Raw genomic sequence first — 144,179 nt, 5'->3', positions numbered from 1 at the left:
TCTTAACTTTTTAATAGTCTCTTCAAGGAGAGAGTTATGTGATGGGGGGCAGGAATCGTTCCCCTTTAGGTTGTTATCTGCTGACTCTCTGCTGTTAACTTCCTCGGGGTTGGATACCCGCTCTTTCTCTTTGTAGAAGGAATCTATGTTTTTTTTGGGCTTCTTGCTCATACTTAAAAAATCTTTTGGGGTCTGTCCCTGGGGTAGGAAATTATTTATTTATTTCTTTACCACTTCCTCCCAGACTGGATGGATGCAGCGGCCCCTATGCCTGAGCTAAGAGAGAGCTCTGGGAGAGAGTTCCCTGCCGCCTCCCTGGAAATGCCTTAGAGGTGACCAGGACTGCTGCGCCCTAAGGGTGCTGTGTTTTAGCGGCTTCCCTGAGGTTGAGACTGAACAGTAAAGGCGGCTCAAAGCCTAGCCTATGCGTCCCTGTGGGGTGTGGATGTCTGCAGCAGGTGACGTGAAAAGCCCCTGTGCTCAAACTGGAAGTGTCTGCCAGAAACCGAGGTCCCTAGTTCAAAGGTTCTGCTTCTCTCGGACTTCCGTTCCACAGACTCCAGCCAGCCGAGCCAGGAACTATGAGTTAATGCCCCACCCACTCCTCAATCTCTTAACTACTCACAGGAAAAAGCCTGGATTGCCTATGTCGGCCACACCCCCAGTGCCCAAGATCTGCTGAGTCACCCCTGGGATCCCGAAGATCCAATCTAGTTTTAAATTTTATAGTGGCTTAGATTTCTCTTCTGAACTGCTGTTTTATAAGTAGAGAAGAGCTAACAGCCTGTGCCAGATTCTTTTATCTCTGTAGATTCTCTGATCCCAGAGCCCTCCCCAGCACGACCGGCGCAGTGTGCCACTACCCCACCGTCTGCACTGGCCTCTCTTCTTCCTCCCCTGGGAGCTAACCTTTCCTGCTGAAACTCCAGATTCTCTTCAGCTGGTAAGGCGTGCTTCCAGTCATTGTGGATTCTATCAGTCCAGTGCTATTTCTGAGGGTTATTAAATCTAGTTGGTTGTGAGGGAAGAAAGGAGCTTACACAGTGGCGTGTATCTTCTTCACCATGTTAGCTCTACCCCCCAAAAGTTCTGGGTTTTTTTGTTTGTTTTTGTTTTTGTTTTTGTTTTTTGTTTGTTTGTTTGTTTGTTTGTTTTTAATCATGATTTTTGGGAATCCAATAATCCTTAGATCATCTCTCCTAGATCTATTTTCCAGGTCTGTTGTTTTACTAACTAGATATTTTTTTCCTATTTTTCCCATTTTTTGGTCTTGCTTGACAGATTCTTGATGTCTCATTGAATCATTCATTTCTAATTGTTCAGTTCTGATTTTTAATAAGTTATTTCCTTCATTTACTTTTTTTTGCTTCTTTTTGTATATGTCCAATTGATTTTTTAAAATTTATTTTTATTTTATTTTTTTTTTTATTAATTTTATAACATTTTTGACGGTACATATGCATAGGTAATTTTTTACAACATTATCCCTTGTACTCCCTTCTGTTCCGAATTTTTTCCCTCCTTCTCTCCACACCCTCCCCTAGATGGCAGGCATTCCCATACATATTAAATGTTATAGTATATCCTAGGTACAATATATATGTGCAGAACTGAATTTTGTTATTGTTGTTGTTGCAAAGGAAGAATTGCAATCAGACGGTAAAAATATTCTGGGGAGAAAAACAAAAAAATGCTAACAGTTTACAGTCATTTCCCAGTGTTCCTTTTCTGGGTATAGCAGATTCTGTCCATCATTGATCAGTTGGAATTGGATTGGTTCTTCTATATGTTGAAGATATCCACTTCCATCAGAATACATCCTCATACAGTATCATTGTTGAAGTGTATAATGATCTCCTAGTTCTGTTCATTTCACGCAGCATCAGTTAATGTCTCTCCAAGCTTCTCTGTATTCCTAAGTTTGGTCATTTCTTACAGAACAATAATATAACATTCATTTACCCAACCATTCTCCAATTGATGGACATCCGTTCATTTTCCAGTTTCTAGACACTACGAAAAGGGCTGCCACGAACATTTTGGCACATACAGGTTCCTTTCCCTTCTTTAGTATTTCCTTGGGATATAAGCCTAGTAGTAGCACTGCTGGATCAAAGGGTATGCACAATTTGATAACTTTTTGGGCATAATTCCAGATTGCTCTCCAGAATGGTTGGATTTTTTCACAATTCCACTAACAATGCATCAGTGTCCCAGTTTTTTCCACACCCTCTCCAACATTCATCATTATTTGTTCCTGTCATCATAGTCAATCTGACAGGTGTGTAGTGGTATCTCACAGTTATCTTAATTTGCATTTCTATGATCAATAGTGATTTGGAACACTTTCATATCAGTGGAAATAGTTTCAATTTCATCATCTGAAAATTTTCTGTTCATATCCTTTGACCATTTATCAATTGCAGAATGGCTTGATTTCTTATAAATTAGAGTCAATTCTCTGTATATTTTGGAGATGAGGCCTTGATCAGAACCTTTAACTGTAAAAATGTTTTCCCAATTTGTTACTTCCCTTCTAATCTTGTTTGCATTAGTTTTGTTTGTACAAAAGCTTTTTAATTTGATGTAATCAAAATTTTCTATTTTGTGATCAATAATGATCTCTAGTTCTCCTTTGGTCACAAATTCCTTCCTCCTCCACAAGTCTGAGAAGTAAACTATGCTATGTTCCTCTAATTTACTTATGATCTTGTTCTTTATGCCTAAATCATGGACCCATTTTGATCTTATCTTAGTATGTGGTGTTAAATGTGGATCCATGCCTAGTTTCTGCCATATTATTTTCCAGTTTTCCCAGCAGTTGTGTTAAAATAATGAATTCTTATCCTCAGAGTTGGGATATTTGGGTTTGTCAAACACAAGATTGCTATTTTTATTCACCATCTTGCCTCGTGAACCTAACCTATTCCACTGATCAACTAATCTGTTTCTTAGCCAATACCAAATGGTATGCATTGTTTTGTTCTATGGAATTTTTTTTTCCATTTCCCATTTTTAAGGAGTTATTTTCTTTTTCTAATTCACAAATTCTGTTTTCCTTGGAGTACTTTACCTTTTCCTTTTAACATTTCAGGGAGTTGTTTTCTTTTTCAAATCTTTCTTTTAATGAGTTGTATGCCTTTTCCATACTCTCTTGCAGAGCTTCTCTTTCCTTTCCCCATTTTTCTTCTAGTTCTCTTTTTTAAGATCCTTTTTTAATTTCTTCTAAGGGAGCCTTGTGTGGTGGGGACCAAGTTATATCCCCCTTTGGGACTTTGCTATCTCCTCAGGATTGGAAATGTATTCTCTTTCACCATAGAAGCTGTCTATAGTTAGAACTCATTTTGCTTTTTTACTCATTTTTTAAAATGCTGGGATCTGCCTTTAGGGCAAGGAGGTTCCACGCTTTCTCTACAGACTAGGGATTGACAGTGGTTGCACTGAGAAAAGCCCCTGAGCTGCAGAGAGCAGCTGCACTGTGTTCATGCTGAGTCACTCCCAGTGCTGGGTGGGTGTGGTCAGTTCATGTGAATCCCTGGTGATTTTGTGTACACTCTATTTTTTGCATTTGTGTAACTTCTCTGCTGATCTACTGTTTTGCAATCAAAGCAGAGCAGCCAACTTGTGGTAGAGTCCTTCCTGCAAATTCTCCACCCTGTAGAGACCATATCCTAACCCTTGTACACTCAGTATGCACTGGCCTCTCTGTTTTGCCTCCCTGCCTGAGCTGGCCTCCTCCTGTGCCCAATAAAGACAGACGTTTCCTGGCTATCTTTGAAATTATTTTCTGCTGGTAATTTGTTGTACTCCCAACATTCATGGATTCTACTAGTCAAGCACTATTTCAGAGGCTGAATTTTGCAATCAGTAGTGAGGATATTTTGGGAGCTCAGAATGAAGCATGTGTCCTCTCTGTCACCTTGGTTCCACCCCCCCGTAATTTTATTTTTTTTGCCCATAAAGGAAAAAACTTCTCTACAAGTGATTTAAAGTGGTAACATTTTTAGGTGATTTATTAAAGAGAAATTTTATGCTTCACATTTAATTATATGTATATTCTATAGATCATATAATATTTTATATTATTATATACTATTTTACTCTTAAAGTTAAGAGTTGTGCATATACAGTTGTCTTGCAAAACCAGATAGTTTGAGCATAAGGCTAAATCCCTACATTTGTCATCTAACTGAACAATGAATGTCTATCAAGGACTAAGCTATCATCATAGTTTTTTTGTTTTGTTTTGTTTTGTTTTGTTTTGTTTTAATAAGAGACAAAAATATTGACTTTTGTTTTAAATATTAGCTTTTTATTATCAAAATATATACAATGATAATTTTCCACATTCATCCCTGAAAATTCTGTGCTCCAAATTCCTCTCCCTCCCTTGCTCCCAGTCCCTCCCCTAGACAGCAAGTAATCCAATATGTTAAACATGTGTGAAATTCCCCCATATTTCCACATTTATCATGCTGGGGAAAAAAATCAGATCATCAAAATGAAAAAAAAAATAGAAAAAAAAAAAAAGCAAGTAAGCAACAACAGCAAAGGTGAAAACATTATGCCATGGCTCACATTCAGTCCCCATGGTCTACTGTCACAAATCTATTGGAATTGGCCTGAATCATTTCATTGATGAAAACAGCCATGTCCATCAGAGTTGATTAGTGCATATTCTTGTTGTTGCCATATATAATGTTCTCTTTGTTATACTTACTTCACTTAGCATCATTTTATTTAAGTCTCTCCAAGCCACTTTGAAATCATTCTGATGATCATTTCTTATAGAACAATAATATTCCATAATATTGATGTACGATAACTTATCAAGCCATTTCTCCAACTGATGGGTATCCATTCAAGTTCCAGTTCCTTGGGACTGGAAAAAGTGCTGCTACAAATATTTTTGTACACGCAAATCATTTTCCCTTTTTTATGATCTCTTTGGGATAGAGACACTGCTGAATCAAAGGGTATGCACAGTGTGCACAGTATGTGTATGCACACATGCCTCTGGTCATAGTTTCTAATTCCTCTCCAGAATGGTTGGATCACATGACCTTCAAAATCCATCATTATCTTTTCCAGTCGTATTACCCAATCTCAGAAGTGTTTAGAGATGTCTCATAGTTGTCTTGATATGAATTTCTCTAATCAAAAGGGATTTAGAGCATTTTTATATGACTAGAAATGGTTTTAATTCCTTCATCTATACAATTGTCTGTTCATTTCCTTTGAATATTTATCAATTGGAGAATGACTTGTATAATTATACATTTGAGTAAATGTTGTATATATTTTTTAAATGAGACCTTTATGAGAAACTTTGGGTGTAAATTTTGTTTCCCACTTTTTGTTTTGTTTTCTACTTTTCTGCTTCCCTTCTAATCTTATCTGCGTTAGTTTTGTTTGTACATTTTTTAAAAATTAAATATAATCAAAATAATCCATTGTGTATTTCATAATATACTCTAGTTCTTTTCCATAAATTCCTTTCTTCTCCACAAATCTTAGAGATAGATTATCTTTTGTTCCCCTCATTTACATATATTCATCACTTTTTTATTTTAAAGATTTTTATTTTATATATATATATAGTTTGTGTGTGTGTGCATATAATTTTCAACATTTACCCTTGTAAAAGCTTGTGTTCCAAATTTTACTTCCCCTCAGCCCTTTGCTTAGATAGAAAGTAATCCAAAATATGTTGAATATGTGCAATTCCTCCATACATATTTTCACAATTATCATGCTACATAAGAAAAATTAGATCAAAAAGGGAAAAAATGAGAAAGAAAACAAAAAAAACAAAAAACAAACAAAAAAAAAACAACAAGCAAACAACCACAGAGTGAAAAAAAACATGTTGGAATCTACATTCAGTACCCATAGTCCTCCCTCTGGGTACAGATGGCTCTCTCCATCACAAGACCTTCAGTACTGGAAGTATGGTGCTGCTGAAAAGAGCCATATACATTCACCAGGCTTCTCTGCACTGGGCCTCCCTGTGTTGTGCCTGTGCTGGCCCCTGTACCTTCCTGTCCAATTGAGATAGGCCTTTCCTGAAGCTCTTCTAAAATGTCTTCTGGTGGAAATTTGTTACAAACAAAACAGTTGTGGGTTCTGTCACTCCAAAACCTATTCAGAAGCTTGATCTGGTGTTGATTCTGAGGAAAGCCAAGAAGAACTTAGACAAAGACCTGTCTACTCTCTACCATCCTAGCTCCCCCTGGACATCGTAGTTCTAATAATAACTCACTATGATTTTACCCTAATCAAGTAAACGTTTCCCCCTTAATTTTCTCATCTGGCATAAGGGATAATAATAACTGTTTCACAAGATATTTGTAAAGTACAAGTGAAATTATGAAAATTAATACCATTTGAAATGTTAAAATTGTTAATAAGAAATTAATATACAGTGATATGTACTTGAAAATGTTAACATGATTTTATCAAAAGCACATTGACACCATAATAAAATTATGATCTCTTCATTATGGGCATTCCTTCAGGAGCCCTGATTTTGTGTCTTTTAACAGTTTGTGGATATGGATGAAAGCTATGTACTGTTGTATTTTATTCATTTATTTATTCCTCTATTTTTGTTGCAAGATACTTTACTGTCTTTGTCATGCATATTTATCCTCCATGACAGCTAATGTGTTACCTCTCGCTTGGGAAATATAATTCCATGAACTTATATCCACATGTATTTTTCTAATCATTGTCATTTGTGTTACCAATCATTTTGGATTTTGGGCATTATTATGTTACACTCTAAGATTCATAGAAATCTAGTCAAGTCATGTAAACAAACATTTTGTTAAGCACTTACTATATTCTAGGAACTGTACTAAAGTCTCAGGGTACAATGATAAAAAGAAAAAAAATACCCTTTAAAAATTCATAGTTTAATTTGGAAGATATGTAAACTATAGCAAATTATCTATCACTTATCTATCTAATAAATTTAAGGAAACATCAAAGGCATGGTTCCTAAGTTGAGTATGGATAAGAAAGGTATCTCCATAATTACACATTATTATTTTAAAAATTCTGATGTTCAGAGAAAACAGTGTAGTCTTAAAACAGGGAATAGCCAAGGACTACTCAAAGTATTCTGTAGTTTCTTGGTCATGTATCTGGTGTTTATTTTGTTCAAATTAGATTCAAATCTTCTCTTAGTAAATGTACATTGTCTTTCTGCAATGGCAGTCCAATATACATGGACTGTTGGACTAATACAACTATATATTATCATCTATCCAATGTGCAACAGGCTATGGAAGTTCACTGAAATAAGATAAAGTTGTATCTGAATGACAAGAACAATCCAGATAGGTTTTGTTTTTAAAAGGAAGATTCTGAAAATTCTTTAAGAATAAATATCTTTTTACTGAAAAAAAAAAATTACAGATAAAATATTTTCCAGTAGTACAAAGTGTTGATTTACTTGAAACTTGGCTTCAAAGATAGTTCAATTTCCATATTAAAATAATGATATTTTATTACTTTAAGAGTTAAGAGAAAATTTTACTATCATGAAATTTTAGCAAAATTAAAATTATAAAACAATTTTTGGACTTTCTGTCCAATTATGTACTTCAGCACATTGTTGACTAATTGATTGGTATAACTGAACAATAGAATTTTATAAACCATTGTTGAGTATTGAATTCATGTTGGAGTTTCCTCTCTTTCTCTCTCTCTCTCTCTCTCTCTCTCTCTCTCTCTCTCTCTCTCTCTCTCTCTCTCTCTCTCTTTCTTCTCTCTCTTTTTTCTCTCCTTCCCTCCATCTCTTTCTGTAATACCTTGTAAAGAAAAAAATTAAGTTGACTACCATATGTCTTGGGGTTGAAGTTGGAATTCCATAATCTTCAACAAATCATAATACAAAAAAAAAATTGTGCAAAATTGATTTTGTGGCTAGCTGCCATTTTTCACTCATACAAGATGCTCTGAGTCCCAACAAGTTTATGACATACAGAAATAGAGTGTCTTTGAACTTTATAGGTCAAAATGGATTTTCAGCAACCTTTTCTATATCTTCTCTGACAGTAGTCAATTTCTTTAATCAATTCCAATGCTCACAGTACTTGAAATACATATCATCTCTCAAACCTCTAATCTCAAAGTAAATTGTACAAAATTTACCCTATTTTTATATAAGTAATGTTCTTGTTAAGAAAAAAACATCACTATGGATTTTAAAAGTCATCTCTTCTTACAGAACAATTAAAAGCATTGAATTAAAGTATATGCATTGAAAAACATGTAAATTCTTTTCAATTATCAAGCATTCTTAGTTCAATGAGAACAATTTTCATAGACTTTTAAATTGTGCATCTTTTAGGCCAAAGTCTCCTCAAATGCAAAATGCACCATTATATTTCATGTGCCTGACTTCTGTCCACTATCTCTCAATCTGAGGATTAATTCTATGATTTCTTTGCGTTCCCTAAGAATAATGAGAAAATGGGGGGCGGAGTCAAGATGGCAGAGAAAGCACATGGGACATTGTAAGCTCCTCTCATAGCTCATTACTAATTTTCAAAATCAGCCTCAAAAATAGCGCTAGACTGGTAAGGTTCACAAAGATTGGAAGTACAGCAACTCACCAGCCAAAGATAATCTGGAATATCACCAGAAAAGGTTTGTCCTGAGTGGTGGGAACAGACCAGCTCAGGGCAAGGATAGAAACGGGAGCCTGGTTGACCTCTGCAGTTGGAAGGTTTACATAGAGCTCTCTGCCATAACCTGACTGCAGAGAAATTAGAGGGACACCAGAACCTGAGAGGATCTGACTGTGCCCACCCAGGACTAGAAGTGACTCAGTGCAGACGATAGCACAGCTTTTCAATGGCATTCTGCAGCTAGGGGCTTTTGTTGGGGGGCAGTCACAAACCTGCACTGCAGGGGCACATCCCAGGGCAACATCTCATCTGCACAGTGTGGGTCTTGTCCTAAGGTGGTGGAATTTCACCAGCTGACTTAGCTCCCCAGGCAGAGACACTTCCTGTGTGGTGTGGGATAGGACAACTGCTAATACTCAAATGGAGGTGTTTGTGGGGGAGTAGTGATACTTTTGTTGCTTAACCTCTAGCCCCAAGGCAGGTTCTAATCCTCACAGCGGGGCTCCTCACAAGGCACTTACACAGACCAGCCCTCAATACCCAGGCCAAGTCATTCTGGTGTGGAGCTTTTCCCAGAGCACTCCTGCAGCTCAGCCACTCCTTGCAGTCCATTGAGAGGACAGCTTATACCCATATACATATCCTTGCTCTGCAGAGGAAGCTGGTAACTTCCTTGCCCTGAAGGAGGCCCTAAAGGTTTTTTTTTTTTTTTTTTTTTAATGAGTAAAATCATTAAGAGAACAATTGATAGCTTCTATAAAGAAAGAGAGCAAGTTTTCAACCTGAGAGACTAATAGCAAACAGCTACCAGACAATACCCCAACTAATGCTTTCCTAGAAAAAACTATTAAAAACTTCAAAAGAGAGAAGAAAAATGGGGAAAGGAAAGAGAAACTATGCAAGAGAGTAGCAACTTCCTGAAATGTGAATTGGAATAGGTAAAGAATTCACAGGAAGTGCAGGGAAATAGAATTAGTGAATTGGAAAAGGTAAAGAAACCACAGGAAAATAGGACTTGTGAATTGAAAAAAGAAAATAACTCACTAAAAAAAAAATGTGAATGGAAAAAAAAATTCCATACAGCAAAATAACTCATTAAAAACTCAATTGGATATATTAAAAAGTAAGTTTAAAAAAGTTAATGAAGAGAATAACTCATTAAAAATCAGAACTGAACAAATAGAAATGAATGATTCATTGAGACATCAAGAATCAGTCAAGCAAAACCAAAAAAAAATGAAAAACTAGAGAAAAATGTCAAATACCTACTTGGAAAAATGACAGACCTGGAAAATAGATCTAGGACTGATAATCTGAGAATTAGACTTCCCGAAAATTATGATTAAAAAGCAAGCTTAGATAGTATTTTACAGGAAATCATCAAAGAGAACTGCCCAGAAGGTAAAATAGCATTGAAAGAATTCAGCAAACACCTTCTGAAAAAGACCGAATATTGTGGCCAAATTTCATTACTATCAGACTAAAGAAAAAATATTACAAGAAGCCAGGAAAAAAACAATTCAAATAGTGAGGTGCAACAATAAGGATCACTCAAGATCTGGCTGCCTCCACATTAAAGGATTAAAGGGCCTGGAATCTGATATTCTGAAAGGCAAAAAAAATTGGAATGCAGCCAAGAATAAACTACCCAGCTAAGTTTAGCATTTTCTTCCATGGAAGAAGATGGACATCTAATGAAACAGATGAATTCCATTTGTTTCTAAGGAAAAAAAAAAAACAGATCTAAACAAAAAATTTCATCTCCAACTATAGGACTCAAGAGAAGCAGAAAAAGGTAAAAGGAACTCTTGAGAACTGTATTTCTGTTGTGGATATACATTAATACCACATGTATAATTTGATTTTACTGATATAACATAAAAAAGGAAAGTAGAAATGGAAAGGGGATAGTGTCAGAAAAAGGGAAAAGGGGAGATAAAAAGAGGGAAACTACATCCCACAAAGAGGCAAAAAAAACCTATCATATCTGAGGGAATTTAGAGAGGGGGAGGAACATTGTGTGAATCATATGCTCATCAGAATTGCCTCAAAGAGAAAATAATTGACATATTTGTTTTAAGAGAATTCTCTCTCACCTCATTAAAAAGGGGGAGAGGAAAAGGGAAAAGGAAAAGAGTAATAAGGGAATGGTACAAGAAAGGGGAAGTGATTTAAAGGGAGGAGAGAGGGATTCTAAAGATGGAGGGCTGTGTGATGCAAATGGGGCCCATAAGTTTAATATTGGGGAAGAGGTTCAGGGGGAGCAAAGGGGGGAAAAAAGCATAATCTGGGGGTAATATTATAGCAGGAAATACAGAATTAGTCATTTTAACTGTAAATGGGAATGGGATGAATTCTCCCATTAAGCAGAGACAGATAGCAGACTGGATCAAAAGTAAGAACTCTACAATATGTTGTTTACAGGAAACACATTTAAAACAGCAAGATACATACAGAGTAAAGGTAAAAGGCTGGGGCAGAATTTATTATGCTTCAAGTTAAGTTAAAAAAAAAAAAGGCAGGGGAAACCATCCTTATCTCAGATTAAGCAAAAGCAAAAATTGATCTAATTAAAAGAGATAAGGAAGGAAACTATATCCTGCTAAAGGGTAGCATAGATAATGAAGCAGTATCAATACTAAACATACATGCACCAAGTGGCATAGTGTCTAATTTCCTAAAGGAGAAGTTAAGTGAGTTGCAAGAATAAACAGCAAAACTATAATAGTGGGAGATCTCAAACTTGCACTCTCAGAATTAGATAAATCAAACAACAAAACAAATAAGAAAGAAATTAAAGCAGTAAATAGAATATTAGAAAAAATAGGTATGATAGACCTTTGGAGAAAACTGAATGGTGCCAGAAAGGAGTATACTTTCTTCTCAGCAGTTCATGGAACCTATATAAAAATTGACCATATATTAGTACATAAATATCTCAAAATTAAATATAGGAAATCAGAAATAGTAAATGCTTTCTTTTCAGATCACGATGCAATAAAAACTACATTTAACAAAAATTTAGGGGTAAATAGACCAAAAAGTATTTGGAAACTAAATAATCTCATCTTAAAGAATGATTGGGTGAAACAGCATATTATTGACACAATTAATAATTTCACTCACGATAATGACAATGATAAGACATCATACCAAAACTTGTAGGATGCAGCTAAAGCAGTAATAAAGTTAAATCGTATATCTTTAGAAGCTTACATGAATAAAATAGAAGATCAATGAATTGGGTTTGCAACTTAAAAAGCTAGAAAAAGACAAAATTAAAAACCCCCAATCAAATACTAAATTTGAAATTCTAAAATTAAAAAGATAAATTAATAATATTGAAAATTAAAAAAAAAACTATTGAACTAATAAATAAAAATAAGAGTTGGTTTTATGAAAAAACTAAAAAATAGATAAACCTTTGGTAAATATTATTAGAAATTAGAAAAAGAAATTGAGAAAAAGGACAGAGGAAAATCAAAGTATTACTTTTAACTATGCAAAGGGGGAACTTTCCAACAATGAAGAGGAAATTAGAAAAAATAGGGATGAAGGAGTCCTACAAATTCCTTTTATGACACAGACATGGTACTGATACCCAAATCAGGTAGGTTGAAAATGGAGAAAGAATACTATGGACCAATCTCCCTAATGAATATTGATGCTAAAATCTTAAATAAGATATTAGCAAAAAGACTACAGAAAATCATCCCCATGATAACACATCATGATCAAGTAGGATTTATACCAACAATGCAGGGCTGGTTCAATATTAGGAAAACTATCAGTACAATTGGCCATAACCAAATTAACCAAACAAAAACAAACAAACAAAAAAAAACCAAAAACAAAAAACGAAAAACAAAAAACAAACAAACAAACAAAAAACAAACAAACAAACAAAACAAAACATATGATCATCTCAATAGATGCAGAAAAAGCATTTGGCAAAATCCAACATCCATTCCTATTAAAAACACTTGAGAGTATAGGAATAAATGGACTTTTCCTTAAAATAATCAGTAGCATCTTTTTAAAACCATCAGTAAGCATCATATGTAATGGGGATAAACTGCAACCATTCCCAATAAGATCAGGAGTGAAACAAGGTAGCCCACGATGACCATTACTATTTAATATTGTATTGGAAATGCTAGCTTTGGCAATAAGAGTTGAGAAAAAGATCAAAGGAATCAAATTATCACTCTTTGCTGATGATATGATGGTATACTTAAAGAACCTCAAAGATCCTATTAAAAAGCTATTAGAAATAATCCACACCTTTAGCAAAGTTTCAGGATACAAAATAAACCCACATAAATCATCAGCATTCTTATATGTTAATAACAAAAAACCAAAGGTTAGAGTTACAAAGAGAAATTCCATTTAAAGTAACTACCAGTAGTATACAATATTTATGAATCTATCTGCCAAGGGAAAATCATAAGCTATATGAGCAAAACTACAAAACATTTTTCACACAAATTAAGTCTGAACTAACCAATTGGAAAACTATTAAATGCTCTTGGATAGGGCGAGCAAATATAATAAATATGACAATACTACCTAACTAATCTATTTATTTAGCACTATCCCAATCAGATTCCCAAAAAGGTATTTTAATGACCTAGAAAAAATAAAAACAAAGTTCAAATGGAAAAACAAAAGGTCAATAATTTCAAGGGAATTAATGGAATAAAAAGATCAAATGAAGGTGAACTAGCTGTACTAGATCTAAAATTATATTATAAAGCAGCAGTTAGAAAAACCATTGTGTATTGGCTAAGAAATAGACTAGTTAATAGTGGAATAGGTTAGGTTCAAAGGACAAAATGATCAATAACTTTAATAATCTAGTGTTTCACAAACCCAAGGACCCCAGATTTTGGGATAAGAATTCAATATTTGACAAAAATTGATGGGAAAATTGGAACTTAATATGGCAGAACCTAGGCATTGACCCAGACTTAACACAATACACCAAAATCAGGTCAAAATGGGTTCATGACCTAGGCATAAAGAATGAAATTATAAATAAATTAGAGGAACATAGGATAGTTTACCTTTCAGACCTGTGGAAGAGGAATTAATTTATGTCCAAAGAATAGCTAGAGATCTAACCCTAAAAAACTTTGATTATATCAAATTGAAAAGTTTTTGTATAAACAAAACTAATGCAGATAAGATTAGAAGGGAAACAATAAACTGGGAAAACATTTTAACAGTCAAAGTTTCCAATAAAGGCCTCATTTCCAAAATATATAGAAAATCGACTCTAATTTATAAGAAATCAATCCATTCTCCAATGGGCAAATGGTCAAAGGATATGAACAGACAATTCTCAGATTAAGAAATTGAAACTATTTCTAGCATTATGAAAAGATTCTCCAAGTCATTATTAATCAGAGAAATGCAAATTAAGACAACTCTGACATACCACTATACACCTGTCAGATTGGCTAGAATGTCAGGGAAATATAATGGGCAATGTTGAAGGGGTTGTGGGAAAACAGGGGACACTGATGCATTGTTGGTGGAATTGTGAATACATCCAGCTATTCTGGAGAGCAATTTGGAACTATGCTCAAAAAGTTATCAAACTGTGCACCCTTTGACCCAGCAGTGTTACTCCTGGGCTTATGTCCCAGAGAGATCTTAAAGAAGGAAAAGAACTTGTATGTGCAAAAGTGTTTGTGGCAGCCCTCTTTGTAGGGCCAGAAATTGGAAACTATGTGGATGCCCATCAATTGGAGAATGGTTGAATAAATTGTGGTTTATGAATATTATGGAATATTATTGTTCTGTAAGAAATGAGTAGCAGGATGATTTCAGAAAGACCTGGAGAGACTAAACATGGTCTCATGCTGAGTGAAATGAGAAGGACCAAGAGATCATTATATACTTCAACAACAATACTATATGATGATGATCAATTCTGATGGACGTGGTCATCTTCAACAAAGAGGTGAACCAAATCAATTTCAATAGAGAAGTAATGAACTGAACTAGGTATACCCAGCAAAAGAACTCTGGGAGGTGACTATGACCCACTACATAGAATTCCCAATCTCTCTATTTTTGTCCACCTGCATTTTTTATTTCCTTCACAGGCTAATTGTACACTATTTCAAAGTCCAATTCTTTTTGTATAGCAAAACAACTGTTTGGACATGTGTATGTATGTGTATATATGTTTATATGTATGTATATATATATATATATATATATATATATATATACATATAGATAGTATTTAATTTCTACTTTAACATCTTTAACACATATTGGTCAACTTGCCATCTTAGCATCTTAGGAGGGGTGAAGGAGGGGAAAAATTGGAACAAAAGGTTTGGCAATGGTCAATGCTGTAAAATTACTCACATAAATATCTGGTAAATAAAAAGTATAATAAAAAAAAAATTGTGACAATGTTAGCAGACAGACATTCACCAAACTATTATCCTAGGCTCTTAGGATGCCAGTATGGTCAAAATATATTTACAGGCCTGGCAAAACATGTGAACTTACCGAAATGACCTGGTTTCACAGCTACATTAGACTTCCAAGATTCCCATCTATTAAGTCTATTCTGGGTTATCTGTCTCCTAAAAGAAGACTGATATCTATGGCTTCCCTACTGGGCCTTGTGTCTTGATTTTCATTGCATCTCTTTAGGTCTGTTTATCTTTCCTATATGACTATTCTATAAAATTGTATATCTATTAACATATTTTATATTCAAAATATTAACTACTCATTATTTAAGTGTAAGCCAATTTGTAAAAGCTATTGAAAATATAAAGGGAAATGATCAATTGAACAGAATGTTAAATTCATCTTTTTATATGATTTTCAAATTTCATTTATTTAACATTGTAAATGCATCTTGAAATTTTTTTTCCATTACTAATTTTTCAGAGCTGATTTGACATTTGAGAATGTGTGGATATAGGGGTAGGGTGTATGGATGTGAGTAGGTAATATACATTCTCAGTGAAAGACCTATTATAATAGGTCAAACACCCATATTATAGACAACTTCTTTCACATAAAGTTTGATCAAATGCCTGGAGCCAAGTCTTCATTCTTATGTCTACTGAATATCTACAAAGTATGTAGCTTTTTGTTTAGTGGTTTATGGGACTCTGGCAGAAATTAATAGTTAAAAAATGAGGAATTTTTTTTTTCACAGACCCATTGTTAATTCAGAAAACAGGAAAAATAATTAAATAAAGACCCAGACTTCAACACAAAAATAATATTTTTAAAAGTGAAGTTATTTATATTTGTTGGTGGTATACATGTTTTAATCCTAATCTACTATCATTTTTAAAAAAATTATCTTACCAGACATTTTGGCATATTCTTGCTTTTCAGTACTTAGGCAAGAAATTCTAGATAGTATTTGTCACTCAAAAATCAATTAAAAATCTCTTAGTAATTGGCTATGATATATTCGATACTTAGGCAGATCTATGGGAATATAAAGATAAGAGTGAAATATCCCCTGTTTTAAGAATTCTATATTCTATAGGGAAAGAAAACATGTACACAACAGAAAAAATAATTTAAAAAATAATTTTGTGTATAAGTACATAGGAAGTTCTTCAGATTGTCAAAACAAATCCTTCATATTAGAATCATAAAAGAAAACAAAATCTCAGATTTAGAAGGCCCTATATAAATGAAATATCCATCTCTTCCAAACTGTATCTGACAAAGAATCTTCACCATAGCTTCTTTAAAGAGCCATAATTTGGACTCTTCTTCAGTCTCTTCTTAAGAGTCTGCATTAAGAAGATTCCAACACTTCCTACAGTGACACATTTTATTTTTCAGCGGTTAACTCTTAGAAAGTTTTTCCTTCCATGTAGTTGACATTTTTCAACACAAAACTTTTATATATTCCTTGTTATGATCTTTGAGCTCAACTACATTGCTAGTGTTCTAATTTTCAAAATAAGAATGATTCTACTCTTTGTTTATATGTGTATACAAACATGTATGTATGTATGTACATAATGATGTATTTGCGTCTGTCTTTTCTATTTCATAGCACAGTATTTAACTTAGTAATAATTGTATATATTTGCACAGTATGTTAATGTTTAGAAAGTACTTTTTAAAATAATGTTAAGAGATATATGGTATTAGTTCTTTTCACAATTGAGAACGTTATGTTCTAGGGGGAAATTAAGTGACTAGTCAAAGATTAGAAAGCTAGTAAATATTGCAATTATTGAGCCTGGGATTTCTAACTTTAAGTCCAATAATAATTCCTCAAGCATGACCTTGATATTAATAAGCACAAAGTTTAGTCTATTTTTCACTGTGAATTCAATAATCATGATATAGAAAAAACAAACAAACAAACAAACAAACAACTTTATCTTAGAAAAACCTTTCACCATCACCTCTAATACCAGCATGGTATTCCCAGGTATCAATAGCCAAAGACCCTCATTATAACAACTATACAAATTGTATAATTTTCCAAATCATTTTGATAAATTTAGTTGAGATCTAGAGTCAGACAGCCTTTTAAAGCTCTGATTCTCTTAATTAAATTACTATTTTTAAATTGCATTTCTATCCAAAGAACTTCTATTTCACTTATCAAGAAAAAAATTGTATTGATATTGCTTATATCATCAACGACTATGTTTCAGCTTATACATCTGCCTCTATTCTTTCTGTAGAGTTTGTGGCCAAGGAGAAAAAGATGAGTCAATTTTAGTTTCGATAGAATTTCTTTAACGACTAGAAACATTCACATGTGGAATGGACTTTGATAGATTTTGATTCTCCCACCCCCACCATATCTTTCAGCAAAAATAAGGTGCATTTATATGGTGTAGTACATAAAGTACTGAAGTGGGGATTCAGTTTCCTAATCTATAAAATGAGCCGAAGAAATGTCTAACCATACCAATATCCTTGCCAAGAAAATCCCAAATGGGATCAGGAAAGATCAGACATGACTGAAATAATTTAACAATAGGATATCTTTATTAATTTCCAGGTTTCAAGCAATGGTATAACTCTATTTATACCAACCAGTAAATCTAACTACATTATTTTCTTTTATGTTCTTTTCATGACCTTTTTTCATGACTTCATGCACTTTTGTCATATTGAATCTTTACTTGTTATAAACAAAAATAATTCAGCAAAGACATTTTGACATTTGCAAAATTCTATCCTGTCTTTTATCTCTTAGTCATTATCATTATCAACAACATCTAGCATTTAATAGAACTTTAAGTTTCATAAAGTGTTTTTACAAATATTTCATTTATCCTCACAATAACCCTGGGAAATAGCTACTATTATATCCCCAGGTAACAGATGGAGAAGATGAGGAAGAGAAACAGTAAGTGTTTTTAGTGTGTGTGTGTATGTGTGTGTGTGTGTGTGTGTGTGTGTGTGTGTGTGTATCCCCATTTATCAGATGGAGAGGCTGAGGTACACAGATGGTAACTGTCTGACACTGGATAAACTATTAGATCTTGCTGACCAGCACTCTGTCCACTGCATCATTTAGCTGTTTCCCATGAAGGAGAAAACATATTTCATTATCTCTTTTCTGGAACCTTCATTTGTGATTTCATTACTCAGAGTTAAACCTTCTTTGTGTGGTCCTTTTATTTATATCATTTTGGTTCATTGGACATATTATTGTTTTAGTTCTATTTTCTTTGTTTCTTATTAGTTTATATCAATTTTCTATGCTTCTTTGAGTTCTTCATATTCCTCATGTAACTGAACAATTCTATTCCTTTGAAATCATACACATTTTTTTCAACTATTCCCCAATAGATGAATTCCAGTTTTAGGCAAACATAAACACTGTTATTACAAATATTTTGGTACAAATGAACCTCGATTTCTGTCATTCATTTATTTGAGGTATTTGCCCTTTTATAAGATGATCAAATGAAATTATATAGTCAATTTAATCAAATTTCTTATATAATTTACTAAGATCTAGAAAGTTTAGACATCACATCATAGCTCTACCAATAGTGCATCACTATGTAGTTTTTCCTATAGTCTTTTCTTCATCCATTTAAGGAAACATCCATGCCAGTCATGATTACTTCAAATTCAGTTCAGCCTATAGTTCCTTTGATTCCTTCTGTATCTTGCAGGATGCCCCACCTCAAACAAAGATTTTTATTTCTCTTTATGTATCATCTATTTCTATTAGAATACTTTGAGAATAGGGACTGTGATAGCACATCATCATCATCATCATTAGTAATATTAATAATAGCAATCATTTAGATAGTGCTTACTATGTGCCAGGTACTGTGTAAAGAGCATTATAATTATTAACTCATTTGATTCTCACAAAACCCTCAGAGGCAGATACCATTATTATTTCTAGTTTAGAAATGAAGGATAAAGTTAAACTTGTGTAAATTTCTACTTACAACTTCATTGTCAAAATCAACTCCTTACTTGTACTTATCCTATATATTGTTTTTTTTGTTTTTTTTTTTTTTTTTTTTGGTCAAATCACAATATCTCTTGCATTATAATTCCCTTTATTCCCCTCATATACTCACTACCCTATTATAGGCCATCCATCACTAATTCATACTTGCATTATTGTAATAGCCATTTCATTAGTCTCCTAATTTCAAATTTCTCTAACAAAAGCCCATCTTACATTCAGGCAATCATGATGATCTTTCTAAATTTCAGTTCTAACTATATCACTCCCATATTCAACAAACTCTACAGAGTTCTTATCAACTCTAGGATAAAGTATAAAACAGTTGATTTTTAATACTCATTAAGACCTGAGCTCTTCTTAGTTTTCAAGTTGTTTTTTTTCCCCCCACATCTTGTTCTCTTTTATGTTGATACAAAGACAGTAGCCTTACTATTGCTCTGACAGAAACTCTTCTATTTCTCACCTCCAAGCATTTTTACTCTTTTCTATATCTGAAATTCTTTCCCTTCTCAATTTTTCTTCCTGACAACCCAGCTTTCTTCAAAATTAGCTAAAATATCTTTTGTTATAATAACCCTCCCTTGTTAGTATATTCTTTGTAAGATGACTTTCAATATAGTCTCTTTCTCTTTATCAGTCTCTCTGTGTGAATGTACAAATACACAAAATATACACACATCTAGATACGTATATATACCACACATTATCTCTGTTTAATATATATATATATATATATATATATATATATATATATATATATATATATATATATATATATATATATATATATACACATAGACATATAGACACATGTTTATGTGTGTATATGTGTGGGAGTGTTTTCATTTGTTTGTATACCTAGTGCTTAATAGAGTGATTGCCTCTTTGTAAGTGGTTAATCCTTTATTTTTAAAGACAGCCAAAAACATCACATGCTAAAGTCTTGAATAGGACACAAATTGGATTTGTAAGCCAGAGTTGCAATCATCAACCTCACTCTCTCCTCCAGAGTCATCAAAGTCCAGAGGCAAGATAAAAGTCTTGATAACTTGTAATTACCTGAAATTCAGTGAATGATCTTGGTGTCTTCAGTATCTAAAAAAGCCTCAATGTTCCACAGCATCTGTTTCAGCCATCTTTATGGCCATTAAGACAAAATGTGCTCATATCTTCAGAATGGTTGGATTATTTCACAACTCCACCAACAATGTCTCATTTTCCCACATCTCCTAAAACACTTATCATTTTCTTTTCCTGTCACCTTAGCCAATCTGAGAGGTGTGAAGTGGTACCTAGAATAGTTATTTTAATTTGCATTCCTCTAATCAACAGTGATTTTGCTAATTAGCTATCATCTCCCCTTCTTGGCTATGATATAGAGAACCATGTTACAGCAATAGATTGGATTAGATGCCCTCTAAAATTACTTCTTTTTCTGAACTTCAGTGATTCTAGATGCAGCTGGCTTTTTTTTTTCTGTGAGATATCAATTAAGTAAAGGTTCTTAGAACTCAAAACATAATTAAATGAGAGTCTAAAGTTTTATGAACTTAACAAAGCCCATGGTAGATTCTGTTATTGAATAGGTATGTAAGCTATAAATACTATGTGACTTTGGCTTAATTTGAGTCATTCTTTTGCTTTTCTCCCCCAACTTAACAATGTCTTTCTGACCTAAAGTACATCCATCTAATCCAAAAGAATTATTTCAAAATATTTCTATCTATGGATATTGGGGGTAGGGAAAGGAAGGGAAGCTTCTATAAAATTTTCAAAATATGAAATTATTATAAAATAAAAGTTAAAATTGAAAAACAAATTAATAAAAGCACACTTTACTGAGAGACATATATTAATTTAGGTAAAGGGAAGAATTTTATGAGAGGTTAAGTCACATAAAAATGGATATTTTTATAAATCCTATATCCCTCTTGAAATAGTCTAATAGAATTAAAAAATAATAGTTCCCAGAGGTATTCACCATTAAACTATAATTCTAGGATGAAGAGAAACAAAGTGCATTAACTGAGAAGATTGTGAAACTAATATATTAAATGTCATTTAAAATGTGGCAATCCACTGTAAAAGCATTCCAAAAATTAAAATGTCTTCAGGTATAGAAAACAAGTTATAGAAAAAAACATTTCAGAGAAATGAGAATAAATGAAAATAGCTGGAACTTCAATTAGTTATAGTAGAAGAGATAAGTTTAAAAAGACATATTTTAAGTTCAGAAATGTTTCAAATTTTTTAAGTATTTCATCTCTAAAACTCCTGGAATGTTTATGGTGTCAGAACAAACAAACAAACAAACAAACAAAAACACTTTCAAGATTAAATGAAAGACCTAGCTTCAAGAGATAGAATTTAGACCAAAAAAAAAAAAAAAAATGTGACTATGGATAAATGTTCTTATTGATGTTTTCATATATTTGAATAGCGATCAAATCAAGGAAAGTTTAGATTTTCTTTCTCTGGTTCTACAAAGCAGACCTAGCAAAATGAGTGGAAGTTATAAAGAGGAAAATTTAGCCTGAACTATGTAGAGAACTTGGGAGAGGTTGTGAAAGCAAACAACTTCATGAAACTTTGACCTACCCAGATAGGGCATTGCTTGCCTCAAGAAGTTGTGGATTCTCTTTTACTGAAAATGTTCAGACAGAAGATGGACAATTATTTTTCAAATATGCTACTAAGGAGATATGTTAGGGGGAGAAACATACAAGAAAGTTCATGAAGAATAAAAACTGTCTCCACTGAGTGTGTCTATATTCTTGGAAATTAATGATAATATTGCAACAGGAAATGATAATTCTGCATCACAGGGTTTTTTTTTTTTTTTAATCTTAACATTTTATTTTTCCCAATTACATGCAAAAGCAATCTAAGCTTTTTCTTAATTTTTAGTTTTGAATTCTCTCCTTTTTTTTTCCTCTTGCCCATTGAGAAGGCAAGCTATTTTAGTAGGTGATAGAGGTGCAGTCATGCAAAATACATTTCCAAATAAGTCATTTCTTGAGAAAAAACGCATGCAAAAAAGAAAAAAAGGAAAAAAAATAAAGTAAAAATAAGTCTCTTTGATCTATGTTGAAGTTTTTCCATTTCTTTCTCTGAAGATGGATAACACTTTTATTATAAGTCCCTATAGAATTGTCTTGTATCATTGTATTGCTGAAAATAGTAGATCATCATACATTATTGCTGTTACTGGGTCTGTCATTTCACCTTGCATCAGTTCATGCAAGTCTTCCCATGTTTTATTATTATTAATATTATTTCTGAAGGCATTCTGGCCATCATTTCTTAAAGCACAATTATTCCATCACAATCATATACAACTTTTTTAGTCATACCCCAATTGATGGACATCCCCTCAATTTCCAATTCTTTGTCACAACTAAAAGAGTTGCTATATTTTTGAACATTGAGATCCTTTTCCTTTTTGTTTTTTCTCTTTTTGGGATACAAACCTAATGGTGGTATTGCTTGGTCAAAGGAAATACATGGTTTTCTGGCCCTTTGGGTATGAATCCTAATTGTTCTCCAGAATAGTTGAATCAATAAATAACTTTACAGATAGTATATTAGTATTTTAATTTCCCCACATTCCCGTCAATATTAGTTATTTTCCTTTTTTATCTTTTTATCCAATCTGGCAGGTATAATTTACATTTCTCACACCAATAGTGATTTAGAGTGTTTGTTTTCATATTTACATATACATGTAAATGTGTATATGTCTGTGTATATGTGTATGTGTGTGTATATCTTAATGTGCTCCATGATTACATTAGCTTTCAGGGCTGCCACATTACACTGGGTGACTCATATTAAGATTGAAGTCCATTAAAATCTAAAAATGTTCTTTGCAGACAAACTGCCGTCTTCCTATGCCTCTCCTATTCTATACTTGTGAGGTTTGTTTTTAAAAGCTCAATTTTGCATTTACCTTCATTGAATTTCATCTTATTAAAATGTATCCCATGTAGGAATATAAAGAATATAAACAGTTATTTGAATATCTTATGATTTTTCTTTCCTGTTTATCTTTTTATTCTTCTTTTGCATCTAGACTTAAAAGTCATTTTCTATTCAACTCTGATCCTTTCATCACAAATGCTTGAAAGCCCTCTATTTCATGAAAGAGAAAAGACCAGAGCTGAATAAAAATTTTGACTTTTCCCCTGAAAATTTATACTCAGTTTTGCTAGGTAAATTATTCTTCCTTGTAATACTAACACTTTTGTCCTCCAACTTATCATATCCTAAGCCCTCTAATCCTTTAATGTAGAAGCTGCTAAATATTGTGTTATCTTAAATTTATTTCCATGATATCTGAATTGTTTCTTTTTTGGCTGATTGCAGTATTTTCTCCTTATCTGGGAGGTCTGGAATTTGGCTATGTTATTTCAGCAAGTTTTTCATTTTGGGATCTCTTTCACCAGGTAATTGGTGGATTTCTTCAGTTTCTATTTTACTCTCTGATTCCAGATTCTAGAATATCAGAGCAGTTTTCCTTGACAATTTCTTAAAAGAAATGTCTAGGCTCTTTTTTTGTTTGTTTTTGATCAATACTTTCAATAATTCTAAAATTATCTATGTTGGAACTATTTTTCAGATCAATAGTTTTTCCAATGAGATAGTTCACACTTTCCTCTAATTTTTTTTTATTTTTCCTTTTCTTTTTATTGTTTTTTAATGTCTTATACAGCCCACTTGCCCAATGTAATATATAAGGAATTATTTATATTCAGTGATCTTTGTATCTCCTTTTCCAATTTTACTTTGTAAGAAATTATTTTCTTCACTGAATTTGTGTGTCTTTCCTCATTAGGACTAGTCTGTATTTTAAAATGTTATTTTATACAGTACTTCTTGTGCCTCCTTTAACATGCTATTTACTTTTTTTTTCACTATTTTCTTGAATCTATAATATTTCTCTCCCCAATTTTCCCTCTACTGTCTTCCTTGATTTTTAAAATCCAAGGGCAGCTAGGTGGTGCAGTGGATAGAGCAGCAGCCTTGAATTCAGGAGGACCCCAGTTCAAATCTGGTCTCAGACACTCAACACTTCCTAGCTGTGTGACCTGGGCAAGTCACTTAACCCCAGCCTCAGGGGGAAAAAAAATGATTTTTAAAATCCTCTTTCAGCTCTTTCATGCCTGAAACCAATTCATATCTCTCTTTAAGGCTTTGCATATAGGAATTCCTACTTGGCTGTCTTCTTCTGAGTGTGTGTTTTGATCTTTATCACTATTGTAACTTTCTATAATAAGAAATATTTTTCTTTTGTTTACTCATTTTCAACCTATTTCTTGACTTTTAACTCTATACTAAAGTGGGACTCTGATTCCCAACTGGAGGCAGCACTGTCCCAAGATTCAGGTTTTTTGTGTAGCTATTTAAAGAGGTAATTCTGGAGACCTATAAGTTTTTGGCTCTTCCAGAATAGTGTGATTAAGGAAACAATATATTTACTATTCCCCAGTATCATGCAATTTTTTTTGAGTGATCTATTTTCTACTCTTAAATTGTGACCAGAATCTGTGCTTCACTGTAGTCACAGCCTCTGCTATATCTCCTCACACTGGAACTAATATACAGAGCTGCAATACACATCTATGTAGAGGTAATGAGAGAAAATCCTACCTCTGCTGGCAGATTTTCTTTTTATAGTTTGTTCACTCTCCTTACCATTTAAAGACTGAGAAGTTTGCAAACTGCCACTGCTGCCACTGATTTAGTAACTTCAAGGCCTGTTCTTGGTTTGTTAGGGTCAAGTCAAGACTGCACTAAACTGTACTCCTCTCTACCTTTTCTGCTGAACTTCTAAGTCATCTTGAGCTAGAAAATTGTTTGTTCAGGTTTTTTTTTTGTGGATTCTACCACTCTAGAATTTTTAGAGTCATTATTTTAAGGTATTTAGAGGGTCTGGATTACAGCTCAGATGTATCCCTGATTTTACTCCACCATCTTGGCTCTGCCTAGCTATATCACAATTTAGAGACAGATGGCTAATTTTGGTGAACTTAGAATGAACAGTTGAAGTAATGAAAAGTAATAAATGAATAACTTGAGTTGAGTAAGAATGTTATGTCAGCTGAGTGCATGGTATGATAAGCAGTGAGAAGAAGAGGTGGGAAGATGTAGAAATAGCAATCATTGGCAATAGAGTAGCAATCAATCAAGAGAAATCACTAGGTAATCAGTTGCAGTCAAATTACCAATCAATTGGGAGTCGAAAGGTGAAAGAAATGGCAATAAATAGTCAACCAAACAGTAATCACCTAGCAATCAGCAGAAAAGTGCAAAGGAAAAGAAATTAGTGGAATGTCAAGTAACATGGTCCCAGAGGGTACATTCAAATCAGTAAGGTAAGTAAGTCTCATCAAATTTTTATAGAAATGTTCTGAATTTAGAGTTAGAGGACATGAGTTTGAATCTGCTACTTACTTCTGCAACGTTAGTCAATTTTCTTTCAGTGTATGAGGCATGGTTTACTTATGTGTTAAGGAATAGAATGGAATAGATGATCAATATGGAATGTTTCAGCTGTAAATTCTTACACCTATCTGAATAATAGTATGATAACAGAGAAAACTAAGGAAAAAATGAAATATGCTATTTATTTCACCAGGTCAGGAAACAATCTTTGGAGATGCAAAAAGGGAATTGTTATTCATTTATGGGTTTGACTATGAGCTTTAATTTATGATATAATTAGTTTGAAACATGTAAATAAGTGCATATAAAAAGTTCTGAGTTAATGCGTGTTATCAGAAAATGGATGATTAAGGAAAAAATGGTTGTTAATGTGGTTGGTTCAAGGAATAACCAATGGACAGACCATGTTCTCCACTATTATCTTCATGTTATCAAGTGTAATTAAGGTTGTCTTCAATCACGTTATATGAACCTCATTTCTTGAATTTAATGGGAGGATATTGACAAATATAGACAATTTGTATAATTAAAGACTAATAAAGTCTTTATTATTATTCTTATAAAAATAAAATGAAAACATAAATACTGATCCTTTAAAATACTAGGATATTGAAAATGAGAAAGTTATGAGTTCTACATATTCAAAACTGCTTAAAATTTTAAATTTCTTAAAGAGACTGACTTTGAGAACAAATAAAACAGGTAGCAAAAGGTCCACTTAGTTTCTCTATAAAGGTTGGTAGATTAATTGGTTGATTGGTTGCTGTTCTTAATTCTTGGAAAGGATCAACATCACTGTGTTGGACTTAAGGTACACTGTATCTAACTGTGACTGATGAGACCTATATGAGGTCAAAGGATTCTAATATATATCAGACACAAATAGTCCATATGAATATTTGGAAAGGAAAAGTCTCTAAATTTATGCATCTCTTGTTTCTCTTGAGCTGCTGTAATTCTCCTTCGCTCATGGAGCAGAGCACATTTTTTGATGTAGCTATATCATGCTGGGCAGCTATTTTCAGAGTATCTCTTGTCATGCAATCAATTTCAAAGTTTTTTTAGTGAGACATTATGAGTGCATTTATCCTGACCACCATGAGAGTGCCTTCCTTTTTTGAGTTCTCTGTAAAAAGAGTCTTTTAGGCAAATGTATGTTTGGTATTCAAACAAGGTGACCAGTCCATCAAAATTGTGCTCTCTGCAAGAGTGTGAATGCTTAGCAGTTTAGCTTAAGAAAGGAACTTAGTGTCTTATACTTTATACTGCCAGATATCTTTCAGAATCTTAAGATAACTCAAATAGAAACTATTTAGTTTTCTGGCATATGATCCATGTATCAGAGGGATACAGCAATGAGGTCAGCACAATGACTGTATATATTCAGTTTGGAATCTCTTCTTCCCCACACTTTCCTTCAGAGCTTCCTAAATACTGTGCCAGCTCAAACTGTGTGCATCAACCACATCTATGGGTGTATGCATCCCTAGAAAATATACTGCCAAAGTAAGTGAATTTATCCACAATTCACAAAACTTCTCCATTTGCTATAACCAGTGAGTCCATTTATGAATGGTTGATGCTGGTTAGTAAAAAACCTCTCTTTTCTTGTTGTTAATTTTTGTGCCTAAATTAGTACAAGCAAAAAATAATTGATCCATACTTTGTTGCATCTCACTTTCAGAGGCTGCATTGAATGTGCAATAATTGGCAAAAAAAAAATCATGCACAAACTCTCTCTTTACTTTAGTTTTGACTTGTAGCTTTTTCAAATTAAGTATCTTATTATCAGTGTGGCAGCTGAACCTAATGTCATTTTCATTCTTTTTGAAGGTTTCTGATAACATTGCTTAAAAAGTCAAGCTAAAAAACATGGGAATAAGCATATAGCTTTGCTTTACTGCATTAGTGACTGGGAAAACATGACAACATCATCCAATATCCAGAACCTACATACACATGTCATCATGAAATTGATATACAATACTGATAAACTTCTCCAAGAAACAAAATAGCATTTTTCCACAAGCTATTATGCCTGACAGTATCTAAGGCCTGGGTCAGATCAGTGAATACTATATACAGAAATCTCTTTTGCTCTTGGCATTTCTCCTGTAGTTGTCAAGCAACAAAATACCTTGTCAACCATTCCTAGCCCTTTTTGAAGTCATATTGGCTTTCAGATAGATGACCATCTTTTATTGCAGGATCAGTCCATTAAAGAGGGCCCTGGCAAGGACCTTACCAAGAATGACTAAGGCAGAGATGCTTCTATAGTTATCACAAGACAATCTATTTCCTTTACCTTTATAGAGATTGATAGTGCAGGCATCCTTGCACTTTGGGGGAATTGCCTCTTTTTGTCAAATAATCTGGAAAATTTTAGTCAGCTTTTGTATGATCAATGGACCCTCTTCCTTGTAGATCTTAGCTGCAATAAAATCAGCACCAGATGCTTTGACCCATGAAAGGAACCTAATGGCACTCAAAACTTTGTTTTAGTTGGAACTTCAGCTAGAGAAGGATTAAGTTCAATCTGAGTAAATGGTCAATGACTTCAGCATTGATTGATGATTCTATTGAGACCACTGTGGAAATGTCCAGCCCATTTCTCCAGGATTATGTGTGGCTTCATCAATATTAAATAGGTGAAATGCACCATGGGTCTTTGGTCCATAAATAGTGATCAATGCATCATTAATGTGCTTTTGATTGTTACTACCAACAAAAAAACTTAATTTCTTCTGCCTTCCTACTGAGCCAATAATCCTGCATCTAAGCTTTGCTTGCATTTTACTTTTGATGGAATTAAACTCTTATCTTCTTAGAGAAAAATGAACTATCTTGCTAGTAAACATTGCATAGTTCTCATCTTTTGTTTAGCTGCTTCTTAATTTCCCTATCATTTTCATCTATCTTTGATGTTTGATCAATCTGCCCCAGATGAGTGAATGTAGTGTTATATATCAAATCAAAGAAAATCGTCCACTCCTTTTCTGTTCCACTATTGCCAATCATGTGTTGGCTCAGGTTTCCCTTCAAGAAAGTAACATACTGTTTCAGATTAGAAAAGTACTCTAATCTATTGACGTTAAGTCTTTTGGTAGTTATCTGGATTTAGGGCTGTAGCTTTTGCTGAATGTGAATATTTAGCTTGGAAAGAATAAGTTAATGATTAGCCGAGCACTCTAAGCCACACATTGCCTTCATCATTCTGTCTGTATCTTCTTACAATGTCATAGTCCATTTGTTGAGATAGTTGGTGATGAGAAGTCATGAGATGTATGACTCTTCAACAGTAAAAGACCATTGCATTTTTCCAGCTCCATTCCTCCTAAGGACTCCCTGTCATGTCTGATAATCTAAGCCTACTCTAGCATTAGAGTCACTCAGAAATATGTTTGTCTTTTTTTTTTTTTTGGCACACTGATGATAAGGGTCTTCAGGGCTTTATAAAATTGTTCTTTGATCTTATTTTCATTATGATAGAATCACATGCACAAATGAAAGTGACGCAACACTCTTCTGAAAGTAATGATCTCATTATCAAGGGACAATCACATTGTTATGAACCTGTCATTCATTCCTTTTGGTAGGCATATAAATTGGTTAACTAGATTATTTTTTTTAATTACAAAACTGTGCTCCCATTTACTGCAACCACTCAAAAAAAGTATATCCAACTCTGACTTTGGTAAGCTGGATTTCATTTGCCAGCTTTGTATCATAAAGGGCAACTATATGGATCCAATGGCTGCTTATTTCTCTCACAACAAGAAATGTTCATTTTTCATGTCTACTGTATTTCATATTGTCTATAAATATACACATAGTTCATGCATTCTTTTTGAGTGTTATCATTTTTGTAAAATTATCTGTACATTATTTTGCGTTTTGATCATAAAGGAGTATCCTCTCCTGCCACAGTAAATAGTTCAGGGATGAGTAAAGTAGACAATTTGTAGGCCACCTTTTCTAACCCCTTCCTCATACCACAAGATAAACAACGTGATCCTTAAAAAAAGATTTTTCAGACACCTGGAAAGCTACCAAATCTCTGCTGCTTTCAGTGAGAAGATGACTCTATGGCCTGGGTCCTCCATGTCAGATTGTGATTACAGCTCCCAGTGTCCTGCTGCTTCATCACTTACCTGTCACCACACAATGTTGAGGTAGACAAAAATATTAAAATACTAAGGATGATGTCTTTTGATTTGCACATAAATTGGATTTAAGTGAAGCCGAGTTGAGAAAAGTTATCAGCTATCTTACCTCTTTCTCTTTCAGAGTGATTAAAGTGATAAGACAAAATCAAGATGACTGGTGATGGTGCAAGATGTAGTGGATGACCTTGATGTCTTCAGTATCTAACTAAGATCTAAACACTCTCCACACCTATTCCAATCACCTTTGTATCCTTTGGAATAAATTGTTTTCTTCTTCCCATTTCAGAGGGTAGAGAAGAAAGTCTTCACTTGAGTTATATATACCCCTAACTAACAAAGTTCTGAGACCTTTCAGTTACTCTCAACCTGGTTTTGGTTGTCTGCAAAATGGCTTACTTGGGGGTATCCACTATGCTTGCTATATATAGTTGTTTTTTCTTCTTCTTCTTCTTCTTCTTCTTCTTCTTCTTCTTCTTCTTCTTCTTCTTCTTCTTCTTCTTCTTCTTCTTCTTCTTCTTCCTCTTCTTCTTCCTCTTCTTCTTCCTCTTCTTCCTCTTCTTCTTCCTCTTCTTCCTCTTCTTCTTCCTCCTCCTCCTCCTCCTCCTCCTCCTCCTCCTCCTCCTTCTTCTTCTTCTTCTTCTTCTTCTTCTTCTTCTTCTTCTTCTTCTTCTTCTTCTTCTTCTTCTTCTTCTTCTTCTTCTTCTTCTTCTTCTTCTTCTTCTTCTTCTTCTTCTTCTTCTTCTTCTTCTTCTTCTTCTTCTTCTTCTTCTTCTTCTTCTTCTTTTTTAATTGGAGCTTTTTATTTTTCAAAACATATGCACAGATAATTCTTCAACATTAGTGCATGCAAAACCTTGTATTCCAGTTTTCCCTCCTTTCTCCTATCCCCTTCCCCTAGATGACAAGTAATCCAATGTATGTTAAAAATGGTAGAAGTATATGTTAAATCCGATATATGCATCCATATTTATACAATTATCTTGCTGTACAAAAAAAAATCAAATCAAACCAGAAAAGAAAATGAAGGAATAAAATGCAAGCAAACATCAAAAGGAGTGAGAATGCTATATTATGAACCACACTCAATTCCCACAGTCCTCTCTCTGGGTATAGATGAATCTTTTGATTACAAGACCATTGGAACTGGTCTGAATCATCTCATTGTTGAAGAGAGCCACATCCATCAGACTGATCATGGTATAATATTGCTGTTGCTGTGTATAAAGTTCTCCTGCTTCTGTTCATTTCACTTAGCATCAGTTCATGCAAATCTCTCCAAGCCTCTCTGAAATTATCCTGCTAATTATTTCTTATAGAACAATAATATTCCATAGCATTCATGTACCATAACTTATTCAGCCATTCTTTAATTGATAGGCATCTACTCAGCTTCCAGTTTCTTACTACTATAAAAAGGGTTGCCACAAACATTTTTGCACATGTGGCTTCCTTTCCCTCCTTTAAGATATTTTTGTGATATAAGCCCAGTAGAAATACTGCTGGATCAAAAGGTAAGCACAGTTTCGTAACTCTTTGGTGATAGTTCCAAATTGCCCTCTAGAATAGTTGAATCTATTCACAATTCCACCAATAATGCATTAGTATCCCAGTTTTCCCATATTCCCCCCAACATTTGTTATTATCTTTTCTTAAGATCTTAGCCACTCTGAGAGGTATATAGTAATATCTCAGAGTTGTCTCAATTTGACATGCTATAGCTTCTTGAAGCCACAGGTGAAAATAAAATAGAAAACCGAACTGAAAATGGTTCAGAAGCCCTCAAACCAAAGGGATTAGTCTTGAAAACCTGAAAAACCCATTATCCCAGTATATTAGAGGAGTAAAGAAAATTCACTTTTAATAAATTTACTAAAGCAGTGCAATCAACAATAGACCATCTAGATATCAGGGCCTTAAGAAATGGTTTCAGAGATGCCTTAAAAAGAACCTAAACAGTATTGAATTATAAACAATGGAAGAAATGCACCATTTTTGTCTCACTTGCTATGCCAGGTGTTATTTCATTTTGAAGAGCACTATATAATTGTAAATGAAGTATACAGAGTAACTGAAGCAAGCTACTTTGGGATATATTTATAGGTTTTTCAGGTTGATATGTTCTGTCATAAGAAGTGGATTAGTGCTCAATAAATAATGATCACTCCCATTTCTACATAGCTTCCAGATATATAAAACATTCTTAGCAGTCTCCTAATCACAAAATTTCAACTATAATGGACCTTAATGACTATCTTGTACTATCTGTCTCTGACAAACAATGATCACTAGGGCATTCCCAACAGTCACCGGAGTTTGCATGAAAAACCCCAGTGATTGGGACATGACTAAGAAAAAGGCCCAATCCACTCTTCCTGATCTACACGTGAGGTAGATTTTTAAAGTCTTATTATATCTATTTTTATAACTAAGGCAGTTGGACATCAAAGTTAAATTGATTTGTCCAAGGTCATAAAAAAAAAAAAATCAAACTTATCTCTTCCCACTCCAAGCACATCATTCTTATTACTATGCTAAATGTAAAAAAAAAAAAATTAAATAAAATTGGTTTATATTCTAATGTTATAGGTATAAGAGCCAGAGTGAAAGAACAACAGTTTTCACTTTAACTATAATTTTCCATTTCTTTTTTTTTTAAATTTTTTTATTATATATATATATATATATATATATATATATATATATATATATATATATATATATATATATATATATATATTTTATAATATTATCCCTTGTATTCATTTTTCCAAATTACCCCCCCTCCCTCTATTCCTTCCCCCCGATGACAGGCAATCCCATACATTTTACATGTGTTACAATATAGTCTAGGTACAATACATGTGTGTGAATATCATTTTCTTGTTGCACAATAAACATTAGAATCCGAAGGTACATGCAACCTGGGCAGACAGATATTAGTGCTAACAATTTACATTCACTTCCCAGTGTTTCTTCTCTGGGTGTAGTTACCTCTGTCCATCATTGATCAACTGGAAGTGAGTTGGATCTTCTTTATGTTGAAGATTTCCACTTCCATCAGAATACATCCTCATACAGTATTGTTGTTGAAGTGTACAGCGATCTTCTGGTTCTGCTCATTTCACTCAGCATCAGTTGATGTAAGTGTCTCCAGGCCTGTCTGTATTCCTCCTGCTGGTCATTTCTTACAAATCAATAATATTCCATAACCTTCATATAGCACAATTTACCCAACCATTCTCCAACTGATGGACATCCATTCATCTTCCAGTTTCTAGCTACAACAAAAAGAGCTGCCACAAACATTTTGGCCCATATATGTCTCTTTCCGCTCTTTAGTATTTCTTTGGAATATAATCCCAGTAGTAGCGCTGCTGGGTCAAAGGGTATGCACAGTTTGATAACTTTTTGGGCATAATTCCAGATTGCTCTCCAGAATGGCTGGATTCTTTCGCAACTCCACCAGCAATGTATTAGTGTCCCAATTTCCCCACATCCCCTCCAACATTTATCATTATTTGTTCCTGTCATCTTAGCCAATCTGACAGGTGTGTAGTGGTATCTCAGAGTGGTCTTAATTTGCATTTCTCTGATCAGTAGTGATTTGGAACACTCTTTCATGTGAGTGGATATAGTTTCAATTTCTTCCTCTGAGAATTGTCTGTTCATATCCTTTGACCATTTATCAATTGGAGAATGGTTTGGTTTCTTATAAATTAGGGTCAGTTCTCTATATATTTTGGAAATGAGACCTTTGTCAGAACCTTTGTTTTTAAAAATATTTTCCCAATTTGTTACTTCCCTTCTAATCTTGTTTGCATTAGTATTATTTGTACAGAAACTTTTTAGTTTGATGTAATCAAAATCTTCTATTTTGTGATCAATAATGATCTCTAGTTCTCCTCTGGTCATAAATTCCTTCCTCCTCCACAAGTCTGAGAGGTAGATTATCCTCTGTTCTTCTAATCTATTTATTATCTCCCTCTTTATGCCTAAACCATGGATCCATTTTGATCTTATCTTGGTATATGGTGTTAAGTGTGGATCCATATCTAATTTCTGCCATACTAATTTCCAGTTTTCCCAACAGTTTTTTTCCAAATAATGAATTTTTATCCCTAATGTTGGAATCTTTGGGTTTGTCAAAGATTAGATTGCTATAGATGTACCCTTTTTTGTCCTTTGTATCTAATCTGTTCCACTGATCTACCGGTCTATTTCGTAGCCAGTACCAAATGGTTTTGGTGACTGCTGCTTTATAATATAGCTTTAGATCAGGTACACTTAGACCACCTTCCTCTGAGTTTTTTTTCATTAGTTCCCTTGCAATTCTCGACCTTTTATTCTTCCATATGAATTTTGTTGTTATTTTTTCTAGGTCATTAAAATAGTTTCTTGGGAGTCTGATTGGTATAGCACTAAATAAATAGATTAGTTTGGGGAGTATTGTCATCTTTATTATATTCGCTCAGCCTATCCAAGAGCATTGAATGTCTTTCCAATTATTTAAATCTGATTTTATTTTTGTGGCAAGTGTTTTGTAATTTTTCTCATATAATTCCTGACTATTCTTTGGTAGATGGATTCCCAAATATTTTATACTCTCAACATTTGTTTGGAATGGAATTTCTCTTTGTATCTCTTGCTCTTGCATTTTGTTAGTGATATATAAAAATGCCGAGGATTTATGTGGATTTATTTTGTATCCTGCCACTTTGCTGAAATTTTGAATTATTTCTAGTAGCTTTTTAGCAGAGTCTTTGGGGTTCTCTAAGTATACCATCATGTCATCTGCAAAGAGTGATAGTTTGATTTCTTCATTTCCTACTCTAATTCCTTGAATCTCTTTCTTGGTTCTTATTGCCGAGGCTAGCGTTTCTAGTACTATATTGAATAGTAATGGTGATAGTGGGCAACCTTGTTTCACTCCTGATCTTACTGGGAAAGGTTGCAGTTTATTTCTATTGCATATTATGCTTACTGAAGGTCTTAAATATATGCTCCTGATTATTGTAAGGAATAGTCCATTTATTCCTATACTCTCAAGAGTTTTTAGTAGGAATGGATGTTGGATTTTGTCAAATGCTTTTTCTGCATCTATTGAGATGATCATATGGTTCTTATTAATTTGATTATTAATATGGTCAATTATATTAATAGTTTTCCTAATATTAAACCAGCCCTGCATTTCTGGAATAAATCCTACTTGATCATAGTGTATTATCCTGGAGATGATTTTCTGAAGTCTTTTTGCTAATATCTTATTTAAGATTTTAGCATCAATATTCATTAAGGAGATTGGTCTATAATTTTCTTTCTCAGTTTTCTATCTACCTGGTTTAGGTGTCAGTACCATGTCTGTGTCATAAAAGGAGTTTGGTAGGACTCCTTCATCCCCTATTTTTTCAAATAATTTATATAACATTGGGGCTAATTGTTCTTTAAATGTTTGGTAGAATTCACATGTGAATCCATCTGGCCCTGGGGATTTTTTCCTGGGGAGTTGATTAATAGCTTGTTCTATTTCTTTTTCTGAAATGGGAGTATTTAAGCAATTTATCTCCTCCTCTGTTAATCTAGGGAGCCTATATTTTTGGAGGAAGTCATCCATTTCACTTAAGTTATCAAATTTATTGGCATAAAGTTGGGCAAAGTAACTCCTTATTATTTCTCTAATTTCCTCTTCATTGGTGGAAAGATCCCCCTTTTCATTTGTAAGACTATCAATTTGATTTTCCTCTTTCTTTTTTTTGATCAAATTTACCAAAGGTTTATCTATTTTATTGGCTTTTTCATAAAACCAACTCTTGGTTTTATTTATTAATTCAATAGTTTTTTTACTTTCAATTTTATTGATTTCTCCTTTTAATTTTTGTATTTCAAGTTTAATTTTTGGTTGGGGGTTTATAATTTGGTCTTTTTCTAGCCTTTTAAGTTGCAACCCCAATTCGTTAATCTTCTCTTTCTCTATTTTCTTCAAATAAGCCTCTAAAGATATAAAATTTCCCCTTATTACTGCTTTAGCTGCATCCCAAAGATATTGATATGATGTCTCATCATTGTCATTATCTTGGGTGAAATTGTTAATTTTTTCTATAATTTGCTCTTTCACCCAGTCATTCTTTAAGATGAGATTATTCAGTTTCCAGTTACTTTTTGGTCTATTTACCCCTAACTTTTTACTGAATGTAGCATTTATTGCATTGTGATCTGAGAATAAGGCATTTATTATTTCTGCCTTCCTACATTTAATTTTGAGATCTTTATGTCCTAATATATGGTCTATTTTTGTATAGGATCCATGAACTGCTGAGAAGAAAGTATATTCCTTTCTATTGCTATTCAGTTTTCTCCAAAGGTCTATCATACCTAGTTTTTCTAATGTTCTATTTACTTTTTAAATTTCTTTCTTGTTTGTTTTGTGGTTTGATTTGTCTAAATCTGAGAGTGCAAGGTTGAGATCTCCCACTATTATAGTTTTACTGTCTATTTCTTCTTGCAGTTCTCTTAACTTTTCCTTTAGAAAGTTAGATGCTATACCACTTGGTGCATATATGTTTAGTATTGATATGGCTTCATTATTTATGCTACCTTTCAGCAGGATATAGTTTCCTTCCTTATCTTTTTTAACAAGATCTACTTCTGCTTTTGCTTGATCTGAGATAAGGATAGCTACCCCTGCTTTTTTGGCTTTACCTGAAGCATAATAGGCTCTGTTCCATCCTTTTACCTTTATTCTCTATGTATCTCCCTGCTTTAAGTGTGTTTCCTGTAGACAACATATTGTAGGGTTCTGCTTTTTGATCCAATCTGCTATCCGTCTCCGTTTGATGGGATCGTTCATCCCATTTACATTTACAGTTAAAATGACTAATTCTGTATTTCCTGCCATCGTATTATCCCCAGATTATGCTTTTTTTTCCCTTGACCCCCCTGATCCCTCTCCCTGATATTTAATTTACAGACCCCCCTTGTGACGCGCAACCCTCCCTCTTTTTTTTTTTTTTTTTTAGGATCCCTCCCCCCTCCCTCCAAGTCCCTTCACTTATTCTCCTTTTCCTTTTCCCTTTTCCTCTCCCCCCTTTTAATGAGGTGAGAGAAAATTCTCTGAAAAACAAATATGTTAATTATTTACTTTTTGAGCCTCTCCTGATGAGAGTAAGATTCACACAATGATTCTCCCCCTCACTAAGTTCCCTCAGATATGGTGTATTTTCTATGCCTCTTCCTGGGATGTAGTTTCCCTCTTTTTATCACTCCTTCCCCTTTTTCTGAACCGACCTCCTTCCCTTTACTACACCCCCCTTTTTTTTCTTTTATATCAGTAAAATCAAATTATCCTTGAGTATTTTTTATATACCCAAAACAGAGTTACAGTTCTCAAGGGTTCTGTGTACATTTTTCTGTTTCTCTTCAGTCTTGTGGATGTAGATCAAATTTTTTGTTTAAGTTTGGTTTTTTTCTTTGAAACATATAGAATTCCTCTGTTTCATTGAATGACCATCTTCTTCCATGGAAAAAGATGCTAAACTTAGCTGGGTAGTTCATTCTTGGTTGCAGTCCTTGATCTTTTGCCTTACGGAATATCAGGTTCCAGGCCCTTCTATCTTTTAATGTGGAGGCAGCCAGATCTTAGGTGACCCTTATTGTGGCACCTTGGTATTTAAATTGTTTTTTTTTCTAGCTGCTTGCAGGATTTTCTCCTTTGTGTGGTAATTCTGCAGCTTAGCCACAATATTCCGTGGTGTTCTTTTTTTAGGGTCTATTTCAGAAGGAGTTTGATGAATTCTTTCCACATCTACTTTCCCTTCTGTTTCTATTATCTCTGGACAGTTCTCTTTGATAATTTCCTGTAAAATAGAATCTAGGCTCTTTTTTTGGTCATAGTTTTCTGGAAGTCCAATAATCCGCAGATTATCTCTCCTAGATCTATTTTCCAGGTCTATAGATTTTCCCAGTAAGTATTTGACGTTGTTCTCCAGCTTCTCATTTTTTTTGTTTTGTTTGACTGATTCTTGGGTTCTCTGTGAATCATTCATTTCTATTTGTTCCATCCTGACTTTTAAGGAGTTATTTTCTTCTTTCACAGTTTTTAGTTCTTTTTGTAAATGCCCAATTTCATTTTTAAATGAATTATTTTGCTCTATTGAATTTTTTTCCATTTCCCTAATTTTTTTTTGAGAATTATTTTCTTTTTCCAATTCAGAAATTCTATTTTCTTGAGACTTTTTTATCTTTTTCAATTCAGAAATCCTCCTTTCCTGTGTTTTTTTAACCTTTTCTAATTCATAAATTTTGTTTCCCTGCATCTCCTGTGAATTCTTTATTTTTTCCAACTCCAATTTCAGGACGTTGTTATTCTCTATCATAGCTTCCCTTTCCTTTCCCCATTTTTCTTCAATCTCCCTTAATTTTTTAAGAGCTTCTTCTAGGAGAGAGTTATGTGATGAGGGCAGGGATCGTTCCCCTTTGGGTTGTTATCTGCTGTCTCTCTGCTGTTAACTTCCTCGGGGTTGGATACCAGCTATTTCTCTGTATAGAAGGAATCTATGGTTTTTCTTGGCTTTTTGCTCATACTTAAAAAATCTTTTGGGGTCTGTCCCTGGGGTAGGAAATTATTTACTTCTTTACCAGCTTCCTCCCAGACTGGATGGATGCAGAGGCTCCTACGCCTAAGCTAAGATAGAGCTCTGGGAGAGAGTTCCCCACCCCCTCCCTGGAAGTGCCTCAGAGGTGATTAGCACTGCTGTGCCCGAGGGCGTAGAATAGTAAAGACAGCACAAAGCCCAGCCTATGTGTCCGGGTGGGGCGTGGATGTCTGCAGCAGGTGACGTGAAAAGCCCCTGTGCTCAAACTGGAAGTGTCTGCCAGAAACCGTGGTCCCTAGTTCAAAGGTTCCGCTTCTCTGGGACTTCCTGGAGCTGAGTTCCACTCCCTCCAGCTAAGCTAGGCAGTGTGTGTTGCCTTTGGCCGTATCCACCCACTTGTCAATCTCTTAACTATTCTCAGGAGGTATCTGAGGCCACACCCCCTGGTCCCAAATCTGCTGAGTCACCTCCAGGGTCTGGGGAAAATCTAATCTGAATTTTAAAATATTTTGGCTTTCTCTTCTGAACTGCTAAATAATTAGCAGAGAATAGCTAACAGCCTGTGCCAGATTCCTTTACCTCAGTGGCTTCTCTGATCCCAGAGCCCCTCCCAGCGCAATGGGCGCAATGTGCCCCTACCCCACCGTCTGTGCTGGTCTCTCTTATTCCTCCCCTGAGAACTGACCTTTCCTGTTGAAACTCCAGATTCTCTTCAGCTGCTAAGTCGTGCTTCCAGTCCTTATGGTATCTATCAGTCCTGAGCTAATTCTGAGACTTAATTTATCTAATTGGTTGTGAGGGAGTGAGGACGTTCACAGAGACGTGTGTTTCTTCTCCGCCATCTTGGCTCCGCCCCCCTTGTATCTAATTTTCCATTTCTAACAAAAACTCATGCAACTGAAAACATCAGAAATTCTCAAGAGAGATGTTGACAATGACAGGATATATGGTAGAGAAGGGGAAGCAGTAGATCTGAAAACAAATGTCAATGATTTCAATCTTTAATATTTAATTCACCAATACTTCCCTTCTCAGGACCTCATCTATACAATAAGGATACTGAATTATATCATCTTTAAAGTTCTTTCTGGCTCTGAATAGTAGCATGCAATAGTAATTAAGGTAATCATAATAATTATTATGACCAAAATTAAGACTTATACTTTGCAAAGAACTTCCTGGGCACGTCATTCAATCCTATAAAATGTGCTAGAGAAGAAAATGGCAAACCACTCCAGTATCCTTGAAAAGAAAATCCAAAATGAGGTCACAAAGAGCCTGATAATACTGAAAAACAACTAAACAATAGCAACAAAAAAACCTGTATAATCTCTGAGTATCTTTGTCCCAAGCTCAACCGTCACAGATAAGACCAAATTTCTGCTTCAGAAGTTCAGATAGTCTTGAAAATTCAGGAAAATTCTATTCTGCCATCAGCAAAAGTCCACTCTATTGTTTACCTCTACCTTTTAAGATGATCAGTTAAGAATTGTAATGCCGAAGAAACTGAGGAAAGATAGAGAATGGAGAGTTTTTAGTATTTTATTTGAAAGGGAGAGATTTATTGGGACCAAAGGGATCCACGGTTTGGTCCCAGGGCTCAATGAGACTTTTTTCTCCAAGAATCCAGCCAACAATATGAGTTCTCAATGACATACATACACTTGGCTCAAATACAGGGAGTAGATAGAGGCAAGGGGCAGAGTCAGAGCAGGAAAGGACTCTGACAGGGTGGGAGGGAGGCACCAGACATTCTGGGATTGGGAGAGGAATTCTGATAAGTAGGGAAGGGTTGGGGTCTTGATGTCTTAAGATAGAAGGACTTTTATCCTTATCAAATATTCCAATGATTAGGAGGGAGGTGTGGTGTTGCAGGATTGACCAGAACAATTAGGAACTAAGACAGAACAATTCAGGAAAACCAAGGCAGGGCAATTTAGGGAAAATGAGTCAGGATAATAAAAGAGAACTGTGGCACAACAGAATCAGTTAGACAATTCTAAGTAATTTTTAGAAAAGGTGTATTTATTCTGATGATGCATTAAGTACAATTGATACAAAACATCCTCCCAGAAATTTGTGATGGTCTTCCATGAATACATATAGATTTGGATCAGCTAAATGGCACAGTGAGTAAAGCACTAACATTGAAGTCAGGAGAGCCTCATATATTCCATAGTTACTAGCCTGGGCAAATCACTTAACCCCAATTGCCCTGCTGGAAAAAAAAAAAAAATACATAAAGATTTGAAGGGAAAGTGAGCATATACAGAGTCAGAGGGTGAACTATTCATGAGAACTAGATAAGGGGTAACGAAATGAAATTAGGGTTAATTGAGGTATAGTGGCAGGTTTGGGGTACAGGACGTCAAATAGTGCTCCCCTGCAACCCTTTTGGTTTCGGTGCAAGAATACAAATTTAAATGAGGTCTAATAGTGGTGCAAGAGTCCTCTGTAAAGGAATTTACAGGCCCAAAAACCTAGATATGTAAAAGAGGTTTATTATGGGGTTTAGAAGTAAGGTTAAAAGGTGTTAGGTAAAGAGAGGAAGACAACCAGAGCCAGAGTGTTCCAGTGGACAGAGAGTCTGTGGTGTCAAGCATGGTGCTCGCATGTTTCGACCCTCTGCAAAGAGAGGACTCCAGCTCAGCTCTTTTATATTGAGAGATTTAGCTAAAGGGCCTGTGGATGGAGTCCCAAGTTAGTTCCTCCCTGGGTTTCAGTGAGGGCTAGAATTTGCTAGGTGGGGGTGGGGAAACCTGAACAGATCTTTAGAATGGGGGCTGGAACAGCCCAAGTTGGCTCAGATCCCATGGGGGCTGGGAGAACCCAGATTATCTCCTATTGGAATTCAAAAGGGTGCTTTTGACCAGGATTTGTGAATCAAAGATCCTAGCTTCCTTAGCTATGAGGGGTTGGGAATCAGCAATCTGAAGGGAAGAGTCTTAAAGGGACCACAACCCACATCACTACTTGCTAGAAATCTTTTTCTCCCATTCCTCCCATACTGAAGAAATTCTTATTAAACTCAACTTGTTAAAATTATTAAACCAGAACTCTGGTTCTGGTGTGACCTTGCTTACCAGCTTCTTTTGATTCCAATAACTACTCTCTGTTAAACAGTTTTTATTTTTCAAATATATATATACACACATCTTGCTTGGTACATATTTGTTTGCCTGTTTGTCTGCTACATTTAGAGTGCAAGCTCCTCTTGAGAGCAGGGACTTCCTTATCTTGAATTATCAACTTCAGCACAGTGCTTGGGATAAGTAGGCACTTATAAATGTTTTCTAATTGTTTGCTTGATTGATTGATTGCGCTATAGAAAGGGAGACTAGTATTAGGATAATGATCTATAGATGAGAATCCCTGAAGCATTTGAAGCTTTTAAGATTCCTTTCCAACCAAAGGAGATAAGGAAAAAGCTCTCCAAGGTTCTTTTCATTTATTTTAAGTAGAGTAAATGATGTGTTAATAAGCCCTATCTTTATATATTTTCTTGTGGTCTAGATACTTTTCAATCTTGTCCATCTCTTTATAACACCATTTGGGTTTTTTCTGGCAAAAGTACTGGATTGGTTTGCTATTTCCTTCTATAGCTCATTTTATGTACTGGGAAATTGAGGTAAACAGTGTAAACTGACTTGCTCAGGATCATATAGCTACTAAGTTTCTGAGACAGAATTTGAACTTGAGAAGTTGTCTTTCTAAGTCTAGGCCTGGTGATTTATTGAAAAGTTGTCTTCCCAAGTCTAGGCCTGATGATCTATTCACTGCACTATCTCACTGTCCCTTATTCACACACCATCTTATTTAAACCTCAGAGTAAATGAGTGATCCTGGATTATTTATTTGATCATGAAAGCCTTCACTGTATCCAATGAGAAAGTCAAGGTATGATAGCCTTGGTATTATTAACCTGGGCTCTGTAATCATTATATTCTGTTTTAAAACTTCCCTTCTTCACAGGACAATAGAACAATGGAACTGAAATGGACTGATATGAGATAGACAACTCCGACAAGATTATTCAATTTAAAGCATCATTTATTAGCCAGCTGGCAACTGACTCCACTAGACAGGGTAATAGAGATCAGCCCAGAACCTTTAGTGAGGTATACTTTTAAGTGCATTTGCCACATCCCGGTACAATCTTTTGGTTACAGATTTCAGAAATCACTGACACAGTTTCTCATTTACAATGGGAAAATGTCTGAATGTGAGTGAGCACACAACTGAACCTGTTGGCATGTTTTGCAATGTTGCCCTGATTCTGTTAGACACACACTTCTCAGAAAGTCAAGGTTCTCATGAACCGGGGGATGGGGCCCAATCTGAACATAGCCCTTCCTTTAATTTAGTTTAAACAATATTTTCCTATAAGCCTGAGGCCCCTTGAACCAGTGATGAGGGGGTCAGTCTTTTATCCATTTCAGAACTACACAGCAACCAGCCAATTAGAAATATTTCTGAGGCTCTGACAATGATCCTTTGGAAATGAAATTTAGCTGAATTTAGAGAGGCCTGTAGCTGCTTGAAATCACAGAATCAGCCTTGATTAACTCAAGAGAAACTTGAAGCAGAAGATGCAGACTCAAGACCTTGTGTAGGACTTTCTACACATCCTGCTGGGAAGTAGTTTCAAAATATGAGATCTTCATACCTGGCTCCCAAAGATCAGGTATCTCATTTTGTTTGAGGGGGAAACTGATGAAGTCTTGGTAGCTAGATGGGCATTGCCAACTTGAATTTTAAGGCTTTCTTCACCGATTTGGCTATGTAGCATCTCCTTAGCTTTCTGACTTATTGTATCTATAGATTTTTTTTTTAATTCCTTCTTAACCCTCCCACAAACCTCTAAAACTATATTACGTCACTCTTTCCCCATTTCCATTTGATCAATAGTGAACTTTCTCTCCCTCTCTACTCTCTTCCAGAATCTATTCTCCGCCAGCAAGCTTTTATCAGACAATAAAGGTTCTATAATCTGTGATTGGACTTTGTTTCATTTAGGGACCCTCTTTTTGGACCAGGGAGATTTTGTTAGCAATGCTTTACCTATTTAATAGATGTGGTTATGCTTCTACAATCTATCTCACAGAATTGTTGTGAGGAGGATGTTTTGTAAACTTCAAATTCTGATTTTTCAGGAGAGGAAGCTAAGGCTCTAGGCTATTAGTAGAAAGCACTTAAAAATTGAAATCTCTTAAAATTAAATGTTAAGGTTTGTTGTAGTATCTGTTTACTCTAACACTTTCATAGCATAGTATAGACTGGACAGATCATAATTTGAAATATATTTTTGAAAAATAACATGCCTTGAAAATACAAGGAAAATTGAGTATAGATGTTTCAGTGTTGGAGGTTTTCAGATATTCAGTATATAGAATATTGCATATGTCTCTTTACTTGGATCTTGAGAAATATGCTGCTCCCTCTCAAAAATTGTTGTGCCACAGTTCTATTTTAATGTCCTGACCCAGTTTCCCTAATTGTCCTATTCAGTTACTCTGCCTCAGGTTATAACCATCCCCTCTTAATGTTAGGATAAAGATCTTATATCTTAGACATTAGGCTATAACCATTCCCTCTTAATGTTTGATGGGATAAAAGTCTTTATCAATTTTTAGACATCATTACAATATCAGGAGCCTCTCTAGTACCTCCCTCATCCTAGGTGTCTGCCTCCATTATGTCATCCTCATCCTAGATTCCTCCCCCATTAGGGTCAGCCCCATTCAGATACCTCCTCCATTATGTCATTGTTCTTATAACCCTATAAAAGAATCTTGTATATGACATTCACTGCTGGATTCTTTGAGACCATAGTCTCATTCAGCCCTGGGACCAAACCATAGATCCATTTGGTCCCAGTAAATCTCTCCATTAAATTGGTTATTAAATACTCTCTAATCTCTATCTTGCTCAGTTTCTCCAATATTACAAAACAACACTAAATTAAATGGTTGGTAGAATTAGTCCCTTATTTTAACATAATGTATTTCTGGGAGGGTTGTTATCTGTGACTCAGATTCAGTTGGGTTACTAATATCTAGAGATTTTTATAGCTAACTTATTTCTCTAAGCAAATAATTTAGTTGAAATCAGATGCAAAAAAAATAATTTTAAAATGTTTGATAAACTTGAACTTGAAAGTCTAAACACATCTCATTCATTTTCAATAACATTTACTTCAGTAGAAATGCACTTATTAGAAATATGCCATCTACCTCTCTTTGCATCTAAAAACCTTAATCACTTATAATTGATCTGAATTTTTCACTGTTTGCAAAACAGCCATAATGTTTGATGTTTTTGTTCCCATTGAAAGTGGCAATTTAAACTCTGAAAGAAAACACTTATCTGTAACCTTCTTTTCAGTATACAAGTAATGAATTAATCTGTTTGAATCTATTTGTCTATTTAATAGTTTCCTTACCTATTTTATAGATTTAGCTCAATTTGTAAGTATCATTCCACCCCACCCCCTTATTAGATGTATTGCCCCCGCCTAAAACAAAGAAAGTAATTATGTTTTATTAAAATAGAGCAAACCCATACTTCTAGGAATATAAAGCAGAGTTTATTATTACTGAATGCTTTCCATTTCTACATTGTTTCAGTTACCCTGAGAGATGAAACTTAGCATTCATAGACAATGTAATAAACTTAATTTTAACACATGGCCTTAAATTTGTAGTCTGGTAAATAAGATCTGTCATTTTAAAATGCCAGTAAAAATGTCTTAAGAAATGTAATTCTTTGGAATTTCTTGCTATTAACTGTTTGTTTCTATGGTTTAAAACTGAGAGGAAATACATCCAGCACTAATCTGATTGCTAATAGCAGTAAAGTCAAGTGCAGCAAAAGAAAGACATAAGCTCTTAATAAGAAGACTCTATTTCAATCTTTGTAGAGCAAAGAACAAAAAACAAAATACATTTTGCCCTCTAGAAAACAAACAAACAAAAAAATTAGCAACTGAGCACTGAATTTTTGTTCCATTAGCTAAGAATGGAACTTGGTAGATTTGATGACTAGAGTACCAGGGAGATAGAATTTAAACTAAAACTTGTAGAAATTCTTAAGAGTACCTACTAAGTGCTAAATAATATAATGTAAAAATAAATAAATAAATAAAGTTTCTTTCCTCAAAGATCTTATGTTTTTTTTTTTTCAAGAGACAATACTGTAAGAAACAAAATGCCTTACCAAGAACTCTGCATGCTCAGTAATGAATCCAGGAAAATATTTTACTGTTTCTTACAACATTGAGTGTCTAAACGTTTGTATTCCCAGCAAAAAGAGCTGGTGCTGAATTCTCAAGACCACACCTGCTTTCAACCACAAAACTTGGCTTTGTGAATTGCCTTCTCATTAATGCACAACTGTCCATTTCCTGCTTCTTTCTTAGGTCAGAGATTGGCAACGGTATAGATAGTGCCTAAGTTTCTTTCAAAACTGTTAGAGAGGAAAGGATAAGCTTAAGATTTCAACCAGAGAAGGCCTACAGGCCTACAGGTTCTCTTTCTCTTTCTCTGTTATTTTATGGAGTTTAGCAATACACAATTTAATAATAATATTTTACTGGGACAGTGATGCATTGTTGGTGGAGTTGTGAAAGAATCCACCCATTCTGGAGAGCAATTTGGAACTATGCCCAAAAAATTATCAAAATGTGCATGCCCTTTGACTCAGCAGTGCTACTACTGGACTTATACCCCAAAGAAATACTAAAGAAGGGAAAGGGACCTGTATGTGCCAAAATGTTTCTGGCAGCTCTTTTTGTAGTGGCTAGAAACTGGAAGTTGAATGGATGTCCATCAATTGGAGAATGGTTGGGTAAATTATGCTATATGAATGTTATGGAATATTATTGCACTGTAAGAAATGACCAGCAGGAGGAATACAGAGAGGCTTGGAGAGACTTACATGAACTGATGCTGAGTGAAATGAGCAGAACCAGGAGATCATTATATACTTAAACAACGATACTGTATGAAGATATATTCTAATTGAAGTGTATATCTTCAACATAGAGAAGGTCCAATTCAGTTCCAGTTGATCAATGATGGACAGAATAAGTATATCCAGAGAAGGAACACTGGGAAATGAATGTAAAATGTTTGCACTATTGTCTTCCTACTCAGATTACATATAACTTCAGAATCCAATTCCCACTGTGCAACAAGAAATTTGATTTTACACACATATATTGTATCTAGGATATACTGTAACGCATTTAATATGTATGGAATTGCCTGTCATCAAGGGGAGGGAGTAGAGGGAGGGAGGGGAAAATTTGAAAAAAAAAGTGAATACAAGGGATAATGTTGTAAAAAAAATTACCCATGCATTACTGTCAAAAAAATATATAATTATAAAATAAAAAAGAAAAAAAATCATATTTTATTATCTTAAAGTTTTCAGAATCCTAAAACTTGTGTGACCTTCATTATCAGAATATAGTTGAGAATCCCAAGTCTGTAAAAATAAATAAGTAAAAGAGTAATTGGAAATTTGCTATCCTCCCAATTTATTAATGTACTTTCTGCATTGATAGAGAGACAATAATAAGTTAGAACAAGTGTACCTTTATTTGGTAAGCCCAGATTTGAAGCAACAGAAAAGAAGATTTTAACAAACAGTGACTTTGGGATTTTATCCTGTTTTGTCCAGTGGGAAAAAGGAAGTAGGAAAGAGAGAAAGGAGATGGTAGTCTTTTCTCCTCAGTAGTACTTTAGTTTGAGGGTAGCTGGATGGAACAGTGGATAGAATGTCAGACCTGAATTCAGGAAGGCTGCTCTGTCTTCAGATACTTATTAGCTATGTGACCCTGGACGAGTCAACCAATCCTGTTTGCCTCAGTTTTCTTATCTATTATATGAGCTGGAAATAGCAAACCACTTCAGTATCTTTCCCAAGAAAATCCCAAACAAGGTTAGGAAGAATTAAACATAACCAATAACTGAATAAAAACTGCAACAGTACTTTAGTTAAGAATATAGAGCTATTAACAGAAGTTTACAGCAGCTCAACTTTTATTATTGTTCTAATGCAGAAAGACTTCAATTATTACTTTTGCAGAAGCCACTCACTCTCTGGGTTTCCTTCACAGATGAATTCCAACTTCTTTGGCTGGTATAACCATGCCCTATTTGGTTCAAATCTTGTGATGTTTTCTCATCTAGAACTAGAGAAAGAATTGATGCTGTTTGAGTGGTCTAGATTAGTGGATATAAGAGAGTTGTTAAGAATCCTCTTTAAATCGGTTACAGGTTTTAGGAGTGAAAGAATTCATTCATTCCCAAATTATTAGTTGAAAATGAAAGTTTATTGTTACAGAGAAATCAGTTTACCAAGAGTCTGACTTCTATAGTGGTAGATCTATGGAAAATGGAGTTTTGCATTCTCAGTGCATTCCACTGAGAACTGGACAGAAGGTCCTGGCAGCGAAGGGGGCTACCAAAGTCCATCTGCAAAGACTTTAGTTGATGGAAGCTGTTATATTGAGTGTCTTGGTGGGGGCTGGGACAACCCAAGCACCCACTAGCTGGGGAGTAGTGGGTGGAGTCCCAATTTGGCTCATCTACAAGTTGGGTTTCAGCTTGAGCTAGAATTTAAATTGAATGAGTTTAAGGACTGAACCAACCCCACCTAGATAACAGAATGAAACTGTCTTGTTTCCCTCAGGAGGGGTCCCCCACTGAGGTAGAGTTGAAGGAGATTTTCTTCTTCAAGGATTTTTAGAGATTCTGGTCCCTTCTTCAAAATGATGTATCTTCAAAGCATGGAACTGCATTTCCTAGGAGATTGGTAGAAGATTTAAATGTTCTGTTAGGTTAAAAAAAAATTAACCAAATACATATTAATAAAATATCTGTGTGTGTGTGTGTTTTACCATCCTTTGGTATCCAAAAAGCTCAAATAATTAAGAGTTATCAATAGCTTCTCAAAATGTTGTTTCCTTTTTCCTTTAAGAACATCTAATTGTGGAATTGAAATCTGATCACCTATATTCAAGTTGATTCTATCTACCTAAAGTTAACTCTTTTTCCTTTATTCCTGAAAGCCTAAATTTCACTTCTCTCTCTTCCCCACTGCATCTTCCACATCATCTTCACAAATCACAAGCCTTTCTGTGCTATTCTACTCAAAATGTTCCTATTGCTTCTAGATAAAATCCAAACTCATCAGTCTGGCAATTAAATCCCTTTGCAATATAGCTTCATGTTGCTTTTTCATATTTTTATACATAATTATTTTTTCACATATTCTACATTCCATCCATATTGGCCTACCTGTTGTTCACTCAATTTGGAATTCAATGTTCCTACTCAATGTCTCTACCTAGATTTTCCTTTATACTTCTTCACAATCCTTACCTTATCTCTGCTCAGAATCCACCTCCTACAGGGATTTTTTGATCAGGAGGAAAATTGTTTCTTTGTTCTTTGTTCCCTAACACCTAGAATCAATCTTACTCATTTCTTTAAAAATTTCAATTATTGTTTTCAATAAATTCTCTTGATTTGAAAAGTCATCAGTGTTGATAAACAGTTGAACTCTCTATTACTTGAATAGCTTTTGAGAATTTCTGCTGTCAAAATTATCAATATCTTTTATCTATCCTAATGATGATAGCTAATACTTGCTATCATAAAGCCATAAATATCATTCAAATAATATCTCAGATGCTATCTCTTAAACAAGGCTTTTCTTTCTCTCCTTCCCCACTCCTCATCATTATTGGATGCTCCCTCTGGAAATTATTTCCTATTTACTTTGTAGTATTGTTGAGGAGTGAGACATCCCAACAGTGACTGGGAGTTCCTAGGCATGTCCAGGTTTTGCAAAATAATTCACAGACTCAGTCTCCATATTGGGTTTTGGCAAAAAAAAAAAAAAAAAAAAAAAAAAAAGTTTTATTGACACAGCCATTCTTTCACAGTAGGCTAGGATCCTAATTAGAAAGATATTAAAGACTGAAGAGACAGGTTTTAATTTTATTTAATCTCCTGTGGTCTGAGAGTAGGGAGCAATCTCCAGAAGAATTTAGGGAGTAATCTCCAGGTCAATAATATCCAAGTGAATTGAAGATGGGGATTATTTTTGGAGTTTCCCCAGGCCAGGTAAAAGGGTGGGGGAGAATATTTTAGGAATTTCCCTAGGCCAAGTAAAAGTGGGTGAGGGGTTGGCAGGAGATTTTCAGAGTTTTCTTACCAAGGCCCCTCACAAAGATCAGGGGACCAAGTCCTATTACTTCACTATACTTATCTGAACATTTTGTATGTTTCAGTAGAATGGATGTTTCTTGAAGACAGGAACTGTTTTGTTTTTGTCTGTATCTTCATTGTCAAGCATTTTAGCAGCTGGATATTACAGTGCATAGAGTGCTGTACCTGGAGTTTGGATGATATGAGTTCAAATACAGTCTCAGAGATTTTAACCATACTCAGCCTGTTTCTTCATCTATAAATATGAATAATATCTATTTCATGGAATTGTAAGGTATGTAAATGTAATATATGCAAAAATTTTTGCAACCCTTAAAGTTTTATTTTATAAATACAGTATCTTTATTAGGCATAGTAAATAATAAATGTTTAATTGAATTGACCCACCCTACTCTGAATGAGTTCAATTTGGTATTTTGTATATGCCCACATTGCATAGAAAATTCCAAAAGGCATAGTGCTGTTTTTTTCAGAATTTTGAAATATTTATCTAAATTTTAAAATTAAGAAATGTTTTCCTGAAAACTCCTCAGTCTATTGAGGGGAGTGAGGGAAAGGAAGCTGACTTCAGGTATTTCAAAACTGCCTGAGACATTTAGACTAAATCAGATGCTGATTCACAAAAATTGTGTTTTCTTTGAAATGCATAAACAAAGTAAAATTTTTTGATATCAAAATTCACCAACTCAAATTACCATCTTGTTTATGTGGATTAAGTCACTGACATGGATCCTGACAGTAGGTTCTTGTGGCTTGAGACTGTCACTTAAAATATAAGATAAGAATTATAATTGCCTTCTTTGAAAACTAATGAAATTTTCTAACACTATTATGCAAATATCATGTGATGAGATATAAAATCTACATTAAAAAACAGTCACTTTCCCATTGAAATAGAAAAGAAGATCTAACTATTTATAACTGTTATTTTTATTATAACATTTTATTCTTTTTTATTTCCATAAGATATAAAAGATTCTTGGTACAATAATACTTCATGAATATAAATGCATAGTTCACTAAAGTAATGGGTATTGATTGCTGACTATTCACAAACAAAACTACTGCTGAAGTCAGCCAGAGGACACTTCCATGCAATTTGAAGGGCCAATAGTGCCAATGAGTACTATGGTCAGGATTAATCAAATGAATGAATTTCTATCACTCCCTCAATACATTATTTTATTCTTTTGTTCATTCATTCACTCATTCATTCAGCAAATAACAGAACAAAATGCTAGGCACTGGAGTATAAATTTGTTTTAGATAAGACCTAATACCAGAACTCTTAGAGTTTATAAACTAGTAGAGGGATAAAATAAAGAGAGATAGATAACTATAAAGCATATCACAAATGCAATGGAGGAGGAAGAATATTTTAATATGAGGTTGAATGGATAAGGTTTCTGAAATTCCTTCATTTTCAGCTATGTTGGATTTCATTCTGTGGCTAATTGGTCATTTGACTTGCTTACCTCCTTGGGAGTAGGGTGGAGGTGGAGGAAGAACAGAAAGAAATAATCTGTGCTACATTTATAAAAGAAATCATGGAGGTTGGGGAGAGGGGAGCATATGTAGATATTAAAAATACAAAGGAAAAATTCTTATTTCCAGGGGACCAATCCAAAAAATCACAAAAGAGGAGGAAGGAGGAAGAAGAAAATTGATTGATTGAATCAGGTGTCATAAAGGGCTGTTCTCCAGTGATAAGAAGGAAAACAAAAATCACTTCAATCAACTGGTTTCATTTTGATTAGAGTTTAAAATCAAATTGTGAGAACAGTATGCTAACTACACACCCCAGAGTGAACTGATTAGTGCCATTTTTCTTTTTCTTTCCTCATTGCCAATCACTCATGGCCATGTAAAGTAAGTAAACAATATTTGTCAATAAAGATAATATCAGTCTTCTCACTATCTGGTAGACAATTCAATTTTCATGTAATTCTAGAAAGTCTTTTTGCCCTGAGATTTGCTCATTTTTTTTTCATGAATCTTCCAAGAATAATGGATTAGCATAATTGAAAAATTTTCTTAGATATTATCCCCTAAAATATTTTCAATGGAAAGATGGGAGAAAATGGGAAAATTCTCTCTCTCTCTCTCTCTCTCTCTCTCTCTCTCTCTCTCTCTCTCTCTCTCTCTCTCTCTCTCTCTCTCTCTCTCTCTCTCTCTCTCTTTCTCTCTCTCTCTCTCTCTCTCTCTCTCTCTCTCTCTCTCTCTCTCTCTCTCTCTCTCTTCCCCTTATATGTGTGTATGCTTACATAAATATAAATTTCTTCTTTTATTTTATATTTTATATATTTTTATATTTATGTATCCAAGGTCAGAATATCCATATATCTCTACTGAAGTAATAGGGAAAAAAAAAAAAAAAAGAAAAAAATAATAGTAATTTTTTAACTTTTTTTTTTCCCCTGAGGCAATTGGGGTTAAGTGATTTGTCCAGGGTCATACAGCTAGGAAGTGTTCCAACCAAATTTGAACTCAGGTTCTCCTGACTTCAGGGCTGGTGCTCTATGTACTGCACCACCTAGCTTCCCCAATAAAAGTAATTTTATTCAAACATACACATACTTTATTTCTGACTGTAATTTGTCTTTTAAGACAATTGAATCTTTCTCTCTCTCTCTCTCTCTCTCTCTCTCTCTCTCTCTCTCTCTCTCTCTCTCTCTCTCTCCTTTCTTTCTCTCTCTCTTTCTCTCTAATATCTTTTTATTTTTCAAAATACATGAAAAAGATAGTTTTCAATATATATCCTTGCAAAATGTGTTTTTCTGAACCTTCCTCCTTCCTCAGATAATAAGTAATCTAATATAGGTTAAACATGTGTAGTTCTTCCAAATGTATTTCCACAATTATATTGCACAAGAAAAAATAGATCAAAAGGGATGGGAGGGAAAGAAATGAGAAAGAAAAAAAAAAGACAAGCAAACAACAATGACAAAAAAGGTGAAATTACTATGTTATGCTCTATATTTAGTTTAATTTTCATAATCCTCTCTGGATGAAGATTGCTCTCTTCATCATAATTTATTAGAATTAGCCTGAATCACCTCATTGTTGGAAAAAAAACAACTTAATCACACTTGATCATCACATAATCTTGTTGTTGTGCACAATGTTCTCTTGGTTCTACTTACTTTACTTAGCATCAGTTCAGGAGGCAATTGAACTTCATTAAATTCAAAGGAAAAACTCAATGATTCAAGTAAAATAGACATCAATAGTTCAAATTATGAATTTTTCTTGGGCAATATCTTAATGGAGATAAAATATTTCTGATCTCATGAATGGAAAATTCACTAATCTATGTGGAGCAGGAACAGAATCTGATTTTTATTGATAAGAAGGGAGAGGAAAGGAATATAGTTGAAGCTGTACCCTATAATCTGTTTGATTCCAAGGCAAGAAGAAATTTTAATTACTCATTATTTATTTACTTATTTATTTTTAGATGTATGTATATTCAGGAATTTAGAAAAATAATAATGATTCAATAATGGGAACTTACAATATCTAATATGGAGCACAGTACAAAAATCCTAAAGTAATATAAGTATTTTCTAAGTGTAATAATTTTTGTGGCATTTAGAGCTATGTAATCATTATATTTAAGCAAGACAGATGGCATGTGAAAAGCTGATTTTAAATTCTGCCTCTGACATATATTGCAATTTGACACTGGTTAAATTCCTTAATTTCTTAGTGTTCCAGGAAATTTTCCAAAACCAAAAATTGCATAAATTACCTATATGTATTGGTAAAAGGCGTTTTCTTGCTGTACATTCCATATCTCACAGTAAAGAAATTATATGTGTGTGTGAGTGTACATGTATGTATACATCTGTATATATGTATATGTGTGTATATTTGAGATAGCTATGTATTGTTTCCTCAATATATAATTTGCTTTATTGTGATTTCAAATTTCAAAAAGGTGAGTGTAGACATAACTTTAGTCATTGTATTTAGAGAGCTATTGTAAAGGATAAAGTATAAGATTTAAAACAGGATAATCTATATTCAAGGTTTGGGTCCTTAAATATATGAGTGATCACATTGAAGGGTAGATGACCTGAACTTTTGTGAAGGATTTCAAATGTAGGTGTAATAACAGAGCTGCCAGTAGCATGGAACAAGCAAACAGCATTTAGTTGATGAGAGTTGTTACTTAAACTGTGGAAGTACTAGACAGTGAGCTGGAAAAAGTTCTTTTATATGCATTCTTTCACACTGGTGTTCTAGCAACAGCTGTATCATTAAACACATTCTTTCCACCTTCACAGCAAAAAAAAATGTGGGCTTCCTGTTGTTTTCCTAGAATTCAGTTCATATTTTTTGATGTCATGGAGTGGGAGTAGGTGGAGGGGAATCCCAGATTATTGAAAAATTAAAGGATGAATATTGGGTGATAATAATTCATATTACTATCTTCTAGACATAGAAGGGTTGTGTATTTTATTGGTTTGGGGAAGAATCTACATAAATGAAGTCACAAAAATACACACACACACACACACACACACACACACATATATATATTATTAAAAGTAAATGTAAGCTCCCTATTTAGATTATATGCACTATGGAGAACATTGTTTTATTTAGTGTTTGTGCTCCCACAACCTATAACACTATAGTGATCTAGTTAGCACTTAATAAACATTAAAGAAATTGAATTCAATTAAAATTTGCTAAGAAAACATATATTATGTATCTATATTTAAAAGTAAAGAAACTATTGTGTTGAATTCCATCAAATAGTTGGCTAATTTAGGGTGGATGAATTGTTAAGGACCATGTCTAGGTGAAGAGGCAGGTCAATTCTCTGAGGACCTCCACAGCTGTGAATCATAACACTTGAAGGAGTTATAAAGCAGCCTTCTCTGATGTTCCTTGTGGATTGGGAATGAAGTAAATTGGAGGCAGAGGGAGTGAAGTTAAAATGCTATTTGCAATATAATATCAACATTTTAAAAACAATTTTCTGTTGAATTGGTATATTTTTTCAGATACTATGACTGCCATGTCTTTTAACAAATAGTAAATTTCATGAGTAAAACCCCCTTAAGTGTAATGCAAAGGAATTAAACAAATAAACTTTTTAAAGGCTGCTTAAAATTTAAGTCTCTTTAATTTACATCTACATTTACATTAGTATCATCAATTGGGATCCCCAAAGCTGTATCAATCTAATAATTAATCTCAAATATTTACTTAGGATCTATTATATGCAAAACCCTGTTCTGGGACCCTCATATAATTCTAAAATAGCAAGAAGTCCATTGTTTCGTTCTTTAAGTGAGGAGGATTTTCTATGTATTTTTATGTATGTGTGTATCAATCAATCAATTAATTAGCAAGGATCCATTAAGTATCAGCTGTGTGCCAGACACTCTGCTAACCATTTGCAAAATAAGGATGAAAGAATCAAACAATCTCTTAACAATGACCTTATATTATAATGGATTAGTGAGAAAATATATACAAATATATCCCACATAAATATAGTTAATAACTAAAGCAATATATGTAGAAGATTAATGTCAGGAAAACTGAAAAGAAAAGTGGAGGTAGTAAACAGAATTAAATGCAGTTTACGGTTTGAGCAAGATTAAGCTTAAAAAGAAACAGCAATAGGAAGTCATTAGACAGAGGAATCACTTACTTATATTTCTGAGAAAACATGTTTTGTTAAACCTAGTGGGTGAGTCATTGAGTTAGGATCTACAAGGATAGATAAGGAATAGAGGAGATACAATAAATGAGGGATGTCATTCAACGTGAGGGGAGAATACACATAATGTGATAAGTAAATGGTAAATAACACAATATTGCTCAAGCAAAAGGATCCTTTGAGCAAAGCTGTTTTAAAGAAGTTTCCTTAAGTTGTTAGTTAAATCTGAGCATTTACTCTATTGTTAACTTTGATGATCTGATGTATTACACACCTGTATAAATACACACAGTTCTTTTAAGATTCAGATCAAGCCACTACTGTTTTTATGAAATCTTTCCAGCTATACTCAATTATTAATACCATACCACATACGCACTGGATGCATATATCTGTATGAATAAAGATATGTTAATTATATATATATAATTGCATAAGATATACAATACCTGCATCTATATATGTGTGCCCAGGGTGTGTGTATATGTACATATTCACATATGTGCATATACAATGTATATAAATGCATATTACAAATGTGTGTGTGTTTATGTGTACCTTAATCTAGAAATATTTCAAGTCAGTCTCCTGGTTGTGTGGTTCAGTTTTAATATTTGAACACAATCAGATACTTATAGATCATTCAGCAATTAACAAAAAGATATTCATTTGGCCATAGCAAATAATGACATTCAACAAGGATAGTCATTGAGGATACTTTGAGCTGATAAGTTGGCCAAAGTTTCTTTTGCTGAGTTACCCACTATGACTTACCAGCCTTGCAAACATCTTGGGGCTCCCTAGAACTTCTAAATGATGAGGAAAAAGCATAAGCAGTTTTAATCTTTTCAAGGAATGTTTCAATACTCTTTAAGGGAAAGCTGGCCAAAAGTTCATGAACAAATATTACTCCTAATACATATGTTTGTGCATTTGCATATATAAAAAGATATATGTAAATAGATGTGTATATGCATGCATGTGTTTATATTGTCACAGAATAAACACATATTTTGTCTTGTCTTACATATTTACTATATTATAAATATCAGAATAGTTATATAAAATAAACATATACATACAATATAAATATAAATAAATATACTTATGCACATATGTCAAGGCACAAATTTATGTGTTTATTCTGTGACATAATATTACCATGTCTATACATATGTGAATATATTGGATTCAGAATTAAGAACATCTGAATTGACAACTCAGATACTAGCTCTATGACCTCATGCAAATATGTCACATAATCACTTCCTGCCTCAGTAAAAATATCACTTAATTCACAGGCATGTATCAAATTTATATGTACCTACATGTATATAGACATAGATTTATATATCCATGCCCCAATGTGATGACATATACACACCAGCAAAAATGGATAGATAGATAGATAATGCTAGGCTTACAAAGCACAATCTTTAATAAGTATTAATTGAATTTTTGAAATGAATGACAGATCATTCTAATTCACCCAATAGGTGACATCCCATCTACCTAATGCTCTTTCTTGCTGAGACAATTGAGGTTAAGTGGCTTGTCCAGGGTCACACAGCTAAGAAGTGTTAAGTGTCTGAGGCCAGATTTGAACTCTGGTCCTCCTGACTTCAGGGATGGTGCTCTATTCACTGAGCCATCTAGCTGCCCCCTAATGCTTATTCTTTATATGATTCTTAAATCAACTGATAGATTCAATACAATTCCATATGAATGAGTGCATATATAATAAAGTTGTCATTACCAGTAGCCAATAAATCCAAACACTTTCATAAAGTGCCTATGGGTCAAGCATTAAGCTAATTACTAATGACACAAAGACAAATCTCTCTCTTCCCCCTCCCCTTTGATGATGCTATTCTCTCTAGGTTTTTGGGATATCAATGTCTCCTGATTTTCCTCCTCCCTCTCTGACCCCAATTTTTCTATCTCCTTCATGTGATCGTATTCCCAATTATTTAGACGGATTCTTCTCTAGGCCCTCTTCTCTTCTCCCACTATTCAACTTCACTTGGTGATCTCATTGGCATCCATGGATTTAATTACTATCTAGATACTGATAATTCTCAAATTTATTATCCTTCCTGAAATTCTCAGCTAAGCTCCAACCTCACATTTCCAACAGCTTTTCAGACATCTCAGATCAGAAGTTCATTAAACCTCTTAAACTCAAAATGTCCAAATATAAGCTTATTTACTTTTCTCCTAAATTTCCCCCTCTTATCTTCATGATTACTGTGGCAACAGTATCATCACAATTCCTCAAACTCATGACCTAAAAATCATCCGGCCATCCACTCCCTCAACCTGCAAATCCAAACTGTTGACAATTTCATCTTTGCAGATCCTCTCAAATATGCCCCCTTCCCTCCACTGACATTATCACTGTTTTTTTGCAACTCACTAATCACACCTTGATTATTGCAAAAGTACACTGGTGAGTCTTTCTTATTCAAGTCTATCTCCACTTCTATTTGTTTTTCCATCAGCCACTAAAATGTTTTTCTTAAAGTTTAAGTCCAATAATTCACTCCCATTTTGTGTAAACTTCAATGGCTTTATATTGTCTCTGAGAGCCAGTGCAAAATTCTATTTGACATTCAAAGCCTTTCCAAACTTTGACCCCTCCTACTGTCCTAGTTTTCTTATTCTTTATTCTTCAGCAAACCCTCTTTGATCTAGTGATACTGACTGCAAAGCTGCTGTCACAAGACACTCCATCTTCTCATGTATAAGCAGTTTTTCTGACTGGCCCCATATTCTCTTTCAACTGCAGACCTCCCTGACTTTCTTCAAGTCTCAGTTACAGTCCTACTTTATATAGGAAACCATCTCTAATCACTTTAATGCCAGTGCCTTCCCTCTGTTAATTATTCTTTATTTATCCAATATATCACTTAATTTGCATAATATTTTTGCATGTTGTCTTCACTATTCTGTTGTAAGGTCTTTGAAAATAGGGACTGAATTTTGCCTATTTTTGTCTCCTCCAGCATTTAGTACAGTGCCTGGCACATAATTATCTCTTAATACATGTTTATTGATTGATCCTGAGAGACAGGCTACAGCATTTGCCATCCAAATTGAATCATTACCACAACTATTACTACCATTTTCTCCTTGGACTTGATGGATTCATCCCAGGACCTTGAATCCAAGAGTCTTTGAATATCAATTATTCTAGCCCAGTATTTGTAACCACCATCTTGGAAATAACTATAGAGATGTAACTCAACAATTGCTCTTACAAGTACTTTGTTAAATATACTGAAGCTCCAGAAAAGAGAATTCTTGGTAATATCAAGTGGTTCAACACTAAATGATGATATATGATTTTATCAATAGAACTTACATTAAAAAGCATATTACAATCTTTTTTGCTGCTGTGTCCTAAGGATAATGTGACTTTTCTATCTGACTTGCAGTTTAATCTTTACATAGATGTTATTTCCTCTATTAGAGTGTATGAGCCCTGAGTGCAAGAACTGACTTACTATTTAAAAACTGTATCCTTAGCATTTTTCACAATATCTTTGCACATAACAATCACTTAATAAATGTTTAATTAATTCATTCAATTATGATATTATTATTTATAAATCACTCCTCTGGATTAATTTATTAGTAAAATAATCTATTTTTAAGAAACACACAAATAACTTTTCACCAAACCTTTTGTAGCTTTGGGAACCATTTATGTTTTCTCTTATTTCTTTAACTAAAAATTGATAATAAAAGATTGTTTTCTAAATATGTCATTTTTATCATTAAGTATTTTTACTTCTCTGTATAAGAAATATATTATCTTGTCACTTTTTTGCTATTATGAATAGGTGTTTTCCTAGCATTATTAGCAAGGTAAACTCTCTTACCTTATTCTGTCTATCAATAACGTTTTCAACAAATATTCTGGATCTGGATATTAATTCATTATCTCATGCTATAAAGCTTAAAAATCAAATGTGGCTGCCAAAGGATATTATTTCCATTTTAATTAAACATCTGCTTAAGCATATGACTAATTTGCAAGTTGTTTGTGGGCTTATTCCTTAGCAATCTGATTTTTAACTGAGCTCTTTAAAAAAAGAACAGATATCTTTTTAAAATAACTGCAATCCTTGCATTCATGGAAACAGCATGAAGTACCATTTAGCCCATTCTCTACTCATATACTGAAACTGACTTCCCAATTATAAGCATGCAGTTTGCAATGTAGATAGATAAAGCACTTATTAAGTACTTTCTATAAGCTAACATCTTCTTCTTATTAAATCATTTCAGTCTTTGTGGATGGATTCATCCCAGAACCCCATTTGGAGTTTTCTTGATAGGTAGTAGAGTGGTTTGCCATTTCCTTCTCCAACTCATTTTACAGATGAAGAAATTGAGGCAAACAGGAGTAAGTGAGTCACCCAGAGTCTCACAGCATCAAATGTCTGATATCAATTCAGGTCTTCCTGATTCTGTTGAGCTACCCAGCAGCTGATGTGGTACAAAAGTAACCAATTAATTAAGTAGTACTTAGAATACCAATACGCAGAAGTAACATAGAACCTGTCTACTATATCTTACATTATAGCAGAAGAAGACAACACATAAAAAGCTAGAGTCACATGAAGTTAGAGGGTGTGAGGACTATTCACAATCCACAAAGCTGTGGCCCCTGCAAGATAAGGTGTAAAATAAGGTGGAGAACCTAAGGGTGCATTATTAGTTTCTAGGAAAATGTTAACGAAGTTGTAGGACTGAGAATAGAAAAAAAATATATTTTTAAATTATAACTTAGAATGATTCTTTTTTATTTTTAAATACATTTAAACTTAGATATAAAATAAGACAAAGAAAAAAGAACATTTCATGTATATAGTAGAACATGAAAGAATTCAATATAAAATAATAAATTTATATTTTAAGGAAACCTATATTATAATTAATATAAAATGTTTTCAAAGCTAGCCAGCTTTACTTTGCTTCTTGTAGGCTTTCTTTTGTTTCCTATTGTGCAGTTTTTACTTTATTTTACATGTCCACCCCTCCCACCCTAAAGAAGACTATAATTAAACATCTCTGTCCCTGTCTGTCTGTCTCTTTATACATGAATACACATGCATAGATATTTATAAACATATGTGATCATATTCACATGTAAGACTCTACTATAGATGTTTCCATTTGTCATCTCTTTCTTCATAAGTCTGAGTTTTTCCATATTTTTCTAAGTCAACCAACTCATCATTCCCTATATCACAACAATATTCCAAGAATAACATATCCTATAGGAGAAAATGTCTTTGAAAGATAATTCCCCCAGTTTACTGCATTTTTTCTTCTCTTAACTGCATAGGTTTTATTTATACATGAACATTTTGATTAAAATATTTGAAACTATCCACTTTATAATTCAACAATGTTCCCACTTTATAATTTAGTTTGAGATATGATATTCTTATATCTGTGTCCTTCACACAGTCCCCCAGCTTTCCATGAAATCCTGACCATTTCTTCCTCCACATGAACTTTATTTTTTGTAACTTAGTAAATCTTGTTTTAAATAACTTAATTGGAATGACATTGAATAAATATAATAGGCAAATTGGTCATATATAAAATTATGTTTTTATATTACCATGAATAATATATATTATTTAAATTATTTATATATGACTTTATTTGTGTAAAATTGTTTTATGTTTATATTCATATGTTTCCTGTGTTTGTGTTGACAGGTATATTCTCAGGTATTTTTTACTCTATATAATCTTAACAAGTCTAAAACAATATTGAATAATATTGCCGATAACATAGTTTAGTTTTCCTATTTTTTCTTTTGAAATTTATTTTAACTTTATCTTTGTCTGAGACCATGATTACTACTCTTCAATTTTCAAAATAATAAATTTTACTCCAGTCCTTTTAATTTTTTTGTGTGTATCTCTTTTTTATAGTGTCTACTGAAAGCACATTGTTGAATTCAAATTTTTAATCTATTATCATGTTCCATTTTATAGGTAAATTCATTCCATTCACATTCTAAGCTATAATTATTTTTAAATATTTTTTCTTTTTAATTTTCCTCAGTATCCTTCTCATCCAATTTACATGAAGTTTTATGTCTACCCACTATTTTGTCCTACTATTTCTTATCTTACCCATCCCTACACAAGTCCCTCCTTTATCCTCTTTCCAAACTTATCTCCTTGACCTCTTATTTCTTTGTGAATTTAGGAGACTTTTATATCCTTCTAGATATATATGTTGTTGCTTATTTAACCCATTCCCAAATGAAAGCAAATTTCCAGTACTACTCACTCTATTAGCTTCTTCAGCATCAATTTTTTCCTTTTATGTACCATTTGCATGAGGTAATTATTCCTTTTTGTCTTTCCCTATACTGTTTTAAGTTTTTAAAATTACCCTATCATACCCAGCTCAGCCAATTCCTGAAATAATTAAATGAGAAACTTGTATTTCCAAGGATATATATGTATGTGTGTGTTTGTATTTATGTGTCTGTATATATATATATATATATATATATATATATATATATATATATATATATATATATATATATATATATAAATTTTGTGACCCCCACATTCACTTAGAAGATCCCATGCTTTAAAAAGCTGGATTCTAGATTATAAGGAATCTTTTCAGAGTCTTTTTCATCACAAATCTCATCTCTGAAAGAATAGAAATGTAATGAGAGGCAATGAGCATGCAATGTGAAATAATTTATCTCTTTTTGATTTTCCTGTAGCTCCTCATGATTCCATAACTTTGTCACATAGGCTTCACATTTCACTTATCAGAATGGACCAAGTAGATTTTTATAGTTGTCTAATATTTCTATGCCATCTCCATCTTGAGCCTCATAAAGCTTTCAGAATTCTTGTTTCCATCCTATTTCCTACTCTCCTTCTTTTCAACATCTGCCCTGTTCTCCATTTAGTAAATTTCTAGCAATGAGCATGCCTATCCAAATATCCAGAATAACAAGGTGGATATACTACATTTTCACCAATTCTCTAAAAATTGAGCACATGTAAGAATATTAGAGGATACTTAGATAGCTATTCTAAATAAATAAACATTACTCAAAATTAATCAGTTTCATTGCTAGATTATTCTAACATTTCATTTTCATAAAGTGAAAATTACAAAAATAACAAAATCAAAATAATATCATTTCAATGCCAATAACTGAGATGCTACCATTTAGGTCCATAACAGCTCTAAATTATAAATTTATATATACATTTATACATATACATATATATATATATATATAAACATATATAAATATAAATGCATATATATATAAACATATATAAATATAAATGCATATATATGCATATATGTATAAGTGTATATATATATATATATATTATAAATTTATAAATCCCAACTATAGAAAATGCACTAATTTCACGTACAATAAAATGTCATTTTTCATATATCTTTATGAATATATTTTGATTTTATTTGATTCTATATTATAAAGAAGGTGTAGGATTTTTAAGAAGGTACCTTTTTAAAGCTCCTTGGGGTGTGAGGAGTAAAGATGAATAAGGATGAGGACAACTATTTATTAAGCAACTACTACTAGTCAGTCACTATGCTAACGATTTTATAGTATCTCTTTTGAATCTCACAAGGCTGGAAGATAGGTGCCATGTTATCCTTAGTTGAAGAAGCTGATGCATAGAGGTATTAAATGACTTCCCCAAAGTCACAGAACTAGTAAGTATCTGAAGTCACATTTGAACTCAGGTGCTCCAGATTCTAAGCTAGCAGTTTATCCACTATGTCATTACAGGGACATATTTCTGTAATCCATATTTTACAAACAATGAAACTGACGCTCAATGATGCTAAATTATACCCATTTATTTAATAGGTGGTTGAGACAAGATTCAAATTTAAGCCTTCTCTACTTTAAGATCAACATTCTAGACACTAAAACACATATATTCCATAGTACTTAGCATCATGCCTTGCATGTGATAGATGTTTAGCAAATGTTTCTTGAACTAAATTGAGCACAACTAGGTTTATACTTAGAATATAGTCATTGGAGAGTATATTTTATTCAATTTCTTAAAATGTAATCATAATAGCATTTTAGTAGTACCTATAATGCATAAAAGTTATATAGGTTTTTATATAAATCCATGTAGCTGAGATTAAAAATATTGTAGAGAATTTGAAGACTAGGACCAAAAGTGAGTTACTATTTCTCTATGTAATTGATCCATTCAGGCAAAGTATACAGATTGCTAATCCATGTTATAAAAATGATAAAGGGACAAGTTTTGGTAGTGATGAGGGAATTTGCAATAAGACTCAAGTTTTGCTAAAAGCAAAACATATGGAAAAATATTGGCATATCTATTTAGCACCGATGTCAGAATTACTTCCCCAATTACCACTCACATTGTCAGACCATACTGTATTCCCCAAGCCATTGTTTCTCTATATTTATCATACCCATCATTTTAAACAAGTTGGTAATATTTTATTACATTAATGTATCATAATTTTCCTAACCATACTCCATATGCACTAAAGTATTTATAGTAACTAGTTTTTGTGATAGTAAAAACTTAAAGTATATGGAGAATAGCTAGACAAATTGTGATACATTATTTAATGTGATATTATGGAAGGGCTAACATGAATAAATGTAAAATGAATGAACAAACTCTATAAACCAACATATAAATTGACTAAAATAATAGAAATGGAAAGAACTACATCCAGAAAACAAAAACAAAACAAAACAAAAAATTAGTGTAATAAAATTATTTCTGCAAAGAGGAGATACCAAAAAGACCCCTTCCTTTTTTGTGGATGTTGGGAATGGGGTCTACAACTATCAAATGTCACATATGATCAGATTTTCAATATGTTTATTTGTTTACTGAAATTTTCTTTTATACTTATAAAAATCATTATTGTGAGAGAAAGTTTTCTACAAGGAGAAGGAAAAAAATAAAGAGGTATGTTCAGAACATATAAAAACAACAAAAAATATTGATAATATATATTTTTAAAAAGGAAATGTACAAAAGGTCACATAATCATAAAATGCCAGAACTGAGGATAGATTCATTTTAAGTGACATTCTATAAACTTTTAAGTGCCTATTATGTGTAAATCTCTGAAAAGTATCATTAATCAGAATTGTTCCAGGGAAGCAAAGAACTCAAATGTGGTGAAGTTCACACATGGCTAAAACAACAAACAACACTTTTAAACTGCATTTTGAGAAAGAAGAAATAAGGTACAGGCCCATTCCTTACAATTCTTTGTATAATTCTTGCAACTAATAGAAAAAAAGGCATTTAAATAACATTTTTGCCTGTTTCTCCTCTTATCTCCACTCCTATATTCTTTAGGAATTTTTTTTTTCAAATTTTGGAGCATAAAAATTGAAAGTACTGGTGTGCAAGGCATGGAAAAAAAAAAAACAATAAGGAGTATTAAGCAAAGCTAAAGTAACTTTGTTTTACACATTGGATTTATTGAAAACCAAAGTAAATAAAGTATTCTTTCAGATTTTTCCAGGGAAACCATAGAAACAGGTTTTTGTAAGAGGTAGGAGTCATAACAATATATTCTTGTTGCTCTAAATTCTACCCCTAATCCTATTATAGTATTTGTATGTATCTGTTGTTTCCTATTCCTGATTACTCTTCTATTTTAATTCTACTCCTTAACTTGCCTTGCTATTACTTAACCTCCCCTGACCCATGGATCTTTCTTATTTTCTCCCCCCACCCTTTCCTTTCCTCATTATCTCATATAGTCTTTTTTATTTAACCCATTCCTGATGTGAGTAGGTTTTCAGAACTATCAGCTCTCCTCCTTGCTCTAATGCCTCTACATATCATACATATAGAATAATTACTATTTTTACCTTTTCCTACATAGTTTTTCTTTTTTAGAGTCAGATTATACTCAACTCTGCCCCAATCTTTCTTTTTAACAACTCAATTACTGATGTCAATTTTTAATATATGGTTTACATTTCCACATTAAAAAAAAAAAAAAAACAATTTGTCTTTGGTGAGGTTCTTGAAATTAATCTTTGATGTTGACTCTTATATGGTAAATTTTCTATGGAGATCAGGTTTGGTTCAGACAAAATCCTGAAATCTGCGAGTTTGTTGAACATCCATTTTGTTGTACCCCACGTTTTATTTGTTTTTCCCTATTCTAAGTTCACTATGAAGTATAAATCTGTTCTATTTGTGGGGAAAATCTAGATAGCTTGGAATTTTCTGTCTTACTCCATTTTCCCAGAATTCTCACCAAACAACATCTTAATTTGTATCAATCCTAGATTATATAGCTCACACAATTCTCTGTTAGTTAGTTTGTTTGTTTGTTTTCCTAAGCAAAACAGACAATAATAACAACAAAAAAGAAATCATATCAGATTTGGAAGGGAACTAAGAAATCATGCAGTAAAACTATATATGAACAAGAATTTCTGTTATAAAGTCTGACAGAGTCAGCTTTAAAGTCCGTTTCCCCAATTACTCTAGTCTCCTGTACTCTAGTCTAAAAATGTTATCAGCCTGCTAAAAATGCCAATTGGATATCTTACAGGCATTTTAAATTTATCACATTTAAAATGGAACACATGATAATCTCTTACCTCATCCCAAATTTTCCTTTTTTTCTAAATTTCTCTCTATTTTTGTTGAGAGCATCACTTTTCTTCCATTCCCCCAGGTTTGTTGGTTGTTGTCCTTCAGTCTCAAAGAGGACCAAAATAACATCACAAATTTAGAGTTTAGTTACAGTGTATCTGACCGTGGCTTGAATGTTCTGCCACAAGTTGGAAACAAATAGTTTCTATTAACATTTGGGGTGGATTTTCTAACTAAAAGAAAATATCATTTTTTTTTGAGCTGCTTCAATCTTCTTTGCTCATAGAAACAGTACTTTTTCTGTGGAGGGCATGTCATGCTGTGTGGTCCTATACTAGTATATTTCACACAATAAATCCCAAAGTTTTTAAAAAGACACCTTAAATGCTTTTTTTTTTTTCTTTTTTTTTTTTTTTTTTCTGACAGCCTTGTAAGTGCTTGCCCTGTGTGAGTTTTCCATAAAATAATCTTTTAGGAAAGTAAGCATTTAGTATTCAAAATATGTGGCCAACCCAATGGAATTGCACTCACTACAATAGAGTTTTAATGCTTGCCAGTTTATTTCAAGAAAGGACTTTTCTAAACCAATTCAAATGGAAGTGATTCATTTTCCTGACATGGCACTAGTATACTGTCCTAGATTCCCAGCCATATATCAATGAGGTTATCACAATAGCTCTATAGATATTCACTTTGATAATACCCAATCCTTCTTCTCTCTCACACTTTTCCTCAGAGCTTCCCACACACTGAATTAGCCCTGGCAATGTATGTGTCAACCTCATTTTGAATGTACGGAAAATATATTGCCAAAGTAAATGAATTCAAAAGTTCTCTATTTGCTGTAACCAATTCTTCCATATAAGAATGGTGTGGTGCTGATAGTTGGATTACTTGTGTTTTCTTGGTATTAATTATTAGACCAAATTTAGCTCATACAATAGAAAATTGAACCATAATTTGTCACATCTCAGCTTTGGAGGCTACATTGAGGGCACAATCATCTGCAAACAAATAGATAGATAGGTAGATAGATATACACTAACTCTCTCTTCACCTTATTTTTGGCTTGTAGCCTTGGTTTTGTGGTCATCAGTGTGGTAGCTGATGTTGATGTCATGTTTGTCCTCATTGAAGACATTTGACAACATGGCTAAAATCTTCTTGCCAAAAATCATGGGAGAAAGCATATAGTTTTGTTTCACTCTATTTGTAACTGGGGAAGCTTGAGAGCTCTGTCCATTATCCAGAACCTGGGCAAGCATGTCATCATTAAATTGATGAACTTCTCTGGGCAACTGAACTTAGACATAATTTTCCTTAAGTCCTCATGACAAAAGCCTTAGTCATATTTACAAATGTTGTATACAGAACTCTATTCTGCTCCTGACAACTCCTGGAGTTATCAGGTAGCAAACACCTAAAAATTGTTCCTTGGTCTTTTCTGAAACCACGCTTAGGTATGATCTTCTAAATGTAGGATCAGCCTATTAAAAATGACTGGAAAGAATCTTACTAGCAATGATTAAGAGACACATCCCTGTGATTGTAACCGAACAATCTATTTCCTTTACTTTTATAGAGGTGAACAATGGGAGGCATCCCTGAACTACTAGAGCATAACTCCTTTTGCCATAGAATCAGTTTTGCTATGAGCAATGGGCCTTCCACCTTGTAAACCTCAGCTGCAATAGAATCAGTACCAGGTAAAAAAGTAGCTTAATGGCATTCAAAACCTCTTCTTTAGTTGGAGCTTTAGCTAGGGAGTAATTGATTTCAACCTGAGGTAAATAGTCAATGGCTTTAGTATTGATTGATAATAATCTGTTGAGAGCACTATGTTATGCTCAGTCCATTTCTCTAGGATCATGTCTTTATCACTAATCAGTGTGACTTCTATCAGCACTAAGTAGTTGAGAAACACCACAGGTCTTTGGTCAATAAATAGCTTTCAGGGCATCATAAAAATGCTTTAGAATATTACTATCAGCATAAAACAATATCATCTGCCTTCTTATTGAGCCAATAATCTTGCAGTTATCTAAATTTCAGTTTTTGATGGAATTGAATGTTACCTGCTTAGAGATGGATGAACTAACCTCCTGGTTAGCTCTGTAAAATTCCTGTTTTTCATTTAGCAGCTTCTGAATTTCCCATTAATTTTTATGAAGCCCGTCTTGATGTTTGCAAGTGTTCTGATCCAGATGAGCAAACCCAATGCTGTATATCAAATCTCTGAAAGCTGTTCACTCCTTTTCTGCTCTACTGTTGTCAGTTGTGAATTGGCAACAAACTTTTCCCTCTCAAATATGTTGACATTAATTCTTCTAGTAGTCTTTTTGTCTTCGGGTCAGAAGTTTGGTTTAATGTTAATATTCAACTTGGAGAAGACAAGTTTAAGATCAATCCAGAACTATACCACACATTGCCTTCCTCAACCCCACATCATCTCTGTCTCTTTTTCTTATAACCACATTGTTCATTAAATGACATTGTTTGCCTGAAGGTGCATCAATGAAGTTTCATTGTATTTAAGTAAAAAAAAAAAATGGGTGATGATGATGAGAAGGTGATGAGATGTACAAATCTGGAGTGGTAAGTGACTATTGCTGTTCCTTTTTCCAACTCCATTTCTCCCAAGTGCTCTCTGTTATGTCTAGTAGTCTGAACCTACTCTAACATTACACTCACCCACCATTATAAAATTGTCTTCTTTTTGCACAGTGATGATAAATGTTTCAAGATTTTCATAATTTTTTTTTTTTTTTTTTGTCATTAGGGTTCATCACGTTGCAAGCTTAGGCAGTGATGATGGTGACATGGCATTTTCCTGCAAGTGGGAATTACATTGTCATGAGCCTCTCAATCATTTCTTTTGGAAGGCTTACAACCTTGCATACTAGATTAGTTTTGATTGCAAAATCTACATTAACTCCACAGTACTCCTTTTCACTGTGGCCACTCCAGAAAAACAAACAAACAAACAAATAAACATTAATCCTGTAGCTATTTCAGTAATCTAACTTTTATTTGCCAATCTTGTTTTACTCAAAGTTGCTATTTGAATGGGACACCTGTTGAATTCACTTACAAAAAAAGCTGTTTGTCTCTGAAGTCTGCAGGATTTTGTATTATCTATAAATTGGGTAAACATTACACTGATGGCAAGTGAAATCAATTTTGGAGAAGTTTCTATATATCTTGTTTTGACCACAGAGTCAGGTCCCTATCTGTCATAGTAATCAGGCCTGGGTTGGGTAAGCAGACACTTTTTAAGCACTTTTTCTAGCTCCTTCCTCACACATGGCAGTGAGCAGTGCAATCCTTAAAAAGTTGCTCAAACATTCAGGGGTCTGCCGAATCCCATCGGAACTTTATGAGAAAACAACCCTATGCCCCATGCTACCTTTGTGCAGGGTTTTGACTACAGCTCTCAGTGTATTGATACCTGATGTTTCATCACTCTACAGGCTTTGAAATAGGAAGAAATGGTAAAATAGCATGGTGATGTCTTTTGATCCCTGTGTAAATTGGATTTAAATGAGACAGAGTTGTATGAAGTGTAAGCCTCACTCTCCCTTCCAGATCATCACTGTCCAGTGGCAGGACAGAATTTAGATGACTGGTGATAACTTGGAAATTCAACGGATGGCCTTGTTGTCTTCAATATCTTACAAAGCTTTAAGTGCTACATAGCACTTGCTTCACCTGCTTTCATGGTCTTTGGTACAAATTATTCTCATCCATCCAGGGGAAAGCTTCACATTCTTAAAGTAGCCCCACTCACCCTAACTCTTCAGAGATTTGAGATCCCTTGGTTACCCTTAACCTAATTTTCTAAATGGTTTACCAGGCTGTGGATACTGTGCGTGGTATAGCTTCTTGGAGCCAGAAATGAGAGTTAGGTAAATCAGATGGACAGGTACTATAAATGGCTCTACAGCCCTAACCCAGAGGTATTAGTACTCCCTGAAGATACTTGCCACATTCACATATAAGAATAATTATCAACTCTTGCCTTTCCCATCCATATCCAAATAGTTCTCAAAACTTTTCCCTCTTCAAAAGCATCCAAATCTATCCCATAGTCTATCTTCACAGTTGCCACCTTTCTATACCCGTAATCTCTTGTTTGGACAAGTAGTAGCTTTCTATTTGATTTCTTTGCATTTATTTCATGGCCCTTTGTAATCTATCACCCACATAATTGCCAAATGAATATTCCTAAAACACCAACATGGCCATGACATTCTGATATTCAAGAAGATTCAGTGATTCCTTATTGCCATAAAATTAAAATACTTTTTTTTCCCTTGAGCATTTAAAGCACTTTAAAATGTGGCTACAATTGCTTATTTGACATTGTTCCATTTCAAATGTTCTATCTGCTTGTTCTCTGAGTTTTGATATTCCATTCCTCACCTTGAAGCTATTAAATATACTGTACAATAAACCCCAAATATATTCATTAATATATGATTTTAAAATCCTTACCTTTCTTAAATTTTCAGTTATTTCCTCCTTAAAGAATGTTTTTTCCTTCCTTTGTAGCTGTTAAGATTTCTTCCTTCTCTTAAAATGTCTTGTATATTATATTTATACATGTTTCATCTACCCTTATAAAGCCTAAGACTGAAACTGTTTTTATTGTCTTCATGTTCCCAAGTGCCTATTGTGTCCAGTGTATTTAATACATGCTTATTTTTGAAATAAAAATTTCAAAACCATGCAAGATTTCTTTGAAGATGCTACAATAGAGTTAACTTTAATTATATTTTGATTGCACCATAAGAGTATAAAACAGAAAGATATGAAAATATTCCCTATAGATTGTGAGGTTCAAAGATTCTTGTCTTTGTGTATGACATAGTTCTGATTTAATCATTGTAGGGTTCCACTTAATAAAATGCATGGTCACACTGGAAGCACTAAGTGAATAAAAAAAGCATTTTGCTCAGGATATGACATGTAATTGGATGTGCACTCCATTGCATTAGTCTATCAGTACATACACCTGGGACAAACACTGCAGATGGATAATAAACTGGGCCCAGAATTGGATAGGAGAAAGAGAGTTAAGGGGATTACATTTGAAAAACTGCACACCTTCAATGAATACAAGTTGCAACTGACAAAATACCCGTCTTTTAAAGGCAATATTTTCTCAATAATACTGGGAGACTGAAAGTAACAAAGTAAAATGATCTTTGAAAAATCAAAATTATGGATGATTATATAAACAAGGGAATGAAGCTTAAGAAAAATCATAGATCAAGAGTTTGGGTGCCATTTAGCCCCAAACTCTCATTTTATATATATGTGGAAAATGAAACCATCCTAGTTTAAGTGATTTCTCTAAGGTCAAATTGGCAAAAATGACAATAAATTGTAAAGGTCAATTTTGGAAGAATTATATATTATATAAAGGTTATATTGGGAGGGGAGAGAATAGGCAAACTAATAATTGTTAGTGAAGCTATGAAATGGTACAACTGTTTTGGAAACAATGTGGAATTATACAAATAAAATTACTTAAATGTCTATACCCTTTGAACTAGAAACCCATTACATATTTTATACCCCAAGGAAGGCATTGATGGGGGAAGGAGAAGTCCCTCTACTCCAAAATATTTATAATAGTATTTTTTTCTGATAGCTAAGATTTGTAAATAGAGTAAATGCCATTCATTGAGGAATGACTAAACACATTTTATTTCCTAGTGTTACAAAGAATGCTGTGTGTGATGAATACATAGAAGCATGAAAATATTGATATGATGATGCAGTGTGAAGTAGAGTTAAGAAAATAAAATACACAGTAACTAAATCAATATAAATGGATAGAGAAGATGGCGGAGAAGATACATGCAACTCTGTGAAAGTCCTTATTCCCTCACAACCAATTAGATAAATTCAGCCTCAAAAATAGCACTGGACTGATAGAAACCACAAAGACTGGAAGCACTACTTACCAGCTGAAGAGAATCTGGAGTTTCAACAGAAAAGGTCAGTTCCCTGGGGAGGAAGAAGAGAGGCCAGCACAGACGGTTGGGTGCTAGCACGCTGTGCCGATCACGCTGGGGAGGGCTCTGGGATCAGAGAAGCCACTGAGATAGAAGAATCTGGCACAGGCTGTTAGCTTTTCTCTGCTTATAAAACAGCAGTTCAGAAGAGAAAGCCAGATTAGACCTTCCCCGATCCCAGAGGTGACTCAGCAGATCTCAGCACTGTGGGTGCAGCCAACATAGGCAGTACAGGCTCTCATCTGGGAGTAGTTAAGAGATTGAGAAGTGGGTGGATATGGCCCAAGGTAACACATAGTGCCTGGCTTGGGTGGAGGCTGTGGAACTCAGCCCCGGGAAGTACCAGAGAAGCAGAACCTTTGAACTAGGGACCGTGGTTTCTGGTAGACACTTCCAGTTTGAGCACAGGGGCTTTTCACGTCACCTACTGCTGACATCCACGCCCCACCGGGAAGCACAGGCTGGGATTTGTGTTGCCTTTACTGTTCAGTCTCAAACCTCAGGGAAGCCGCTAGGACACATAGTGCTGCCCTCAAAGAACAGCAGTGCTGATCACCTGTGAGGCACTTCCAGGGAGGGGGTGGGGAACTCTCTCCCAGAGCTCTCTCTTAGCTCAGGCACATGAGCCGCTGCAGCTATCCGGGTCTGGGAGGAAGCTGATAAATAAATAAATAAATAATTTCCTAACCCATGGACAGACCCCAAAAGATTTTTTTTAATCATGAGTAAGAAGCCAAAAAGAACTATTGACTCATTCTACACAGAGAAAGAGCGGGTATCCAAACCCGAGGAAGTTATCAGCAAAGAGTCAGCAGATAACAACCTAAAGGGGAACGATTCCTGCCCCCCATCACATAACTCTCTCCTAGAAGAGCCTATTAAAAAGCTAAGAGAGTTTGAAGAAAAATGGGGAAAGGAAAGGGAAGCTATGATAGAGAATAACAACGTTCTGAAATTGGAGTTGGAAAAAATAAAGAATTCACAGGAGATGCAGGGAAATAAAATTTGTGAATTAGAAAAGGTTAAAAAAATCACAAGAAATTAGGATTTCTGAATTGGAGAAGATAAAAAAGTCTCAAGAAAATAGGATTTCTGAATTGGAAAAAGAAAATAATTCTCAAAAAAAATTAGGGAAATGGAAAAAAATCAATAGAGCAAAATAATTCATTTAGAAATGAAATTGGACATTTACAAAAAGAGCTAAAAATTGTGAAAGAAGAAAATAACTCCTTAAAATTCAGGATGGAAAAAATAGAAATGAATGATTCACAGAGAACCCAAGAATCAGGCAAACAAAACAAAACAAAAAAAAAAATTAAAAGCTGGAGAACAACGTCAAATACTTACTGGAAAAATCTATAGACCTGGAAAATAGATCTAGGAGAGATAATCTGCAGATCATTGGACTTCCCGAAAACTACGACCAAAAAAAGAGCCTAGATTCTATTTTACAGGAAATTTTCAAAGAGAACTGTCCAGAGATAATAGAAACAGAAGGGAAAGTAGATATCGAAAGAATTCATCAAAATCCTTCTGAAATAGACCCTAAAAAAAGAACACCATGGAATATTGTGACTAAGCTGCAGAATTACCACACAAAGGAGAAAATCCTGCAAGCAGCTAGAAAAAAACAATTTAAATAGCAAGGTGCCACAATAAGGGTCACCCAAGATCTGGCTGCCTCCACATTAAAAGATAGAAGGGCCTGGAATCTGATATTCTGTAAGGCAAAAGATCAAGGACTGCAACCAAGAATGAATTACCCAGCTAAGTTTAGCATCTTTTTCAATGGAAGAAGATGGTCACTCAATGAAATAGAGGAATTCTATATGTTTCTAAGAAAAAAAACAGACTTAAACGAAAAATTTGATCTACATCCACAAGACTGAAGAGAAACAGAAAAAGGTACACAGAACCCTTGAGAACTGTAACTCTGTTGTGGGTATATAACAAGTACTCATGGATAATTTGATTCTACTGATATAAAAGAAAAAAAGGGGGTGTAGTAAAGGGAAGGGGGTTGTTTCAGAAAAAAAGGGAAAGAATGATAAAAAGAGGGAAACTACATCCCAGGAAGAGGCATAGAAAATACACCATATCTGAGGGAATTTAGTGAAGGGGAGAATCATTGTGTGAATCTTACTCTCATCATAAGAGTCTCAAAGAGTAAATAATTGACATATTTGTTTTGCAGAGAATTTTCTCTCACCTCCTTAAAAGGGGGGAGAGGAAAAGGGAAAAGGAAAAGGAGAATAAGTGAAGGGACTTGGAGGGAGGGGGGAGGGATACTAAAAAAAGGGAGGGCTGAACGTCACAAGGGGGGTCTATAAATTAAATATTGGTGAAGGGGATAAGGGGGGTCAATGGAAAAAGCATAATCTGGGGATAATATGATTGCAGGAAATACAGAATTAGTCATTTTAACTGTAAATGTGAACGGGATGAACGATCCCATCAAACGAAGACAGATAGCAGATTGGATCAAAAATCAGAACCCTACAATATGTTGTCTACAGGAAACACACTTAAAGCAGTGAGATACATACAGAGTAAAGGTAAAAGGTTGGAGCGGAACCGATTATGCTTCAGGTAAAGCCAAAAAAGCAGGGATAGCTATCCTTATCTCAGATCAAGCAAAAGCAGAAGTTGATTTAGTTAAAAAATATAAGGAAGGAAAGTATATCCTGCTGAAAGGTAGCATAAATAATTAAGCCATATCAATACTAAACATATATGCACCAAGTGGTACAGCATCTAACTTTCTAAAGGAAAAGTTAAGAGAACTGCAAGAAGAAATAGACAGTAAAACTATAATAGTGGGAGATCTCAACCTTGCACTCTCAGATTTAGACAAATCAAACCACAAAACAAATAAGAAAGAAATTTAAAAAGTAAATAGAACATTAGAAAAACTAGGTATGATAGACCTCTGGAGAAAACTGAATGGCAATAGAAAGGAATATACTTTCTTCTCAGCAGTTCATAGACCATATATTAGGACATAAAGATCTCAAAGTTAAATGTAGGAAGACAGAAATAATAAATGCCTTCTTCTCAGATCACAATGCAATAAGAGCTACATTCAGTAAAAAGTTAGGGGTAAATAGACCAAAAAGTAATTGGAAAATGAACAATCTCATCTTAAAGAATGACTGGGTGGAAGAGCAAATTATAGAAACAATTAATAGTTTCACCCAAGATAATGACAATGATGAGACATCATACCAAAATCTGTGGGATGCAGCTAAAACAGTAATAAGGGGAAATTTTATATCTTTAGAGGCTTATTTGAAGAAAATAAAGAAAGAGAAGATTAACGAATTGGGCTTGCAACTTAAAAAGCTAAAAAAAGACCAAATTAAAACCCCCAACCAAAAATTAAACTTGAAATACAAAAATTAAAAGGAGAAATCAATAATATTGAAAGTAAAAAAACTATTGAATTAATAAATAAAACCAAGAGTTGGTTTTATGAAAAAGCCAATAAAATATATAAACCTTTGGTAAATCTGATCAGAAAAAAGAAAGAGGAAAATCAAAATGTTAGTCTTACAAATGAAAAGGGGGAATTTTCCACCAATGAAGAGGAAATTAGAGAAATAATGAGTTACTTTGCCCAACTTTATGCCAATAAATTTGATACCTTAAGTGAAATGCATGACTTCCTCCAAAAATATAGGCTCCCTAGATTAACAGAGGAGGAGACAAATTGCTTAAATAGTCCCATTTCAGAAAAAGAAATAAAACAAGCTATTAATCAACTCCCCAGGAAAAAATCCCCAGCACCAGATGGATTCATATGTGAATTCTACCAAACATTTAAAGAACAATTAGCTCCAATGTTATATAAACTATTTGAAAAAATAGGGGATGAAGGAGTCCTACCAAACTCCTTTTATGACACAGACATGGTACTGATACCTAAACCAGGTCGATCTAAAACTGAGAAAGAAAATTATAGACCAATTTCCTTAATGAATATTGATGCTAAAATCTTAAATAAGATATTAGCAAAAAGACTTCAGAAAATCATCCCCAGGATAATACACTATAATCAAGTAGGATTTATTCCAGGAATGCAGGGCTGGTTTAATATTAGGAAAACTATTAATATAATTGGCCATATTAATAATCAAATTATTAAGAACCATATGATCATCTCAATAGATGCAGAAAAAGCATTTGACAAAATCCAACATCCATTCCTACTAAAAACGCTTGAGAGTATAGGAATAAATGGACTATTCCTTAGAATAATCAGGAGCATATATTTAAGACCTTCAGTAAGCATAATATGCAATAGAAATAAACTGCAACCTTTCCCAGTAAGATCAGGAGTGAAACAAGGTTGCCCACTATCACCATTACTATTCAATATAGTACTAGAAACGCTAGCCTCGGCAATAAGAGCCGAGAAAGAGATTCAAGGAATTAGAGTAGGAAATGAGGAAATCAAACTATCACTCTTTGCAGATGACATGATGGTATACTTAGAGAACTCCAAAGACTCTGCTAAAAAGCTATTAGAAATAATTCAGAATTTCAGCAAAGTTGCAGGATACAATATAAATCCACATAAATCCTCAGCATTTTTATATATCACCAACAAAATGCAATAGCAAGAGATACAAAGAGAAATTCCATTCCAAACAAATGTTGAGAGTATAAAGTATTTGGGAATCCATCTACCAAAGAAAAGTCAGGAATTATATGAGAAAAATTACAAAACACTTGCCAGAAAAATAAAGTCAGATTTAAATAATTGGAAAGACATTCAGTGCTCTTGGATAGGCCGAGCTTATATAATAAAGATGACAATACTCCCCAAACTAATCTATTTATTTAGTGCTATACCATTCAGACTCCCAAGAAACTATTTTAATGATCTAGAAAAAATAACAACAAAATTCATATGGAAGAATAAAAGGTCGAGAATTGCAAGAGAACTAATGAAAAAAAACTCAGAGGAAGGTGGTCTAAGTGTACCTGATCTAAAGCTATATTATATAGCAGCAGTCACCAAAACCATTTGGTACTGGCTAAGAAATAGACCGGTAGATCAGTGGAACAGATTAGATACAAAGGACAAAAAAGGGTACATCTAAAGCAATCTAATCTTTGACAAACCCAAAGATACCAACATTAGGGACAAAAATTCATTATTCGGAAAAAACTGTTGGGAAAACTGGAAATTAGTATGGCAGAAATTAGATATGGATCCACACTTAATACCATATACCAAGATAAGATCAAAATGGGTCCATGATTTAGGCATAAAGAATGAGATAATAAATAGATTAGAGGAACAGAGAATAGTCTACCTCTCAGACCTGTGGAGGAGGAAGGGATTTATGACTAGAGGAGAACTAGAGATCATTATTGATCACAAAATAGAAGATTTTGATTACATCAAACTAAAAAGTTTCTGTACAAACAATACTAATGCAAAGAAGATTAGAAGGGAATTAACAAATTGGGAAAATATTTTTAAAAGTAAAGGTACTGATAAAGGTCTCATTTCCAAAATATATAGAGAACTGACCCTAATTTATAAGAAACCAAACCATTCTCCAATTGATAAATGGTCAACGGATATGAACAGACAATTCTCAGATGATGAAATTGAAACTATATCCACTCATATGAAAGAATGTTCCAAATCACTACTGATCAGAGAAATGCAAATTAAGACAACTCTGAGATACCACTACCCACCTGTCAGATTGGCTAAGATGACAGGAACAAATAATGATGAATGTTAGAGGGGCTGTGGGAAAACTGGGACACTGATACATTGCTGGTGGAGTTGTGAAAGAATCCAGCCATTCTGGAGAGCATTTTGGAACTATGCCCAAAAAGTTATCAAACTGTGCATATCCTTTGACCCAGCATTGCTGCTATTGGGCTTATATCCCAAAGAAATACTAATGAGCGGAAAAGGACCTGTATGTGCCAAAATGTTTGTTGCAGCTCTTTTTGTTGTAGCTAGAAACTGGAAGATGAATGGATGTCCATCAGTTGGAGAATGGTTGGGTAAATTATGGTATATGAAGGTTATGGAATATTATTGCTCTGTAAGAAATGACCAGCAGGAGCAATACAGAGAGGCTTGGAGAAACTTACATCAACTGATGTGCTGAGTGAAATGAGCAGAACCAGAAGATCACTATACACTTCAACAACAATACTGTATGAGGATGTATTCTGATGGAAGTGGAAATCTTCAACATAAAGAAGATCCAACTCACTTCCAGTTGATCAATGATGGACAGAGGTAGCTACACCCAGAGAAGGAACAGTGGGAAGTGAATGTAAATTGTTAGCACTACTGTCTGTCTGCCCAGGTTACTTGTACCTTCGGAATCTAATGCTTATTGTGCAACAAGAAAATGGTATTTACACACATGTATTATATCTAGGTTATATTGTAACACATGTAAAATGTATGGGATTGCCTGTCATCGGGGGGAGGGAGTAGAGGGAGGGGGATAATTTGGAAAAATGAATACAAGGATAATATTATAAATATATATATATGTATATATATATATATAAATATATAAAATAAAGAACATTAAAAAAAAGAAAAAAATATAAATGGATAGAATGAAATCCTCCCAAATCAAAAGTAAATAAAAAGATTCCCCCTTCCTACTCCTTTATAAAGGTTGGAGACCCACAGGAATTATACATTGTACATTTTCAAATTTTTCAACATATCCTTCAGTTGTGCTAACAATTTTTTTCTTTCTCCAAGAACAAACAAACAAACAAATAAAAAACCTATTTGTTATATCAAATACACTCTGGAAGAAAAAAGAGATACATGGGATTTGTGATGTAAGAAAGATTTGGTGATGTAAGAAAATATCAATAAAACCTTCAAAGAATATAAAATTACAAACATTGCTATTTATGTGAGTATATATTCACTTCTTTGAAGTGATTGACTTGAAAGACTCAACCTTTTTTTTTTTTTCCTAGATGTATTAGCTTAGATTTTTTAAAAGTCTTACTCATTATATAATCAAATTTGTGCTCCTGTGGTATAATGGATTGAACACAGGATTAATCTAAAGATTTGAGTCAGAGTTTTGTCTACATATTTGCTAGTGGTATGACTTTGTGCAAGTCATTTAGCTCTCTGAAGGTCAATTTCCTGATCCATAAATGTCAATAATAATGATTCATAAAAGCATGGGTTGGCTTTATGAATTAAAAAAAAATCATTCAGACTATGTGAATGAGCTTTCAAAATGGTAAAGACATGCAAATATAAAATTTTCATTACCATTTAATCCCATTAATATTAATCAATATTATCATTTATCTACCAATTGTCATCCAATCTATGAAGAAAAATGGACAATTAGGTTCATCTTTTTTGTTAAATTGACTATCTATTCATTAAGCTTACTGATTAGTCTGATTGCTTTAACATAGTATAGCAACATTTTTTTTTTTTTTTTTTTTTTTTTTTTTTTTGCCCTGGAGGCTGGGGTTAAGTGACTTGCCCAGGGTCCCACAGCTAGGAAGTGTTAAGTGTCTGAGACCAGATTTGAAATCCGGTCCTCGGGAATTCAGGGCTGGTGCTCTATCCACTGCGCCACCTAGCTGCCCCCTATAGCAACAATTTTATAACAGCATCCAATGAAGTATCTTCTATTCAACTTCCACAATATCACAGTAATTTAATCAACAAACTCACATCAGGAAAATGTTAAAAAATGCATCAATAACTTCTTTGACTAATAGTGTTATTAATATGTGTTATGTCTGTAATTGAATGTGCCAGACTTTGATTTTCATGAAATCTTTTAAGCATGTAATTGATAAAGTTGGATGATTCACTGCTCTCTAATTCAACTGATATTTTGGCAAGTTATTATCCAGTTGCTGTTCATTGAAGCAGATGTTACAAATGAGACATAAACTTTTCAAGGTTGTACTAATACACCAAAAGTCAGGGATGGGATAAATATACATGTTATAATTCTAGGCTACCCTGAATCATTATGAATAATCTCTGAAATTGCTGTTCTATTGACTTGTGTTAACTATATCTGTCTGTATGTATCTAGCTCTCTATCTATCATCTATCTATATAATTATAGACAGATAGAGGTATCAAATTTTAAATCGAATACAGTACTTCATTGTCATATTTTATTGCTTTATAAACCAATATTTCCTAACTTGTCTTACCTAATAATGCAGCTGTAATAATAGTAAAATTCCATTTAGATTTTCATTATTCTAAAATATTCAGTGGTTCTTTATTGCTTCAAGAATAAAATACATTGGGGTAGCTAAGTGGCACAATGGCTAGAGCACCAGCCCTAAAGTCAGGCAGACCTGAGTTCAAATCTGGGCTCAGACACTTAATACTTCCTAGCTGTGTGACCCTGGGCAAGTCACTTAACCCCAATTACCTCAGCAAAAAAAATAAAAACAAAGAATAAAATCCATTTTTAGTCTAAAATGAAAGCCATTAAAAACCTGGTCCCACCTTTCCATATGACTTAGCACTTCTTTAACATTCTATTTTCTTGACAAATTAATATAATGTCTACTGTGTAAATTCAGCATGATATTATCTCAATCATTTGTTTTAATTAGATGGTGCCATGCCTGGTATATACCCTCTCACCTCAAAATATTCTCTTCATGTCCTCCACTAAGAACCCCACCTTTTGCTCTCTGAGGTAGTCATTTTCTTTCCCTTCCCAAATTAACCGGTATTTATTCACTTCCTTACACATTTCTACTCCTTCAATAGAATATAATGTCACAGAAATCAAAGGCTATTTTTTATCTTTTCTTGAAATTCCCAATACCTATCATTTCTTTTATAGAGTAAATACTGAATACTTTTTCTTAATAGAATTAAGTTGAATTAATTCTTTGGGAGTGGAAGAGGGCCAATATGTTGAACTGTATATGTTTATCTACAGTGACAAAAATGTAGGAGATGAAATTGATGATAAAACTTACAAAAGCAGAGATTTGAGAGCTTATTGCTATATATGTAAAACAAAGGATTATTGAAATTATGTTCAGGAAATAAATGGAAAAAAGAGAGGAATTTGTATTGAGCTCACTATATGCCACAAACTGTGTCAAGTGCTTTTATAAATATTATCTCATTTGATCATCACAATAACCTTGAGAGGCAGATACAAATGGGATAACTAAGAGTATGAATGAACTCTAGTAGTGCCATGTAAGTAGATGGATGAGAATAAATGCTATGCAGTAGAAATAACTTATGATATTTCTTTGGTTATTGGAAAAGAGCATTGAGAAAATAGAAGAAAAGTTAAATTTGATTTTTTTAAAAAAATGTGTGATTGGATATATAGTAGTTCAATTAAATGAAATTGGAAAAATAAGTTAAAATAGCACTAAATTTCTATGAAATGGATGAGACCATTCATGTTCCAATAAGAATCTATATTTTTAAAAATATGATTTTAGAAGAAAAATAAGATTAAAACTGTCCCAAATTGAATACAATGAAAATTTATTTGAAAGTTTGTTGCTTTCTTCCTTGTTGTTGTAAAGTGCCAGAGGGCACTTTTATATAGCATATAGATGTACAAGCTGTTCAGAGGATTGGCTCATAAATTACATTTGGTGATTTCAAGAAAACAGAGTTAAGAAAGACAGTTTAACCATCAATTAAGGAATTTTATTCCATGCACTAAAATTTTTCTAATGGTGTAATTTCCCTTACACAAGAGAAGGGCAAAATACTGGCTGAGACAAGGCAATAAGTGTATCAGAAATATGATTGGCAGACTTATAATACTTAAGAATGTAATAATTATGAAGATATATCCTTTATTATGCAAAAACAAAATAATATTGTGAGTTTCCTGTGGTGTCATTTTGTTTCACAAAATTAAATATCGAAATTGTAGGGAACAAATGAGAGCTGAATATAAAGTGTTTCTCATTTAAGGTAAAGGAGTAGAACTTGCCCTAGAATGGTAATAGTCTCCAAAGAGAGAAACATGTACATTCAAGAGATGTTGTAGAGATGAATTTGATAGACCTTGACAAAAGTTTATATATGGAGGTGGAGTGGAGTGTGAGAGACAGTGAGGAATCCAGGATGTGTGCTAGTTCCAGTGCCACGCCTTCTAAGTTCCATCTGTGCTGCATTTGTTTTTTTGTTTGTTTGTTTTGTTTTGTTTTGTTTTGTTTTGTTTGTTTTTTTAAATGTATGGAAATAAATAATTAAACACACACAGAGTACTAATATAATAAATAAAGTTTATTTATTTTTATTCTTTTTGTCAGTATTTCTGGGGATTGTTTTTTTTTTAATTTTATTTTTATTTGTATCCTCAATGCTAATCACAAAGCCTTGCAGCAACATATGAAAAATTCCAAAGTGACAGAAGGATATACAGAATAGTGAGAGGCACAGAAAGAGGTGATTACAAGCTAGAAGTTTGCCTTTTGCTCTATCTATATCATATATTTATATGAAATAACTATAATCAGAGCAGAGTTGAATAAATAGTCCAGAGATGATCAGTTTCCTTCTATTTGCCCACCAAAGGATTTATCTCTTTATATAATTCAGGAGTTCCTTGTCATCAAACTTAGCTAATTAAGGTTGGTTTTGTTTTTAATGTATCTATGCAGCAAATATTAAAATTAAGTTGATAATCATTCTTTCTGTTACATCTCATTTAAAGAGTCAATAATTTAAACAATGGTTCAGTTAATATCTTCATAACTACTTGAATTTTCAACCATGGATTTTGAAATTATTCATTTAAGATATCAGTAGGAAATCACATATTATTTTATAATTATTTCATACCATATAGAAGGTATAGCGACATTTCTTTGGTCAGTTGTTTAAGGTTTTTGTTCATTTTCTAAATATGCATTTCTAGTCTCTGTTATCTGCAAATTGAATTTACTTGCAATTTCTGCAAAAAAAAAAAAAAAGACAAGTCAATGAAGAAATAAGTCATAGATCTGATCTCAGGAAAGGAAAAAGGAAAAATAAATTTTCTTAAAAAGAGAACAAGTTTTAAACCAATTACAGGAAGCAATAGACAATAAAACTATGCTAGTAGAGAACCTTTATTTTCCATTCTCATGATCAGACAAATCTAATCACAAAATAAACTAGAAAGAAACTAAGAAGATTAATAGAATCCTAGGAAACCTAGAGATGAAAGACCTCTGGAGAAAATTGAAGGGTCAGAAAGGAATACACCTTTTTCTTGACAGTACATAGATGGCATTTACATAAAAAATTGATCATTTATTAGGGCATAAAAGCCTCACAATCAAATGCAGAAAGGCAGAAATAATAAATGATTTCTTTTAATATCATAGTGCAATAAAAATTATAGTCAATAAAGAGTCAGGGGAAAATAAACATAAACCAATTGGAAATTAAATAATCTCATTGTAAAAAATTAGTCAGTCAAACAATAAATCAGAAAAAACTATTTATAATTTCATTCACGAGAATGAAAAAAAACTGGGATAGCACCCCAAAATCTTTGCATTGTAGGCAAAGAAATTTTTAGGGGAAATTTTATATTTCTATATAGCTAACTGAATAAAATAGAGAAAGAGGATACAGATGAATTGGACATGTAATTTAAAAAAAGTTAGAAAAAGAAAAAATATATAACCCCCCAGTTAAATACCAAATTGGAAATTCTGAAACTCATAGAAGAGGTTAATAAAATTGAAAATGAGAAAAATATTGAACCAATAAATAAAACCAAGAGTTGGTTTTATGAAAAACAAACAACAATAACCATAGATAAACATTTGGATAAGTTGATTAGAAAAAGGAAAGAAAAAAAAATTACCTGCATCTAAAAAGAAAAGCTTTTTTTTTTTTTTACCACCAATGACAAAGAATTTAAAATAATAATTAGGAGCTATTTAGCCCAACTTTAGGCAGCAAGTCTGACAATCTAACCAAAATGGATGAACATTTACAAAAATATAAATTGCTCATATAAACAGAAGAGAAAATAAATTATTTAAATAGTCCCATTTTAGAAAAAGAAATTGAATGAGCTATTAATGAATTCCCTAAAAAAAAATCTCCAGGGCCAGATGGATTCACAGGTGAATTCTACCAAACCCTTAAATAGCAATTAACCCTAATACTGTAAACTATTTGGAAAAATAGGTAAAGAAGGAGTCCTGCCAAATACATTCTATGACACAAATATGGTTCTGATACCTAAACCAGGAAGAGCCAAAAGAAGAGAAAGAAAACTACAGATCCATCTCCCTAATGAATATTCACACAACAATTTTAAATAAAGTATTAGCAAAGAAATTACAGAAATTTATTAGCAGAATAATATACTATTATCAAGTGGGGTTTATACCAGGAATGCAAGGCTGGTACAATATTTATCTATATATCTATATATCTATATCTAGATATAGAAATATAGATATATATATAGAGAGAGATATATGTTATCACAATTAACTATATCAATAATAAAACCAACATAAATCATATGAGAATTTCAATAGATTCATAAATAGCTTTTGACAAGATATAGCATGCATTTCTTTTAAAAACACTAAAGAGCATAGAGATAAAGGAATCGTTCCTTAAAAAAATAGTAGTATTTATGTAAAACATACAGCAAGCATTATTTAACAATAGAGGGAATGATAGAGAAAAGCTGGACACATTCCCAATAAAATTAAAGGTGAAATAAGGATGCCCATTATCACCATTTTTATTCAGTATTCTACTAGAAATGTTGGTTTTAGCAATAAGAAAAGAAAAAGAAATTAAGAAATTAGAATAGGTACTAAATAAATAAAATAAAACGGTACTCTTTGCAAATGATTCCATCATATACTTAAAGAAACCTAGAAATCACCTAAAAACCTACTGGAAACAATAGCTTTAGCCAAGTTGCATGACATAAAATAAACCCACCATCATCAGCATTTCTATATATTATATCTCATCAACAAGAGACCGAAAGAGAAATTCCCTTAAAATTACTGTAGACAAAATACAGTATTTGAGGATCTACCTGTTAGACAAATCAAATAGCTATACAAATACAATTGCAAAACACTTCTCACATTAATAAAATCAGGTCTAAACAATTTGAAAAATATCAATTACTCATAGCCAGGCTGAGCTAATGTAATAATGATAATTCTGCCTAAATTGGTCTCCTTGTTTTGTATGGTACTAATCAAATGTCAAAATTTTATTTTATTTTAAAGAGCTAGAAAAAATAATAACAAAATTCATCTAGAAGAACAAAAGATCAGGAATATAAAGGGAATTAATGAAAAAAAATACAAAGCATGTTAGCTTAACAGTAGTAAATCTAAAACTATATTATAAAGCAGCAGTCAGCTGGGAAAACTGGAATTTAGTATGGCAGAAACTAGGCATGCACTCACATTTAACACCACATACTAAGATTAAATCAAAATGGGTCAAAGATTTAAGCATAAAGAACGAGATCATAAATAAATTAGAGGAACATAGGATAGTTTACCTCTCAGACTTGTGGAGGAGGAAGAAATTTGTTCCCAAAGGAGAACTAGAGATCATTATTGATCACAAAATAGAAAATTTTGATTACATCAAATTAAAAAGCTTTTGTACTAACAAAACTAATGCAAACAAGATTAGAAGGGAAGTAACAAATTGGGAAAACATTTTTACAGTTAAAGGTTCTGATCAAGGCCTCATCTCTAAAATATACAGAGAATTCACTTTAATTTATAAGAAATCAAGCCATTCTCCAATGGATAAATGGTCAAAGGATATGAATAGACAATTTCCAGATGACGAAATTAAAACTATTTCCACTCATATGAAAGTGTTCCAAATAACTATTGATCAGAGAAATGCAAATTAAGACAACTCTGAGATACCACTACACACCTGTCAGATTGGCCAAGATGACAGGAACAAATAATGATGAATGTTGGAGGGGATGTGGGAAAACTGGCACACTGATGCATTGTTGGTGGAGTTGTGAAAGAATACAACCATTCTGGAGAGCAATCTGGAATTATGCCCAAAAAGTTATCAAAATGTACATACCCTTTGACCCAGCAGTGCTACTACTGGGCTTATATCCCAAGGAAATACTAAAGAAGGGAAAGGGACCTATATGTGCCAAAATGTTTGTGGCATCCCTTTTTGTAGTGGCTAGAAACTGGAAAATGAATGGATGTCCATCAATTGGAGAATGGTTGGGTAAATTATGGTATATGAATATTATGGAATATAATTGTTCTGTAAGAAATGACCAACAGGAGGAATACAGAGAAGCTTGGAGAGACTAACATCAACTGATGCTGAGTGAAATGAGCAGAACCAGGAGTTCATTATACACTTCAAAAATGATACTGTACGAGGATGTATTCTGATGGAAGTGGATATCTTCAACATAGAGAAGAGTTAATCCAATTCCAATTGATCAATGATGGACAGAATCAGCTATACCCAGAAAAGGAACACTGGGAAATGAGTGTAAATTGTGAGCATTTTTTTTGTTTGTTTGTTTTTCTTCCCAGATTATTTTACCTTCCAAATACAATTCTTCCTTTGTAACAACAACAACAACAAAATTTGGTTCTGCACATATATATTGTACTTAGGGATATACTATAAGATATTTAATATGTATGGGAATGCCTGCCATCTAGGGCAGGGGGTGGAGGGAAGGAGGGGAAAAATTCAGAACTGAAGGGAGTACAAGGGATAATGTTGTAAAAAAAAATTCCTATGCATATGTACTGTCAAAAAATGTTATATTTGTAAAATTTGAAAAAAATTAATTTAAAAAAAATAAAGCAGCAGTCATCAAAACCATTTGGTATGGGAGGGGGATATGGGAGGAGCCAAGATAGGGTAAAGACAGAAATTTGCCCAAACTGTTCCCCAAACTGCTCCAAAAGCCATTAAATAATGACTAAAAAAATTTAAAGCATCAGAACACCTCAAAAATTGAAGTAGAAAATTTTCAGCTAAAAATAACTTAGAAACTAAGCAGAGAAGGTCAATGATCCAGGGGTAGGAATCCAGCCTGCAATGTGAATCTAGAGTGCCCTATTCTGAATCATCAGCTTCTAGGCTTCTCAGCCCAGAGACACCAAAGAGGACTTAGAAGGTCAGTACAAAAGGTCTGTCAAACAGTTAAACAGAGAATAATAGGCTAGGAAAATGAGCAAAAAAACAAAGTTATTATGGTGACAAGGAAAATTAAAACACACTCAGAAGATGATAAAGTCAAAGCTCCTACATGCAAAGAAAAATAAGAATTGAGTTCAGGTCTTGGAAGAGCTCAAAAGGGCCATTGCAAATCAAGTAAGAGAGATAGAAGAAAAAAATCTGAGAAGGAATTGAGAGAGATGCAAAAGGAAATACAAAAAACTATTGAGAAGAAGAATGTCTTAAAAAGCAAAATTGACCAATTGAAAACAGAGGTACAAAAGTTCACTTAATTCCTCAAAAAGAGGTAAGCAAATGGAAGCTAATGGCTTTATGAGAAATCAAGATACAATACAACAAAGCAAAAAAACAATGCAAAAATAGAAAAAATGTGACATATCTCATAGAAAAAACAACTGACCTGGAAAATAGATCCAGGAAAGATAATTTAAAAATTATTGATCTGCTTGAAATTCATGTTCAGAAAAGGTTCTGGACATCATCCTTCAAGAAATTATCAAGGAAAAATGTTGTAATAATCTAGAACCAGAGGAGAGAAAAAAAATTGAAAGAATCCTCTGATCACTTCCTGAAAAAGATTCCAAAATAAAAAGGCCTCAGCAATGTTATAGTCAAATTCCTGAACTTCCAGGTCAAGGAGAAAATACTGCAAGCATCCAGAAAGAAACAATTTAAATATAGTAGAGCCACAGTCAGGCTAGCACAAAATTTAGCAGCTTCTACATGAAAGAATGGGAAGCTTGGAGTTGTTTTTTTTTTTTTTTTTTTTTTTTTTTGAAAGCAATGGAGTTAGCATTGCAAGCCAAGAATCATCTACCCAACAAAACTGAATATAATCCTTCAAAGGAAAAGGTAATTTATACAATGAAACAGAGGATTTTCAATTGTTTGTGATGTAAAGATTAGGACTAAATGGAAAATGTGATTTTCAAATGCAGGACACTGTGGAAGCATAAGAGGATAATCAGGAAAGTGATGTTATAAGGGATTTAAAATGATGTCTCATATATATATATATATATATATATATATATATATATATATATATATATATATATATATATATATATATATATATATATATATATATATATATATATATATATATATATATATATGTAGACAGAGGGCACTAATGTGAGCTGAACATGAAGGGATAATACCTTTTTTTTAATGGTGAAATTAAGGGGTAAAAGAGTAATATACTGAGAGAAAGAGAAAGGGAAAGGCAGAATGGTGCAGTCTCTGTCTGACTTTATTTTAAACAAATTTTTGTTGAGAGTTTTTATTTTCATTAGGGTAGGAGACCTATGTTTTCTTCCACAACTTGACTTTTGTGGAAATGTTTTGCATATCCTCGCATTTTCTTGATTAATTAATTCCGATTTCTGGAAGAACAACTCAATAATAGTTTAAAAATTTTGGGAAAACTGGAAAATAATGTCAGAAACTCGCATACACTTACATCTCATACCCCATATCAGAGTAAGGTCAAAATGTGTGCATAACTTGGGCATAAAGGATGATATCATAAACAAATAAAGAGAGAAAGGTATAACTTATCTATCAGATCTTTGAAGAAGAGAGGAATTTATTACCAAAGAAGAACTAGAGAGCATTATGAAAGGCACAATGGACAATTTTGATTACATTAAATTAAAATTATTTTGCACCAAAAAAAAAAACCCCAAAACAATAGAAACAAGATTAAAAGGGAAGTAAAAAGCTTGGAGAAAATCTTTACAGCCAGCAATGGCTGGAGTATCACCTGATACCTCTCACATTAGCTAAAAGATAGGAAAAATTAATGATACATGGAGGAGGTGATGTTGAAAACCTGGGACACTAATGCAGTATTGGTGGAGTTGTGATATCCAACCACTGTGGAGAACAATTTGGAACTATGCCCACTCTTTGATATTACATTGACATTACTATGACATTACTGGGTCTATATCACAAGGAAATCAGAAAGTAGGGTAAAGGTCTGATGTGTGCAAATAGGTTTGTAGCAGCTCTTTTTGTGGTAGCAAATAATTGGGACATGAGTAGATGTCTATCACTTGGTAATGGCTGAACAAGTTGTGATATATGAAGATAATGAAATACTATTATTCTATAAAAATTATGAATAAGCTTATTATAGAAAAGCCTGAAAAGATTTACATGAACTGATGCTGACTGAAACAAGCAGAACAAGGGATATATTTACACAATAGCAGCAAGAATGTGCAATAATCAACTATGGTAGTCTTGGTTCTTCTCAGTGGTGATTCAAGACAATCCCAATAGAATTTGTACAGAATATGCCTTTTGCATTCAGAAAAAAAAAAAAAAAAAAAAAAAAAAAAAAAAACCTAAGGAGATTGAATATAAATCAACACTTGCTATGTTCACTTTTTTCTGCTTTTTTAAATCTTTCCCATGTTTTTTTCCCTTTTGCTCACATTTTTCTCTATTATCATGATTCATAAAGCAATGTGTATTAAAATTAATTAATTTGCTAGAAAAAATTAATAAATAACAGAATTCTTGGTGAGTAACAGCGCCTTTCAAGGTCCCTTTCCTTTTCAACTGGCTCCTTGAAAACAGTGAAAAGTGGATAATGTTGTTGGTGATGATCATGATGAAAACTTGCAGGTATATTGTCTTATAAGATTTGCAAAACATTTTAGGAACCCTGGGAAATAGGTATTATTATTATTATACTCACTTTATAAATGAAACAGCTAAGGCAAACTTAATTGCTAAATGGCCTACTCAGGTTCACAGAGCTAGAAAGTGTCTGAGAATATATTTGAACTCAAGACTCCTTGTCTCCAGATTCAGCACCCTAGTCACTGTACTGTTCAAACCTTCAGCACAGCATAAAAAACTATTAGAGCACTTGATTTTTGTGAATTATTCATGCTTCAGTAAATGTTAATGTACCTTTTTCTTGTCTTCAATTTTTTTCAAATCCATTTTAATTTAACAAATATTTATTAACCTTCTCATGTATGAAGAAAGTATTTGTATTAGGTAACAGCCACACGCACACACACACACACACACACACACACACACACACACACACCAAAAAAACAAAAAAAAAACCAACAAAAAAAACAACAACAACAAGAATTCTTGCCATTAAGGATAGTACATTATTGACAAGGAGAAGGAATTACACACAAATAAGTATAATAAAGGTAGAAAGCCATGGGAGAAAAGGGAAAATTGACAGAACTCTGGGAAATTTGAGAATGGAGAAATCACATTTGGCTGAAAGGAATCAAGGAAGCCTTTATATGAGCTGATTCTTCCAGGGAAAGAAGACTTGAAGAAATAATAAGAGGTCATTTCTTCAAGATGGGAAAGAATCTGTGTGAACTTATGGAGGAAGAAATAGGCATAATTAATTTGGAGACCTACTATGATTCAGTTTGCTCACAATAAATATTTCATAAAAGGGCATAGTTTGCATTTCATATTTCATGTAAGATAGTTTCTGAAAAAATTTAAGGGGGAATATACAGTCTTTTAAAAAATAAAAATAGACTTTTATTTTTCAAAATACATGCAAAGTTAGTTCTCAACATTCACCCTTGCAATACCTTGTGTTCCAAATTTTTCTCCCTTCTTTCCACCTACTCCCTACCCTAGGCAACAAGTAATTCAACAGAGTTTAAACATGTATAATCTCTCTAAACATGAGAAGATATAGTGTTGCCTAGGCTTTAGAAAGATTTCTTTGCTACCTATGTGCAGGGTGCATAAATTAAAGACAGATAAAACAATATTGGCTTTAGAATAGGACAGATGAGTAATGACTGAACTAGGATGATGACAATGTAAATGAATAGAAGTGAATGAATTTATTATATAATTTTTGTCACTATTCCTGGAGAGTTATGCTTTTTTGTTTATTTTTTCTTTGTATGAAGTGCTAACCATAATGTCTGTCATAACAATATGTGAAAACTTACAAATTTAAAATTGGTATAACTTAGCAAATGATCGATCACCTGATTGGTTATGACAAGTGAGCAAGAGCAGTTAGTGTAAAATATCTTAAACTTTTGAAGGATTATGTTGTCATCAGAAATTTTAGAGGAAGGATGGTTGGAGAGTGAATGAAATTTGGAGCATTAGTGAAGGAAAATAATTAAGATTTAATTATTCTGATATTTTGGATTAGAATTCCAAAAAGAAACTAGTATGAACCATATTCATTTGGATAGAAGAGAAAATTGAACCCAATAGGATCAAATATTACATGTGACAGAAAGTGATCTAAAATCAATCATGATGCATAGGGGAGGAAGATTGTTTAAGAAATGAGATGATACCCTAGGACAGAGTCTTTGGTGCATTCATGCTTTGTAGTCCTGAGGAAGACTATAAAATTAGAGCAACCAGGTAGTTAAAAGCCAGGAGAGAGCTGTATCAAAGAAATAAAGAGAGGAGAGAATATTCAGGAGAGAAAGATAAAACCTGACAAGGAGAATTAATTAAACCAAAATAAGATTTTATTAATTTTTTAAAGTAATCTAATAGGTTAGTCTATTGATGAGTATAATATAGGGAAAATAAATTCTGAATAGTCCATCTGCAGAGCTGCTGATGATAATGGACTGAACTGGAAGTCCAATTACTGTCTTCTATAAAGGAAAGTTTGTTTTTGCTTTAAATGTAAAACTACTCTGACCATGCCATGATTTAAATTAGATAGCTAATTAGGAAAAATAATTTTAATGCAATAAACATTTATTAATCATCTATTATGTCCAAAATACTGTGCTAAGTGCTAGGGATGACAAAAAAAAAAGTCCCTGCACTACAATCTAATACACTGAATACAACAAATAAAAGTAAGCTGGAAAGTAAGGGAAACAGAGGGATAGAAAATGCTATCTTATTCCTTGAAGTTCAGACCAAACTGGACTATAGATTCAAAGTGAAGTGAGTTTCAAAGTTCAGATTTTGCTCTATTTATGGTGGAGATGAGTATTCCATCTGCCACCCTTCCATTCAGAAGAGAGAAAACTTTCAAAGTAGCTACTTATATCTTCCCCCGCTTAGAAAATCAATCATTTATTAAGGAAAAGAAGAATAATTCTTAAAAATGTTTTATATTTGTAAGGTAATATGATAAATGATTTGCAGATATTATTTCTTTTATTTATTAAAAGGCTTGTTGGATAGGAATGAAGGAAGCTTTGGAGCAAGCAAAAAAGAACTGGATTCAAGTCCTTTCTCTGACACATACAGGATCTTTGATTGAGGAAAATCACTTGGTCTCTCAGTGGCCTAGGGAATACTCTGAAACTATCTAAATTTCAAAAAGAATGGTATTATGCATTGATAGGAGTTTCCTCACCAGAAATTCTCTTTACTAATAAAATTACAGATTTTCCTCTTCCTTAGCCATCTCCCATTTATTACAAGCATCTCTTAAATAAATGTTTTAAAAAGCTAAACAATTGGAAATATAACAATTGTTTATGGCTAAGCAGAGCTAACATAATAAAAATGATAATTTTGCCTAAATTGGTCTACTTGTTCAGTATCATACCAACCAAACTGCTAAAACATCATTTTGTATAACTAGAAAAAATAAAACAAAATTCAGCTAGAAGAACAAAAGTTTAAGAATATCAAGGAAATTAATGTAAAAGAAATACAAAGTATGGTAGCATAGGCAGTACCAAACCTAAAACTATATTATAAAGCAGCAGTCATCAAAACCTTTTGGTACTGGCTAAGAAACAGAGTAGTAATCAGTGAAATAGATTATACACACAAAACAATTATCAAGGCCTATACAAATCTAGTATTTGATAAACTCCAACATCTGGAATAAGAACTCACTAATTGACAAAAATTGCTAGAAAAACACTAAAATAATATGTCAGAAACTCAGCATAGACCTACATCTCACACCTCATACCAAAATAATGTCAAAATGTATACATGATTTGGGCATAAAGCATGACATCATAAACAAATTATGAGAACAAGGGATAATTTACCTAATAGATCTTTGGAGAAGGGAGTAATTTGTTACTAAAGAAAAATTAGGCAACATTCTGAAAGGCACAATAGGCAACTGATTATATTGAATAAAAACTTTTTTGCACAAATAAAACCAATAGAAACAAGAGTAAAAGGGAAGTAGTAAGCTTGGAGGAAATTTTTACAGCCAGCATTTCTAATAAAAGTCTTATTTCTAAAATATAAAAAAAACTGAGTCAAATTATAAGAATACAAGTCATTCCCAATTGATAAATTATCAGAGTGTATGAATAATTTCAGATGACGAAAAAAAGCTATTTATAGTTATATGAAAAAAATGCTCTAAATCACTATTGATTAGAGAAATGTAAATTAAAAGAAGTCTGAGGTATCTCCTCACACTTCTCAGATTGGCTAAGATCACAGGAAAGGATGGTAAATATTAGAGGTGATGTGAAAAAATTGGGACACTAATACATTTTTGCTGGAGTTGTGAAATGATCTACCCATTCTGGAGAGCAATCTGGAACTATGCCCAAAGGGTTATCAAACTCTGGCACAGCAGTGCTCTTACTGGATCTGTATCCCAAGGAAATCATAAAGGAGGGAAAAGAACCTACATGTGCAAATATGTTTGTAGCAACTCTTTTTGTAGTAGCAAAGAATTGGAAAAGAATTAGATGCCCATGAATTGGTAATGACAGAACAACTTTTGATACATGAAAGTAATGAAATATTATTATTCTATAAAAATGATGAATATGCTGATTATAGAAAGGCCTGGAAAGATTTACATGAACTGATGCTAAGAGAAACAAGCAGAACAAGGAATGCTTGGTTATTCTCAGTAGTTCAGTGATCCAAAACAATTCCAATAGACTTAAATTGAAAATGCCATTTACATGCAGAAAAAGAACTAGGGAGATTGAATGTAAATCAATACATGATATGTTCATTCTTTTTTCTATTTTTTATTTCTCTTTTGGTTTTTCCCTTTTGCTTTAATTTTTTTTATTATATATATATATATATTTTTATAATATTATCCCTTGTATTCATTTTTTCAAATTATCCCCCCCCCTTTATTCCCTCCCCCCGATGACAGGCAATCCCATACATTTTACATGTGTTACAATATAGTCTAGGTACAATACATGTGTGTGAATATCATTTTCTTGTTGCACAAAAAACATTAGAATCCGAAGGTACATGCAACCTGGGCAGACAGATATTAGTGCTAACAATTAACATTCACTTCCCAGTGTTTCTTCTCTGGGTGTAGCTACCTCTGTCCATCATTGATCAACTGGAAGTGAGTTGGATCTTCTTTATGTTGAAGATTTCCACTTCCATCAGAATACATCCTCATATAGTATTGTTGTTGAAGTGTACAGTGATCTTCTGGTTCTGCTCATTTCACTCAGCATCAGTTGATTTAAGTCTCTCCAGGCCTCTCTGTATTCCTCCTGCTGGTCATTTCTTACAGAGCAATAATATTCCATAACCTTCATATACCACAATTTACCCAACCATTCTCCAACTGATGGACATCCATTCATCTTCCAGTTTCTAGCTACAACAAAAAGAGCTGCCACAAACATTTTGGCACATATATGTCTCTTTCCGCTCTTTAGTATTTCTTTGGGATATAATCCCAGTAGTAGCGCTGCTGGGTAAAAGGGTATACACAGTTTGACAACTTTTTGGGCATAATTCCAGATTGCTCTCCAGAATGGCTGGATTCTTTCGCAACTCCACCAGCAATGTATTAGTGTCCCAGTTTCCCCACATCCCCTCCAACATTCATCATTATTTGTTCCTGTCATCTTAGCCAATCTGACAGGTGGGTAGTGGTATCTCAGAGTGGTCTTAATTTGCATTTCTCTGATCAGTAGTGATTTGGAACACTCTTTCATGTGAGTGGATATAGTTTCAATTTCTTCCTCTGAGAATTGTCTGTTCATATCCTTTGACCATTTATCAATTGGAGAATGGTTCGATTTCTTATAAATTAGGGTCAGTTCTCTATATATTTTGGAGATGAGACCTTTGTCAGAACCTTTGTTTTTAAAAATATTTTCCCAATTTGTTACTTCCCTTCTAATCTTGTTTGCATTAGTATTATTTGTACAGAAACTTTTTAGTATGATGTAATCAAAATCTTCTATTTTGTGATCAATAATGATCTCTAGTTCTCCTCTGGTCATAAATTCCTTCCTCCTCCACAAGTCTGAGATGTAGATTATCCTCTGTTCCTCTAATCTATTTATTATCTCCCTCTTTATGCCTAAATCATGGACCCATTTTGATCTTATCTTGGTATATGGTGTTAAGTGTGGATCCATATCTAATTTCTGCCATACTAATTTCCAGTTTTCCCAACAGTTTTTTCCGAATAATGAATTTTTATCCCTAATGTTGGTATCTTTGGGTTTGTCAAAGATTAGGTTGCTATATATGTATCCTTTTTTGTCCTTTGTATCTAATCTGTTCCACTGATCTACCGGTCTATTTCTTAGCCAGTACCAAATGGTTTTGGTGACTGCTGCTATATAATATAGCTTTAGATCAGGTACACTTAGACCACCTTCCTCTGAGGTTTTTTTCATTAGTTCCCTTGCAATTCTCGACCTTTTATTCTTCCATATGAATTTTGTTGTTATTTTTTCTAGGTCATTGAAATAGTTTCTTGGGAGTCTGATTGGTATAGCACTAAATGAATAGATTAGTTTGGGGAGTATCGTCATCTTTATTATATTCGCTCGGCCTATCCAAGAGCACTGAATGTCTTTCCAATTATTTAAATCTGATTTTATTTTTGTGGCAAGTGTTTTGTAATTTTTCTCATATAATTCCTGACTTTTCTTTGGTAGATGGATTCCCAAATACTTTATACTCTCAACATTTGTTTGGAATGGAATTTCTCTTTGTATCTCTTGCTGTTGCATTTTGTTAGTGATATATAAAAATGCCGAGGATTTATGTGGATTTATTTTGTATCCTGCCACTTTGCTGAAATTTTGAATTATTTCTAGTAGCTTTTTAGCAGAGTCTTTGGGGTTCTCTAAGTATACTATCATGTCATCTGCAAAAAGTGATAGTTTAATTTCCTCATTTCCTACTCTAATTCCTTGAATCTCTTTCTCGGCTCTTATTGCCGAGGCTAGCGTTTCTAGTACTATATTGAATAGTAATGGTGATAGTGGGCAACCTTGTTTCACTCCTGATCTTACTGGGAAAGGTTGCAGTTTATTTCTATTGCATATTATGCTTACTGAAGGTCTTAAATATATGCTCCTGATTATTCTAAGGAATAGTCCATTTATTCCTATACTCTCAAGCGTTTTTAGTAGGAATGGATGTTGGATTTTGTCAATGCTTTTTCTGCATCTATTGAGATGATCATATGGTTCTTAATAATTTGATTATTAATATGGTGAATTATATTAATAGTTTTCCTAATATTAAACCAGCCCTGCATTCCTGGAATAAATCCTACTTGATCACAGTGTATTATACTGGAGATGATTTTCTGAAGTCTTTTTGCTAATATCTTATTTAAGATTTTAGCATCAATATTCATTAAGGAGATTGGTCTATAATTTTCTTTCTCAGTTTTCGATCTACCTGGTTTAGGTATCAGTACCATGTCTGTGTCATAAAAGGAGTTTGGTAGGACTCCTTCATCCCTTATTTTTTCAAATAGTTTATGTAACATTGGGGCTAATTGTTCTTTAAATGTTTGGTAGAATTCACATGTGAATCCATGTGGCCCTGGGGATTTTTTCCTGGGGAGTTGATTAATAGCTTGTTCTATTTCTTTTTCTGAAATGGGACTATTTAAGCAATTTATCTCCTCCTCTGTTAATCTAGGGAGCCTATATTTTTGGAGGAAGTCATCCATTTCACTTAAGTTATCAAATTTATTGGCATAAAGTTGGGCAAAGTAACTCCTTATTTCTCTAATTTCCTCTTCATTGGTGGAAAGTTCCCCCTTTTCATTTGTAAGACTATCAATTTGATTTTCCTCTTTCTTTTTTTTTATCAAATTTACCAAAGGTTTATCTATTTTATTGGCTTTTTCATAAAACCAACTCTTGGTTTTATTTATTAATTCAATAGTTTTTTTACTTTCAATATTATTGATTTCTCCTTTTAATTTTTGTATTTCAAGTTTAATTTTTGGTTGGGGGTTTATAATTTGGTCTTTTTCTAGCCTTTTAAGTTGCAAGCCCAATTCGTTAATCTTCTCTTTCTCTATTTTCTTCAAATAAGCCTCTAAAGATATAAAATTTCCCCTTATTACTGCTTTAGCTGCATCCCACAGATTTTGGTATGATGTCTCATCATTGTCATTATCTTGGGTGAAATTGTTAATTGTTTCTATAATTTGCTCTTTCACCCAGTCATTCTTTAAGAAGAGATTATTCAGTTTCCAATTACTTTTTGGTCTATTTACCCCTAACTTTTTACTGAATGTAGCTTTTATTGCATTGTGATCTGAGAAGAAGGCATTTATTATTTCTGCCTTCCTACATTTAATTTTGAGATCTTTATGTCCTAATATATGGTCAATTTTTGTATAGGATCCATGAACTGCTGAGAAGAAAGTATATTCCTTTCTATTGCCATTCAGTTTTCTCCAGAGGTCTATCATACCTAGTTTTTCTAATGTTCTATTTACTTTTTTAATTTCTTTCTTGTTTGTTTTGTGGTTTGATTTGTCTAAATCTGAGAGTGCAAGGTTGAGATCTCCCACTATTATACTTTTACTGTCTATTTCTTCTTGCAGTTCTCTTAACTTTTCCTTTAGAAAGTTAAATGCTATACCACTTGGTGCATATATGTTTAGTATTGATATGGCTTAATTATTTATGCTACCTTTCAGCAGGATATAGTTTCCTTCCTTATCTTTTTTAACGAGATCTACTTCTGCTTTTGCTTGATCTGAGATAAGGATAGCTACCCCTACTTTTTTGGCTTTACCTGAAGCATAATAGACTCTGTTCCAATCTTTTACCTTTACTCTGTATGTATCTCCCTGCTTTAAGTGTGTTTCCTGTAGACAACATATTGTAGGGTTCTGCTTTTTGATCCAATCTGCTATCCGTCTCCGTTTGATGGGATCGTTCATCCCATTTACATTTACAGTTAAAATTACTAATTCTGTATTTCCTGCCATCGTATTATCCCCAGATTATGCTTTTTTCCCTTGATCCCCCTGACCCCCCTCCCCGATATTTAATTTACAGACCCCCCTTGTGATGCGCAACCCTCCCTTTTTTTTTTTTTTTTTTAGTATCCCTCCACCCTCCCTCTAAGTCCCTTCACTTATTCTCCTTTTCCTTTTCCCTTTTCCTCTCACCCTTTTAATGAGGTGAGAGAAAATTGTCTGAAAAACAAATATGTTAATTATTTACTCTTTGAGCCTGTCCTGATGAGAGTAAGATTCACACAATGATTCTCCCCCTCACTATGTTCCCTCAGATATGGTGTATTTTCTATGCCTCTTCCTGGGATGTAGTTTCCCTCTTTTTATCATTCCTTCCCCTTTTTCTGAACCAACCTCCTTCCCTTTACTACACCAACCTTTTTTTTCTTTTATATCAGTAAAATCAAATTATCCTTGAGTAATTTTTATATACCCACAACAGAGTTACAGTTCTCAAGGGTTCTGTGTACCTTTTTCTGTTTCTCTTGTCTTGTGGATGTAGATCACATTTTTTGTTTAAGTCTGGTTTTTTTCTTAGAAACATATAGAATTCCTCTCTTTCATTGAATGACCATCTTCTTCCATGGAAAAAGATGCTAAACTTAGCTGGGTAGTTCATTCTTGGTTGCAGTCCTTGATCTTTTGCCTTATGGAATATCAGGTTCCAGGCCCTTCTATCTTTTAATGTGGAGGCAGCCAGATCTTGGGTGACCCTTATTGTGGCACCTTGGTATTTAAATTGTTTTTTTCTAGCTGCTTGCAGGATTTTCTCCTTTGTGTGGTAATTCTGCCGCTTAGCCACTATATTCCGTGGTGTTCTTTTTTTAGGGTCTATTTCAGAAGGAGTTCGATGAATTCTTTCCACATCTACTTTCCCTTCTGTTTCTATTATCTCTGGACAGTTCTCTTTGATAATTTCCTGTAAAATAGAATCTAGGCTCTTTTTTTGGTCATAGTTTTCTGGAAGTCCAATAATCCGCAGATTATCTCTCCTAGATCTATTTTCCAGGTCTATAGATTTTCCCAGTAAGTATTTGACGTTGTTCTCCAGCTTCTCATTTTTTTTGTTTTGTTTGACTGATTCTTGGGTTCTCTGTGAATCATTCATTTCTATTTGTTCCATCCTGACTTTTAAGGAGTTATTTTCTTCTTTCACAGTTTTTAGTTCTTTTTGTAAATGCCCAATTTCGTTTTTAAATGAATTATTTTGCTCTATTGAATTTTTTTCCATTTCCCTAATTTTTTTTTGAGAATTATTTTCTTTTTCCAATTCAGAAATTCTATTTTCTTGAGACTTTTTTATCTTTTCCAATTCAGAAATCCTACTTTCCTGTGTTTTTTAACCTTTTCTAATTCATAAATTTTGTTTCCCTGCATCTCCTGTGAATTCTTTATTTTTTCCAACTCCAATTTCAGGACGTTGTTATTCTCTATCATAGCTTCCCTTTCCCCATTTTTCTTCAAACTCCCTTAATTTTTTTAAGAGTTTCTTCTAGGAGAGAGTTATGTGATGGGGGGCAGGAATCGTTCCCCTTTAGGTTGTTATCTGCTGTCTCTCTGCTGTTAACTTCCTCAGGGTTGGATACTCGCTCTTTCTCTCTATAGAAGGAATCTATAGTTTTTCTGTCCTTTTTGCTCATATTTAAAAAATCTTTTGGGGTCTGTCCCTGGGGTAGGAAATTATTTATTTACTTCTTTACCAGCTTCCTCCCAGACTGGATGGATGCAGCGGCTCCTGCACCTGAGCTAAGATAGAGCTCTGGGATAGAGTTCCCCACCCCCTCCCTCGAAGTGCCTCAGAGGTGATTAGCACTGCTGTGCCCGAGGGCGTTGAATAGTAAAGACAGCACAAAGCCCAGCCTATGTGTCCGGGTGGGGCGTGGATGTCTGCAGTAGGTGAAGTGAAAAGCTCCTGTGCTCAAACTGGAAGTGTCTGCCAGAAACCGCGGTCCCTAGTTCAAAGGTTCCGCTTCTCTGGGACTTCCTGGAGCTGTTCCACTCCCTCCAGCTAAGCTAGGAGTGTGTGTTGCCTTGGGCCGTATCCACCCACTCAATCTCTAACTATTCTCAGGTGGTAGCTGAGGCCAACCCCCTGGTGCCGAGATCTGCTGAGTCACCTCCAGGGTCCGGGGAAAATCTAATCTGAGTTTTAAAATATTTTGGCTTTCTCTTCTGAACTGCTATATAATTAGCAGAGAAGAGCTAACAGCCTGTGCCAGATTCCTTTACCTCAGTGGCTTCTCTGATCCCAGAGCCCTTCCCAGCGCAATGGGCGCAGTATGCGAGCACCCAGCCGTCTGTGCTGGCCTCTCTTCTTCCTCCCCTGGGAACTGACCTTTCCTGTTGAAACTCCAGATTCTCTTCAGCTGCTAAGTCGTGCTTCCAGTCCTTGTGGTATCTATCAGTCCTGGGCTTATTTTGAGACTTAATTTATCTAATTGGTTGTGAGGGAGTGAGGACGTTCACAGAGTTGTGTGTTTCTTCTCCGCCATCTTGGCTCCGCCTCTCTTTGCTTTAATTTTTTCTCTCCCAACATAATTCATAAAACTTTCTGTATTAAAATAAACTTACTACAATAAAAAATAAAATAAAATAAATAAAAATTTAAAAATGAAAGGAAAGGAAAACAAAATAAGTCAGGAAACTTGGGCAACATAATCCAATATTCAACCTCAAGAAATTTCATTTACAAATAAGACATATCTCCTTAATATTAATCTCCTTAAGACTCTTATGAGAGAAGATTTGCTCATTATAATTATGTGCCATTTAATCTCTTGTTTTGTTGTTTTGTTGTACTTATTCACATATTTACAGTAATGGCAGATGACATTTTTTGGTTATGCTTGCTTCACTCTACATAAATTCCTATAAATTTTCTCATGTTTCTCTTAATTCATGACATTGATTGTTTCCTTTAATGTAATAATATTTCATTTCATTAATTGCCAAAATTTGATTAGCCATTCTCCAGTAGGTGTCACTATCTGGTAAAGTGAATAGAGTTTACAGTCTGGACTCATGAAGATCTGAGTACAAATGCAATCTCTTACATTTACTAGTTGTGTATCTCTGGGGAAGTCACTTAACCCTGCTCGCCTCCATTTTCTTATCTGTACAATTAATTCGAGAAAGAAATAACAAATTCCTACAGTATCTTTGCCAATAAAACTCTAAATGGGCTCACAATGAGTGCAACATAACTGAAATAACTGAAGAACAAAATTCTCCAAGAACAAGAAGTTTGAAAGCCAAGTGAAGCAATAAGACATCAGTGAATTCATATTGAGATAGATACTGGTGATTTCCGTGGTAGGAGAAATCTCCAGGTGAGAAAAATCATTTCCTGATTGCCCATCTGAATTGTTTGGATCAGAATCAGATAATAATTAAACCCAATTCACCAGAATTATTAATCATTTCAAATCTCTACCTTATCAGGATCTATAATAGAACAAGAAACTCTACCTGTTTCCTACTTATAACTACTTTTTAAGATCTTAAAATGATGGACTATTAGACACTTTCTTTAATCTGAAGGTTTTTATTATCCATTGCAAAGCCCTGAGCTAGTTAGTGTAAAGCAGTGACATCCAGAGGCCAATTAGATAAAATGCAGACACATTGCTGGAACCCACAATATAAATTCAAGATTTATTTTTTTCCTACTGAACTGTGACAAATTTCCCAAAGAAGAATCAATTATTAAGATGTTTTGTTCACCAATACATTTTATTGCATCACAAATTGCAGTAATGAACTTTTTCCCAACAAACTTTTACCTTATTTGTTTTCTCTTATTATACAGTTAAAACCTCAGGGTATGCAGCCTCCTCTCAAATTTTAGCATAATAAATCATGTATTTTGATACTTAATTTCAATTTTATTATGCTGTGAGAAAAGGATCTAGATACATTTTTTTCTCCTACTCACTGAACAAAATGAACTTCACAGAACATTTATTTGCCTTGCCAGATGGCCAGTCCCATCCATCTATGAAAAGCATGGACTCTTTTATCTGTGGAGGTTTTGCTGAGTAGTTTTGAACTTGCCTAATTCCATCTGTTCCTCTTCTTACCCCTTCCCTACACTCAAGTCAGGACAGCAAATATAAGATACAAGACTGAGCTGAATATGCTATGCTTGAACAAATGTTGTTGCATAATATTTTTTAACAGATCCCATTATAAATTTATTAAATTATACAAGAGGCCCATATGAAATAATTAACTCCTATTCTTTTATTGTTATTTGCTTCAATATATGTAATATTTTACCTTTGTGATTATAGATATATTTTGAACAACACTTTTCAAGATATGAATAATATTTTCATATAAGCAAAATTAACATTATTTTGGGGATCTCTCTTAAATTTTGTTAAGGAATGTGGATTAGACATAACATTATATGACTAAGTTGTAGGATAGAGATATGAGCCAGGAAATCAGGAAAAATCATTTTCTGGAGTTCAACTCTAGACTCAGAAACCTAAATAGCTATCTGACATTGGCAAGTCAATTAACCTTGTTTGTGTATAGTTTTCTCAATTATAAAATGATCTGGAGAAGGAAACAGCACATCAATTAAATATCTGTGCCAAGAAAACTCAAACATTACTAAAAAACAACTAACTTACAAAAATAAAATTAGGTTTCAAATTAAGGGATCAAGTGGTAGAATTAAGGTTAGACAGAGAATGAGAGCATAGAGGCAAATAAGAGGTTAGATATAACCTATCTGATAGGCTATATAATCATTTTTTATTAATTTTTATAATTATAACATTTTCTTTGACAGTAGATATTCATAGGTAATTTTTTTTTTACAACATTATCCCTTGTACTCCCTTCTGTTCCGAGTTTTTCCCCTCCTTCCCTCCACCCCCTTCCCTAGATGGAAGGCATTCCCATACATATTAAATAAATATCTTATATTATATCCTAGGTACAATATATATGTGCAGAACCGCATTTTGTTGTTGTTGTTGTTGCAAAGGAAGGATTATATTCACAAAGTAAAAATAATCTGGGAAGAGAAACAAAACAAAACAAAACAAAACAAAACAAAACAAACAAACAAAAAAAAAAAACAATGCTCTCAGTTTACACTCATTTCCCAGTGTTCCTTTTCTGGGTATAGCTGATTCTGTCCATCATTGATCAATTGGAATTGGATTAGCTCTTCTCTATGTTGAAGATATCTACTTTCATCAGAATACATCCTCATACAGTATCATTATTGAAGTGTATAATGATCCCCTAATTCTACTCATTTCACTCAGCATCAGTTGATATAAGTCTCTCCAAGCCTCTTTGTATTCCTCCAGTTGGTCATTTCTTTATGTAATCATTCTAAGATGGCTTTTTAGCATTAGAGTTTTAAAAGGCACTTTGGGGATCATCTAGTCCAATCTATCACACCCTCCTTCTATCTTCTAGTAGCATACCTAGGTCATGTAACCTTATTTGTAATCCTCAATGAGGGAAAACCCTTTATTTCCTGAAATAGCCCATATTACCCTGAGATAACAATCATTATTAGAAAGTTATTTTTCTTACAGTAAGCCTAAATTTCCCTCTTGGAGCTTCTATGTGTTGCTTTTGTTTCTGTCCTGAAGATTCTTCATCATGACAGTACTTAAAATATTTGAAAGGATATACATTACATTGATTCTTTTCAAATTAAACAGTCACAGATTTTTCATATCATCATAATTTTTCCTGAATTTGAAGTTTTTCACAGCCCTTATTGTCCTTCTCTGAATACTCATAAGCCAACCTGTTCCCTTTCCAAACTATGGTGCTCAAAAATGAACTCAATCCAGCTGTGGTCTTGTCAGGGCAGAATGCAACTCTACTAATAGAATCTTTTAACTGAAAGTTATATCCCTCTTACTACATATCAAAATTATGTTAAATTTTTGGATTGTTATTTTATAAGAATGTAAATTGTAACTGCTTTGACAAATACAGTAATTAAAACAGAGGTAGGTATCTGAAGCTTTCATGAATTACATTTTTGAATAACAAGATATTTCATTAGGTAGGCTATTATTAAGTTAATGTTTGTTAATCTCTGTCATGCACAGAATCTCCATAATTAGAATACCTGAACTAGATGACAGGAATTATAATCAATTTCTAGTTACAAGAAATGAAGCATTAATTTCCTAATTTTAAATGTTTCATTGAAATGTCCCCTTGCATTATTCTGTTCCTTTTTATAATGTGTATTTTTACATACTCTAAATTAAGTCCTAAATTTGTATAATCACTGAGAGCAATATTTTCAAAATCTCTTTTACTTGAATTACTATAATTTCAGGTCATTAATATGCATTTAATACATGGAAAAATTTTCAATTAAATATTTTAAATCCTTGAGTTAATAACAATAAATGAATCTAAGGTTACTCTCTAATTTTAGTTTGTAATGATTGCAACCTACAATTGCCTAAATAGTGCTTTAAATTAATTTTTATTTTTTTGATTCTGACAATTTTATGAATTAGAAAGAGTAAATGTTATTCCCATTTAAAGATAAATAAATGAAGGTTTGTGGAACGTAAGTGACTGCCTAATACCTCTCAGCTGGTAGGTGAGAATCAGAAAAACAAGCGAGGATCATCTTACTTAAAGTTCAGTGTGTTATGAGTTTGTGTCAACATATTGTTCTTTTTTTCTCCAATAACCTTAGCTGAAACTCTCTCTTTCCCTAAATTGGAGTATCCTCTTATAGAACCCCAAAACAGGAATCTATTCTCAGACATCTCCCTAGGGAGCTTCTCTTAATTGATTTTTTTCATTGCTCTCTGACATCAAAAGGCCAATAAGAGGATAACAATTATAAATGAGTCTCACTAAAATAGATTATTACTATCTTTTCTTTAATGAACTTAGAAATAATTCTTTTTCCCTCTATTAGAGATTCTACATTATATAACTCAAAAACAAACATATGTTCTCAAGTTTCTACTCATAGGCTAGATATTAGGGAACTAAGCCAGGAAAAGGGTACTGAATTTTTCAAATAAGCATTTATGTAGATGATATTATGTGTTAGGCAATGTGTGAAGCAACTTTAAAACAAACAAACAGAACATTATCTCATTAAAATCCTCACAACAATCTCCCAAGTGCTATTGTCCAACTTTATAGTCAAAGAAACAAAAACAAACAAGTTCACACCACTAATAAGTTTCTAAGAACAAATTTGAATGTAGATCTTCCTGACTGACTCTAGACCTGGTGTTCTCTCCACTGTCACCTGATACCTCTGAACTTAAAACTAAAAGGAGTAGGGTCTAAATATTACTTGTGTGATTTTGATCAAATCTCTTAACCTCTATGTGCTCTCTTTTCTTCTGCAAAATTAAGAAGTTGAAGTGAATTTTCTCCAAGGATTAATTAGATGAGAAATCTAAGAATAAGATGAAAAATGTGTCTCTACCAAAAGATAGCAAGATGATCTTTATTTTCTATAGAGTGAATGATTCTTGATGTTTGTTTTATTTTTAAAAATTTATTATATTTTCATTGGAATTGTATCAAGGAGTGATTTGTTATTAATATCATGTGCTCCTAAAACTGTTATGGCAATAGACTGACCAAGACAAGAAGAGTGTTTTAGATTTAGTTGTTAGTAACTCAATGATCACCAAATTGTTTTTGTAAGTTAATGTGACAGAATAAACTCTTACTTGTATTCTGTAATATGTTATTACCATAGAGAGTAGGAAACCATTTTAGCTAAGTTGATGGAAATGTAGTATTTAGTGTATAATGATATTTTACCATGAATCTTCCTATGGAACTTTAGGTGAGACAAACAGGACAATGGCCTCTTAAATTAAAAGTTATGTACAAGTTTCAGAGTAAGGACTTGAATAATGTATTAACCATCCCAAAATTAACTTCTTTCTTTTCTGCTATGGTCACTACTGCAAAGGTTCTTCATGTTATTGCATAAATAAATTGGACAAATTTGTACACATATGTGTGTATGTGTGTATAAGTATACATATACTCTCTATCTCTCTAATTTATATTTTTGTTTAAACACATTTTCCAGATATATTTTCACTAGCCTGAAAAATTGAATTCTAAATTACATCCCTAATCCAAACATCTACATCTAATGCATTTGAACACTTGATAACAACTAATTACACCTTTTTTAAATCATGAGTTTTCTTAATTATTTTTGTCATTATATATAAAAATTGAATATTAAAATTCCATCCTTGGAAGAGATCCAGAAAGTTTATTTAGTTTTTACTCTTTGTTCCAGTCTTCACCACTCAAGCAATTGAAAGATCAACGAGGTTGGAGAGTTATCTTAAATAGCAGTGTCATTTCTAAAAATATTCATAATCCAGAAGGTCTTTATTATGAAAGTACAAAATTAAATTAGATTGCATTAAAATAAAAATATCCAAACTATTTAATTATTTCCATAGATACATAAAAGCTTTTGAAAAAATCAAACTTATTTACGAAAAAAAACTAACAAGAAAAAAAGCTTTAGAAGTATAAGTATAAAAGGATTATTTGAATATCATAAAAATATGAATCTAAAATCAAAATCAATCATCATGTCTAATGTGGATTTATTATAAGCTTTCCCATAATTATAGGAGTGAAGCAAGGACATCTGCTTTTCCAACAATTTTTTGATGCAGTTCTAAAAATATTGGCAATACCAACAGGCAATAAGAAGGAAATTCAAGGTGAAGAAATCATTTCTATTTGTTGAGAATATAAATGTTTCTTTGCCAGTTGTAGGGAATTAGTAGCAATGTTCTTTGAGGTTAAACTTTCAGCAATGGTTCAGGCTACACATTATATACAAACATAATCAGATACTATGTAATATTGACAAAATCCAAGAGACAATAAGAAAAAGTGAAATGTTCAAAATAATTACAAAATGCATAAAATAATTATAGAACAATCATCTAAAACAAATACGATACTTATATACATTTAATTAACAAGTGCTCCTTAAAGAAAAATTTTAAAATAGATTTTTAAAACTTGGAAGACAAGGTTTTGTAAGGGTAAACGTTGAAAACCATGTATGTATATATTTTGAAAATAAAAAACTAAAAAACAATTGCTCATGGCTAGACTATAGCAAAATGCTGAAAATAACAGAACTACAAAGATAATTTATAATTTTAATTCTATTCCAATAAAGTCAAGAAAATGGGTATTTTATATAACTTCTTAAATTAATATCAAAATTTATAGATTAAAAGCTCTTAAATATTGAAGGAAACAGTGAAACTGTGTAATGATAAAGGAGAATCATTCCTTCAATGTTTATCATTATTACTAGATACTAGTTAAAAAGTAAAGAAGTAGCTCAGTGGAACAGATTATACAAAAGAGAACAAAAATGGAACTCAAAAACATTCATTTATGAAAATAGAAGGCATAATATTTATTCTCTATTGATTAAAAAACTGCTAGAAGATTGTAAATCAGTTTAGCAAAAATCTGTGTCATAAAAACATTTTATGCCATATTCTCTAATAAATTTAAAATGAATAAGTGATCTTAACATTGAAGTTCTTCCTATAAAAATGGGGGAAAGCAACTATTACACAACTTTTGGCAGGACTTGTATTCTCAATTAAATGTGCTATAGAGAAAATATAAGAGAGATAACATGATTATAAAAGAGATTACATGAATTTGAAATTATTGGAGACATACAAACTGAATTAATCTAGTATAAGAAGAGAAGTAAGTAGTAGACAAAAAAGAAATACATTTGGTATTAAATTTCTCAGGGAAAAAAGAGTAGTTATCTAAGATATATAGATTACTAATGCATATGAATATATGTTTGTATGTTTTAGTTGTTTATACACCTATCATGTCTGCAAGTATGTGTTGCATATTATGTATATGTGTAAGTATAGACATGACTAAAAACTATTCATCAATAGATAAGTGATAAAAAGATATAAACAAATAGTTCTCAAAGAGAATTACTATTAGCAATCAGGTGCAAGTATGCTCCAAATCACTAATAAGAGAAATGCAAATCAACACAATCTTTAAGTGACACTTTTAATCCTACATTGACAAAGGTGATGAAAGATGAAAACAGTCAATTTAAGGGTGTGGTGAAAAAAATTAAACAAGCCAAAACAACAAACCACACTACCATAATCGATGGAGTTATGGTTCACTCTAACTAATTAATGAGAAGCAATTTTTGACTATGTAAGTAACTCTTCCTTAGGAGTTCCCCTCCTAGGCTTACCATCCAAGAAGATCACTAATGTTTAAGTAAGTTCCTATGATATCATTATATTTCTAGAAAGATCTTTTGTAGTAGAACAAAATCAAAGACAGAATAGATATCCATCAATTTGGGAATTAATAAACAAGCACTGATATAATAGATTATTAGCAATAGTATGAAACAAGTAATATGATCACCAGAGAGCACTGAAAGATTTATAAGATCTGATATACAGCAAAACAAAAAATCAGAAAAAAAGCAAAGAAAAAAGAAACAACTCCAGCAGTGTAAATGAGGAAAACAGTCACAAAACAATCAAATGTCAATATTGAAAATTTATAAACAATAATGACTCCAAAGATAATAAAAAAGATTTGATATGAAAAAAACAAATTCATGTTTTAATTTACAAAGGAGGGAGATTTATGAATATAGTACATTACATTTATTTTCAGAGGTTTTTTTTTTTAATTTATCCTTTTTCTGGCTGATTTTTTAAATTGTTTTTTTCCTATTTAAGATATTATTTGTTATATAGGAGAGCTCTATAGGATAGAGGAAATGTAGGAATACCCAAAGAAATTTTAGTGGTATAAAAATAAAATGTGTCAATCAAATTTATAAAAGCAAATAAACATATTTTTATGTAATGAAGGAATGAAATTATCTAAATTCTTCCTTTTTAAGGTACGAAAAATGTAGTAAATAAAAATTATACATGCCCATGGTAATGACTCATTTGCATCCCAAACATAAGTGATGGCCAGGTTTCCAGGTTCCCATTCTAATTTTCTTTCTATTAAACCAACACTTCTCAAATTTTGTGGTCTGAGGACCCATTTAAACTTTTAAAAATTATTGAGAATCCTAAAGAGCTTGTGTTTATGTGGGCTAAATCTAATAACATATATTAAATTAGAAATTTAAAAGAAAATTATCAAGTTTATTCAACACATTTAAAATAGTTTTCATATAAGTAATACAATTTATGAAAATAATTATATTTTCTGAAACAAAAGAGTGAATAGAATAACATTTTATCTATTTTTGAAATTCTATTGTTTATAGAAGACAGCTGGATTCTCATAACTGCTTCTGATTTCAATCTATTACAGTATATTGTTTTGGTTGAATTATATAGAGAAAATATGGCCTTACAGAGAGGTACAGTTGAAAAAGTTAAGAGTATTTTAATGGATAAAAATGATTTACTATGAAAAGAGTTTTGACCTCATAGACCCTTTTAAATGGTTGCAGAGATCCTCAGGTTTCATGGATCATGCTTGAGAAATGCTGCATTAAAGCATAACATCTTCTCTATTGCTAATCTCTTTTCCATAGAGGGGGAGAACATATGGGCATAGTCTTACTTGTAATCATTGAAATACAATTAGACAGATGCTAGAAAGCTGTTTTTGTTAGATCTCAGGTTTCTTTCTAGGCATTCACATGAGAGCTCAGGATGATTAAAAACTTATTGATCAATACACTCATTTATTAATTTTCTACTATGGCTAGGACATTTTCTAGTCATTGAAAACAAAAAAGACAAAATAAAACAGTTGTGCTTAAGTTGTTCACCTTCTATCAAGAGTAGTTACGTCTAATTATATAAGCATGTGCAAAATGAAGGCAAAATAGATAGAAGATGTTTTAGAAGGAGAAAACACCAAGCTATAGTAGGGTCAGGAAAAGCTAAATATAATGCTTGAACACAGTCTTAAAGACAAATATAAATGCTAAGATATAGAAACGAAAGGGAATAATACAATCTAGGAACAGAGGAAAGGTAGTGCCATAACAAGGACACATGAGATGGAATCTTATTATGTATAAAAAACAAAAAGGCAAAATTTAATTAATGATATGAATAGGAGTAAATTCACCTTAGATTCATTTCTTTGTAAGGTTTCTTGTTGAGTAGGGCAACAACTTCAAGATTTAATCTTCTCATCTGATCTTTAGAGAACCAAACTTTGAAATAATCTCCAAATGAGCAAAGAAAAAAATCCAGTATCTTTCCAGTATTTGGTTATTTAATCATTATTTACCTCAACTTTAAGTAGTATGTGATTATATTTAAGAGGTACATATACTTGTATAGGAAAAATAAATATTAATATTATGTACATTATTAGAGAATATTTTTTAAAAACAATGTTGTTAATGAGTTCATAGGCTTTATCAGACTAGTAAAGAGTTCCACTACATCATACACACATGCAAAAATATTGGCCATCATCTCTAAAAAGAAAAAAGGGAGTCACTGGAGTTTTTTTGGATTGGTGAATGATGCAGTCATAACTAGACCTTATTACTTTGGCATCTATGCAGGAATAAACTTGAGCCTCAGAAGTCGATTTGGATATTTTCACAATGATAGTATGAAGAATATGACTGCCTAAGAATGATGACAATATGTACTACCCAAAAGAAATTGTAAGGTAGTAACAACAGCATTTGGCAGCTGATTGAATATATTAAGCAATCAATTATTTTTACCCACTACCAATTCTTGGAGAAACAATGACATGTGTTTGTTGTAGTTTTTGAAGGTGGATTCTATGGTCTCTATGAACTGTATGTTTTTACTTCCCAACTCTATTTATTCAGTTCTTATCCATAAGTTAAATTCTATTTCAAATGCTACTTTTTCCATGCAACAACACATAATCCCTCTAATTTAACAAAACTGTTTTTCATGAATTTTAATGATCTGTAGTTTTTATCTTACTGAATTTTTATTACATTTTAGTAGTTATTGTTGTATGTCCATAGCAGACAATAAGATCTATGAAGACAGGGGGGTATATTTTCTTCTCTATTTGTTTCCTAGCACTTAGCACATGACTTTGCCTGTAGTAAACATAAAAAAAATTATTCAATGAATAAATCTGTTCAATAAATTCTCTAAGATTCTTTTTTCCCCAGAAGGGAAATATAAGTAATTGCCAGTAGAAAGACATCTGAATAAAATGTGAAATGATCAAGATTTTTGTGAGCTGAAATTAACTTTTAGATAAGTTGGTGGCACCAATATATTGGAATGAATATACATTCCTTTAATCTTATATTTGAAACAAATTTAACTTAATACTTTTTTCTTTCCTTCTATGTGTGATAACTGCACAATCTATTTTCCCTTGACCATCTTGAATTATTATTTGAGTTTGCTATATTCTTGGTCTTGCTTGAAGAACCTTAATTTAATAAGTAATATTTGCAAGCCTTCTTCAATGTGTGTGTGTGTAATGTGTCTTTGTGTTTCTGTTTCTCTCCTTCTCTCACTGTGTCTCTGTCTCTTTTTCTCTGTATTTATCTTTGTCTGCCTTTTTCTCTTTGTCTCTCACTTTCTTTTTCTCTTCCTCCTTCTCTCCCAAACAGATCAATGATTTTACTTACAACCTATATACTCTTGGGCAATTAATTTAACCTTTCTTTGTTTCAGTTTTCCCATCTATAATAGAAGAGCATTGCTTTAGAGGGCCTCCATAGTACCTCCTAACTCTAAATCTATAATAATAGTATTTTGTGGGCCTGTGACATTTGTAAACTTTAAAACAAATTGTATTTGTTACTTTTCATTTTTTAAAATTGTCAGTATTATTGTTTATTTTTATAGTGACAAAAGAAATTTAATAAGTGGATTGCTATGAAATCAATGGGAGAACTTGATTATCACAGAAAAGCAGAGGATAAGAATTGGGAAGGACTTCAAAAACCCTCATGCTCAATCCAAATATGAACATGAGATCCATCTATAGCATTTCTTCAGTTAATACCTGAAAAATTGTTATCAGGAGAGAACTCATTAACTCTTGTAGAAATTTAAACCCTTTTGAATAATTTTAATTATCATGATGTTTTCCTTGCATCAAACATAACTTTGCATTTAGAATTTCAATTCATTGTTTTAAACTTTTTCCTTCAAGGGCCCTTTAAATACTTGATCTCAGCTGTCATGTCCGTCCATCTCTCAAAGATGTTTTCTTGGTTTTCCACAACATTCTTACATTTTAGATGAGCTTGAAGGATATCACCATGCTTATTGCCCTCCTCTAGAAACTGAATCTTTTCAATGTTACCTGAATGTCATATTCAAAATTAATCTCAATATTTCAGATATGATATGAACAAGGTAAAGTCTTTCACCTCCCTATTTTGGAATATTATTCCTCTTTTAATATAGCCTAAGATTAAATTGCTTCAGATCATTACTATCAGTTGTGTTGAACCCAATGCTACATCTCAGAATCATCCACCTTTGATCTTATAGAGGCAAATTAAATGATACGTTTTTCAAAGAAATTGACTTCATTAATCTGTAGACACTGGCTACTTGATCACAAATACTTCCAATTTTTTTTTCCATCATGATACTAGGGAAGTGAGCTGTCTCAGATTTAAAACATGTAGATATTATAAGGTAGACTAAAGAGTATGAATATATAATACTTTTGTAAATGACAAAATTTTAGAATGATATTTTTTCTTATTCTGTCCTTGACTCTTAGAATGATTCTAATTAAAAATCTTCACTTGGGCATCCATAACACTGACTAATTAACTGTGTGCCTTTCATTTGTTTTCACATGTAGCTGATTTAAATTACTTTAAATACTGAACTGTAATCAGTATGTTAACAGAAGGGGAAAGTAGAAGATATAATCAATTCAGAAAAAAAGGATAGAGAATAAAAAAAAAAAAAAAGAAAAGAAAAGAAACTCCAGTCAGGGATATTTCAAGATAGAACAGCCTTCTCAAACTATCAGGAAAATCTAATGGCTGTCCTATATATTTAGATAAACTAAAAGCTGTAAGGTACATGCTGAATGCTGGTTGGTTCTGAATCTGGCAGTGGCTGATAGTCCTTTTAAGAAGTAGAAAAGTCTTTTTTTGCTGACCTTGCATTCATTTCTCTACATAATTTTTGTGAGTGTGTTATTCTTATGGTGCCTTTCTATCACCTACCCTGACAAAAAACTTAATGTTATTTTGAAAATAAATGGCATAGTGTTCATCAAGCGGCCATAGATAGCCAGAGACTATGGCTTGCTATCTTCTTAAATGACTGTGACTAATTGCGTGCTGCCTGCCAGGCAATCTCCTGACCTACACTTGAATGTGCTGGTTGCAGTAACTACTCCTGACCTAAGGCTGGAAATAAAAACTGGCCTCCTGCCTCTATTTCCTTGGAAATGCCATCAAATGGCAGAAGAAATGAATTTTCCTGCCATGTTTGCTATTTCACTAAATTTTCCCTCTGGGAATGCTCAGTCAGTGCTATTCCAGGCAGCAGTATGAACAATGAACACATGAGGAACTATATATGTCTGAGTAAAAAAATAAGGACACCTATACTTTCCTCCCTCCCTCCCTTCCTTCCTTCTTTTCTTTTTCTTTCTTTCTTCATTAATTCTTTTTTTCTTTCTTTTATTCTCCCTCCCTCCCTCCTTCCCTTCCTTCCTTCTTTTTTCTTTCTTCCTTCTTTTTTCTTTCTTCCTTCCTTCCTTTCTTTTTTCTTTCTTCTATCTCTATTTTTCTTTTTTTCTTTCTTTCAGTTTTTTTTCAAATAAAGTTGAGATTCAGGGTCTCTTTGTCATGTTCAGAAAGTCACTGATGTGTAGTCAATTTGCTAAAATAGTCCATTACAATTACTCTATTTTATCTTGGACTCAGTCAAAATATCAGAATTTATATTTGAAATAAAAAGAGAAAGTACCTTGAATCTTTCTCCTTTCCTCCTTGGAGAATATCAAGGTTTTGATAGGTTTTACTTACATTGCTCCTTATTCTCTGGATCAACTTCACTTAGCACATGACAATTTAATAAGATGTCACATTGATGTATTCTAAGAGGTATGAGGTTATAGATTTACATATCTACTATCATGCTATGTCTATGGAAATTTCGTCTCTGGGGTACAATTTTACCGGAAGGCCACAGATTCCATGCATTCCCTAAGAACAGAGAAAACAGTATTCCTAAATAGCATAATGCTATTAATTCATTGTCCTTTAAGTATTTATGTATTTAAATCCCAGATATAACATTAAAATGGACACTAAAACTTTGCTTTAAGATTTGTATTGTTAAAGTACTTCTGATAAAAATATCTATATTTTGTTCTCCTATATGGATTCTAATGATTTTTAAAGTTAGACATTTCATTTCCAGAAAAAAAAATAGGTAGTATTTGAATCATGATGCAACACTGAAAAAAGCTAGCTTAATCTTGGACTATAGTTTCTAAGAATAGAAAAGTAGTGTTTCTGCTCTAATCTGCCTTGGGCAGACAATATATTTTTTCAAATACCTTTTTTCAGTTATAGGTATCACATTTAGGAAGGGCATTGTGAATATACAGTGTATAAAGTAGGGCAGCAGAATGTTAACAGGCCATTAGTCTGTTGGGATTAGTTAAAGTAATTTGGTAAGTTTAGATTAAAGAAAAAGCTGAAAGAGAATCATAGCCACCTTCAAATATTTCAAATATTTCAATGATTGTAACATAGAGAAGGGATTATACTTGTTCTATGTGGTCTCAGGGAAAGAACAAAGAAAATACTTTCTAACAATCACAGCTGTTCAAATTTTCTGCCCCAGAATTTTCACAATAGAGATGTAATAGTTCAATTAATATTTACTTTGTACAGCATGAATTTGTGGAGAATAATTAATTTTTCTTTAACTGAGTATGCTGGTAAATATTTAACAACTAAAACTTTGACAAGCTTTTAAATTTGTTCTTCATTATAAACATTTTTCCATCACATTATTAAATCTAGATAATCAACTAAACAATAAATCAAGTTCTGATTTCTAATGTTTATTGATTTTGGAAGTATAAATGCTCACAATAATTAAAAATGAATTAATCAGCTCTCAGTGTAAGCTAGTTCTAGAACATGACAGCAGATCGATAGATGATATACATATAGATATAGAGAGATATTTTATGTAGACATGTATTTATATAGAGATATAGACTTTCCTTAAGACGCATGTATGCATGATCACTACTACAGATGTAGAAATTTAGACGATTCTGATCCACTCAGTTTATATCAACATATGTACATATAGATGTATTTCTATAAAGATCTAAATGATTAATATTTTCTATAAATGATTTATAGTATATTTATGTACAATGGTATACATACACATACACAAACTAAGATTTTAAGAAAAGCAAAATGCCACTAGATTTTTTGTTATTTTATAAATTCTTTTAATATCAGCTTTATAATGCGAAGGAAGCAACTAGATAAAATATTCAAATATTCATCAAAATCTATGGACCAATCTCATGAAACTTTTTTTTAATTTTAAAGTGTAATTTATTTTTCTCAAACAAAAATATCAGAATAGTATTCCCTATAATATGAATGTCTAGAAGACTTAAGGAGGCATCTACTGTCCAAGTTGATGAAATCTTTATAGAGATGAAATTAACTACATGACCTCATTGGAGTAGATGGAAAATTTTTCAAGGGAGCAATGTGACCTGTGCTTAAGTTTCATGTTTAACCAAAATGTGTTCTTATTCTGAGCTATACCCATGTCAGTCAGTTTATAGAGTCAAAGTATTTTTAAACTGTAAAAGACTCTAGATGTCATATAATCCAATTCCCTGATTGTAAAAGGCAGGAGCTAAGTATAAGAAAGGGAAGGAGACTTTACTTAATATCAAATATTTAACTAGTAATAGTCTTTTGGTTTCTTATCCTATATTCTTTAGCTAAGAACTTTTGAGGGGGGAGAGGGACCAAGCTTATGATTTTATTATTCTAAGTAATTGTTAGTATAGGAACTTCCTCCAAAGATGCAGATTAATAAAACTGTTCTATATTAAACTCCATGTTACTTGTGCAGATAGTATTTGTCATGAGAAAGATTTGAAGTCATCATGATCCCAAGGCCAACTTTCTATCCATCATTTCATATTTCTTCTTATAGATAAGAATCAATAAGAGATAAACAGAAAGTAGGCAGCTTTTTCTGGTGTTCTAGGACTATAATTTACTTCCTATGCAATAAGAATCCAGACAACTGTGATCCAGATATTGTTTTCAGTGAATAAATGAAGCCTCTTCAGTGCTAATGAGAGAGCATACTGTGACAAAATGATTTAATAAATTAAGTTTTCAAGTCAGTTCAATTGAAGAAGTCTTTATAAAGTGTCTACTCAATTTTCTTAACTGTATTAGGCCCTTGTAATTCCAATATAAACATGACACAGCCTTACCCTCAAAAGGACTAAATTATATTTGAATAAAACATGGAAGCATATATAAAATTCACACAAAGGGAATGCAGCCATTTTAAGGTGGAAGTGTGGCAAAACAAATAACTGGGAATATTAATAAAGATTTCTTATAGAAGTTGACACATGGTCTAGTCATGGGGAATAATCTATATAAAAGTCCACATATAGAATGTTATATATGAATGACAGCAAATAACATTGTTTGAATAAAACAGTAAAAATATAATAGATCAAAGTAATGCAGGAAGAATGAGTAGTAATAAGAAATAACTCTAGAAAGACAAGTTGGAATAAGATTGTTAATGCCAAATAGAAAAGCTGTGATATATTCCAGAAGTAAAAGGAAGCCACTGAAGTTTTAAAACAAAGGAATAACATAGTTTTTTGGCAGTGATATTAAGGTTAGGTGGGATTAATGAGACCTTGGACAAAGAAAGGGCAATAGGAAATTCTGGAAAAGAGAGTTGATAGATCTCTCAAAATATTAGAAGATGCTTTTTCTTTTTTAAAAAAAATGTAATACATATTGTTTTATGAATTATGTTGGGAGAGAAAAATCATTAAAAAAGGGGAAAATGTTGGAAGAAATTAAAAAAAACACCCAGAAAAAAGAAGTGAACATCACATGTGTTGATTTACATTGAGTCTCCTTAGTTCTTTCTCTGGTTGCAGATAGCATTTTCTGTCCAAAGTGTACTGGGATTTCTTTGAACAACAGAAAAGAACCAAGAATGGCACAGACTTGCTGTTATTGTATATAATGTATTCCTGGTTCTGCTGTTTTTCCTCAGCATCAATTCATGTAAATCTTTTCTGGCCTTTATAAAATCATAAAATACTTATTTTTATAGAACTATAAAATCCCATTACTTTGATGTATCACAACTTGTTCTGCCATTCCTTAATTGGTGAGGATCCACTCATTTTCCAATTTTTTGCTACCACAAAAAGTGCTGCTACAAACAATTTTGCCTATGTGGGTCCTTTTTCCCTCCTTTATGAATTCCTTGGGATACAGACACAGTGATAGCACTGAGGCTTAGAAGCCTTCTAAGGTCAAAGGGTATGAACAGTTTTATAATCCATAGGTCATAGTTCCAGATTGCTCTCCAAAATGGTTGAATCATATCACAACTCCACCAACAATGTATCAGTGTCCCAGTTTTCACACATCCTTTCCAACATTTATCATTACCCTTTCTTTTCATTTTAGCCAATCTGGGAGGTATAAGGTAAAACCTCAGCATTCTTTTAATTTACATTTACCTAATCAATAAAAATTTAGAATATTTTTCATATAATAATAAATGACTTTAATTTCATCATTTAAAATTGTCTGTAAATATCCATTGACCATATTTCAATTGAGGAATTATATGTATTCTTATAAATTTGACAAAGTTTTTTAATATATTTTAGAAATGAGACATCTATTAGAAACATTGGCTGTAAAGACTTTTTCCCAGATTTGTATTTCCCTTTTAATCTTTTAAAATCTGATTTTATTAGTGGAAAAAAAAAAACTTTTTAATTTAATGCAATCAAAGTGGTTCATTTTGCTTTTCATAATGGTTTTAGAACTTCTTTGTTCATAAATTCCTCCCTTCTCCAAAAATTTGATAGGTAAATTATCCCTTGTTTTCCTAATTTGTTTATGGTATCATCCTTTATACCCAAATCATGTATCATTTTGACCTATTTTGATATGTAATGTGAGATGTAGGTATATGCCGGTTCTTTTTTGTTTGTTTTTTGTTGTTGTTGTTGTTGTTGTTGTTGTTGTTGTTGTTGTTGTTGTTGTTTTACTTCTATGGTTGAGCTCTGCTCCTGAGGCACAGTGAATGCTGTCCCCAAGCCTTACAGTTCTGAACCTAAACCTTGGGCACAGTGTTCCCTTACAACCTGAGTTCCCTGAATTGCCTTCTGATTTGGGACTGACAGCTACCCTCTGGCATTTGCTCCTCTATTGAACCAAGATTGAGGGCCTTAGTTGCTAATTTGCTGTGATTAAGACCCCCTCAATGTCTTTCCCAGAGTTTATCAGAGCAGGGCTGAACAGACTTTTCATCCCAGTGAGGCTAACCTGTTTTGGAGTTATTCCAGTCTATCTTGAGCTGGAGAGGGATTTCATTCTGTCATATTTTTTTTCAGAGGCTTGGTTACATGTGTTTTTTTTTTTTTTGAGGGAACCTGAGAGAGCTTGAGCATCTTCCTGATTTTATTCTGCATCTTGGCTCACTAGAAGCTGCTTTTTTTTTTTCATCACAATGACAAATTCATGATTTTGATCATATATTCTGTATATAAGGCAGCTAAGTATCACAGTGAATAGAGTACTAACACAAGTCAGGAAGACTTGAGTTCTAGACCTTAAGTTAGCAAGCAAGCTAACCAAGCTTATAATAACAGCAATTCTTTGCACCCACTAGATGATCTTAATCTCTGGCAAAATCATATAACTATTTTATTGCTTTGACCATCACCATCTGTTCTTTGAGCTCAGACAAGCATCTGCTGTATTCATGTTCTGATCATGAAGCCCTGCTATGAGTCAAACTTGTCAGATTATTGCTATTACCTCTCCTTGTCAAGGCTACAGCTCACTACCCAGTCATCAATATAAGTATTGAGATTTTGCCACACTAAAGTCAGTCCCCCATTAGGGCTGGGGGTATGACGCATGGGTCCTTGTTTACAAACTATTTTTTCTCACTTTGAAATTAAACTTCTTGTTGATTCCCAACTTTTTTATCTCTAGACTGCTCTGTTCAGCTCTGCTGTTAGAGAACAGATATGGCTGGTTGACAGATCACAAAATAATGTGTTGGACATGTAAATAGTGACAAAGGGAAATAGATATATGAAATGTTCCCATAGACAGACGTGGCAAAAGGTTAAATGTAGGAAGGGAAGAGAAATGATGCTAATGATTTTCTCATTGAAAACCTAAGTGATTGAATTGTAGCAATGCCCTCAACAGAAATAAAGAATATAAAAAGAACCAAAGGTTTTTTGGTGAAAAGATAGTAGTACATTCCGTTTTGTACATGCTAAACATGAGATGTTTGGGGGATATTCAGTGGGTGATTAGTGACTCTGTATTCAATCTCAGGAGAGAAATAGTAATAGTTTACAAAGCATTTTAGACTTGCATTCCATCTGATTCTCAAAACGATCCTCTAAGTACTGTTGTTATCTTCCTTAGACTTATAAAGGAACTGGGGCTAAGAGAAGTTAATTAACTTGCCCAGGGCCACACATCTAGTGAACATCTAAATCAGGATTCAAACTCTGTCTTTATTGATTTTGAGTCCAATGCTGTATCAGTACAATTACTTATTCTAATTGTTTCCTATAACATTTAAAGTCATCTTCACAAAGATGAAAGTTCAAACTTTAAAAGCTGATGATCTAGTGTCTGAGGCAGGTATTATTGTTAGTTTCATTTTATTGTTGAAAAACTGAGGCTGAGAGCAGTTAAGTGAATTGTACATGGTTATGTACATCTAGTAAAATGCCCAAGTTAGAATTGATGTATTTTTGGTCTGTTGTTTTGTGGGTTATTTTTTGCATTTTTTGCATATGTGTGCACTTTTACTGACAGTTTTGATATATTTCTATCCTTAATAAATGATTCTATAATTCCCTTCTTATTCTCTTGCTTGTAGAAGCAACATTTGGGTGTATTCTTCCACATAACCACCAGCCCCCATTTTTGTTCTCTTCAGTATTATATTACTTTCCCTATTAGTATATCTGAGAATGTCATAATTGATCCTAAGTATGGTGGTTCAGATGTCCTTGAAGATATAGAATTTATTTTTTTATTATAGGTTTTTATTTACAAGATATATGCATGGGTAATTTTACAGCACTGACAATTGCTAAGTCTTTTGTTCCAATTTCTTCCCTCCTTCGCCCTCTCTCTTCCCTCAGATTGCAGGTTGACCAATACATGTTACATATGTTAAAGTATAAATTAAATATAATATATGTATACATGTCCAAATGGTTATTTTGCTGTACAATAAGAATTGGACTTTGAAATAGTGTACAATTAGCCTGTGAATGAAATAAAAAATGCAGGCAGACAAAAATAGAGATATTGGGAATTCTATGTAGTGGTTTATAGTCATCTCCCAGAGTTCTTTCGCTGGGTGTAGCTGGTTCAGTTCATTACTGCTCTATTGGAACTGGTTTGGTTCATCTCATTGTTGAAGAGAACTACGTCCATCAGAATTGATCATCATATAGTGTTGTTGTTGAAATGAGCAATGAAATGAGTGAAATGAGCAAGGCCGGAGATCATTATATACTTGTATATAATGGCCGGAGATCATTATATACTTGTATATAATGATCTCCGGCCTTGCTCATTTCACTCAGCATCAGTTTATGTAAGTCTCTCCAGGTCTTTCTGAAATGATAATATAGAATTTATTACAAAAATTTTTTCCAATATTTTCTTTCATTTCTTTGTTGTCTTTTTTCTCTACATATCAAATGAATAGAATCACTTTTCATTCAAAATAAGTAATACTAGCAGGAATCCATAAGAGATGGAGATCTCAGAGAATATTTAATCCAGTTACCTCATCTAATTTATTCCCAAGACTGAGACCCAAAGAAGTTAAATAATTATTCAAAGGTCATAGTGATGATACCAGAATTGGAAACAAATTGTTAGAATACAAATTCAATATTATTTCTACTATACCAAGTGTAATAAGAAATATAAAATGAGAACATGCTTCTATAATCAGAAATAATTAGATTTTCTAGCTAAATATTTATATTCTTTCAAATTTACTATAATTCTGTTATTTCTTCACCACAACAAGAAATTCAATTCTGTGTAACCTGTATTCCTCAATTGTCCTAGGCTTATGTGAAGAACAAAGTTGTTTAAGATGTATATTAAAGTTTATAGTTTCTACATTGAACTATAATTTTGACCCATCTTTGCAATGTTATATAGGAATGTCTTAGATATGACAAAGTCTTAAAAGGAAATTAAACATTTTGTAACATTCTCTGTAATATTTTGCAAATAGTTTAATGTAATATTTACTGTAATTGAGATAACCCTCTGCTTAACAAGTCATTAAATATTTGCTCCCTGAAATAGTTTCTAAAGTTCTTAGGCCTCCTTCAGTTGGTAATAGCTTATCATTAATTAGACTTTGCAATGGAATTGTAATATATATATAATCGATATATTTTTCTTTAACTGTCTTCTTATTTCAATCATTAATTGCTTATTTAATTGGATTATGTTAAAGCAAAAAAAAAAAAAAAGATAAATCTTATCTTTGTTTTTTCTTTTAAATAAGTACTGATTTTGACCTTTGTTCTAATAGCTTGATGATCAGAATGCACAAAGGAAAGAAAAAACTAACTAACTAACTAACTAACTAACAAACAAACAAACAAAAAACCTCTCAAATTGATAACTGTTCATTTTCTGTCATAATTTAGTCAAGTCCATGTACTTCTTATGTAATATATAAACCAATGCAACTTCCATTATGAAAGAACTTCTTTAAATGTAATAAGTCCCATTATGTTCTGATTCTGTAATAAAAGTTTATTTTTTCTTTGAAATATTTCACTTTCTCCACATCTTAAGCCTTAAGGATTCTTAATTCTTGACCTTTTTTGTATTATTCTAGTGAAATCAATATACCACTTCCCATAATGATTATATATATATATATATATATATATATTATATATGTTTAATAATTCTACTACTTACTGAGAGGAAAATCTTGTATTGATATTATGAAACATAATTAATAAGATATGTAATCCAGATATTATGAGATAATGTTGAAAAAAATTTTAATATACTTCCTCACATATAAGTGAGATCTATGCATAAACATGTACACATACATACATATGTGTGTATAAATATATATATATATATATATATATATATATATGTATATATATATATATAAAACAAAGGAAACCAATTATATTGAAATATACTATAACTCTTTACTCATTAGTAAAAGTATAAACTAAAAATATTATTCATATGTATGTGTGTGAGTGTGTGTATATATGGGGGGCAGTTGCCCTTTTCTCAAAGCCATGAATTATTCTGCATGGCTTTATAAGTGCAAATTGTTACCCATCAGAATGATTTAAAGTGTCATTATTATATATATGACAAACAGATTTATTTACTACATGTATCTAAATATTCCAGAACCGTTTTTGTCTTGATTGATGATTTCATTGACATTAAGTTTAGATGAAAAAAATGTATATAGTCCACATAATGTTAAATTATAAAACATTTCTCCCAGAAGAATCATAGATTGTAGAGCTACAGGGGACTTAGAGGGATCATTTGACTCAGAATCTATCTTTAGACAGAAATAAAGCAAATGACAAACTGAATTACAAATACAAAATTTGTCAAAATCTAACTTTTCTTTTGATGCACTAATAATTTTATATAGGGTATGGTATTCAGGGAAGACAAACTACTTTGGCCTTAGAGTTTTCTGAGCCCTTTTTAGGGCTGCTCTTCCACTTTTAGTATTTTTTGAAAATGAAGGATGAGCAATAACAATAGTTTATAGGACTTGATGTCAATAGAGTACTTGCTGAAAGACCAGTTTCCTTATCTCATCTACTTCTTATGAAGAAGCTGTTATGATTCCCTAACATCAAAGAGTTTTTACATGACTACTATCTTGTTATGCAGCAATTCTCAACTTTTCTTTTTTTATCATGGGCCATTTTAGAAGTCAGGTTAAATTTTTGCTTTTCTTCTCAAACTAATGATTTGAAATATGTAAATGACAAAGAACAAATTATACTGAAATATAATTATCATTTTTTCCCAAGTTTATGAACCTTAAGTTTAGAACTCCTATGTTGGAGGGATCAATTCTGAGCTAATGATATTCATTGAAAATTTGTTGATTAAAAATAAATGTTTTAAATTATGTAAAAGTAAATACGCTGCTAAACATAGCATTTTAAAAACTGTTTAATAATACTACTACTTACTTGGGGGGAATTTCACATTGATATTATGAGATACAGCAAATAGGATATGTAATCTAGATGTTATATTAGATAACCTTCATAAATTTCTTTGTATACTTCTTCACATATAATAAGTGATATATATCTACATATATATATAAACACATACATGCACACACACACACACACACACACACATATATATATATATATATATATATATATATATATATATATATATGCATATATATATATATATGTCTGCTGCTACTGATGCAATCATTATTTCTATCAGATTAATATTGAGATGATTGAATTGTATGTTCAGATAAGTATTTTCAAAAACCAAATTGCATTTATCACAACTTTGGAGGAAAAGGTATAATCATCTCATTGTCATATAAATAAAATATATATTTGGCTTACATTATCATTTGATTTAATCTTGAGTGATTACTTGGTCAACATTTAGAATATAGATTTTTATTTAGTTATGATTCTTTTTTCTTTAGTGTTTCTTGTTTCTGCAGTTATATATATATATGTATATATATTACATATATATAATACATATATATACAATTTGAAACATTCATTTTTTTAAAACTTTGACTTTCAGATTCTCTCCTTTTCTCACCCTCACCTCCCTTCATTGAGAAAGCAAGCAATTCCATATAGGTTTTTCATGTGTACTCATAAAAAACATTTCCATAATAGTCATGTGGTAAAAGAAAATGTAGCAAAAGTATCCTTGGAAAAAGTAAAGTAAGGAAAGAATGTTTGAATCTATATTTAGACCTTCTTTCTGTATCTATAGGTAGTATATTTTTCATAAATTCTTCATAGTTGTTTTCGGTCATCTTATTGCTGAAAACAGTTAAGTTGTCCACAACTGATAACTTTACAATATTGCTGTTACTTTGTACACAGTCCATTTCACCTTGCATCAGCTCATGAAAGTCTGTCTTTAGCTTTTGACGAGCACAATGTTTTATCATCTCCAAAGCACAATAGAATTCTATCATAATCACATACCACAATTTCTTTAGCTAATCCTCAATGAATGGGCATAACTTTAATTTCAAATTTTTTGTCCAGAAGAGTTGTATAAACATTTTTGTACCTATAGGGCTTTCCTTTCTTTTAAAAAAGTTTTATTTTTGACCTGGAAGCTCTGGAATTTGGTTAAACTATTCCTGGGAGTTTTCTTTTTTGGAATCTCTTTCAGGAGATGATTGGTGGATTCTTTCAATTTCTTTTTTCCTCTCTGGTTTTATAATATCAGGGCCATTTTCTAGCTGCTGTCCCTTCTGATACAATATCTTCCAAGATCTATTTCTAATTTTCTGGGGTCAGTGCTCTGCTTGTGCAGTCTAACAGGATTGAACTATTGTTAAATGAACTATTAATGCATTGTTGATGGAGGTGTGATTTAACCATTATGGAGAACAATTTGGAACTATGTCCAAACAACTAAAAAAATCATGCATACCTTTTAATGTAACAATACCATTACTAGATCTATTTCCCAAAAGAGATGAAAAACAAAAAAAAAAAAAAAAAAGAAAGAACATATACATTCAAAAAATTTTACAGTAACTTTTTTGAGAGAAAATAATTGGAAATAGAGGAACACCTATCAATTGAGGAGTGACTGAACAAATTATGGTACATACACCATTATGATCAATACTGTTGTACTATAAGAAATGATGAGAAGGGTGTTCTCAGAAAAACCTGGAAAGACTTACATGATCTAATTCAAAGTGAATTGTACAATGTACAAAGTACCAGCAATATTGTAAAATAATATGTAGGTGACCTAGTTATTCTCAGCAATAAAATAATGACTTATGATAAAAAATACCATTTATCTCCACAAAAAGAAGTAATGATGACTGAATACAGATTGAAGCATGATTTTTGAACTTTTTTGTTTCTTAAAGTTTTCTTTGTCTACATTTTCTTTTGTGACATGATCTCATGGAAATGTTTTAAATGACTACACATGTATTACCTATATTGAATTGCTTTCCTTCTTTATCTATCAGGATTTTAAAGAATGAGGAATGGAGAGAATTTGTAACTCATACTTTTTAAAACTGAATGACAAAAATTAATTTTACATGTAACTGGAAAAAACTACTAAATATAAAAAAAAATGTGCATGGTAAACCACTTGGTGCATGTGTTTAGTATTGGTATTATCACATTATTTTTGGTGGATTTTAGCAAGATGCAGTTTCCTTCCTTATTTCTTTTGCTTTTGCTTAGCCCAAGTTCATGATTGCTCTATTGTTTGTTTGTTTTTTTACTTCAGCTGAAGCATAATAGATTCTGCTCCAGTCCCTTACCTTTATTCTGTGTCCATCTCTCTACTTCAAGTATGTCTTGGAAAAACCATATTATAGAGGTCTATGTTTTGTTTTGTTTTGTTTTGTTTTTAATCTACTCTACTCTGAGTTTCCATTTCATTGGAGAGTTCATCCCATTTATGCTCAGAGTTGCAATTATTAATTATGTATTTCTCTCCATTCTATGTTTCCTCATTTATTCTCCTTGTTCTTTCCCCTTTTATTTCCTCACCTGCTTTCTTTCTGTTTACCACTTCACCCAGTCTACTTTCCCTATAGTCATTCCTCCCTCTCTTATTTATTTTCCTTCCCTCCTACTTCCATCTAGGATGAGATTGTTTCTATATATAACAAATTGTGTATGTCAATCTTTCTTTCAATCAATTCTGATAAAAGTAAAGTTCAAGTGATACCCATTGTCCACCCTCTCATTTTCCCCTTCACAGGTTTTTTCTCCTCTTCATGTAAGATAATTTAACCTGTTTTACCCTTTACTTCCTTCTGCTCTCAGTTTAATCCTCTTATTCTTTAATAAATGTTTATGCTATTCCCTCAAATTCATCTTACCTACTCTTGCTCAGGAACATCTATGTTTTTATGTTCTATACTTTCTCAGATTATCATTCCTGACCCTGCCCTGAGGTTTTTGAGATTTATATAGTTGAAATTCAAGTATTCTCTCTGTCATCTTGCAATCAGGTTCTAAGAAAATTTATAGCAGAAGCTAATTTGGAAGATCTTCAGAAAAAGTCTTATTCAATCAGGCATGGAGGGAGGCAGGCCAAGCACAGGAAGCCTAATACAGACACCTGAGCACTGATTGTGCAGAGATGAAGGGTGATGTGGCATCCTGCATGTTACAGAATCTACTGGTAGGAATCTGCAGCTGTGTTGGTTACTGTCCTGGTTGCAAGCCAGTAGATTAGCACATTAGCTAGAAGACATCCAACACAAATACAAAAGGCAAATAGTGACCCTGAACCTTAGAATAAAAAGGGACATGGCCACACCCACTCAGCACCAGAAGTTAGTCAGCACTGATCCAGCACAGCCACTATTGCCTGTAGAGGAAACATGAAAAAATCTCCCTTTTGCTCTAAAAGCAGACCTCAAAAAAGGCAAAAGGAACTCTAACCACAAGTAGTTTTTATGGAGGAAGAAGAGAACAGATTTTAAATCCTGAGGACCAAAAAGCAGATTGTTGCCATATGAAGCCCCAAAATTAATATGACTTGGTTCCCATTTCATGGGGCTCTCTTGGAAGAATTCAGAAAGGATCTTAAAAGAGAGAAGAAAAATTGGGAAAGGAAATGAAAACTATGTAAGAGGGTTTGGGAAATGAAACACAGAAATTATCTGAAGAAAACTCCTTACACATTGAGTTAATGAAATGGAAAAAGCCTATAACTCCTTACAAAATAGATTTGACAAAATGAGAAAGAAAGCAATTGCTTAACAAACAGAATTAGTGAAATGGAAAAAAATCTATAGAAAGAAATAATCCATTTAAAAATTCCATTGGCAAAATACAAAAAGAGCTAACAAAGGAAATATTATCTGGAGATGTGATGGGAAATTTTCTAAGCTAGTCAAAAAGTATATTTAATTTTAGGGAAATCACTTCTTAATGAAACATATTGTTAATTTCCTAGTCTCCCTTTTGATAGTCAATTTCTTCCTTTTCTGTACTGCTTTTTCCTTATAAGTGTTTCTTGAAAGAATTCAAAAATGATCTTAAAATTGAGTGAGAAGAAAAATGGGGAAAGGAAACAAGAACTTTGCAAGAAGGTTTGGAAAATGAAACACAGAAATGATCTAAAGAATATTCCTTTAAAAATATATTTAGTGAAATGGAAAAAGCAAATAACTCCTTACAAAATAGATTTGCAAAATGGAAAAAGAAAATAGTTCCTTGAAAAACAGAATTTGTGAAGTGGAAAAAAATCCATTGAACAAAACAATGCATTTAAAAATTTAATTGGCTGAATACAAAAGGAACTAAAAAGGCAACTATAGAAAATGATTCACTAAAATTTAGAACTGAACAAATGGCAATGAATGACCCAATGAGACATCAAAAATCAGTCAAATAAAACTTAAAAAAATACAAGAAAACTAAAATGCCTCATTGGAAAAACATCTGACATGGAAGATCTAAGAGAGATAATTGAAGTATTATTAATTAGACCATTTGCAATAAATAAGTCATTTTGTCCTAACTGTATAAGTTTTAATTTAATGTTTTTATTTCCTGAAAACCATGAAAAAAAGAGCCTAGATATTATCTTTCAGGAATTTATCAAAGAAAAGGACCCTGATTTCTTAGAACCAGAAGGTAAAATAGGCATTGAAAGAATTCACTGATCACCTCCTGAAAGAGACCACAAAATGAAAAATTCAAGGAATATTGTAGCTTGTAATGTTCTGTTTCTCTAAAATATAATCATTCTCTTGGAGGAGGATTTCTTGGGGCAGGTTTCTTAGGGAGCTTCTGGAGGCAGCTTTCCTTTCAGGTCTGTTCAATAATCCCAAAATGCATCCAGGAGTTAAAGTCCAGATCCTCTGTTGTGTCTTTCAAAATCCTGAATCTTTTTCTGTGGCCTGGTTAGCTTTAGTAGAAGCCTATCTCTCTTCTTGGCTCCCAAAAGCTCTTGTCAGAATGTCTCCAGCCAGCACGAACATTGAAGTGGGAATGAAATCTTGGCTCCTCCTCCTTGAATGCTGGCTCCTTATATCGTCCCAGAGAATAGGCTTGTGGGTACTCCCTGGGCTTGTAGGAGCTCCTTAAAAAGTATGTTCTCTTAAAGGTGTGAAAGGTGTGAACTCTGAACTAACTAATTGTTAAGTAACATGCTAAATTAGATAATTATATCCATTACAGTGATTTAGCACCTTGTAAGAATCCTAACAGTAGCTAAATTTCAGAATTATCAAATGGAGGAAAAAAAAATATTGCAAGCAGCCTGAAAGAAAAGATTTAAATATCAAGGAGCTGCATTCATCATTACCCAGGACCTAGCAGGAGGTCCCTTAGAGGATTAAAGGGCCTGGAATATGAGATTCAGAAAGGAAAAGGAAATTGAATTGCAGCCAAGAAAGAACTATCCAGTTAAATTGAGCTTTATTTTTTTTTAAATTTTATCTTTTCAGTAATAATACTCTCCTAGCATAGTCATATGTTTGGCAAACACAATAATTTGAGAAAAAAATGGATACTATGTTATGGGCCAGAACTCTGAACTTGAAACAAAGGATTCTTACAAGGTGCTAAGTCAGTGGAATTGATGGAGACAACTATCTAATTTAGTAATGGTTCAGTATAATTGATTTAATCTTACAACAAATAATGGTTTCCTGGTGATATAATGATTGGTTTATTCTAAGTGTGTAGCATATAAGCAGGGAGAGAGAGCCACAGAGGAGAAGCTTTCAGAGGACATAGAAGACAAGCAGGAGCTCAAGCTCTCAGAACCAAATACAACATTCATTAGATCTTCAGTCAGGCACTGGTGGCAGGTTCTCCTCCTGCACTTACCCCACTGAGACCAAGGCCAGTCTGAAAAGCTCTCCAGAAAGCTCCCCAGCTCCAGGCAAGGAGACAATAAAGGATGTGGACTTTAACACCTGGCTGCTCCAGAGAACTCCAAGGAAACTGAACCAAAGAGAACATTAGAATACCATGGTAAGTCAAAGGGGAAAAATAATAAAACTAGCTCAGAGAATCATGACAGCATTCAGAAAAAAAGAAAATAATACTTTTCTATATTATAATAATCAGGAATCAATCCTTTTTTCCCCTTGAACCTCCATTCCCAATGTAGTTCACCAGACAGTTTCTGAAGGGTTTCTAGAGTAAGGTGATAACTCCCAGAATCTACTTGTTAACCATTTGTGGCTGGGACCGTTGTTGAGCATTCTTAAAAAAAAATAGAGGTGGAAAGGGGATTGTACTCAAAATAGAGGAAAATGGAGGTAAAATGGGGGAAATTACAATTTATGAATAGGCAAAGAAGACCCATTATACTTGAAGGAAAGAAGGGAGGGAGATAATTATTATGTGAATCATCTTACTCTCATCAGATTTGGTTCAAACAGAGAATATCAGAAATATTTACTTTCACAGCAAAACTTCTTTCACCTTATAGAGAAATGGAAGGGGGAAGAGGAAAGGAAAAGGAGAGGCTAATGAAAGGGAAAACAGAAGTAGTAGGAAAATATATAAGAATAGGGGAATGGTTGTAAAAAGGGAGGGCTGTTTGAGGGAGGTGGTGGTCAGAAGCAAAATACTGAAAAGGAGGGAAAGGGGGAAAGGAAAGAGAAAAGAATAGCTTGGGATAAAGAAGATGGTGAGAAATACACAGTAGTCTTTTTAACTTTTAATCCCATGTGAATGGATGAACTCTCCCATAAAACAGAAGCAGATAGCAGACTAGATTAAAAGCCAGAATCCTATAATATATTGTTTGCAAGAAACACATTTAAAGAATAAAGGTAAAAGGCCGGAGCAAAATCTGTTATGCTTCAGATGAAGTAAAAAAAAAAAAACAAAAACAAAAAAAAAAAAAAAAAAAACAGGGGGAGTGACCCTGATCTCAGATCAAGCAAAAGCAAAGATAAATTCTAATTAGAAGAGATATGGAAGGAAACTATAGCTTGGCAAATGTTACCATAGATTATGAAGTAATATCAGTACTAAACATATATTCACCAAGTTATATAGCATCCAGATTCAAAGAGGAGAAGTTAAGAAAGCTGTAAGGAGAAATAGACACCAAAATTTTAATAGTGGGGGATCTTAACCTTGTTCTCTCAGAACTAGGTAAATTGAATCCAAATAATTAAGAAAGTTAATAGACTTTGAAATAAATAGATTTTTAGAAAAGATCTTTGGAGAAAATTGAATAGAATCAAAAAGGAGTACATTTTTCTCAGTGGTTCGTGGAATTTATACAAAAATTGGCCATATATTAGAGCATAAAAATCTTCAAAATCAAATGCATAAAGGCAGAAATAGTAAATGCATTATTTTCAGATCAAGATGCAATAACAATTACATGCAATAAAAGGCCAAGGGAAAACAGACCAAAAACTTATTGGAAACTAAATAATCTAATACTAAAGAATGAATGGGTAAAACAACAAATCATAGACACAATCAATAATTTGTGGGATGCAGCCAATATGATTATTAGGATTATTAGAGATATTTTATATCTCTAGATCTTTACTTGCATAAAATAAAGAGAAAATCAATGAATTGGGCTTGCAACTAAAACAGCTAGAAAAAGTATTTTTTTAAATCTAATTAAATAACAAATTTGAAATTCTGAAAACAAAAGGGGAGATTAATAAAATTAAAAGTAATAAAACTATTGACTTAATAAATAAAACTAAGATTTGGTTTATGAATAAAACAACAAAATAAATATACTTTTAGTTAATTTGATTAGAAAAAAGAAAGAAGAAAATCAAATTGTTAGTCTCAAAAAAGAAAAAGGAGAACTTTGCACCAAGGAAGGAGAAATTAGAGCCATAACTAGGAGTTATTTTGCCCAAATATATGTCAATAAATTTGCTAATCTAAGTGAAATGGAGGAATACCTATAAAAGTATTGATTACCCAGGTTAATAGAAGAGGAAATCAATTATTTAAATAGTCTCATTTTAGAAAAAGAAATAGAACAAGCTATTAATCAGCTCCTTAAGGAGAAAAAAAATCTCTAGGGCCAGATGGATTTACATGTGAATTCTACCAAATATTTAAAAAATAATCAATTCCAATATTTTGCAATGTATTTGAAAAAATAGGGGAAGAAGGTGTCTTACCAAATTTCTTTTATGACACAGATATGGTGCTGATACCTAAATCAGGTAGGGTGAGAACAGAAAAAGAAAATAATAGAACAATTTCCCTAATGAATATTGATGCAAAAATCTTAAATAAAATATTAGCAAAGAGATTACAGATCATTTTAAGAAACATCTATTTATTCCAATTTTCTCTAGTATTTTAAATAGGAATTGGTGTTATATTTTCTCAAATGCTTTTTCTGCATCTATTGAGATAATCATATGATTTTTGTCAGTTTGGTTATTGATACAGTCAATTTTGCGAATAGTTTTTTCTAATATTGAACGAGTCCTGCATTCCTAGTATAAACTCTACTTGGTTATAGTGTCTTATCCTGGTGAGGATTTTCTGTAATCTCTTTGCTAATATTTTATTTAAGATTGTGTGTGTATGTTATTTTCTCTTTGAGACAATTCACTCATTTATCCTCTCCTGCCCCTTTTCTCTTCATTATGAAAACTTTTTCTTATCTTTTTTTATGGAATATAATTTGCATCATACTATTTCTCCCTTTCCCTTTCTCCCAGTACATTCTTCTCTCACCCCTTAATTTCATCATTTTTGAAAGATATTAACCCTTCATATTTAACTCATACCTGTGTCCACAGTCTATATTTATACTCCCTCTAACTGCCATAATAATGAGAAAGTTCTAATGTGTTATATGTATTATTCTCCCATGTAGGAATATAAACAGATAAATCTTATTAAGTCCCTTATGATATCATTTTCCTAATTACCTCTTTAACTTTCAATGTCAGAAACTTTTTTTGTTGTTGTTGTCTGCTCAATTTCATAGTCCATTACTTAGCTTTTATATAGACTATAATGCAGTGCCAGTCTAGCCATAGCAATGAAGGCTGGGCCTCAGACCAGGCCCCAGCCCCAGGCCTACCTTTGATTAAGGGGTAGTACAGGTGACTTCCAGACTTCTGAAACCAGAGTCCAAAAAGGATTTGGAAGAAAAGGTCTGTGAAACTAGAGTGGAGCCCAGCATGTAATTCCAGTGCAGGCCGCACCAACACAACCACAGTCCTGAGCCTCAGCCCCGGTGTCAGTGAGGTGGGACCTAAGAATCAGCAGTAGTGATGGAGACTTCTGAACCTTTCAGCCTTTGTTAAAGTAGGGTTCTGTTACCAGTATGGAGGGTACACTTTCCAAATCTTCAAGTGTCTTGTGCAGCTATTTTCAAAGCTCTTTCTAGGAACCTGACCACAAGAACTCTTTTCTGCCCCGGAGTTGTTAACAGTGTCCTGCTGCATTATAGTAATGTGCTAAAACAATAGAGTTCTGCTTTACTGACACTGGTACTGCTGGATTGGGATCAGGGCTTTGCTGTTGTGGCCTAAACTCCCATTCCATTAACATTTGTGCTGACCTTCTATGTCCTCTCTGTTATCACAGGCTGAAAGGTTCAGAAGTCTCCATCACTACTGCTGATTCATAGGCTCCACCTCACTGATTCCAGAGCTGAGGCCCAGGACTGTGGTTGTGTTGGTGTGGCCTGCACTGGAATTACATGCTGGGCTCCACTCTAGTTTCACAGACCTTTTCTTCCAAATCCTTTTTGGACTCTGGTTTCAGAAGTCTGGAAGTCACCTGTATTACCCCTTAATCAAAGGTAGGCCTGGGACTGGGGCCTGGTCTGAGGCCCAGCTTTCATTGCTATGGCTAGACTGGCACTGCATTATAGTCTCCCATTCTTGTATCATAGACATTTTCCTGTAGATCTTCTAAGTTGCTTGTGGCTGGAAAATGTTCTATTCGATAATCTAAAATTTATTTAGAATAATTATTTAAAGGAATTTGGAGCAGTTTTGGGGAGAGATTGAGTGAGTTAATGCTTTTACTATGTCATCTACTATCTGGCCCCTTCTAATAGTAATTATTAAAAGAAGAAGAGAATACATAAATCCTGCTATGTTTATTATTTGTTGATTATGAAAAAGAACTAGATACCGAAGATCAAAGTTTCCTTTTACACTCTCCAATTTATCCATCAACCTTGTTCCAAAGTAATCCACATCAGTTATGATCACTCATGTCATTTATGGTGACTTGAAGTCATCTGTGACCATAAATGTCAGACAAGGCATAAAATAAGGGAAGAAAAACCAATGTTATGGCTGATCAAACTAATATCACCTGTAATGGTTCTACTATAAGTCAGGCACAACTATTCCATATGAATATTTAAAGTAGAGATGTCTCTAAATTTGCATGCCATGTTTCTTTTGAGCTACTTCTATTTCACTTTTCTCATAGAGTACAATGCCTTCTTTGGTATAGGCAAACATACTGAGAGGTCCTTTGCCAGTGTGTCCCAAGTCTGAAACATGATTCCAAAATTTGGCAGAGAAACCTTGAGAATGTACTTTTTTCACTTCTGGTGAACTGCACATGAATACTTGCCTTCTGTGACTTTTTGATTATTTTTTTTAGTTAAGCACACATTAAACATTCAGACAACATGGCTAATCCATTGGATTTATGCTCTTCTTGACTGTTTAACTCAAGAAAGAACCTCAGTGTTCTACACCTTATCTTGATAGGTGATGTTCAGAATCTTCCCAAGACAATTCAAATGGAAGGCAACATAAACAGGTAAATGCAAGCTATATATAGAGTAGGTAGAAGGTTATCTTATACAAGTCTGTACTGGCAGTAAAGTGTTGGGGCATTCTGAAATCCTAAGGCAAGTAAGAGTCAAGGATGAATGGTTTGAATATTCAAAACATGGGACTTCCTGCCAAGATGGTGGCAAGGAGGCAGACAGCTGCTTGAGCTTCATGTTTTCTCTCAGGACTTACTTCATGACAAGCCTCGAAGTTAAGGCTTGACTGGAAAAGAAACCCATAAATAATCACCAACAGAAGACATCCTTGAAATTCGCCAGAGAAGGTCTGTGTTTGCTCAGGGGAGGGTCGAACAGATTGGACGCAGACTGAGGGCAGGCAGCCAGAGCAAGACAGACAGCTCACACAGCTCAGACCAGAGGGGGAGGGGTGTAATCTCTGCCATTTCTGCAAAAAGACTTTTACTGCAGTGTGGATGTTCCCTCTTGGCAGCAAGCCAGTAGCAGCAGAGAATGTGTAAACACTGAAGGTAAAGAATAAAACCCCAGAAAGCTAGAGTCTCTCAGGACCCGGCCACCCCCACCCCCAACCCCACCCGAAGTGACTCAGTGCATTCTCAGAGGCACAGAGGGCAGACGCAGCACAGCCATCACTGTCCTGTTAGTGACTCTCTGCTGTCTCCCTCAATCTATAGAGGAAGCTCATTAACACCATCCAGGCCCATTCCCCACCCCACCCCTGCCAGAAACAGACCAATTGTTTCTCTTGTCAATTTGTTTTCTTCAATTCCCGCTCTGAAGAAATGAACAAAAAATTTAAAAGGGCTCTAATCATTTACAGCTTCTATATGGAGCAAGAGCAAACTTCAAACACTGAGGAGACTAAAAACAGACTCTCCTCAGAGGAATCGCCTAAGGGATATATGATCTGCTCCTCAATACAAAAGAATCTCATAGAGGAAATCAAAAAGGCTCTCACAAGAGAGCTAGAAGAGAAATGGGAAAAGGAAAGGGAAGCTTGTCAAGAGAGTCTGGAGAAGTCATCCCAGGCATTTAAAGACAGAGTGGAAACAAATCATTGAGAAATAAAATTAGTGAATTAGAAAAGGTAAACAACTCCAAGGAAAACAGGATTAGTGAGCTGGAAAAAAGAAAACAGCTCTCTAAAAAATAAAATAGATAAAATGGAAAAAAAATTCCATAGAAGATAAAAACTCAATTGGACAATTACAAAAAGATGTAAAAAAAGTGAGTGAAGAAAACACATAATTGAGAATTAGACTCAAACAAGTAGAAATGAATGATTCAAGGAGAAACCAAGAGGTAGTCAAGCAAAACCAGAAAAAATAAACAATTGAAAAGAATGTCAAGTATCTTATTGGAAAAACAACAGACCTGGAAAACAGATCCAGGAGAGACAATTAAAGAATAATCAGACTCCCTGAAAAATGTGAGGAAAAAAAAAGAACCTGGACACTACTTTCCAGGAAATTATCAAAGAGAACTGCCCAGAAGTTTTGGAAACAGAGGGTAAAATAGACATTGAAAAAATTCATCAATCACCTCCTGAAAGGGACCCTACAATTTAAAACACAAAGAAATATACTGGACAAATTCAAGAACCATCAGACGAAGGAAAAAATACTGGACACTGCTAGAAAAAAGCAATTCAGATATGGAGGAGCCACAATAAGGATAACCCAGGATCTAGCAGTGCCTACATTAAAAGAACCAAGGGCCTGGAATAAGATATTCTGAAAGGCTAAGGAACTTGGTATGCAGCCAAGAATAACTTACCCAGCAAAAATGAGCATCGTTTTACAGGGGAAAAGATGGGCATTTAATGAAATAAATGAATTCCATCTATTCTTGATGAAAAAACCAGATGTACACAAAATGTTTGATCTTCAAATAGAGAACTAAAGAGATTTCTAAAAAGGTAAAAAGAAATGTTGGGAACTATATTTCTGCCATAAAAATATGTAAAGAACACATGTATAATTTGTCCTAAAAACTAGAGGTGGAAAGGAAATTATATCATATAAAAGGGTAAAGTGGTGGTACTACATCTCATGAAGAAGCAAAAGTAACCTATTATATTTGAGAGAAAGAAAGGAGGGGGATGAACATAGTGTGTATCAATAGACATATTCGATTTATTATGGTGAAACTTCTTCCACTTCATTGATAAGTGAGAGGGAAGGAGTAAGCTAAGGGGAAGGGAATACAGAAATTGTGAGGAAAAGGGGTAAAATAAAAGGGAGAGCTATGAAAAACAAGTATTGTTCACAAGTTTAATACTGGGTAAGGGGGTAAGAGGGAAGGAAAGGAGAAAAGCATAAGCAGAGATTAACAAGATGGCAAGCAATATAGAATTAGTCATTCTAACCATAAATGTGAATGGGGTAAACTCCCCCATAAAGAGGAAGCAGTTAGCAGACTGGATTAAAAGCCAGAATCCTACTATATGTTGTTTACAGGAAACAAACCTGAAACAGGGTGATACATTCAAAATAAAAGTAAAAGGGTGGAGCAGAATCTACTATGTTTCAGGTGAAGCCAAAAAAGCAGGGGTAGTCTGTAACATGCACTCCTGTCAGTTACAATTACTATTCTGTCCTAGGCCCAACAGAGTATCTTTGAACACTGACCTTTGCAGTGTCAACTCTATCTAGCTCTCCTCCTCTGAGGCCTTCCAAGGTCTCTGGCCATGATTTCTTGAAGCTCTAGTTTAATAACCAGTAGCACGCTCAAGAACAGCCATGTGTAAACTTAAAAGCCTTTATTATACCTACTCACATAATAACCTGACTTAATGCTTGATTTGTTAGCTCCCTAGTGAACACCTGGTCTGAAGACCCATGTGTTCACTACCAAACTCCTTACCTCTTGGCTATCCATCAGTTTGGCTCAGCTACCCCAGGTTAGAGAGCCAGGTTAAAATGAGCAACTGCTGTCTGAAAATGGGCTTATAACGGCCCTGTGAGGTCACACACAGAAAACCAGTGAGAAAGCTCTCACCCATTACAAAGCTATCTCAATATGGCCAGGATCCCACCCACAGGACAGTTCTATATCCACAAAGATTACTTCTGGGCCACTCAAATCTCCTGTTGCGCTGTGGCGCTGCCCATTTAAGTGACACTTACAATTCCCTTCTCTTGTTTTGTGGAACCGCATCAGTTCAAGCAAAAACAAAAATTGATCTAATTAAAAGAGATTAGGAAGGGCATTATATCCTGCTAAAGGGTAGCATATATAATGAAGCAGTATCAATATTAAACATATACACACTGAGTGGTACAGCATCTAAATTTTTAAAAGAGAAATTAAGAGAGCTGCAAAAAGAAATAGACAGCAAAACTATAATAGTGGGAGATCTCAACCTTGCATTCTCAGAATTAGATAAATAAAACCACAAAATAAATAAGAAAGAAGTCAAAGAGGTAAATAGAATACTAGAAAAGTTTGATATGATAGATCTTTGGCGAAAGCTAAATGGAGACAGAAAGGAGTACACTTTCTTCTCAGCAGTCCATGGAACCTATACAAAAATTGATCATATACTAGGACATAAAAACCTCAAAATCAAATGCAGTAAGGCAGAAATAGTAAATGGATCCTTTTCAGACCACAATGCAATGAAAATTACATTCAATAAAAAGCCAGGGGAAAATAGACCAAAAAATAATTGGAAACTAAATAATCTTATACTAAAGAATGACTGGGTAAAACAGCAAATCATAGACATAATTAATAACGTCACCCAAGAAAATGACAATAATGAGACATCATACCAAAATGTGTGGGATACAGCCAAAGCAGTAATAAGGGGAAGTTTTATATCTCTACAGGCCTACTTGCATAAAATAGAGAAAGAGAGGGCCAACGAATTGGGCTTACAACTAAAATTGCTAGAAAAGGAACAAATTAAAAACCCCCAGACAAACACAAAACTTGAAATTCAAAAAATAAAAGGTGAGATTAATAAAATTGAAAGTAAAAAAACTATTGAATTAATTAATAAAACTAAGAGTTGGTTCTATGAAAAAACAAACAAAATAGACAAACCCTCAGTAAATCTGATTAAAAAAAAGAAAGAGAAAAAGCAAATTGTTAGTCTTGAAAATGAAAAGAGAGAACTCACCACTAATTAAGAGGAAATTAGAACAATAGTTATTAAGCTACTTTGCTCAACTTTATGCCAATAAATTCGATAACTTAAATGAAATGGAAGAATGCCTTCAAAAATATAGCTTACCCAGAATAACAGAGGAAGAAGTAAGTAGTCTAAATAGTCCCATTTCAGAAAAAGAAATAGAGCAAGCTATTAATCAACTCCCCAGGAAAAAATTCCCAGGACCAGATGGATTTACATGTGAATTCTACCAACTAGCTCCAATGCTATATAAACCATTTGAAAAAATAGGGGTTGAAGGAGTACTAACAAATTCCTTTTATGACACAGACATGGTACTGATACCTAAACCAGGTAGATTGAAAACTGAAAAAGAAAACAATACACCAATTTCCTTAATAAATATTGATGTTAAACTCTTAACTAAGATATTAGCAAATAGACTTCAGAAAATCATCCCCAGGATAATACACTATGACCAAGTGGGATTTATACCAGGAATGCAGGGCTGGTTGAATATTAGGAAAACTATTAGTATAATTGACCATATTAATAATCAAATTAATAAAAAAACATATAATCATCTCAATAGATGGAGAAAAAGCATTGATAAAATCCAAAATCCATTCCTACTAAAAACACTTGAGAATATAGGAATAAATGGGCTGTTCCTTAAAATAAAAAATAGCATATATTTAAAACTGTCAGTAAACATCATATGTATTGGCGATAAACTGGAACCTTTCCCTGTAAGATCAGGAGTGAAACAAGGTTGCCCACTATCACCATTACTATTCAATATAGTACTAGAAATGCTAGCCTCAGCAATAAGAGCCGAGAAAGAGATTCAAGGAATTAGAGTAGGAAATGAGGAAATTATACTGTCATTCTTTGCAGATGACATGATGGTATACTTAGAGAACCACAAAGACTCTGCTAAAAATCTATTAGAAATAATTCAGAATTTTAGGAAAGTTGCAGGATACAAAATAAATCCACATAAATCCTCAGCATATTTATAAATTACCAACACAATCCAAGAGCAAGAGATACAAAGAGAAATTCCATTCAAAATAACTGTTGATAGTATTAAATATTTGGGGATATATCTACCAAAGGAAAGTCAGGAATTATATGAGCAAAATTATGAAACACTTGCCATAAAAATAAAGTCAGATTTAAATAACTGGAAAGACATTCAGTGCTCTTGGATAGTCCGAGCTAATATAATTATTATGACAATACTCCCTAAAGTAATCTATTTATTTAGTGCTATCAGACTCCCAAGAAACTGTTTTAATGACCTAGACAAAATAACAATAGAATTCATATGGAAGAACAAAATATCGAGAATTTCAAGGGAAGTAATGAAAAAAAATTTAAATGAAGGTGGCCTAGCTGTACCTGATCTAGAACTATATTATAAAGCAACAGTCACCAAAACCACTTGGTATTGGTTAAGAAATAGACTAGTTGACCAGTGGAATAGGTTAGGTTCACAGGGCAAGATAGTGAATAAAAATAGCAATCTAGTGTTTGACAAACCCAAAGATCCCAACTTTGGGGATAAGAATTCATTATTTGACAAAAACTGCTGGGAAAACTGGAAATTAGTATGGCAGAAACTAGGCATGGACCCACATTTAATACCACATACTAAGATAAGATTAAAATGGTTACAAGATTTAGGCATAAAGAACGAGATCATAAATAAATTAGAGGAACATAGGATAGTCTACCTCTCAGACTTGTGGAGGAGGAAGAAATTTGTGTCCAAAGGAGAACTAGAGATCACAAAATAGAAAATTTTGATTACATCAAATTAAAAAGTTTCTGCACTAACAAAACTAATGCAAACAAGATTAGAAGGGAAGTAATAAATTGGGAAAACATTCTTACAGTTAAAGGTTCTGATAAAGGCCTCATCTCCAAAATATACAGAGAATTGACTTTAATTTATAAGAAATCAAGCCATTCTCCAATGGATAAATGGTCAAAGGATATGAACAGACAATTTTCAGATGATGAAATTAAAACTATTTCCACTCATATGTGAGTGATTGTTCCAAATCACTGTTGATCACAGAAATGCAAATTAAGACAACTCTGAGATACCACTACACACCTGTCAGATTGGCTAAGATGACAGGAACAAATAATGATGAATGTTGGAGGGGATGTGGGAAAACTGAGACACTGATGCATTGTTGGTGAAGTTGTGAAAGAATCCAACCATTCTGGAGAGCAATCTGGAATTATGCCCAAAAAGTTATCAAAATGTGCATACTCTATGACCCAGCAGTGCTACTACTGGGTTTATATCCAAAGGAAATACTAAAGAAGGGAAAGGGACTTGTATGTGCCAAAATGTTTGTGGCAGCCAATTTTGTAGGGGCTAGAAACTGAAAAATGAACAGATGTCCATCAATTGGAGAATTATTGGCTAAATCATGGTATATGAATGTTATGGAATATTAATGTTCTGTAAGAAATGATCAACAAGAGGAATACATAGGAGAGACATCAACTGATGCTGAGTGAAACGAGCAGAACTAGGAGATCATTATACACTTCAACAATGATACTGTATGAGATGTATTCTGATGGAAGTAGATATCTTCAACATAGAGAAGAGCTAATCCAATTCCAATTGATCAATGATGCACAGAATCAGCTACACCCAGAAAAGGAACACTGGGAAATGAGTGTAAACTGTGAGCATTTTTGTTTGTTTGTTTGTTTGTTTTTCTTCCCAGATTATTTTTGCCTTCCGAATACAATTCTAACTTTGCAACAACAACAACAAAATTGGGTTCTGCACATATACATTGTACCTAGGATATACTGTAAGATATTTAATATGTATGGGAATTCCTGCCTTCTAAGGGAGGAGGTGGAGGGAAGGAGGGGAATAATTCTGAATAGAAAGGAGTACAAGTGATAATGTGGTAAAAAAAAAAAACCTATGCATATGTACTGTCAAAAAATATTATAATTATAAAATTAATAAAAAATAAATTCAAACAGGTTAGACAACCAGTGCAAAGACACAGACATAAAAGAAAAGGTATCTGCTGAGCTATATTTGTAAAGTTGTACATGAGGGGCAGAGAGAGATCTACAGCAAAGCACAGATATGGGAAGATGTGATGTTGTACAGAAGGAATAGTAATTAGGCTAATATATCTAGATCATATATTAAACAAACATAAATTTATCTTTTTGGAGTTTAAAAAAATTTACAATCTGCTAAGTGGTTATTTTGAAATTATCTATCTAAAATGGCATATACAGTTATTTGCATGACCCAACATACTCATTTCAATAACAAATATACATATCTGGGATAAATATTACAAATGAATAATGAGGTGGCAGCAGAATTAAGCAGGAAGTGAAAAGCAGATTAGATTTCATTTGGGAAACTGCATAATTCTCATAATAATCTCAAGATTCTCCCTCCATTTTGAGGACAGAGGACATAGTAAATAAAGCATTGGATCTGGTCAGGAAGAGTTGAGTTTAAATCCAGTAAGATACTTTTTAATAAAACTAATGCCAACAAAGAAGAATAAATTTGTCCATAATCTCATTGCTAGTAAAAATGGGTCAAAATTTGAATGCAGTACTTTCTGATTTCAAAATTGATACTCTTTATCTAACTTGCCACACTGACTTTCAATGTTGCTTACATAAAAAATTATCAGTGAAATGTTATTCACTGTTCAATACCATCATATCATACATCTCATTCTATTCAAATTCTTTGAAAACTGATCCACTAAATATAGAATAGATTGGAAATAGTAATTAGAGCATTCAAATAATTCTAACTCCCTTAATCACTTTGAATAAATAAGAGTTAAAGTATGTGACTAACATTGTACTTATGATACATTCTCCTATCTCACATGAAATTATGAATTTCTGGACAAATATAAAAGCTCTAAAACATGAACTATATCATTAATGTCTCCATATTCAGATAAATCACTGTACAATATGAAATTGTAGGAGTGGGGAGCCTAATATTTATTGCTTCTTATCACTATAATTGTCCAAAAAAGTATGGAAATTTGGTTACTACCATATGAAGTGATGAAAAATATGAGTCAGCTGGCAATAAAATGTGTATTTTTTTTGCATAAGTTGTGCAAAGTAGCAAGAAAATGCAAATAAACATTCTTTATTTAATGCAATGAATATCAGAAAATGTTCACCCTCACCAATAATAAATAAATAAATAAATAATGTAAACCAGAAAATAAGAACGAACAAAAATTATCTAAGTACACAATATCTTTAAATCTACTTGATTTAATGTAATTTTGAATGTATTAAATATTTTAACTTTTAATGCATTATAGAATTTGAAATATAAATCTCATTTATAGACAAGGGGAGAAAATTAATATCATTTAAAATTCATTTCGATTTTCTTAGATGCCAGTTTTTGGAAAACGAGACTTTTAAATTTATTATTCACCTAGAAATCATCAGATTATTTTAAGAATGTGAAACCTTTATATTTTTGTGCAGGAAGGAATCTTGAGAAATTGTGTAATGATCTATTAATCTTTCCAATAAGAAAAACTGTGTTTTAAAACAGATAAGTGTTTTACCAAAGAGATGGTAGTAGCAAGATTGTAACAACTATGCATAAAAATTTATTCATTCATTCATCCAGAATCATCTTTAGGCAAGATGATTGTAAATTTACTGAACACCAGGACCTGTTACCTCTTACTTGATGATCAAAAAGCTCCAGTGTTTCCTTATTGACACTAGGATAAAATAAAAATTTGTCTATTTGGCATATTTATTATTTGACTTCAACCTTTTTTCATAGACATTATCTAATTCTTTTTACACATTCTATGGTGTGGTTAAATTTTTCTATTTGCTTTTCCTCACATATGGACTGCTCTCTCAGTTGTCAAATTGATTTTGATAAAATAAAGGTCTAATCATATTATATTAACTGTTCCCCTAACCTCCATTTAATAAACTACAGTAGTTCCTATTACCTGTATTACCATATAACATCTGATTTTTGGCTTTCAAAACTCATGATAACCAGACTTCTTCCTACCTTTCCAATCTTCTTACATTTTACTTTTCCCAATAAATTGTTCAATCCAATAACACCAGCCTTGAGCATGTAACTTCCTCTCCCAATTGCCAATATTTTTTTTATTGGTTATTCTTTTTTTATTTTCAAAATATATGTAAAGATAGTTTTCAACATTCACTCTTGCAAAACTTTGTACTCCAAATTTTTCTGCCTACTTTCCCCCACACCCTGCCCTAGACAGCAAGCAATACTATATCTGTATCTACATCTATATCTATTTCTATTT

The 144,179-nt window shown here is 33.2% G+C and overlaps 1 long non-coding RNA gene across 1 annotated transcript; it reads right to left on the bottom strand.

Annotated features, from left to right (window-relative positions):
- Window positions 1–47,344: 47,344 nt before the first annotated feature.
- Window positions 47,345–129,897, bottom strand: LOC141553336 (uncharacterized). Its single transcript, XR_012485406.1, has 3 exons — window positions 129,791–129,897; window positions 47,963–48,110; window positions 47,345–47,498 (listed from the first exon to the last, which is right to left on the bottom strand). It is a non-coding gene; the product is annotated as an uncharacterized LOC141553336 (long non-coding RNA).
- Between the last annotated feature and the right edge of the window lie 14,282 nt (window positions 129,898–144,179).

The sequence above is a fragment of the Sminthopsis crassicaudata genome, chromosome 2 (genome assembly GCF_048593235.1).
Source record: "Sminthopsis crassicaudata isolate SCR6 chromosome 2, ASM4859323v1, whole genome shotgun sequence".
Classification (NCBI taxonomy): Eukaryota; Metazoa; Chordata; class Mammalia; order Dasyuromorphia; family Dasyuridae; genus Sminthopsis; species Sminthopsis crassicaudata.
This window is presented reverse-complemented; position numbering and strand designations above follow the sequence as displayed.